General features: G+C 37.1%; 2 protein-coding genes across 2 annotated transcripts; one reads left to right on the top strand and one right to left on the bottom strand.

Moving 5' to 3' along the window:
* Positions 1–45,816: 45,816 nt before the first annotated feature.
* Positions 45,817–86,334, bottom strand: slc9a8 (solute carrier family 9 member 8). The gene is made up of 16 exons (XM_059332915.1): positions 86,000–86,334; positions 84,027–84,208; positions 81,275–81,355; positions 79,112–79,170; positions 67,347–67,430; positions 66,728–66,829; positions 66,566–66,600; positions 63,528–63,671; positions 55,425–55,566; positions 53,908–54,013; positions 52,992–53,108; positions 52,361–52,443; positions 52,148–52,259; positions 50,955–51,175; positions 48,919–49,065; positions 45,817–47,384 (listed from the first exon to the last, which is right to left on the bottom strand). The coding sequence occupies exons 1-16, from the start codon at positions 86,299–86,301 to the stop codon at positions 47,271–47,273; spliced, it is 2,031 nt and encodes a 676-aa protein (XP_059188898.1). The 5' UTR covers positions 86,302–86,334; the 3' UTR covers positions 45,817–47,270.
* Positions 86,335–89,855: 3,521 nt separating this feature from the next.
* Positions 89,856–139,116, top strand: b4galt5 (UDP-Gal:betaGlcNAc beta 1,4- galactosyltransferase, polypeptide 5). The gene is made up of 9 exons (XM_059332660.1): positions 89,856–90,391; positions 124,929–125,048; positions 125,850–125,963; positions 126,776–126,903; positions 129,721–129,837; positions 131,036–131,223; positions 131,311–131,433; positions 132,582–132,683; positions 134,651–139,116. Exons 1-9 carry the CDS (start codon positions 90,286–90,288, stop codon positions 134,796–134,798), a joined length of 1,146 nt encoding a protein of 381 aa, XP_059188643.1. The 5' UTR covers positions 89,856–90,285; the 3' UTR covers positions 134,799–139,116.
* The last annotated feature ends 5,063 nt before the right edge of the window (positions 139,117–144,179 follow it).

Here is a 144,179-nt window from a genome sequence, read left to right as displayed (position 1 = left end):
TCAACTTGCTGAGCGCTTATCTAAACCCAATTACATTACTCACAGTCCAGTTGGTAAAAGGAGTTATCTAACGTTTTTTTTATCTTGGTAAGAAACAAATAATTGTCAGGTCACTCTGCTTGGGCCAGTTCAACGCTGCTTGCAGCTTTAATTTATCTTGTTTTAAGCATTCATTTCTTATTTTAGGCGTTCAACATGCTTATTTCTATATTTAATCTTAATTTAAGAAACCTTGTCAAGTGAAATTATCTGTCCATGCAGCAAGATAATTTCCCTCAAATTTAGTGTTTTTATCTTGTTTTTAGACTCCCATTTTTTGCAGTGTGGACACTAGCCTCACCTTTCTGTTGCAACAATAATGAATGCTCTAGATGTGATGGTTGTTATTTTATATTTGATTGGAACAAACAGGAAAACAGATCTCTCGCAGCCTGTGGGAGGTCTAATTTCATGGGGTTATTAAAGAAGGGTATTAAAACCGTGTGCACTCTTCATCTGTATGTATCAAACATGGACTGTTGCAATTCAAGATCTTACACAGGCTTCATTTAATAAAATAAAAATATAATTCACCCTGAGAGGTAAGATAAATACCTTTTACACAATATGGCAGCCATTTATGGACTATTATACTAAATATAATCCCATGAAAAATTAACAACTGTAAATTTTAGAACACTTGACATCCTCCAAGTTGTATTATTACTATTTAAATATCTTTCTTTTATTTGTAAAACTTCTTATTGTTTTGATATTTGATTTAATTCCACCTAGGTTTTTTTGTTTTCATTTTTTTTAAACTGCTATTATTGTGTTGATTTCAAGCATAAATTAACATGTACCTTCTTTATTTTTGTATGTGAATGAAAGAAAAAAAAAACAATAAAGAGAAGTTTAAAAAAAAAAAAAAGAAGGGTATTAAATATTTTTTTCAGGTATTGCTCTGTCCTAAATATAAATGGGATATAAAAAAAAATGCTCCAATGGAACTCGTCAATGGAATTGATGTATATTTCCTGCACTGGGGCACTGGAATAAAGCAGACGGGTGGGGAAGGGAAGCCACAGAGTGGAGAGAGGAATCAGAGAGCAGAGCAGTCCTTGTTCTGCCTGATATCCTCCTCTGTGACACCTTCTCCCTCAGGGTATTGTGACATCCAGAGGACATGTCTAAGCAACTCTTATCAGCCTTTGCAGCACACACACACACACACACACACACACACACACACACACACACACACACACACACAGGATGGTTTCCACTCAGGTCCCAGCTTGAGGAGAGGGTGCACTGTGTAGGTGTGCGGTGCAAAACTGTTCTGGGTGATTTATTTGACGTCTCACCCTTTCAGTACTGATCCATTACTGTTATGGGTCTTCGGCACAAACTCATGGTCCCTTTTCAATTCCAACAGACAATTAAGTAGGAAAGATAATGACTTTGATGTGAGCCAATTACGATCCGTGCAGACATGCATATGTGCGCTGCATCATTAGGAGGCCTCTCTATCTTCAGACCTCCAGTAATCCTGTTCATGGTTCATTTAAAGAGAGACTATTTCTGTCCTGCACATGATGCGGAAAGCCCTTCAGTAACATATACGAGGGGACACTTCTCACGTGTGGCCATCATGTGCACTGTGCATATGACACTTATAGTACATGGCACTATGGGGACTATAAGTGGCTGAAGCGCAGATAAACGTCAGTTCAGTTCCCGGGCAGCCGGCCATGTTGGCATCTAAGAGACGGCGACAAGGTGTGGGGTGTTTGTCGTTGTTGTAATGCTCAGGTGTTTGCCAGATTGTAGACTATAAATAGTAGGAGGTGGAGCAAATTGTCGCATAAAATTAAAATACTAGAAAAAAAAAATACTATAAGTGGTACTTGAGCAAATGTTCCAGTTACTTTTCATCACTGGATGGAGGGTTGTTTAGGTAAGCTATGGTGAGGTAATTCAGCTGTTGGGAATCAGCTGTTGAAAGTCATGGAGAAGTGATGGATGTGGGCCAGTATTTCTGCTGCACTGTAAAAAACAAAATGTCAAAAATGGTAAAAAAAAAAAAAAAAAATCTAAATCATGACAGTTAAGACTGTAAAATGATAAATGGGTTAATTCAGTTTCAGTAACAATGAAACACTGTAAAGGTATATATCAACCAAAACAGTATTTTTTTATACATTTTTGGGGGGAAAATACATTACTCCACTATAAAATACACTGACACCATGTTTGTAACAAAAATATACTGTAATATAAAAGCCATCACTGTAATTTTTTCATTTATTTTTGTAAAAATACTTTTTCCTCACTGGTAAATGTACCAAACACCATATCTCTAACAAAAAAATACTGTAATATTTAATGGTAAATTCCTTAATTTATGCACAATTTATAAAGTATTTTCTTGTCAACCATATGGCAGGACAGCGTTTCTTTTGATGGAAAAACGTTACATTTTTTACGGTAAAAAAAAGGAATAAATGGCAATCTTACACGTGAAGTCAAGAGTGCTAATATCATTTTACCGTAATATTAGAAAAAGTTGCACCGTATTTATTACGGTAAAGTTCTGGCAACCACAGCTGCTGTTTTTTTACCGTGAAAACAACAGGTTTTTTTTACAGTGTGGTAGCATTCTGTTGTGTGGGCCAGCAGGCAAAGAATGTTGGTGCCACAGTACAGAAAAAGAAATAATAATAAAACATAGTAATTCATGGATGTAATTTCAGTTCTTTTAATAGGGGAAAGGCGAGGTGAGGAGGAGGGAGAGAGATAACCCTGACTCTAACCCTGGATGTGGGCTAGAGATGTAATCCATAGTTTATAGAAGTTCAGCTCAGTGAGGATACACAGATACACAACTATGTGGTCCTGCTGATCTGCATTTAACCCACATTGGACTCTTTCATATGAGTTTGTCACTTTTAGTGAAGAAAACTATATTTGCTCATAGTGCAGGCGTACAGCAGCATTAATAGTAGTTAGCTATGGAGTGAACTCTCTCTGGGGTCTCTGTCTGACTGGATAATAAACTGATAAAAACAAAACTTTTACTACAACAATTACTTGAGTACCACATATATATGAAATACCACTTTTTCAGGTCTGATACTGATACAGCAACCATAATCTGCCAATACCAATCCGATACCTTATTATTCCCTTAACCCATTTATGCTGGGAAAGCATTACCGCATTTCTACCATTAAAACCGGGGGTGCCCTTGCGTTATTCTACTATTAAAGCCGGGAAAGTGGATACGTCGTTTTGTAGTATTTGTAGTTTTTTCCACCTATTTTTGGTCTCTTGGCCAATGAAATGCATCAGAACACATGTGGGAGTGTCGCAATGCATCATGGGACTTTTCCAGAACTGAAATCATGGCGGAAGACGACTATAGCGGAGGGAGCTCAGATATAACAGCTATAAGCTCTCAAATACTTTTTAAATTCAATTTCTATCTGCTACAGAGGCTGAAAAATCTATTATTTAGTAGGAAGCGTTGACATTTCTGTTGAATTTCCAGAAAAACTTCAGGTTTAGGGGGTTAATTCTAACAATCGCAAATAGGTTTTACAGGCATTTTTTCAGGTTTTTTAGGCCTAAATGACTTAATCAACTAAGCTGTTAAAGAAATCTGAATCCACTTTGCTAAAACCTGGCTAAAAACCATCTTAAACCATCTAAAAACATAATGCTCAAACTGTGAAACAACTGATTCCCCTAATGGAAGAAATACATTGCCCACAACAAAACCTCAATATAACACTAACTGTTCAGGTGACACATGCTGCTCACCTCTCTATACGGCAGGTCGCCCAAGTTTAGTGAAGCATACACCTAATAGTTTAGACTAATCGGGTCGATACTAGCCAAAATCACTGGATCGGATATTGGAAGAAAAAAAAAGGTATATTACAATCCAGTGATTTTGGCTAATATCGACCCGATACTGAATATAGAATTGCCGCATCCCTACTACATATATAACCTTTATCCCAGTAAGGAATGAAAAACACTAAGTTACACTAAGTAAATTTACAATCTCAAGCTTAGCTTTCTTATGCCGCTTCACACATATAGAGTCTGTTGCATTAACTCCCCTCTCTGGCAGACTAACCACCGCAGGGTGATGGAAAACAGCCACTATTTTTGTAATTTTTTGCTCCACAGACATCCAGTTTGTATAACTGCAAATGCAAGAGCTCTCTTTAATGAGCTATAGACTCAATCAGCCTTGTGTTACCTCAGCCAATAGGTCCTTTCATAGTGTGTTCCTGCAAAAGTCCCGCTATATTGCCGTAGAGATCTGTGCTGCATTTTCGCCTTAGGGCATTCAAGTGATTCCCAGAAGAAGTGATATACATGCCCATTCATAATGCAGTCTGGTGTCGCGGAACAAGGAGTTAAAGGAGGTCTTTAGCTTTGGCCTTTTCAGACTTTCAGTCGCTGATAGCTTGATTGACAGCCTGGTGGTAGCAACTGGCTATTTGAATATTCAAAAGTAACCAATGAAATTACTTATTCTGACACAGCTTTCTTGATACACATTTTTAGCCAATTATTATTATTAGCCAAGTATTAACAAGGTAACGTGTCAAAAGGCAGACCTTTTTTTTATTTTCTCAAAAGGGGAGGACAAATGAGTGTCCGACTTAGGGCTGCGACTGCAGCCGGACAGAGCATTTAAAAGCCATCCGTCCGGCTTTAACGAGATGAGGGGAGACGATAGAGCTCTGTGCAGCACTGTGCAGCTCTGCTGCACAGTAGCACAGGGCTAATAGGCTCCACAGTTAGCACTGTAGCAGTACAGTATGTACAGGTGCATCTCAATAAGTGCAGTGCCCGTAGGAAGTATGTATTCGTACATTACATGCCACACTACATCGTCTGCAACTCCATAAAACACTTACTTTTCATAAGGTACGCACACCATCCAGCACATACACATTGAACATTGATATTCGCTGGAAACTATTCAAATATTATTGGAAAATCGAACCTTGTAGCGCACTTTAAAACTCCGAAAGATAGGTAGGCTAAATAGACTTACAGATGAGATGAGTCAGGGTGGAAATCCAGAGTGAATTGTGTTACTGACCAGGTGTAGGCCTATCACACAATGGGACGGAGCTCCCCTAAAAGGGGGCAGAGCTCCCCTAAAAGGCGTCCAATCGGAAACGGTGCAATGCCGCAACACGTCCTATGTAAATAATGGTATTTTGAACAATGAATTCAAAAATTTGAATTCATTGTTCGAGGATGCACACCTTCGTGCCATGTGCAAGCCACATACGAAATCTTAGGTCAGTCTGACTAACGGTCAGCAAGATATGCCCTAGACACACATCCACACACACACACATTTCTTGCTTTTATAGATAGATTAGAATATCATAGAAAAGTTTATTTATGTCAGTAATTCAATCCAGAGAGTGGAAATAACACATTATCTAGATCCATTACACATTTCATGTTTAATTTATTTAATTTCTTTGAATTATAATGACTATGGCTTACATTTAATGAAGACCTAAAATTCTGTGTCTCAAAAAAAATTAATATTACAAAATCCAATTTTAAAAAGTACGTTTAATATGGAAATATTAAATGTTGGCCTCTGAAAAATATGCCCATCTATTTGCACTCAATATTTGGTTACGGCTATTTGACTTGAACTACTGGAAATGGACTTTTTCAAGATATTCTAGTTTATTGAGATGCACCTGTATGTGCAGCACACAACAAGCAGCCGACACTTTCCGTACAGTTAGCGATGTCTGTTTGTTTACAATGATCAGCGGACACTTTCCGTACAGTTAGCGATGTCTGTTTGTTTACAATGATCAGCGGACACTTTCTGTACAGTTAGCGATGTCTGTTTGTTTACAATGATCAGCGGACACTTTCCGTACAGTTAGCGATGTCTGTTTGTTTACAATGATCAGCGGACACTTTCCGTACAGTTAGCGATGTCTGTTTGTTTACAATGATCAGCGGACACTTTCTGTACAGTTAGCGATGTCTGTTTGTTTACAATGATCAGCGGACACTTTCCGTACAGTTAGCGATGTCTGTTTGTTTACAATGATCAGCGGACACTTTCCGTACAGTTAGCGATGTCTGTTTGTTTACAATGATCAGCGGACACTTTCCGTACAGTTAGCGAAGTCTGTTTGTTTACAATGATCAGCTGACACTTTCTGTATAATTAGCGACAGCAGCAGTGCATTGAAACAATAATGGAGGAGAAGCTGCTTCTGTGCTGTTTCTGGCTGTAGAGATTCTACAGACTGAAGCGAAACTAGTTTGATTACTGTTGGAGGCGTGTTTCAGATGAAACGTCACATATTTTATAGCTCGCCGCCTTGGCCAATTCATAGTGATCCCGCTTCCAACAGTCCCACCAATTTTACGCCTCTGTTACAATCTCTGAAGGCGTTACAGAGCCGGGATTACTTGATCCCCCCCATCCCGCCTCTGGCCCTTTCACAGTGCAGGCGAGACATTACAGAGGCATGAAAAACGCAGCTTCAAACGGGATTATGAAAGGGCCTTATTATGCATATAGTGACTTAACAGACATTTATTAAATGAGAATCTCTGAGAATATTCTTACCACCATTAATGCCCACCAGGCATTACCCACACAGAAAACCTCTCGCTACACAAGAAACACTATGTGTTGTGAACCCTTTTTATTCTCACATGCCCCAGGTTGTATTCTGACCTTGTGACCCAACTTGGATGGGGGTGGATCTGTTTGTCTTGAGATAGAAAAGTTACTGTCCGTTGTGTTTTTCTGTAAAGTAAAAAAAAAAAATGTGCCTGTGTTCAGCCATATACGGCCCACACATGCATGCACACAGCTGCATTTTTCTGAATCCAACGAATCCAGATTTTCTACGGTGTGTGTTAGTGTGCATCCAACAGCTGGAGTTTTGTCTGTTTCGGGGTTGCTTTGTGTCTTTTTTTGGTCATTATGTGTCTTTTTTAAGTAATTTTGTGTTTTTTTCAGTCATTTTGTGTCTTTTTTTGGTTATTTTGTGTCTTTTTTTTTAGTAATTTTGTGTCTTTTTTAGTAATTTTGTGTCTTTTTGGGTCATTTTGTGTCTTTTTCCAATAATTTTGAGTCTTTTTTGTAATTTTGTCTATTTTTGGGTTGTTTTGTGTCTTTTTTTGGTCATTTTGTGTCTTTTTTAAGTCATTTAGTGTTTTTTTCAGTCTTTTGTGGTTATTTTGTGTATTTTTTTAAAATAATGTTGTGTCTTTTTGGTCATTTTGTGCCTTTTTTAAGTAATTTAGTTTTTTTCTGTCATTTTGTGTCTTTTTTTAAATAATTTTGTGTCTTTTTTTGGTCATTTTGATACTGCCTCCAGCGGCCCCCAGGTAATTTGAGTTTGAGACCCCTCCTGTAAATGCTTCTTGTCGTCTTTTGCTCATTTGCATAACTCGAAGAAGGAGAGCATTCTGCATGTTTTGCAAAAAATAACAACTCCCACATGAGGACAGCCCTGACAGGCAGAGACACCATGATGCTGTTGAAATTATGTTAGATAGAAAAGTTACTGTCCGTTGTGTTTTTCTGTAAAGTAAAAAAAAAAATGTGCCTGTGTTCAGCCATATACGGCCCACACATGCATGCACACAGCTGCATTTTTCTGAATCCAACACTTCCAGATTTTCTGCGGTGTGTGTGTGTTAGTGTGCATCCAACAGCTGGAGGCAGCAGATGCTACATGGTGTCCCAGGGGTAGCACAAGGCCACGCACCATCTCACCCTGCTGCAGTGCCAACAGACAGCCCGGCTTAGGGTGAGGACTAGACAGACTGGTTAATGCAGGAGGCCGAGGCAGAGGGACCGGCTCATCACTGACGCTAATTAACACTGAGAGAAGTCCCACCGCATACTGCAACTTCAGCTTACTTCATTAAAAATGGTCAGTTCCCATGTTCTGTCTTGCTTTCTGCTGCTTGGCCTTTTTGATTTTCCCTCTCCTCTGTAATTATCCTCCTTTTTTTCCTTTTATACATAGTGGTCGAAATTATCACCCCCTTCACAGATGTCATGATTCATTTCTATATCTTAATCAATTTATCTTACCTATCTCATTCTTTCTTTCTTAGAGCTGTACGTCCCTCCTGTTCCAGGCATCTCTATCTAAGAGTTCCTTGTGAACATAAAAGGCATTAAATGAGCTGTACAATGAGTCTTTTTCTTTAATTGTGGCTGTAAATGTGACAGAATTTTCTTGGAAAGGACTTCTCAGAACACCTGGGGCCTCATGTATCAACGCTGTGTACGCTCCAAAACATTTTTTACGCTGTTTTTCCCCGCACACCACATGCATGAAAAGTGAACTACACGCAACTGGCATTGTGTTTACAGTTTATAGTGGAGAAAAAATGTGTGTTGGAAATCCTTTCAGAATAAGTCAGGTTTGGTGCATATTTGATCCCATATGTGATGTTTAATTGGGACAAGTTAAGTGTGGCTTATAAACTGATGCCTAAAAATGATTTTGGCACGCATTATGCACTGGCTGCTCTAACGGCTCTGAGTTTTTTTAACAACGGTGGAGTTTAGAAGGGGCGTGTGTTGAGGGACACTTCTGCCATGGTGCGGGTCTCTGATCCGGCTGCATTAACAGCCACAGTGACACCTTGTTGCATAAACCGATATTCTTGATCAGATATAAGACATTATAAGATTATGAGAAATACAATAAGTTAGTTAGCACAGTTAGCATTTTGCAGAATGTTCTGTTTTCTTCGGCGTATGTATACCATTAATCAGGTTTCTTTCATTCTTTTACATCTGTGCATGTGTAATTTTACTTGAGGGAGGCGCTGTCATCTCGTCAGGGCCGGGGCTCATTATTCTCATCAGATGAAACAGTTTAACAAATGATCTCTGTGACCTAACACGCCTCAAGCAAGTGCAACTCTGAGGTAGCCGAGGAGGAAGACCGATGCTGCCGAGACCAATAGAAGATGCTTACTGTAAATCATGGGTCTCAAACTCGCGGCCCGCGGGCCAATTGCGGCCCTTGTGATGATATTTTGTGGCCCCCACCTTGATATGAAAGTTTAATGTGAGTTTTATATGAATGGCTCTTTACCGTGTGTGGAAGGTCCCTTTATTGCTCCAGCTGGAGCTTTGTTTCTCTTGTTTCTATGACGACGTTAACAAAAAGAAAGGCAGCTGCTACCGGAGCGTTTATGATCTGCTGTGTTGTCACCGCAAGAAGTGGAAATGTTATGTAATGTAATTTTGTGTCTTTTTTTTTGTCATTTTGTGTCTTTTTTTTTTTTATTTTGTGTCTTTTTTGGTAATTTTGTGTCTTTTTCCAATAATTTTGTGTATTTTTTTTTGGTCGTTTTGTGTCTTTTTTTAAGTAATTTTGTGTTTTTTCAGTCATTTTGTGTCTTTTTTTAATAATTTTGTGTCTTTTTTTTGGTCATTTTGATATTGCCTCCAGCGGCCCCCAGGTAATTTGAGTTTGAGACCCCTGCTGTAAATGCTTCTTGTCGTCTTTTGCTCATTTGCATAACACAAAGAAGGAGAGCATTCTGCATATTTTGCAAAAAAGCCCTGACCGGCAGAGACACCATGATGCTGTTGAAATTAAGTTTGGCCATGAACTTTAGAAAAAAACTTTTTTTACGTACTTCATGTAAACCCAGGTTTTTCTGTGAAATCAGATAACGACCATTACCTGATTATTGTGTGCATGTAAACATAGTTACTGTCTCTCTAGTCATTTATGAGTCTTTCTCCTACTTTTCTCCTTTCTTCCTATGTAATGCTTTCAGTCAGAGCCCAGCACATTAGTCAAAACTCTTTGTTTCAAACTGCTCATGAATCCATCTTTCTGTCCGTTCAGCCCTCCTGGCCCCCTCTGTCCTGTCCTGCCCCTTCCAGCTGTCTGGGCTGCTGGGGAGCCCAGGTGGAGGGGCTGGCCACAGGGATTTTCAACAGACAATTGATTTCTCTCATCTACACACCTTATAATATGCATCTCATGCAGAGGGCAACCATTCACACCCACTGTGAACACACCATATGTTTAACACATCACATCCTCACAAAAATATAATCCCCTGAAATCCATCAGGTACAGCCCAAACCACATTAAACAGACTTTTTAAAGCAATCAGCAAGTCAAAACACGTTGCAGCCATGAACCTCAGCAACCTGTTCAAATATGCATAAGGTGACATGTGGATGCACACCATGCCTACTCCATACATTTTCATTAGACTGGGAGACCATTAGGATTAGGCTGATGGAAGATACCATCGTATTAGGCTGCTGTTGGTTTCACAAGTGTACGATGACCAATCACAAGAGTTTGGGGCTAGATGTTTTCCATACGAAGCCCTCTTTGAATTAAATCAAGAGAATCACCTCTCAAGGCTGTTATAGCTTAGGTCTGAGGTCAGATTAGACCAGGGGTGGGCAATTAATTTTCCCTAGGGGCCACATGAGATTCTGCGAAGGTTGCAGAGGGCCAGACCAAAACTATGAAACAGATTCTGCTCAATAATAATATCATTCCTTTATAAAATGTAGTAAATTATTCTGGATTTGAGCTGCTACTGGTAAGAATACATGTTATGTTATTTAATGTGTTAAAGTTCTTATTTATTATTGTAGTTTTATTTATTTAGGTTGGTTTTGTGATTTTGTTGTTGTTGTTCTTTTTCTTTTTTTTTTACTGTGTTTGTCCATTGGTGATTTATGTTGTGATTTGTTTAAATTAATAAATACATTTAAAAAAAAGAAAACATGTTATGATAAGACAATGTCAAATATAGCCGTGAAAACTCCAATCATCTCACTTTTCCATTTATTTTAAACACAACTAAAATTAAACCACAAACATAATACGTAGCATGTATGTTATGAAGTAAACCAGCAATTTATTAACTTTATGCAAAAAGCAATACGTGTTTTTGACGAGATAACAAGGTCACTCAGACTTTTCTGTGGAAAGCATTTGTGTGCAGGTGGGTATGCATGCATGCATATACGTAAATCGCCTTCAAAATAAGAGCACTGTGGTTGTCCTAATCTCTAAGGTCCTGGTAACCTAATGTGGGCCGGACAGGGTCAGCCAATGGGCCGGATGTGGCCCCCGGGCCGCCTAATGCCCAGGTCTGGATTAGACAGTCAATAAGCAAATACACCATCATGTCCTAAGGCCCAGACACACTAGGCTAATCAGCTACTGTCGGGCTGTCGGTGAGCCGCTTTGTGTCACACTGCGGTGAGGTTGTGTTTTATTTTGTGTTCTGGTCTCGTTATTTCCTGTTTTATTTTGAAATAGTAACTCTCCTCTCGTCAATTGCCCTCCCCCGTGTGTCATCTGTCTGATTGTCTCCCCTAATCACCAATTGTGTTCACCTGGTGCTCCCTTCCCTCCATGTGTTCCAATAGTCTGCGTTTCCTTGTCTTGGACCAGTGTGTTTGACCCATCACCATACCAGCCAGTTTTCGCCTTCATGCCACAGCCACAGCTTGCCTTGCTTCGTCTTTTTAAGTTTCCTCGAGAGATTTTCTTTTGACAGTTGCATCCTGCACATGTGGAATTCCCTCCCAGACCACCTGAGGGCTCCAAACACCTTGGCCTTTTAACCTGTTTTTAATCTTGTTGTACTCTGTAGCACCTTGGGATTGCTTTTAACAATGAAAAGTGCTTTACAAATAAAATGTAATATTATTATTATTATTTTCTTTGTAGTTTAATAGCGTAGCGCTATAATTTGTTTCATAGTCTTTCTTGTCAGCAGTTTTGTTTTTCCTCTAGTAGGAGTGATTTTTAATTTTTCCCCATTTAGTCCATTTCCAGGTTTATCGTAGTGTTTTGTAGATTCCTTTATTTTCAGGTTTGGTCCCTCCCTTTTGGAGCGCCTTTTTGTTTATTGAGATCGTATTCCCCGTTTCTCAGATTAGGATTTATTAGTTTTATTTATTAGAGTAGATAGGGTTACAGTGTTTTTCCTCCTTTGGAGCGACTTTTCTTTTTTATTATTTTAGCTCAGCTTCAGGAGTTTTGTAGCCACTTTGTTTTCACTCTGTGAGGATTACTCTTGCTGCCTTTTTGAATAAAGACACTTTTTAGTACACCTGTTCTGCATCTGAGTCCTGTCTTGAGCCCGGCCTGACACTTTGGGCCTAGTTTTTCAGCTGAGTACAGCAACATTGGCACCAGTTGCCGCCTTTTCGGCCAATAAAGATTGTTATAACAGCGTTGCTGAGAAAGACCACGGAGCAGAGCTGTTCTGAGGAGAAATGGAAAGGAGGAGAGCGAGAAATGATCAAAGCCAAGAGGACACACTGAAGCTCTTCACATTTCTCTTCTTCATCTCATCTCGTCATTCCAATATGCAAATATTTTCATGAAGCAACTGTAGACCAAGTGATTAGTGTGAAAGTGGTGGATAGTGGTACGGCCTTAGGCTTAAAAAGAATGTACATGTATTCTAGAAACTTCCATCAACAGGACGTGAACAGCTGCTTCCTGCATAAGAGTCCCATCACAGCCCGCCCAAAGCATGCAGGTCTTTCATGACAAACATTTGTCTCTGCACAAACCTGAAAAGAAAGCGGTAGACAAACATTTTGTGTGTTTACATCACAACGGTATACACCTCTGTCTTCCCGTTTCACTTTTTGAGCGACAAATGCAGACAACCAATACCTGTTGGTACACTGCAAAAAGGTGTGTCTAAAAACAAGATAAAAACACTAAATCTGAGGGAAATTATCTTGCTGCATGGACAGATAATTTCACTTGACAAGATTTCTTAAATTAAGATTGTTAAATCTAGAAATAAGCATGTTGAACACTTGAAATAAGAAATTAACTCAACACAATTCTAAATCTAAAGTTTTTTTTTATCCTGGTAAGAAACAAATAATTTGCAGTGCACTCTGCTCGGACCAGTTCATCACTGCTTGCAGCTTTAATTTATCTTGTTTTAAGAGTTAATTTCTTATTTTAAGTGTTCAACATGCTGATTTCTACATTTAACAATCTTAATTTAAGAAATCTTGTCAAGTGAAATTATCTGCCCATGCAGCAAGATAATTTCCCTCAGATTTAGTGTTTTTATCTTGTTTTTAGACCCCTTTTTTTGCAGTGAAGAGTTATTTCCTACCACGCGGGCACAAAACGTATTTGCTAACAAGCGAACAAGGATAGCTGGGTGATTCTCATGAACATGGTGCAGCGCATAGCAAAAATCCAAGAGCATTGAATACATATTTTCTTTGACCCCTTATAACATATACAATCTAAAGTCACTGTTTAATATGAATTTATAATCTATTTAAAAAATGTAAGGTATTTTCTGACGTTTTTAGAGACACTGTGAGCAAAATTCTTTACCGTAACACATTTTAAATAAGAAAAACAACAAAAGTTTTTTTTTTCTTTTTTTTCTTTTTTGGCAAGCACTTAAATATGCTCAAGGGTAGCTGGTATCACCAACATGTATTTTATTAAAATGTACACATTTTAATTCAAGCAATTTCATCAAACCGTTTTTTCTCATCAATTTTCATTCAGATTTTGTTCTTTATACATTGTTAAAAACCATTATATTTGATTATATTCTGTTAAATTATACATGTTTAAACAAATATATATTTATTTTTATAAAGTTTATTAAATATTTATTGTGTATAAGTGTGAGGAAACCATGACATTTTTATCTGGATGCATTACGGTAATTCATTTGTGAATCAAAAATATCTTTAAAAATATAGAAAATATTATTTTAGCACAAAACAATGAATTGTGCCTCATTATGGCTATATTGTTCATTCATATAAAAGTGAAATATATTTAGTTTAGTAAAGAATGTCCTTACAATCTTCACAGACAGAACTAAGCCTGGCTTCATGAGAATCACCCATCTAAAGGTTAACCATAGAGCTGGACTGTAGAGGTCAGCACTGTGTACATTGCTGGGAATATTGGGAAACAATGATCCCTGAATATGAATGAAATTAAAATCAATATTAAATTGGAGTAGACGACGACCTGAGCTGTTGCAGCAATGGCTTATTTCACACCATTTTCCCTAGGTGGTGCATTTCAACGGGCAACCACCTGACTTTCCGTGCACCTGACATGTAGCTCATTGTAATTCACATCATGCCTCGTGGTACTTAAGCCAGCCAGCACCCTGCACTCATGATCAATTATGATTCCCCTGCTGCTTTATGGGATGCTATTTGGTAAGAATGCAAGCAGTGTTTATGTTCAAGGGCAAGTCCCTGCAGAGCAAATGACACCACACCACCCATCCTCCACTTTTCTCTTTTCATTGATCCAGAGTGGAGGCAGTAAACAGCCGTACTGATTCCTCTGTGTGGAGTGACACCTTTCAAATATAATAAATCCTGTGGAGGATGATCTGACCTCAGTGCACTATGGGCCTAAACCTATTACAGTCTTTAGAGGTGATCCTTTAAATTTGATTCAAAGAGGCCTTATTGTGAGGAAATTTCTAAATGGAGAGCCGGACAGACACTAGCTACTTTTCAGAGGGGATGAAAAAAGCTCAGAGCACTTTGCGACGATGTGATAAATGATGTTGCCCACAAATTCGCTGCAAAACGAATCTTCGCCTAAGGATCTAAATCTACAGCACGGTGTTATAGGCATGCATGTATTCAAGCTGACTTCATGCTTCATTTGCATTTGCTTGTTTTTATGCAGGGTGGTCTCCAAACACTGCTGTTGTGCTGCAGTTCGAGCTTTGTTTTCTCCTTCGAGGCGTCCTGCCGACACACCGCTCTGCCCAAATATTGTAAGAGCATCAGTTAAACCTCTGAAGTCCAGGAGATTTTGGTTCAAATTTGTCAACTTCCTATGTATTCGTTTCTGTCTCTGTTTAGCATCTTTCAGTCTGTCCTTACATCACATGCATGGCTCCTTTTTCTCCACACAAACTTGGCTATCAGTCAGATTTTTCATTTTATTTTAATTAACAAAGTATAAAGCTGCCAGGAACCCAAAATACAAACAAAAGACAAAGGTGTCTATGGAAATGTACCATTATTAGTATTATAATAATTATTATTACCATTTATACACACGAAAACAGCAGAAAAAATTATAAATAATAAAACTACAAAACAGTCTATTTGCATGTAAATTAAAAATAGTAATAGTTTTCATTGTAGAAAGAAAATTCACATTTTAAAAATGGTCTAGAAACATATTATTACTGTGAATAAAACATGTATATTTTCAAAAAATAGATGGACTCCAGAGGGTTATAGTCCTGAATGCGACATCATAAAACACACTTTCTCTCTTTTAAATCGAGTAGATTAGCCAATATGGCAACTTTAAGCAAGTCATAAATCTTGCTCTCCATCCCTGACAGGACAGTGTTACACTTTATAACAATTCATTTTATACATTTTCGGGAATGCTAGATAAAGAAAAGCAATCCATGCTTATTGCAGCACATTCTCAGTTTAATTTAATAAAACTGGTAAGTGTCCTCTGCTTTAGAATTTGATATTCAGTTGCGAAGTGAAAGAGAAGAACATGATGTCATCCAGATGCAGATACATATCTGAGCTGTCCAGGAAAGAGTGGGCTGGTTTGAATGAGCATTAATAAGCTTTGATAGAATCGACCGTCCTGTTCATTCTAGTCAGACAAAAAATGACTTGAACCAACCAGTTCAATTCCAGCTTTAAATGGCCTGCTTTAATCTGACCATCTGTCCAACTGAACCACTTCTTTGCTCCTGTGGAAAAGTGGTGAAATATTACTTCCCAGATCAACAGATACAAAGTAATTGCAATAAGATTAAGCTTGCCAAGATATCTCTGTACCGTAGAGTGAAGAACACCCGGACTCTGATAATTGATGCTACAATATTTTTAACTCTATGGAGTCTTATAGGGCTATTTTGTCCAGTTTTTTATCCTTTACATGTCTTTTTGTGTGTTTGTTGGTCATTTTGTGTCTTTTTGTCTTTTTTTTTTGTCATTTTGTATCTTCTGTGGGGGGTTTTATTGTGGTCATTCTGTCTTCTCATTTTGTGTCTTTTTTGGTCATTTTGTCTTTTTTTTAGTCATTTTGTGTCTTTTTTGGTCATTTTGTGTCTTTTTTAGTGATTTGGTGTCTTTTTTTAGTCATTTTGTGTCTTTTTTGGTCATTTTGTGTCTTTTTTTTAGTAATTTTGTGTCTTTTTTGGTCATTCTGTGCCTTTTTTTGTTGTCATTTTGTGTCTTTTTTGGGTCATTTTGTGTCTTTTTCAGTCTTTTAGTCTAACATAAAATGTGGTTTTGAATTTTTCTTTTTACTTTCAAAACACTATCTTGCTCAATAAAGAATTTTAAATGTTGCAAATGTGAACAAAGGTTGCAAATCTAACATATAAGAGGGTTACATCCAGTTCTATCATTTTATACAAAATATATTTGAGCTTGTCTCCAGTTTTACTTGGTATATCAAACTGATATCATCAAACTGAAACTGGCCTCATGGAGTTTACAGCCAGAACTTTAGAGGTAAATTTACAGTAGGGCTCCACGCTGCTTTGTTTTCTAGTCTGGATGTGATGAAGAAGTCTGGATTTGGTGCTTTTGGAGACTCCAGAGGGTTAAACTTGCCAAGATATCTCAGTACTGTAGAGTGAATAACACCCAGACTTAGATAATCGATGTTACAATATTTTTAAAGCACTGTACAGCTCATCAAGTTACAGATAACAATGTTTTTTCTCTAAAGGTTCCCCTGAAGGAAGGCATAGTGACATCACCAGGTCAAGGCTCTATAAACACTGAACAAAGAGAGAGTGGGGGAGGATCTTTATAATTAAAGTTGCTGGGTTGAAAAGCCCTTTGTATGACCCAACGCCTTTTCCCAAGGGTTTTCATGTCACATATGCATGTTTGCTATAATCTGCACATTATGTGGGATGAACATGAAACCATGTTCATAATTCATTGTGTATGTGACCACTGATGTTGTGGTTTATTGTAATGATCTAGTGACAATGACAGCGAAGAAAAGCTTCCAGTGAGGCGACATAATAGAAGACATACATCTTTACACAAGTGTGTCTCAATACATTTTATTCTCTGCTGTTAACCCTTTGATGCACAATATGGGTAAAAAATTACTCATTCATCCAAATTTGATTTAAAATTAAATGACCTAATTCTATAATAATAGTAATTTGTTTCAAATAGTTCCTTTCCACACTCACATATTTAATATATATGTATAATTTTGTCACACATACAGTGTATCTGGAAGGTATTGACAGCACTTCACTTTTTCCACATTTTTTTAATGTTTCAGCCTTATTCCAAAATTGATTAAATTCATTTTTCCTTAAAATGATACACACAATACCCCATAATGACATAATAATTAAAAATAAATAACTATTCGATAAAATCCATATCTATGCTTTTTCTTTTTTGTTTGTTTTATAAAGTTAGGAAAGCAATTTTTATGTGGAGCCTGATGTTGCCTCACACAAAAAAATGATCCCAGTCATCACCACACATTGAAGCTGACACTTCATTAAAAATACTGTTATCGGATTGTTATTTGAAATCAGCCGATACCAAAAACCTGGGTGTCAGTATCCAACTGGGTTGCAACCCAGTCACCAGAGCAAAATGTACACATTTAACGTTTCTGCAAAATGGCAAAATGTTGATTATGTACGTTTCTAAACAAAAAATACGTATCATTAGGACATTCCTAGAAACGTGCATGACCACAGCTCTGAGTGCTTATGGCGCTTTGGGGCATTAGGTAAGAAAATAGTGTGGTTTTAAGCTTTAAAAACAACATTCTGCTTGTGAAATTATGTAAAATACTAGTTTTGCATAACCAGGTCTATAACCAAAGTCTGCCTTGGCTCCAGCTTATTTGTATTTCCTTTAAAACAATTATCTTGAGCAGCGCTGTGCCAAGATGCAGTGATGATGCCCCTGCAAAATATATAGCAGAGATAGTGCAAGGGGAAGAGAATTCCAGGTTTATTCCAGACTGGGTCAGACTTTATCTACACTGCAAAAAAGGTGTGTCTAAAAACAAGATAAAAACACTAATTCTGAGGGAAATTATCTTGCTGCATGGACAGATAATTTCACTTGACAAGGTTTCTTAAATTACGATTGTAAAATCTAGAAATAAGCATGTTGAAGAAATTGACTCTTAAAACAAGATAAATTATTCAACACTTCTAAATCTAAAGTTATTTTTTTTATCTTGGTAAGAAACAAATCATTTGCAATGCACTCTGCTCGGGCCAGATCTGAGTTCCCTCCGATTTACATTTACATTTTACATTTAGTCATTTAGGAGACGCTTTTATCCAAAGCGACCTACAGGAAGAGTAAAAGCAAACAATCAAGGTATAGTGCAATATTATAATAATAATAACATATAGATTTAGTATTTTTACCTTGTTTTTAGACACCCCTTTTTTGCAGTGTCCTGAAAAAGTCATAGAGGTACATCCCTGATCATACAGGTATACATTGATATATAATATTTATCGTTGTCGTTTAATTTGGTAGGGTTAGACCTATGACAGCTGTCTGAGAATGCAGAACAGGGAAAGTAGGTGTGAGCATTAAATCTCCCGGACAGGTGAACTGGTTAAATGCTCGTCTGTTAGCGGTTAATAGTTAATGATTGGTTAACAAGGGACGGCTATTAATCTGAAAAAAGATCCCTTAGACACAAGTCTGACAAAGTAAACCTACAAACTCTGTAGGAGTGCAAAGAAGGACAGATTAACTAAGGATGTCAGCAAACCACATATTCATCACACACAGTATGTAAAATGAAAACAGGTGCGGTCTGTAATTCACTAATAAGCAGGTAAATAATCACATATGCTCATTACACAGCTGCAGGCCAACCAGTGAAGGTGCTGTGAATGTGGCTTTCAACTCAAAGTCATATCAGCACCATGGACAGCAGCCAGTGCCCCTTGGCAAGGTCTTAGTAACATGGAGGCTGTAGCCAGCTAAAGTTTCCTGCCACATCTGTTACAAGGAGAGGTGTAGTAGAGTCATTGGCAGGCCAGTGCATGGGTCATAAATTAGATTTTATAGCATAACCGCCGGATGCTACCTAAACACACCTGTCCAAAAATCACACAAAATCCTTTTAATGTTTTGCTTAACTGCTGCACTATAAATCTACTTTGAATGCTTCTACAGTTATAGAGATGATGGCACAGGGCGAACACAAGGTTCCATCAATGGCGCTACCCCATTTAAACCAATTGGGCCAGACTGAGGACTATGTTTAACTTTGATATTTTAGAAGCCAAATCAGACAGGTCATCTCAGAATCAGAATCAGAAGCCTTTATTGTCATTGTACAGGGTAGTACAACGACATTTGCCATCAGCCCGTCCAAAACGTATAAAAACACACAAACAATAAATCAGAGGTGAACAGGACAGGAAGACTGAAAAAACCTCAGCAACATAAGCATAATACACTTCACAAACATCAACAGACTTATGGGGGATGTATGCGTATCTGTATATGTGGAAGTTCAAGTGTGTAAGCCTGAGACCCGCCTATGTCTGGTGTCTAATCAGTCCTGTCTCAGCTTGCTGGTATGACAAAAGCGAAAACACAGCAGTTGCTATGGAGACAACCTCCAGACAGCAGCAGGCAGTCAACAGGTTGTCGATAATGTCCATACTGGTCTCCGGATCGATCCAGTCGCTTTTCCAGGGCCGTCAGTCGCTCCTTGATTTCATCCAAAGTGTGGTTTGTGACCACAGCATGCCCATCGTGTCAATCATCTCGGGCAGCCTTATGGGGCTTTGGACAGCTGTCACCGTTTTCTGTGTATCTCGATAAACCAGAGCAAAGCCTTATCCAATCAGCAAAATCCCTGTCATCAAGGTTCCAACAGATAGAGATCTTCGATGTCCTCTACGGAAAAAGCCGCCAGGCACACGACACGCCACCTCTCCCACTCGTCCATCGTGTAGCCAGCAGCAAACGTCCCAGCAGGGCAGGAGGGTTCCCCCGAGGCCCGGCTTCTCCTCGAGAAGATTGTGTCAATTGCGTTGAGAGACCAGTTCATCAAATCCATGATTGTTTAGTTTTGAGAGCAGTGTAGAGAGAGTCTTCCTTACAGAGCCAGAGAAGAAATGAAGTTATAAATTAGGACAATGTGGGATTTTATAGACAAAATTAACAACCTCAAGTTTGTTGTACTGCTCCATTGGGGTGTAAACAAGCAACATTTGATTAGTAAACAAATCTGTGTTGACACCAGAAACATACAGTGCACATACATGCATAATGTACATGTGTTTCTTATGTATCCTGTTAAAATATGTAACAAAAAAACATATAACAGCAAAGAGCAACAGCAAAGCTTATACTGTGATAAAAGCTTGGTGTTTAACTCACCAATGAATGTGTGAAAAATATGACTCACACCTATACAAAAATATAAACAATTGTTAATACTCATTAGCACTTATGGCTCATTACACAGAGCAGTGAATACAAGAAAAAAACAAAACAAGAAAATACCAAGTTATTCAAAGCCTGGGAGGATCAGTCCCTGCAACTATATCTATGCAGACTGCACACTAGAATAGAACTGCTGCAAAATAAATTGCATTAAATAAGAACATATACACTAGAGGAACAACATTATGAACCAGTATGCCCAAAACAACAACAAATTTAATACAGACAGATGAAGTGTTCCTGTGAAGCAGTATCTCATGGCCTACGCTGAAAACAATTTCAAAACTTGTCGGACAAATATTTTGATCCACATCTTTATCTTTGTATGTCCAGTGTGCAATTCTCAAGCACTAAAACTTTACTTTTGTTGCTTTTTCAGTATAGTATAGACATAACATTGGAGTGTGCGCGTACAGTTGATGATCAATTACATATACAAACCCCTTCCACCAAAAGACAAATCTCTAGCATTTAAACAAAAATGGCAATAAACTACACCACATCAGGTGTGCGAAAAGCATCATTAAGCCACATAAATTCAATATCCTGACCCTTTAAGAAAACATCAATTAAGCAGCCAACACCGAGATGCATTAGCCTCACAAGAGATGCACCAATATATCATCCTAAAGTTGGTATCTGCCAATATTCACCTTGTTGACTGCCACAACCGATAGGCAAACACAGGGCCGGTTATTCCTACAGGCCACCAAGGCGGCTGCCTAGGGCGCCAAATTGGCAGGGGGCGCCACAAGGGGGCTTAAGCATACATCTTTGTTTTAACAACATTGATTAACGAAACATTTTTTAAAAAGCATGGGCAATAAAACCGTCAACCCAACCCATGCCCCAACCCATATTTCGAATGAAAATGTAATATTATATTATATAAAATATGATACGTGCATCATAGTGTACCTATATCAGAATGAATACATGGAATGGATGTGGTTCGGGGGGGGGCAAAATCTCAATATCGCCTAGGGCAGCCAATGGGCTAGAACCGGCCCTGGGCAAACAAGATGGCATTCACCGATGGCAGAGGCTTATCTCATGTGTCACATCAACTTTGAGTTGGCTAAATATAGTTTTGGTTATTGGCTGTAAGCACAGTCCTTTTAAATAGCTTATTATTTGTTTATAATTAAGATTTCTCACTGGCACAAAGTGGGTAATAAATAACTAGGGCTGGGCGATATGGACCAAAAGTCATATCATATTTATGTGTGTGTGTGTGTATGTGTGTGTGTGTGTGTTCCAGATATTACCCTACTTGACTTGTGTAGATATGATCTATTTTAATTATCTGTACAATTTCAAACTGTATTTATTTTTTAAAATGTAACATATTATTAAAAATTAAGACAGGTTTTTCAACAAAAAAAGTATTGTTTGTTTGTTTGTTTGTTTTGTGTTTCATGTATAATTCATGACAACATACAGTGGTGTATAACTCTGAGGTGAACTGTAAAACACAAAGAGCCATGACCTCAATTCAGTAGTCAGTCAGCTGCAGGTTGATGAGGTTGTGATTTATTACTCATGTGAACTTCAGTGTATGCCACACGCCAGTAGAAGAATAGCCGAGCTGCAGAGGTGGATCCTTGATGAAGTGCTCTGAAAAAGAAAAAGCTTTATCTCAATAATGTCAGATGTGAATATGACCATGAGGGCATGTGACACCTGGCCTTCAGAGCGAGGGCAAATCTCTCTCACACTGCGTTCCTCGCTTTCATTCTCATTTTGTTTTTCTATATTCCTCATTCTGTCACTCTTCATATTCCTCTCTTCACCACCTCTGCTACTACTGGCTCAAATAGCTCTGCTGTGATGCACACTTTGTCATCGTGTTAGGTAAGTGCAATTTGTTGATGATGATGCAGCTTCCAAGGTTACTTTAACTCTCCGCATGCTTGTCGGAGGACATTTTTAAATATTCAGCTAGGGCACTATTCTGAGGGAAAGCAAGGAATGCACATCTGTCTTAATTTATTTGTGTTCAGACGAGTCTGGAGCCTGCAGCAGTGAATGTTTCCGTTCTTGTTTGATCTCTGGCCAAACTAGCAACCCTTAAGGCAGGGGTCTCACACTCAAATTACCTGGGGGTCGCTAGAGGCAGTATCAAAATGACCAAAAAAAGACACAAAATTACTAAAAAAAAGACATAAAATGACACAAAAACAGAAAAAAACTAAATTACTTTAAAAAGACACAAAATGACCCAAAAATACACAAAATTACCAAAAAAAAGACACAACATTATTACAAGACACAAAATTGCCAAAAAAGACACAAAATGACAGAAAAAAACTAAATTACTTAAAAAAGACACAAAATGACCAAAAAAAGACACAGAATTAACGGGAAAAAAAACACAATTATTTAAAAAAGACACAAAATGACCCAAAAATACACAAAATTACTAAAAAAGACACAACATTATTACAAGACACAAAATTGCCAAAAAAGACACAAAATGACCAAAAATGACAGAAAATGACAGAAAAAAAACGAAATTACTTTAAAAAGAGACAAAATTACCCAAAAAAGACACAGAATTAACGAAAAAAAACCACACAATTATTCAAAAAAGACACAAAATGACCCAAAAATACACAAAATTACTAAAAAAGACACAACATTATTACAAGACACAAAATTGCCAAAGAAGACACAAAATGACCAAAAATGACACAAAATGAGAAAAAAATTAAATGACTTAAAAAAGACACAAAATGACCAAAAAAGACAAAGAATTATCAAAAAAAAAAAAAGACACAAACTTATATATTAAAAAAATATTACAGAAATAGCTCTGCTGTGATGCACACCATAGCACTTTGTCATCGTGTTAGATAAGGGCAATTTGTTGATGATGATGCAGCTTCTGGAGGACATTTTTAAATATTCAGCTGGGGCACTATTCAGAGGGAAAGCAAGGAATGCACATCTCTCTTCATTTATTTACATTCACAGTAATGCTACATATTTACACACACACATCCTGCTGGAAGTAAAGGTTGACATGCAAACCCCAGCATTGTGCAACACTACGTCAGGGGTAATGAATGTTTAACATGTATTGTAAATGTCTTTGCATGCGTGAAGTCTGTGCTCAGCCTCACACCGGGAGATGCTCAAATTGTGCTGCGTTATTTATGTGCAAGCATTGCAGCTTATAGAAATAGATAGGGGGCTTTGACCTCAGGAGCGACTATGCATGCCAACCGTGGATATAAAATTGCTGGCTAATCAATAGCTTACATGTCATGCTCTGTACTCACAGAAGGACACAATAAGGAATTACCGCTGTAGGCTGGAGATTAGCTGGTAGATGGATTTCAAAACAGATGAATGACTGCTGCTGAATGGATTATGTTTGCCTATACTCTTGATACACACACACACACACACACACACCCCTGACACTTGTCACCTCTCACTGCCGACAAGTTAGATTTGTTTCTGTTGTGTTTGTTTACCGGAACATTAATATATTCATGATAATAAATGTACTGTGGATGGAGATGCACTTCTTTTTACTCTGATTATAAAACTTCATCAGATAATCATTTGTTGTATATCTTCCAGTCACAGGCTGATCATGAGACAATGGGCTTTGCTGGGCACTATTTTATTTATGCAAAGTGTTGTCACATATACAGACACATACAATACAAGAAAGATGGAGAGAAAAAAACAACAGAAAAAATAAAATTAAAATTGTCTCTTCTGTGGGTTTTTTTGTTGTCATTTTGTCTTGTCATATTGTGTCTTTTTTGGTCATTTTGTGTCTTTTCTTGGTCATTTTGTGTATTTTTGTGTATTTTTTTGGTCATGTTGTGTCTTGTGTCTTTTTGAGTCTTTTTTGGGTCATTTTGTGTCTTCTGTGTTGTTGTTTTTTGGTCATTTTGTGTCTTTTTTTTAATCATTTTGTGTCTTCTGTGTTGTTGTTTTTTGGTCATTTTGTGTCTTTTGTGGGGTTTTTTTTTTGTCATTTTGTCTCCTCATTTTGTGTCTTTTTTGGTCATTTTGTGTCTTTTTTGGTCATTTTGTGTCTTTTTTTTGTCATTTTGTGCCATAAACAGACACATACAATACAAGAAAGAGAGAGAAAAAAACAACAGAAAAAAATAAAATTAAAATAAACAAACAGATGAAACAGAACTAGAAGTCGACTGATATATCGGCCGGCCGATATATCGGGCAGATATTTGCGTTTTTTACTTGTATCGGTATCGGCCGATACAAGTTAGCCGATCAATTAGCCCGTTTCACTGAGCCAACAGCAGGCAAGGCTCGGTGCAACATCTCCATTCTCTGGTGAGCTGTTGCTGATACCGGAAAAAAGAAAAACACATCAAATATGTGGATCATCTGAGGCGCCACCACCTCGAGGCCTAGAACAACATACACATTGTTTGCTATCAAACTTGACCACAATCCGTGTTGCCCGTTTTTCCATTTCGTATTTTTGATCTGAGCCTAAAATTGAAATATGAAAAAGCAAGCATTTTTGTCATTTTTTGTTTTATAATAGACAACACATGACAAAATAACCAGTAAATTTTTCATTATTTGATTTTGATTGCCAATTGAAAATGGAAAGAACGACTGATACATGGATTGACCACTAAACAGAACAGAAACAACAGACAGACAGCCACCACTTAATCATTAACGTAAAAAGAAAATGTACACAAAAACATGTCGGTCCAACAAAATGCCACCGAATGTCCGCTCATATGAAAAGGGCCAGAGGTTGAGTCCAGGAGAACCGAGCCAGAGGGGAACAGCAAAGTCTCATAGCATGGATACATATTAAGAAAAACAGCAAAAAACGAATAAATAAATAAAAAAATTAAAAAAGAGCAGTGCATTCAGGTCCCAGTTTGAGGTCTATCTTTTCTAATGTATACAATAAAAGGACCCCAGATCTTTTTAAACCTATCTTGGGAATTAGACATAGAAAATCGAACCTCTTGGAGGTATAAACAGGAAACCATATCATTCAGCCACCTTTTGAAGCAGGCTTCCACTCCCTTAGGATGACCCGTTTTGCAATGGCAAATGGCCATACCGAACATGAGGGGCTTGTTGTAAAGCAGAGGGAGAGCCAATGAACTGTTGGAGCAGCCCAGTATCACCAAGAGACCTGTCTGTCTCTCTTTGTCCCACAAGTTGTCCTATATCTGCATGGAAATCATGTACAGAGGAAGCAAATAGCAAATAGTTACAAGAGTTGGCATAGCTTCTCCTGAAGCACATACCGGTAGGCTAATTAACAGCATGGAATGTATCCATGTGTGTAACGTGTAATTAGACTGCCTCAACGAAAATATTCATGGGTGCATAACAGCTGTTACATGGCAGGGTACATGTATATTGTCAAATTAGAATCAATCAATCCCAACCATTAATGGGAGGTGTGTTCAGAGTCTGGAGCCTGCAGCACGTTAATGTTTCTGTTCTTGTTTGATCTATGGCCAAACTAGTAACCCTCTCAAACTCTAATTACCTGGGGGCCGGTGGAGGCAGTATGAAAATGACCAAAAAAAGACACAAAATTACAAAAAAAAAGACATAAAATGACACAAAATGACCAAAAAAAGACACAAAATTACAAAAGAAAAGACACAAAATTATTACAAGACACAAAATGACAAAAAATATACACTTTTTTTTTAAAAAAGACACAAAATTACCAAACAAAGACACAAAATTACAAAAAAAAAGACACAATTATTTTAAAAAAGACACAAAATTATTTAAAAAGACACAAACTTACCAAAAAAAGTAATTAAAGGGACCTTCCACACACAAAACAGTAAAGTGCCATTCATATAAAACTCAAATTAAACTTTCATATCAAGGTGAAGGCCACAAAATATCATCACGAGGGCCACAATTGGCCCGAGAGCCGCGAGTTTGACACCTCCAGTCTGTTACATCAATTCCATTATGTTTCTTGTGTTTCTAAATGGAAACAAGAAACACATATAAATATATATTGTTGTTTATTGGCTAAAGGCAGGACTCAGACGCAGAGCAGGTGTACTTTAAATCTCTTTATTCAGGAAGCAATCAGAGAAATACTCAACAGAGTGAAAAGAAACAAGTTGCTATAGAAACTACTAAAGCTTAGCTAAGATATCTAACAAAATAAAAATCACTCCAAAAGGAGGAAAACACAGGAAGCTAACTACGCTAATCAATAAACAAACAAATCCTAATCTATGATAACAGGGAACACTATCTCACCTGACAAAGGGGAAACTAACAAAAGAAACTCTAACAGAAGAGAAAACAACTCCAACTGGAGGAAATCAAAACAAGAAAAACTATGAAACTAAATCCTAGCGCTACGCTATTAAATTACAAAGAAAAATCACTCTTGCGAGGAAACTCAAAAGTGTGGCTTTAGCATTAACCCTCTGGAGTCTGGGGCTATTTAGTCCGCTTTTGAATTCTTTTCATCCTGCCTGTATACATCACTTAAAAGATGTTTAAATGCCATGTTGGTATATTTTTTCAGCACAACCTCACCTATATGGCCTAATAATAATTGTTTTTTTTATTCTGACTTACTGGATCAACATTTTGAACCAAAAAGAAACAAAGAAAAAACTGTCTGACTGTATTTTATTTGTGTTTTGTGTGTTAAGTGTGATAATTTTGGTCATTCAGTGTCATTTTGAGTCTTTTTTCAGTCATTTTGTCTTTTTTTGGTCATGTTGTGTCTTTTTTAGTCATTTTATGTCTTCTGTGTTGTTGTTTTTAGGTCATTTTGTGTCTTCTGTGGGTTTTTTTTGGTCATTTTGTGTCTTTTTTTTGGTCATTTTGTGTTTTCTGTGTGGTTGTTTTTTGGTCATTTTGTGTCTTTTGTGTCTTTTTTGGTCATTTTGTGCCTTTTTTGGTCATTTTGTGTCTTTTTGTGTCTTTTTTTGGTCATTATGTATCTTTTTTTGGTCATTTTGTGTCTTTTTTCATCCTTTAGTCCAACATAAAATTTGATTTTGAATCTTTTTTTAACTTCCAAATCACTATCATGCTCGATAAAGAATTTTAAATGTTGCAAATGTGAACAAAGGTTGCACATATAACATATAAGAGGGTTCCATCCAGTTCTATCATTTTATACTAAATATATTTGAGCTTGTCTCCAGTTTTACTTGGTATATCATCATCAAACTGAAACTGGCCTCATGGAGTTTACAGCCAGAACTTTAGAGGTAAATTTACAGTAGGGCTCCACGCTGCTTTGTTTTCTAGTCTGGATGTCATGAAGAAGTCTGGATTTGGAGCTTTGGGTGACTATAGAGTTAAGGAGAGCACGGGCTGTGACATATATACCCCTAACTTAAAATTGGTTTATTATAATGCTCAACAGCTCTAAATCTTAAATAATGGGACATCACAAAGAAAAGGGTTTGTTTAAAAGGTTTCACAAACTTTTCCTTAATATTACTGGGTCATGCTTCAATGTTTGTGGAGAAACAGCCTCTGTAGTTTTTACAGTGTGTTACAGCCATCAGCCATTCTGCCTCTTGAGCATATTGAATTGGTGATGAATGAGAGAGCTGTTTTTTTAAGAGATGAGTTTCAGAAAGTTAACCCAGTTTAGTGCAGATTTCCTTTTTGCCACTCTGTGTTCTTTCTTCTTCCACAAGCAGTGCAAAGCAAAGCAAAGTAAAACTGCTTTCAGTGCTTTGTGGTTTAACCAACCACAACAGGCGAAGATGTCTTTCCTGCATTTCTGATGCTTGATTAATTATGCAGACCTCACTCCAGGGCATCTGAGATGAGCATTAATGCCTGTTCGTATATCATTCTGCCATTCAAAGTGAATTACATTACACGTTAATGCTGCTGCCTGCTGTTCTGTCGTTGCCAGAGAATGAATGAGCACCTGCCAAACAAAAGGTAAGCTTCATTTAGAGAGTCGAGGGTGTTTAAAACATTTCTAGTGACACGATTCAAAATGTAACATGATATGACGTTAATTCACCAGGTGGATGGAAAATCTCCAGCTACAGTGTCCTTGTATCAGTATTACTACAGTACTATCTCACACCCACTTATGTTAGAAAACCTGAACATAAACATTGATAAATCTCAACAACTACTTGGTTTTGCTTGCCATGACAAGTGGTGCATATATCCATGATGCTCAGAGCTAATGTTGCATTCAATTGCACTCGGAACTCGGAATCCGAGATCCGACTTCCGAGTCGGAAAAATGCAATAGAACGGCCCTTGAACTCGGGATTCCGACTCGGGAATTCAGGTAGGATCCAAGCAGCCCAAGTAGGTCGGAAATACGTGGTAAACGTCAAAGCAAAATGCCGCCACACCCCATGAGAGGTAAACAGTCACTTTATCTTCAACATTTAGTCAAAAGACATCCAAACAAACATCAATTTGCTGTGGCCGGCCATGTTTTCCGAGGTTGAGCAATGAAACGCATTTACCTCGGAAGTCAGAATTTCCAACTCGGATCTTTCCAAGTTCTGATTGCAATCGAATGCAGCATAAGTCCTAATGGTTTGTTTTTTTTTTGTCTAGTTTAACCTAACATTTAAAGTTTCAAGTCAACAGCTATTGGATGGATTGACATTAAATTTGGTACAATCATGTATGTTCCTCTCAGGATGAATTGTAATAATTTTGGTGATTCATTTAGTGCCATCATTTGGTTTAAATGAATTTAATTAGATGACCAAATACATTCAAAACTAATGACTTTCCCACCAACTTCAATTGTACTTTGTGCTTACTTTGTGTTAGAATGCTAATATAAGCTGATGGACAAAGTGAGCACTATACCTGCTTCGTATTAGCATGTTAGCATGGTCATTCTGAGAATGTTAGCATGCTAATATTAGCATTTACCTCAAAGAACTGCTGTGCCTTACTAATGCTGGGCTTTCCCCAGTCCCAAACTAAAAACTGAAATTCTTTAGTAAATCTAGGAGTTTTACTGGAGTCACGGCACGCTCCCATCATCTCCATCGTTAAAAAAAAAAAAAAAAAATTGAGTGCACTTATATATCGCTTTTATCCAAAGCGCTTTACACTACACACTACGCTCATTCACCCGTTCATACACACACACATTCATACTGGTGGCTGAGGTTACCAGGGCACACTGGTGCCACCTGCTACCTGCCACCATTGGAAAGTATCCAGTAAAACTCCTAGATTTATTAAAGACTTTCAGTTTTTAGTCTGGGACTGTGAAAATCGTTTGGTGTAAGCCCAGCATAAGTTGTAGCACCATCGAGAAATACAGCCCATAATATCTCCAATGATTGGCTCTAAAAAGTGATGTCTTGTCCTAAGTCAAACAGAGGTTAAGGATAATGTTCTTGATTCAGGATGAGCGGGCAAAGATATTTGTGTTTCAATCCAGTGTCCAATACACTAGATGCAGCTACCGACGTCCCATATCGATGTCCGATGAAATGTCAAATCGGTTAGCCACCATAAGCCTCTTAATCCTATCATCTAATTACCACCAAAACGTTAATCATCAGTCTCTACTGTGTATTATTGATTGCTCTCATTGCTGCCATTGACTTCCTGCCTCTTTCTGCTGAGTGGTCAGATCCACCCACTCACATCCACTCCATGTTCTTTCTCTCCGGTGTGCACCAGTCCATCAAGTGGCACACTGTTTGAGCATGTGCAAACATGCTCACGGTCACACAAGCCCATAAGATGTATTGGGAGAGTGAGTGACAGAGCAAACACACATTCAGATGTCACAAATGTGTCACCTTCAGGCCGATGAAGACCTTGTGTAAGACCTCTATCTTACAATGATGCAGTCCAAACCGGTCCAAAGAAATGGATGGCCATGATTCATACAGATGTCTTGAAGGTTTATTTCCTCTCTCTCTCTGTACTTCAGCATGAAAACTACAATAAATAAAGACATACAAGTTTGAAAACACATGCAACTCCCACTCACTGTTAAGTATCATTGTAATGTCCAAAGCACATAGACCAAGGGTCTCAAGCTCAAATTACCTGGGGGCCACTGGAGGCAGTATCAAAATGACCAAAAAAAGACACAAAATTACAAAAAAAAAAAAAGGCACAAAATGACCAAAAAAATTACACAAAATGACCAAAGAAATACACAGAATTACCAAAAATTAAACAAAATTATTTTTAAAAAGATACAAAATGAGCAAATAAAAGACACAAAATGACCAAAAAATGACACAAATTTACCAAAAAATATATTCAACTATACTTTTCATTGTTCTTGGTTATCTTTTTATTTTCTGTTCTATTGTGCTTATAGGACACGTTTTTTTCTCTCAGTAATTACTCCTCCTGCTCATTCCGGCCATGAAGGCCAACTGTTCTACTTGTTGTTACCGTTGTTTTATTGATTTTATTGTGTTATGGTATTGACATCAACCTGCCAAAGGGACTAAAGATGGAAATTAGCCATTGGCTATAATCTTGCATATTTACATGTATATGTTCAATTATATGTATTGTCCCTGTTTTAAATAAATAAACTCAACTCAAACTCAAACTCAACTAATAAATTACAAAGAGAAATCACTCTTGCGAGGAATCCAAAAGGGCGAAAACAAGACAAGCTGTGGCAAGAAGGAGATAACTGGCTATTATGGTGACGGGGTCAAACACACTGGACCAAGACAAGGGAAAACACAGACTATTGGAACACATGGGGGGAAGGAAGCACCAGGTGAACACAGACTATTGGAACACATGGAGGGAAGGGAGCACCAGGTGAACACAGACTATTGGAACACATGGAGGGAAGGGGGCACCAGGTGAATACAGACTATTGGAACACATGGAGGGAAGGGAGCACCAGGTGAACACAGACTATTGGAACACATGGAGGGAAGGGAGCACCAGGAGAACACATACTATTGGAACACATGGAGGGAAGGGAGCACCAGGTGAACACAGACTATTGGAACACATGGCGGGAAGGGAGCACCAGGTGAATACAATCGTAATTAGGGGAGACAAGCAGACAGATGACACACGGGGAAGGGCAAGTGACCTGAAATGAGAGGAGAGTTACTATTTCAAAATAAAACAGGAAATAACAAGTCCAGAACACAAATTAAAACACATTTATAAACCTTTTAAACATATTTATTCTTTGTTGCATTTTAATCACCTTTTAATGACTTTATGAACTTGAATGATTATGAATTTGTATGAAACAAAACAAGCACAGATAAACTGTCTCAGAGACAGTTACACAATTATTTGTCTTCTGTTAGCTAGCTGATGTTAATCAGGTTGGCAGCGCATGTTTAGCCACGTAGCATCATCAATATGGAGACACAAATGTGAAGTGAGAGCTGGAGAATCCTCCCACTGACTCGTGCACAGTATTCCAGTCCAGTAGCTAAAACCAGGCTTCATTGTGCAAGTTCTTTTTATCACGATGTCAACAAAATACAAAAAGGGTTATATGCTCCAGGAGGGTAAAATTCTAATAATATTCAAATGTATTCATGCAGCATCTTTCAACACAAAGGTACAAGGTCTTTACTACTGTAGAAACACCTTGCAACAACAACCACGAGGGAAAAAACAGATATCTGTTTTTTCATGCTACCTTCAAAATCAAATCAAATAGCCTTTGTTGTCACTATAAAGGCAACTAAAAAAAACTAAACTAAAACTAGCAAACTCACTCTAAAAACTAATTAAAACTGACTGAATTTGAAAACAAAAATTCACAACAAAATTTAAACTAAGACTAATCAAAAATCCAAAGCTGTTATAAGCTTGGTTCAAATTTGAATTCATTTTGAAAGAAGTTGTACGTTATCTGGTGTTTTCAACAACATTCTTTGAGCAATGACACTCCCCCAAACAGTAAATGTGGCTAAAGTGCAGACCTTGTAGCGCTGCATTACATATCTTTTCAAGTTAGTGTACTAAAATGGGGCCCTTTCATGATAAAGAAACTGTACCCTTAGGCTGCTGTTAGACTGTGTCTGTGTTGAAATCCATATCTCTTGCTCAAAATCTCCTGTGGCTCCATTAAAGATCCAGCAACACAGGGGTTCTGCTTTGGTCATCCCAGCTTCTGACTGAGCAGCAAGCCCCCCCGTAGGTCCTGTCGGGCTGTTCACTCAACATTCCTCTGCAACAAATCGCCTTTATAGCTGTGATTACTCAAGACTGGAACTGCACTTGTAACCAACGCATGAATTTGGGAATATACAGTCAAAATAATGTACCTTTGCCCCACAAAGGACGCATTTATGGAAGTAAATCTGTGTCATCGGAGTTGCTCGATTGCTCATCCTTGGGTCCCCGGATGTTGCAGTTCAATTTTTTTAGGTTGAATTTTTTGCGGTTGAATTTTTTTAGGTTGATTTTTTTGCAGTTTAATTTTTTTTGCAGTTTCATTTTTTTGCAGTTTCATTTTTTTGCGGTTTCATTTTTTGAGGTTGATTTTTTTGCGGTTGAATTTTTAACGTTGAAAAACATTCAGATACGTAATTTCAATGCATAAATATTCAGTTCTAGAAATTCAATGTCTTTTTTTTTTCAAACTCCGACGACACAGATTTACTTCCATACGCATTACTCCAAATCCCTGCCAGGTTTAGGTTTAGGTTTATTTTATTTGCACAGTTAGAATTAAATACAATGACAAAGATACCATATAGTGTAAAGTGCAGGGAGAGGCAGAAAACCCAGATGGGCTTATTTAAAGCCTCCAACCTAAAATTTCAGAGTTATTAGAAAGTTATAAACTGAAAATAGAAAAAACGAACCTGGTCTCACAGGAATCCGTGAAAGAGCCACGGATTCGCTTAACTCAAAATCCGTGGAATAGCCACAGAATCACTCAAATTTCCGTGAAACTGACACAGATTTTGCTACAATGCAAGTTAATGACAGTCATATCCCGTGGCTATTCCATGGATATTTTTTTCCTATTGGTTTGTTCCAAGTCACGTGACTTTCAAGGTCTCGCCGGTCAGAACAAAAAACATGGCGGACAGTTCTCTCATTTTTAGTGAAAAAAAATCAATATTTTGACTTTCTGCATAAAATTGGATTTTGATCACATTTCTAGCAAGAAATATATGTTTTATTTTCTAAATATTCACTCAGTGAATGTACATAATCACTTTGTATGTTGGAATAGCCACGGGATATGACTGTCATTAACTTGCATTGTAGCAAAATCCGTGTCAGTTTCACGGAAATTTGAGTGATTCCGTGGCAATTCCACGGATTCCTGTGAGACCATGTTGGAAAAAACATATGTATGACATCAACCAGTTATAAAGACAATAACTAAAACAATAAAAAACAAAAATGAACATGTTATAAAAGTGTACTGCCAGCACCCCATCCTTCTCTACCAAGTGTAGAAATAGACATATTATTGTCCTTTCCTGTGAGTCAAAGTCACATTGGTCTGCTCTTGCAGGCTGTAGTTCTACTCTCCCCCATACTGAGAGAACACACTTCAGCTTTGAGTATCACAGGAGGTAGCTGGGAGCAGTGGGACACTTGGCTTCACCTGAATATTTAGACTCTCTTGTGCCTCGGTGGTGAGAATGTCTGAAGTTGAATGAAGTTGTTGTTTAAAATGCCCTGCATTAGATTGCTTTATTACTTTGAGAAGCACAGCAGTAGCATGAAATGAAAATTTTGCTCCGAAGGTGAGAAGTTTTACTGGAAAACAATTGATGTTTCTGAAAACCTGCTAATCCTTTATATGAGTATGATTAGTTCGCTACTCAACTATGCGTCTTCAAGTTTGAGTGTCTCGTTCATTTGTCACGGCACAACTTTTAACAGGGGCTAAAAAGCGGGAACACATTACCCCAATCCTTGCGTCTTTGCACTGGCTCCCTGTTCATTTTCGTATTGATTTTAAGATTTTCAGTGGATTGGATTGGATTGTCACGTGACAGGCAGCCCAGCCACAGTGCTGTGGGCGCCACACTAGCTAAAAGTGAGTCAGTGATCCGAGTCAGTAAAAAGACTCTTCCCAACACCATTTGGGATCTCTTTGGCCAAATATGAGTCTGTGATGACTGAGCCACCGGGAGGTCAGTTGTGGTTACAGAGGTTAATGAAAAATCAACTGAAAAAGTCTCAAAAAGTTTACTAAGTAGTATAAAGAGTCTTGTCATTTAACTCTTTGGAGTTTTGGGCTATTTTTTCCATTTTTGAATCCTTTTTGTGTCTTTGTAAGTCATTTTGTTTCTTTTTTTTTTGTCATTTTGTGTCTTTTTTGGTCATTTTGTGTCTTTTTTAGTCCTTTAGTCCAACATAAAATGTGATTTTGAGCCTTTTTTTACTTTCAAAACACTATCATGCTCAATAAAAAAAATTAAATGTTGCAAATGTGAACAAAGGTGTCAAATATACATCCAGGGTTACATCCAGCTTTATCATTTTATACTAAATATATTTGAGCTCCAGTTTTACTGGGTATATCATCATCACACTGAAACTGGCCTCATGGAGTTTACAGCCAGAACTTTAGAGGGTTAAAACAATAATGTAGGCAGCTAAAAGTTTCAGGCTAAATGGATTCCCAGCATCAGACGCAAGCTGTGACAGCTTCAGGTCAGTAAAACAGTTGAAACAACTCCCCAAACAAGACATTGTGCTGAAACCCTCCTGAGCCTCAAGAAGAAGTGGCTGACCTCAGTATAACACAGAAAACTTATCTCTGACCTAAAGTCAGTTCCCATGGCAACCTATTGGACTTAAATGAGAAGAAGTGAAGTTTTTCATATCTCCAGTGAACGCTGCCTGCAAGATATAAAACTGCCTGCATCTGTCTGCGAACATGTTGAGTCCAGCTTAGACACAGACTGACCAGATATGTAAACACTTCACTGCTGCCTCTATGCTACTCACTGTCATATGACTACTATAGGCCTAATGAATGACTAAAGTAAAACAAAATGACAGTTTAGTCTAAAACATCAACAATAATCACATCCCACAATCTTTTAGGTTGCCAATCAATGTATTCCTGCCATAGACTGTATATAAATAATGGACGTAGTCACTGTGACGTCACCCGTTGGTTTGTGGCCCGTTGGAAGCCTCAAGTTTAGCTTTACACTCGTCGCCATCTTGTTTCCGATACAGGAAGCAGACCATATTTGGACTGTGGAGGAGGAGAGGGATCTGATCACTGACTACAGCCTCTCTACACCGTTAGCGTTAGCATTAACTGAGATGTTCATTTTAGCTAGCAAAAAACAAAAGCAAAATGTTTGTTACTTACCTCAGAAAACTGAGCAGCGACTCCTTGGAGTGTCTGTTAGTCCAACCAAACGCTGAACAAGACATTTAATGAACAAAACGTTCAAATAAACTGTCATTAAGTGAAAATACAGTGAAAGGGTCAAAGTTATGAGACCAAATCAATAGACGTCCTTTTTATATCTATATAACGTTTTATATAACTTTATTGACATGTTGCCGTGGATACAAATTGTTCTACTTCTCTCCTGATGACGGCTCGCCTTGTTAGTGACCTGTCAATCAAAGGTAGCCACGCCCCAAATAATATGATTCTTTATCTTCTATTTTCTTCTAAATGGGGCCATTATTTATACTATTAACATGAAATTGTCTTGAAGAAGATTTTTCACTAGTGATTGAGACTATAGTGCTGTCCTAAAAATAAATAAATCAATAAAAGTAAAGTAATAAATCAAGTGAGAAGATTTCTCATTTTGCATTGAAATGAATGGACAGAATGTTTTTGCAGCCAAACTTAGCGCCCCCTGCTGGAATTTTTGGTAGAATGCAGTTTAAGGCACTTCCTGGTTTGCCTCCATGCTCAGACCAGGAGGTTGCCCATTCCTGCATATGTCCCTATATTACAACACTTACGGTAAAAATATGTTTTAAATGTTCCTTTCAACTCTGAAGCCTGATTTCCACCGGGCGCGTTACTGCAGCGTAACGTCAGCGTCGCGTATGACGTTGCAAATAGGTAACACTCTAATCAATGAGAGCATTTCCACCGGGCGCGTAGCGTAACGTTACTGCAGCGTCGCGTCAGCGTCTCTACGCGAGCATTAGGTAGGACTTCTATTTCTCCGCGAGACGCTGCCAAATCGCGTGAATCTCAACAGAGCAGATGGCACCAGACAGGAAGTCCGACTCAGAATCAGCGTAAAACACTTCCGCCCCTTTCAAAATAAAACACAATACGCAGTTCATGCAGCCTAAAACTACTTCACATCAACATTATGTTATGACCGGGGCACCAGATCAGCAATCAATCAATCAAAGGGTCTCAGAGGATCGGCGACACAGACGACAAGAGACTGATTGTTGAAGTGGAACACCATACAATCATTTATGACATAACATATTGTTTTTATAAGGATAGATGGTCAGATCAACATATCTTTCACCTCAGAGAAGCAAAGTAAGTTGGTTTTTGTTGTTGTTGTTTACTTTATACACACAGTTTATCCATAGACTGTATAAATAGAGTTTAAAGTTTATCACGGGATCTTGCGGTCTCCCGTATGGTCAGGATTATCGCGTGATCTCGTTATCTCGCGTGTATACGGCCGGCTCGCTAAGCTGACGTGCTGCTGCAGTAACGCGCCCGGTGGAAATCCCCAGTAAGACTGCATGACTCTGAGTCATGGAAAAAAATTATTAGACCACCAATTGTTTTCTTCAATTTCACACACACACACTCACACCGTCTGAAATGAGTCCAGCGCCTCTGGTCTTTGAGCTGAGCTAAGCTAACAAGCTGCTCCTGGTAACTTCATATTTACTTTACAGAAATGAAATATTTTGATCTCAGAATGATAAAGTGTTTAACTATTCCTTTCAAAAAAAAATACTGAGTTCCCCTTCGGCTGGCTTAGAGCTCGGGGGTGATCATTATTAACACATGCGAAATGTCGAGGTGACTCAAAGTTTCTAACTCCAGCTGACTGAATTTCAAATGTCAGCTTTGGTTTAGCTGACATTCATACTTTATCCGTTTTCTCAACAGTTAAACTCTTGACATTCTCTCTTATTGAGACAGATAATTCATGAGAACATTGAAGGAGTGATTCAAGGAATCAGTAGCTGAAAACAGAGCCTTTAGGAGATGTTAGTAAAACTAACAGAGAACTGGAAATAACTTTTTTGTCTGTTTTTCTGTTTACTTTTCTGGTGACCATACACTGTAAAAAAAAAATTGTTTAATTTACGGTAAAATACCAGCAGCTGCGGTTGCCAGAACTTCACCGTAAAAAATACAGAGAGTGGGTTTCCTACTGTAAATTTAAATGTAAATATCAGCAAAAACTATGATTTAGCCTGAGTGTTCACTTTATATTTAGAGGAATTGTGTCCTTGTGAAATGATGGTGTTTCTCCTTTAATTTTACATTAAAAAAACAGTTTCCTACAGTTTTTAGTTTTGTTCTATTCCTTGATTTACGGTAATTAAAAGCATCTACTAAGGTGATATTCAATTTTTATTTTTATGCCCTACAGTCATGGAAAAAAAATATTAGACGATTGTTTTCTTCACTTTATTGTTGTTATCATTATATTTGTCCAAACAAATGGACAAATTGTACTAGGCATTAAAATGAACAAGAAAATGAAGAAAACAAGGGTAGTCTAATCATTTTTTATCCATGACTGTATTTCTGATGCAATTTAACAGTGTTTTACTGTAATTTCTACCAATATTTTTGACAGTGCACCGGGTGCCAACAGTCAAACCAAAAAACTGTGAAAAACACTTTTTGATTGAAAGTTTCCCAATTCTCACACCATACTGTGAGTCTGTGTGCTTGCTTTTGTAGCCGGAGTCCATCTATTGATCAGGGAGCTTTGTTTTATCTACATTAACTTTTTATATATTAACAAGCTGAGGGAACCAATTTAAAGTGCTGTTTCGTGTGAATTATTCACATTTTTAGAGTTTTATAGTCTTTCAAATGCACAAAAACTGTACATCTAAATATGTATTGTATAATGTATTGTTTTATTTTTTACATTATACATTATCCAATATGTTTTACAACTTAGAACTGTTCTTGCATGGTATTTGGGAAGATAATGACTAATGATTTTATAGGCCCTGTGGATCCCTGGCAGCTGCACACTTTGACAAAATGAATAATCAGACTTAAAGCTGAGTTTGTGCTGAAGAAATAACATCATGCATGTGACATGAGGACAGTTTAAAGCAGGAGTCTCAAACTCAAATTACCTGGGGGCCGCTGGAGGCAGTATCAAAATGACCAAAAATAGACACAAAATGACTGAAAAAACACTAAATTCTTTTTTTAAAGACACAAAATGACAGAAAAAACTAAAGTACTTAAAAAAGAAACAAAATGAACAAAAAAGACACAAAATTATTATTTTTTAAAAGACACAAAATGACCCAAAAAACACAGAATAACCAAAAATGACACAAAATTATTTTAAAAACATACATAATGACCCAAAAAAAGACACAAATTACTAAAAGACACAAAATTATTTAAAAAAGACACAAAATTATTTAAAAAAGACACAAAATTACCAAAAAAAAGACACAAAATTACCAAAAAAGACACAAAATTATTTTAAAAAAGACACAAAATTACCAAAAAAAGTTATTAAAGGGACCTTCCACACACAACACGGTAAAGTGCCATTCATATAAAACTCACATTAAACTTTCATATCAAGGTAGGGGCCACAAAATATCGTCACAAGGCGAGTTTGAGACCCATGGTTTAAAAGATTAAAAGCTCAGAAAGTCTGCAGAACCCACCTAAGGCTTGAGAGGGTAAAAGTATATTAATGTGTTGTAGTTCTCTGCAGAGAGCTGGTACATGTATGGGGTTTTTCTTTCCTCAGGCTACATGTTGCCTTCAAGACAAATATTTTGTTTTCAAATTCATGTTTGACAGCAAAGAATAAGCCAAATGATCGATCACCTCTGGGGATGAACACCAAAGTCCCACAGAGGGCAGAAAGTCTAAACGTGTTTTCAACTGATCAATAGCTTCTGACCCCACAGAGGAACCACTCATTTACCTCTGATCCGAGCCTTGTTAATCAGAGAAATCCCCTGCTGTGGTGCATATGTCTGATGTTAACTATAAGAGCTATCACACATACACATTTGCATGCATATACTGCAACATGTATAATCAGAAGCTCTCCGCGTGCCACAGTGACATATTAATTCATCACCTGTGCAAACCAGGATAGTAATTACATTCTCTCATTTATTCAACCAACACACTTTCATTTGTTATTTGGCAGGGGATCAGGCTGGATTCACCCACTGTGTGCTTCTTAATCTTCCATCTTATCTCTAAAAGAACATTGTAAGTTGCAAAACAAGCAGTGGTATCTTGGGTTATGGTACTTGTTCCATACATATTTATGAGATTTGTCTCTGGTGGAGGAGAGTGGAAAGGATTTGGGGACTGGAAAATAAAAAATAAAAAATATATCTATACTGCTGAGGGCTCTTAGTACTAAGACACAAATAATAAAAATAAAATGTGCGTCATTAAATTTGAGTATTAACATGCCATTGATAGGAAATGAGGAAAAATGTAAACACTTGTCTTTATTTGGTGATTTTGTGTCTTTTGATGGTGATTTTGTCTTTTGTTGGTAGTTTTGTGTCTGTTTGTGTAATGTTGTGTCTTTTTTTAGTAATTTTGTGTCTTTTGTTGGTGATTTTGTGGTTTTTTTTGTAATTTTGTGTCTTTTTGTGGTAATTTTATGTCTTTTTGTGGTAATTTTGTGACTGTTTTGTAATTTTGTCTTTTTTTAGTAATTTTGTGTCTTTTTTGTAATGTTGTGTCTTTTTTTTTAGTAATTTTGTGTCTTTTTTGGTAATTTTGTGTATTTTTCTAATAATTGTGTGTCTATTTTAGTAATTGTGTGTCTTTTATTGGTGATTTTGTGTCTTTTTTTGGTAATTTTGTGTCTTTTTGTGGTAATTTTGTGTATTTTTCTAATAATTTTGTGTCTTTTTTAGTATTTTTTTTGTCTTTTGTTGGTGATTTTGTGTCTTTTTTAGTAATTGTGTGTCTTTTTGGGTAATTTAATGTGTTTTTTAGTAACTTTGTGTCTTTTTTAAGGATTTTTTTGTCTTTTTTGGGTCATTTTGTGTGTGTTTTTGGTCATTTTGTCTCTTTTTAAAGTAATTTAGTGTTTTTTCAGTAATTTTCAATTTTTTTGGTACTTTTGTGTCTTATTTTTTTGTATTGTTGTGTCTTTTTTGGGTAATTTTGTGTCTTTTTTAAGTAATTTAGTTTTTTTCTGTCATTTTGTGTCCTTTTTTTAAATTAATTTTGTGTCTTTTTTTGGTCATTTTGATACTGCCTCCAGAGGCCCTCAGGTAATTTGAGTTTGAGACCCCTGGACTAAACCTACAAAGAATAAAGACTTATTATAATATATACAGTTAAGAGTGAATAAAGGCTGAGTTATAATGCTCCATGGCTGCATCAGTTCAGGCTAAACCCTGTTAGCACTGTGTATACATTTTAATTGCACATGCAAAAAACAACTGGAAATATAATCTACTCCTTTCACCTGCTGTATTAATACATGCATGGTGGAATATTTACTGGGTATATAACTTGGTAATAAAATGAAAATAATGTAACCTTTATTCAATGTTGTGTGGGATTATTCATTTTTCATGGACCGATGCTGTGGAATTAGACCCCCCCTACTGGTTGTACATTATTATTACAAAAATAAACTTACAAATGCATATAATCTCATCAAATTGTTGCACATATTTAGCAAATACGATAAAGAAATAATACCTGTGCTGGTTAGTGGTGGCAATGCAAACCTTTCTCTAATTACCTGTAGAGAACAGTGTGTTTCTAAGTATTCTAATTGCTTTTTTAAAAAATATCTGATGTTTAGATTAGAAAAAGCAAAAGCTTACATTACAGTTCTCTCACCTTGCACATTCCCCTAACTGGAGATACAGTGTAGTCTTAGACTGCACTTTATTGATCCCTACAAATCAAATCACAAATGCATTTAAAATAAACAATCAACAGTAAACAAAACAATACACTTTTAAAGTAAATAAGTGAAAAAAAGATCAGATAAATAAATGTAGGGAACTGTATGGAGGATGGATATAGATAAATAAATAAAGAGGAATGTATGGTGTTGTGTTTTGTACGGTGGATAAATGACCAAATAAGAAGAACACTTAAATTAGCAGTTAAATAAAAAATATTGCACGGTTATTGCACTGTTTTAAGTGTTTTGGTCCTTAATTATTTAAATGAGATATTACATCTTGTTACTGAGGTTTTATGACCTTTACTGAGTAGAAACATGCTTGAAACTAGAATCAACAGTTACAAAGCTGTTTCATCAACACTAACAAGTATAAAACTGCTATTTCAAAGCAATATTTTTCTTATTTCAAGCATAACTAAGAAATCATAACTTTGACATAATTTGACCTCTTCACATACTTAAAACAAGCAGCCAGATGGAATCAATTGTTTTATTATCAATGAAACAATAGAAGTGTGTATTGTTGTGTAGTGTGAATGTATTTAACTAGTACATTGACAATTCATATTTAAACATTTAACATGAAACATTTAACAACAACAATAAAAAAAAAACACTTTTTATTAGTTAGAATACACTAATTCTAAGGTATTTTTGGGTTTGTTAAGATAAGATGTTTTTACTTGTTTTCTCTTGTTCCATTGGCAGATAATTTTGCAATTTTTAAGCAAAATACACCTAATTTTTGTACTTTTTTCCTTCTTTTTGAGAGGTGGCTTTTTGCAGTGTGGTGTGTATTATCCATCCCTTATTATACAGTCCAAGGTATTTGTAGGATTTGTGTGGAGCCACTGTCAACATTAATTAGACGTCTGATTTTTACAATGTGATTTCTTCCTCAAGTTCAACCCTGTCACCTCCTCATCAACATGCCTAATGAGATCCCACGAGACGACTGAAGGATGTTTCTCAGGGTTGGACACAAGAGCTTTACCAGTAGGTTACAGTATCCGCTCCCCAGCATGACCACACATTAACCTTTTTATCTATTCTGATTACTCTAAGGACTAGCTCGCCTTCCTGTCTTAGATGTCATATCCACTCACTTTCCAATCTACGGAGTAATTAGCACACGCTGCTTATTAAATGAGGAGGCGTAATGACATTGTCACAGAAAACTCACAGTGAAATATGGAAAGACATATCCTCTAATAAGTCATCAATATTATACGTACACAAGGTGTTCTTATATTCACCTTTTTCTCTCTCTACACTTGAGTGCTTTTATGGACGACATCCAATTTAAGTTTGGCAGACGTTGATGTATTTATCTAAACACTTATGAAGAGTAGACTTGTCCAGATGATTTTCAGTCACTATTTAATATTCCAGCACTTTTCCAAATGAGCTAAGGTTAATTCATTAAAAAAAATTTATTAGTCCAGCAGTTCCCAAACTTTTTTAGCTGCACACCCCCTTCTATGTCCAAACTGGGTTGATGCACCCCCACACCTTCAAAAAAACCCAAAATGCAATAAGCTTTTTTATCGCCATATTAAAGGCGGCATGTTTAATCATGTTCAAATGACCAGAACACACATGTAATAAAATAATCACCATCACAACACTGCGATCTCACATTTGAATTAATCTGAAACACTGTTTCAAAATAATGTAACAAAGGCAGAAAGCAGATGCGTTCGGGTAAATGTTATATTTTGAGCCACATTGAACAAAAATTGCAGCAAATTAAATGAGCATGGACCTAACACAACCCGTCATCATAACACGAGTTGGAAAAATGGAATAATTTACACGTCTTTACTGTGGGGGGAAAAAAATGTAATTGTGTAATTATCAGAACGCCATTACATTTTTCATCTCGCGCACCCCCTAGCAGCAGCCCGTGCACCCCTGGGGGTCCACGCACCACACTTTGGGATTCCCTGTATTAGTCAATACTGCAGTACCTACGCAAAAGGTAAAACTGAGAAAAACTGCATCAACCCTTTGGAGTTTGGGGCTTTTTTGTCGGTTTTTGATTCCTTTTCATTCTGCCTGTATTTAAACCACTTAAAAATGTTTACCGTGACGTGTTGGTATCATTGTTTTCAGCACAACCTCACCTATATGACCTGATTATTATTTTCATTTTGACTGACTGGATCAACAATTTGAACTCAAAAAACACACACAAAAATACAAAAAACTTTCAAATAAACTTATCATTTCTATTATTTCTATGTTTAAATTAGTATATATATCCAAAGCAGACAATGGTAAGTGCAATAACTGCTTTGGTTTTGAGTTGGATATTTTGGTTTTTATATAATTATTTATCTGAAATAAAGCAAAATTGAAATCTAAAACTGTGCCACAAGATAAAACAGACATCAAGGAGTTCATTTTTAGTTATAACTCAATTTTGACCAAAAATGTAGCTACTGCAGTTAGGCTTTGTAGGGCTCTTTGGAGTCTCGGGCTATTTTGTCCATTTTTGAATCTTTTTCATCCTGCCTGTATACAGCACTTAAAAAATGTTTAAATGCCATGTTGGGGTTTTTTTGAGCACAACCTCATCTATATGACCAAATAATAATTTATGTTTTTTATTCTGACTTACTGGATCAACATTTTGAACCAAAAAGAAACAAAGAAAAACCAACATAAATGTGATCTTGTGATTGTGTGTCATCCTGTCATCCAACTCTGGTTTTTATTCTAGTGGGACTCTATTTTATTTGTGTCTTGTGTGTAGCCTAACAATTTTTATTTGTTATTATTATTATTTTTTAGTCATTTTGTGCCTTTGCAAGTTATCTTGTGTACTTTTTGGTCATTATGTGTCTTTTTTAGTCATCTTGTGTCTTTTTTAAATAATTTTGTGTCTTTTTTTTGTCATTTTGTGTCTTTTTTAAATCATATTGTGTCTTTTTTTGGTCATTTTGTGTCTTTTTTTGTCATTTTGTGTCTTTTTTTAAATCATATTGTGTCTTTTTTTGGTCATTTTGTGTCTTTTTTTAGTCATTTTTGTTTCTTTTTTTTGTCATTTTGTGTCTTTCTGTAGTCATTTTCTGTCTTTCTTTGGTCATTTTGTGTCTTTTTTCGTCCTTTAGTCCAACACAAATGTGATTTTGAATCTTTTTTTTAACTTACAAAACACTATCATGCTCAATAAAGAATTTGAAATGTTGCAAATGTGAACAAAGGTGTCAAATCTAACATATAAGAGGGTTACATCCAGTTCTATCATTTTATACTAAATATATAGTTGAACTTGTCTCCAGTTTTACTTGGTATATCATCATCAAACTGAAACTGGCCTCATGGAGTTTACAGCCAGAACTTTAGAGGTAAATGTACAGTAGGGCTCCACGCTGCTTTGTTTTCTAGTCTGGATGTGATGAAGAAGTCTGGATTTGGAGCTTTTGGAGACTCCAGAGGGTTAAATCTCACCCTGAGTCACACTTATGATTGCTCTTATTATGAAATTATCAATATATCTGTCTAAGTAGAAATAATGTTTCTTTTTTACAAGTTATTTGTGAAATTTACCAGAGACAAATTCATTAAGAGGTGCAACTCTTCTCCAAATAAATCAGCATTTGTGCACATATAGGATGTCAATATGTTTTATTATAGATTTTTTCCATAATTCTGCAGTGCTCAAAGAGCTTGTATAAAAGCATTTATCCCACAAACAACACATAAACATTTCATAAATAAATAGAAAAAAATAGATCAACATTCACAAGACATTATACCCAGTTACCCAGACATTCATTGGTGCCTATCTTCATTAGGATCCATAGTGAAAAATCACAAAAGCAAGATTTCAAGTTCTACTTTATACACAATGTAGTGGCATGAGCCTCGCCAAGAGGCTGGAAATAAAAGTTCATTTAGGGAACCCAACCTGGATTCATGATTGTGTATGACAGCAATTCCCACTTTTCATTTTCTTCATAAATATTCCCCTGTAAGCTAAGCGTTTAACCCTTTATTGGGCGAAGAACCTTATTTGGTAACTTCAGCGAATATCCAAAATAAAAACTAAAAATATTTTGAGAAAATAGCTGCAAATTTACTGGATTAAAGTGGCAAATCTACAAGAAAAAAGTCGCAGATTTAAGAGATTTAAAGTGACAAATCTGTGTGAAAAAAGTCACAGATTTACGAGAAAAAAGTGGGAAAAAAAGCAACTTTTTTCTCGCAGATTCACCACTTTAAAGCTCATAAATCTGCACATATTTTCCCGTAGATTTGTCACTTTAATCTCGTAAATGTATTTCTCAAAATATTACCCTCCCCCGGGTCCGTATGTTTTTTTTTACACATTCTAGCAGTATGTAATATCCTCCAATATTCTCTAGGGTTGAAATGTGGAATTTGCAAGTATTTCAATGAGTGCCCTGTTAAGGGTTAATGTTTTAAGAATGATCAGCTTTACTCATGATGTTTCATTTACTTTAACTCTCTTCAAAATGTCCCTTTGTTTGCTTCTTTGCTGGAGGGTGTGGTGGTAGCTGGCGTGTCACGTCTGATATTGAATCTTCATTACGTATGTATGAATATATGTGTTGACTCAGAATTATTAATGCATACAAATGTGTCGACCTGGAGAGAATTCAATCTAGTTCAACGGGAAGCTATTTAAAAACAGCGACCTGTGGCTTATTGCAAATCCCACTTTAATTCTTTTTTTTTTTAACCTGTAACGATATCATGTTGCATGCTTCCCCTGACACAAAGTAAAACTTCCAGCAGACCTTAAATAAACTAGTGCCACGAACAGAAGAACAATACAAAAGTGAAGAGAAAAAGTGAGAAGGTGCTGTAGTATTGCTTCACATAGAAAATTTCCCTCTCGGCATCCTCGCCGCCTTCCCTTCAGACCATAAACTTTATAAAAGAAACACCTGGGAAGATTCCCCGGCCCGACAAACGACCCGCTTTTCGATAGCGAGTAACAATATGGCATTTAAGTTAGAAATATCATTTTCACAGATTTGTTTTTCCCTCTTTCTGTGTTAAAGTTTTCAAATCCAGTTTTACTCAAACTTCACACATTCCTGCTCACTGTGTGCACTAAACGCCCCGTGGGCCCCGACTAGGGTTGTCAGAAGTATCGATACTCAAAAAAGTATCGATACTAAAACGTTGTATCCGGATACGATACTCATTTTCAAAAGTATCGATGAAAAGTGTTATTTTCTCTCTTGAAGTCCCAGAATGAAGCAGAGAAAAGTCGACTTATCAAGCTTGCCTAATATTGTGCACAGCATACAACCTCAAAATATTGTTCTAATTGTTATTGTTTATTGTATTTATTTACTTATTACCAATATAGTTGCAGTTTCTTTTTGCACACCTGTTGTTTTTTTATTATAAATATTCAACCAGTTCTGTTAGTTTTTACATGTTGCATTTTTCTTGTTAATAAAAATATTTCTGCTACATTTTGGGGTCTTTGTTTTTTATCCTGGTGGTATCGAGTTTTGATTATTTTCCTGAGTATCGGTATCAAGTTGAAAATCTTAGTATGGTGACAACCCTAGCCTGACTGAGACTTGGTGGCAGGTGAACAAACAAGAAGTGCATGTGACGGACAGTGAAAAGAGGGCTTGTTCAAACAGACGCTCCCTCTGTCCAGGACACACGACGTCCTTTCATTTCCATCTTATGAACTGACGTGTTTGTTCGGTTCACAGAAGTTCTGCTTCGTCTTCTTCATCCTCAGAGCCTGACGGTCCCTGGCGAACTTCTTCGTACCACTTGTTGGTCAAGGTCTTCATCTGGATACGGCCATGTAACAAATCCTGTGAAAAACACATTGCATGCACATAAGAATAAATAAACATTCTGAAATGTTGACGACGATCGATCAAAGAACTTTGATCGGGTTGAGGCTTGATGATAGTAAGAAAATCAAATGCAATATCGCGATTAACACAAATTTGTAGGGTTGACTGTTGGTGCTTTTACAAAAAATGTTTCCACAATACTAATGTTGCAAGAGCAGTGTAGTATATTAATCCATTTAAGGCGGGAAAGCATTACTGCATTTCTACCATTAAAAAACCGGGGGCGCTGTTGCGTTATTCTACCATCAAAGCCGGGAAAGCGGATACGTCGTTTTGTAGTATTTGTAGTTTTTTACACCTATTTTCGGTCTCTTGACCAATGAAATGCATCAGAATACATGCGGGAGTGTCGCAATGCATCATGGGATTTTTCCAGAACTTTGAAATCATCCCAAAAAAAGACACAAAATGACCAAAATAAGACACAAAATGACCAAAAAAGACACAAAAAGACACAAAATGACAAAAAAAGACACAAAATGACACAAAAAGACACAAAATGACAAAAAAAGACAAAATGACCAAAAAAGACACAAAAAGACACAAAATGACCAAAAAAAGACACAAAATGACTAAAAAAAGACAAAAAGACACAAAATGACGAAAAAAGACACAAAATGAGAATACATGTGGGAGTGTCGCAATGCAACATGGAACTTTTCCAGAACTTTGAAATCATCACAAAAAAAAACTGGTGATGATGTGGCCCCCACCTTGATATGAAAGTTTAATGTTAGTTTTATATGAATGGCACTTTTGGTCATTTTGCGTCATTTTGTTAGCCTGGCTATCACCAGAGCAAATCTCATTTGAGATTTGCTCTGGACACCAGCCATTCATTTCTCCGTAGAGGAGGTGTGGTTTACGATCCTCCAGAGCCGTTTATTGGGCGCTTGTCTATCAAAAGCGTCTGTAGGTAGCTCTTAGCTAACAAGCTGCTGCGGGTCTCTCGGCGGCTCCGCTGTCCCCCCCCAGTGATCTCGTTCCGAGCCGGGGGACAGCGGAGCCGCCGAGAGACCTTTCATCTTTCAACTTTCGCTCTAAACTATTTAAAACACCATCTACAGCTAAAGAGAGTTTCCCGTCTGCAGCAGCCATGTTGGATCCGGAAAACTCCAAGCTTCCAAGTGCCGAGTAGTACGCGTCATCGTCTTGCCGTCCCTCCCCGCTCTGTGATTGGATCCCTAAAACAGGGCTAAGAAACTGCCGTGGTTTCCAGACTGGATGGAGGTTCGAAATTAAATTTGAGCGCGCCTTGCCCCAAAATCATTTTGTGTCTTTTTTAAGTAATTTAGTGTTTTTTCAGTCATTTTGTCTTTTTTGGTCATTTTGTGTCTTTTTTAGTCATTTTGTGTCTTTTTTGGTCATTTTGATACTGCCTCCAGCAGCCCCTAGGTAATTTGAGTGTGAGACCCCTGGTCTCAGGGATGGTGAGCATTATTATGCAGCCTCCCGTGTTACTTACAGGATTCCTGTCTCAATCACTTACCTCTTGGGTGAGCCTGCGAGTGAAGAAGGGGTTAAGATATTTAGCATCAAGCCACATAAAGCCCTTCAGATCTTGTCTCTGGTAGATATGAGCCTCGTACTCCTCCTCCGTCAGTTCTGATAGGTGCTCCGACTCGATGGTGTTCCCCTGGAGAGAAAGGAGGAGTGGAGATCACACAGAGAAGGACCAAAGATGAGGGAGAAAGAGCAGAGGTAGCATCGGGAGGGAATTACATCAAAGAGGGCTGGTGGTCCTGGGTGTTGTACTAAGCTTCAGTAGAAATCAAATCGTGAACATGAAAGTAATGCAAACAATGCCAATGACCTCAATGGTAAGATGTACTTCAAAAGAATGACCCATTATGTAGAGTTAGAGCAGATAGAGTCAACTGAAATATTAAACACAATAACTTGTATTCTGTGTGTTTGAGAAATTGCATTAATGCCAGTTGGTGGTAGAGTTTGTTTGTGCTTGTCCGAGTTCTGCTGTTATGCTGCGTTCGATTGCCCTCGGAACTCGGAAAGATCCGACCTCCGAGTCGGAAAAGTGCAACAGAACGGCCCTTGAAGTGGGGATTCCGACTCGGGAATTCGGGTAGGATCCAAGTCATAGATACCTATGAGAAAGTGTTTATATTTATATATATCTATGATCCAAGCAGCCCGAGTAGGTCAGAAATACGTGGAAAACGTCAAAGCAAAATGGCGCCACACACCGTGAGAGGTAAACAGTCACTTTATCTTCAACATTTAGTCTGTTATGTGTCGTTTAATTCAGCATTTTTGTTACTAAAAGTGTTGAATTACTTTGTAGTGGTATTTGCACTCCCACTCTGCAACCTTTCCGAACAAAAGAGCCATTATTGGCCAAATAAAGAGAAAAAAATCTCAGAATGGAGCCACAATTTTTTTTTTGCCTTACAACGAAGATAAAACAGCCTTAATTTAAGATTTATTAGCCTATCCAACATTACTAATAGGTCACAATGAGCAGTTATTAAGATGGTTTTGTCAGAATGCAGTGAGGACAGAAGTGCAAATAAGAGGCGAGACTCCTGAGGAAAATCTCTGGAAAGCTAGCCTGGTGAGGGAAACACAAAACTAGACTTGAAATTGGCTAAATTTAGAGGTTAAGGCGTTGGGCCGTAGACTTTCAAAAGTTATGATGCACATTTAAGTTGACTACAATGTTTTTAAAAAATGTTTTACTGCTGTTTATAAACCACATTTTTACAATTGAAGAATACAAATTGATTTGGACACACCCTTATTATTTCGTATAATTCTTTGGTCATCCTCTAATAATCTAAATTTTGCCAATTAGGGCCAAGTATGAAAGTCACAAATTTATGAAATTCAAAGTGGCAAATCTAGGAGAAAAAAAATCACAGATTTATGAGATTAGAAGTGGCAAATCTAGGAGAAAAAAGGGAGCCGCTGTAGACCGCCTGAAGAGCCACAAGTGGCTCCGGAGCCGCAGGTTGCCTACCCCTGGTCTATAAGGTGGAATACTGCACTTCTTTTTATTATATCCAGGAAATTGATAGGATTTAATTATCCTTTGTCTCTTAAGTATTTGCAGACCACAGTTCCACCCTATATTTGGACCCAGAGAGGACACAAACCATCTAACTGTATGCTGTACCAGGTAGCTGATCTACTTCCCCAAAATAATTTTTAAATGCTCCAAAGACATCCAAACAAACATCAATTTGTTGTGGTCGGCCATGTTTTCCGAGGTTGGGCAATGAAACGCATTTACCTCGGTAGTCGGAATTTCCGACTCGGATCTTTCCGAGTTCCGAGTGCAATCGAACGCAGCATTACTGAGCGTGCATCACTGTGATGAGAGTGGTTTGCTCCCCGCTGATTCACCGTCCTTCACACAAACCACAATCAAGCCTTTGATGGTTTCCTCTCTGAAGAAAACAGAAAGGCTCTGATTGGGGATGAGAGGACGCCACGGCCAGGATCAGAGCAGACAACAAGCCGTCTGTGTGGACAGATTGAAGTGAATTCAAGTGCTTTATTTATTACCATTTTCTGTGTCTTGCTGAGATTGATGTCTTTCTTGCTTTTGCGCCGCGACTGGCTCTCCTCGATGTCCATGATGCGAATGAGAGGCATGGTCCCGCCCCCCATGAGGAGGATGGTGAAGAGGACGATGATGATGGTGGTGGTGCCGATCAGCTGCCGTTTTTCAATGGGCTCCAGGCCCAGATGGAGGCTCAGAGCGTAGGGGATCGCACCTCTCAAACCTAGCAGACACAGAGAAAGACCAATGAACAGTGAAATGGCTACGTGAGAGCACAAACTTAGAAATGTTTATCCTTTATCCTCTGAATATTTAATAAATAAATATAACTTACACTGAAATCTGGGCACTAATATGCTTGATATGTTTTTTTAGATATATGTAGGGCCAATTATTATCCAATTAACCCTCAGGAGTTCATGAAACCACCTACACATGACTTCTTCATGACGTGAAGACATAAAAATGAAGTAACATTGAGCCTTGCCATCAGCTTCCCTCTAAAGTTTTTGCTTTGGCTTTATTGTGCAAGTTGGAGCTTTGTTTCACTTGTTTCTATAACGACGTTAAAAAAAAGAAAGGCCTCATTGTTGTTACCGGAAGAAGTGGAAATGTTATATAATGTAATTTTTGGGTAATTTTGTGTCTTTTTTTTGTAATGTTGTGTCTTTTTTTGGTAATTTTGTGTCTTTTTTCTAATAATTGTGTCTTTTTTAGTAATTTTGTGTATTTTTTGGGTAATTTTGTGTCTTTTTTAAGTAATTTAGTTTTTTTCTGTCATTTTGTGTCTTTTTTTTTAGCAATTTTGTATCTTTTTTTGGTAATTTTGTATCTTTTTCTAATAATTGTGTGTCTTTTTTAGTAATTTAGTTTTTTTCCTGTCATTTTGTGTCTTTTTTTGTAAATTTGTGTCTTTTTTGGTCATTTTGATACTGCCTCCAGCGGCCCCCAGGTAATTTGAGTTTGAGACCCCTGCTGTAAAACAATTAGCAATGATCAAAATATTTGCAGATTAATTTCCTGCCAGGCGACTTATCAATTAATGGATTTTTCAACTATTTTCCTCTCCACTTGCCACTTCTTGCATTTGCACCCAGAGACAAGTACGCTATGTTGTTGCAATGTTCAAGTCTTTGATACGAAAAAATAGCAAACTGTCAGTTTTGTAACACATTAGACAGAACATTCAGCTCACCACTAAACCACATGATGAACATCATTTTGGGTGTGATCTTGTGGTCTCGGAAAAAATTCAGCAGGAACGACAGGGGGAAGATGTTTATCGCTCTGCCGAGAAGAACCAGAACCTGCGGAGAGAACAACCGCCGTCAGTGACAATCGTGGGAAAAATAATCCAGAGAACATAAATCGACATCAGAAAACATTTAAATAATGCAAAAGCACTCACTATGCACCAGATGACGAAAGATATTTCAAAGTTATGAGGGAAGCTGAAGATGGAGAGACCAAGGAAGGCAAACACACATGTCTCTGCAGAGAAAAATATGAAAAAAAACGTTGAGAACTTCTTGCACTGAAAAAAAATATTTTTTGGCCCTGTAATTATTATTTCAAACGTCTATATAAATTCTACAAAGAAATACGAATTCAGTGCTTTTACTTTAACCCTTTGATGCACAACATGGGTTTAACTTTAAAAGAGTTGTTAGAATCACCAGGTTACATTGGAAAATCACATATTTTAACATTACATTACATGTCATTTAGCATCTGAGACTTATTAGAGCCACCAAATAATAATTTCCATTGGAAAAACACCAATTTAACAAAATAGGATTGTTAATATTTGTGTCTTCTTTTTAATTTTTTAAGAAATGAGAACCAAAATATAGGATGTATGATGATCAAAAACAAGTTGATTTAGGAAAACCTGCAATACTGAATGAAGAAATTAATTTATTGCAAAGATATAGAATATAAAAACTCAGTCGGGTCACTTTAGACCCATGTTGTGCATCAAAGGGTTTAGTAAATGTCACTCCAATTTTTTTCAGTGTGTAAAATGAAAACAAACTGACCACACATGAAGGCCATTGTGCGCAGCGTCTGCTGCATGAGGATCTGAGTGACAGGAGACAAGTTGTGATGGGTGTAGTGAGACATCACGATCCCCGCAAACAGGATGGACATTATTCCTGCAGGTGGAGAGAAAGAATAGTGTTAAGTCAAACATAAAAAAACTTGCACATCTTGCTAAGCGTTGGCTACTGTCAAGACAAGAGTGTACACATTTATGAATTCCTGTCCTGTCCTGTTCAAACTTGCTTCAAAGTTTCTAGTTTCTCTATTTTATATATTGTCTCTTTGCCTTGTTCTGTATTTTTACTGAATCATTTTCTTTTTCTAAACTAATTTTCTATGTACTGTTCCATCAACCTGCCCAGGGACTACAGGTGGAAAATAGCAACCTGCTAGAACCTGGCACAATGCATGTTCTGTTGTTGTATGAGATTAATGTCTTATTGTGCGCTGTCCCTGTTTTTGGAGATTTCAGACTTTGTTTTAAGGGTTCACGTTACAATTAGGTTTATGTTTAAAAAAACATAATTAATTAACTAACTGAAACTGTATTGTGTGGTTACAAAACTAACTAAAATTATAGTGAAAATGTGCTTCGTTTTCGTCTTTGTCAACTTTTTTCATACATAATGAAGATGGATAAGGCAAAGGAAATAAAGGCAAAATTTACTGTGACCTCTTTTAATCTCCCACCCAACAAATACCCCATTACAAAAAACTAAAACTAGTAAAAAATAAAACTAAAGCTAATGAAAAATCCAAAACTATTATAACCTTGCAAGGGAATTCACCATTCCAATGAGGGCCCTCACAAAGTACAAGAGTGTGTGTGTGTGTGTGAGTGTGTGTGTGTGTGTGTGTGTGTGTGTGTGTGTGTGTGTGTGTGTGTGTGTGTGTGTGTGTGTGTATACCCACCAGACAGTTTGATGCCTTCTGCCAGGCCGTAGGGAAGATAGGCGAAGATGATCATCATACCAAACTCCAGTGAAGGAGTCTTCCTCAGGTCAAAGTGTTTTAGAAACTAATCAGTGAGTTAAGGAATTTAAAGAAGATGAAAACACACACAGGAGTTTAAACTTCTCTACTACAATGTGACATAATTATTATGTTGTAAAGAGGAATTGCAAAGAGCTTTATTAGCAGTGCTCTGCTTAAATAAACATATTCCATGAACATAGACTGTGCTTTTTGGTCTACAAATCAGTTTTTACCTTTAAAGGGAAGAACAGTACAAACAAACAAAAATCACAGGAGCTGAAAAATGGCTGCAGGCAACAGGCTCCTACCAGCACACCACTACCATGTCGTCAAGGTAAACAACTTTAATTAGCCTTCCAGTGCAGCCAGACTGAGATCTGATGCAGACTGTACACCTGCCTTTACCGGACATGTTCACAGATGCAGTGTCCTCTGTAGGTCTTATTTCAGAAATTGCCATTCTCTCTTCTCACGTTTTGGGCTACTAAAATGGAATGCCTCAAAATACATATTGCGTAACCGTAAGCTGCTTTTCTTCTGATTTACCTGTGCAAAAACCTCAATGTCAGTCATTTAGACCCTGAGTCAAAAAGGGGCCACAAATACTTATAGTAAGCAAATACATCAGCACATTCGTTGGTTTTAAATCTAAAATAAAATCATGGCTTAAATCCACTCAATCATGCACCCACCAACTATAAACTCAAACATTAGCTCACTATTTTGCAATCTCTTTAGTGTTGTATTTTAACATTGTTTTGTGTTGTGTCTTAATACTGTGACTTTACTCTCGCTGTTGTCCTGTGTTGTGTTGTGTTTTAAGAGTGTGAAACTTTGTTGTTGCTGTTTGAAAGGCTTGTTTGTTTGTTTGTGTTAGATTTATGTTATTTGTCCCTGCCCAGGGACTACAGATGAAATTTAGCTAGAAGCTAATTCTGGTACGACTGAGAACCATGCACTGTCCCTGTTAAAAAAACAAACAAGCAAGCAAGTAAGCTAGTAAGGTAGTAATTAAGTAAGTAAGTAAGTAAGTAAGTAAGTAAGTAAGTAAGTAAGTAAGTAAGTAAGTAAGTGAGTAAGTTAGGAAGTAAGTAAGTAAGTAAGTAAGTAAGTAAGTAAGTTAGGAAGTAAGTAAGTAAGTAAGTAAGTTAGTAAGTAAGTTAGTAAATAAGTAAGTAAGTAAGAAAGCTAGTAAGTAAGGAAGTTAGTAAGTAAGGAACTTAGTAAGTTAGTAAGTAAGTAAGTAAGTTAGTAAGTAAGTAAGGAAGTTAGTAAGTAAGTAAGTAAGTAAGTTAGTAATTAAGTAAGTAAGTAAGTAAATAAATACTTCAATATCTCTGTAAGGTTTCTAAAATTAGGACCAATTGGAACCAACCCCTTTATCAACAAAAACAATTAAAACTTTAAACTTCTCTCACACACAGAAACAAACACATTTAAATGAGTGTGGATACAAGAGCCGAGATGAGTCCAGTGAGGGTTCCCAGTGCAGCAGAACCAAAGAACATTTTGAGGAAATAACCCAAGGCTTGCAGAAAAGTCTCCCAGCCCGTTACCATGGAGTTGTCTGATCGAGAGAAGAACCCCTCTGCTGTGCTGAAAGACAAAAGAAGGAAAAGATGTCAAAGGAAGCCACATTATTTCAGTTACACATCCTGTGTTGTAATACCTCTACTGGCCCCTAGAGGGCAGAACAACTCCACCACTGAATCCTGCAAACTCAAGTATAAAAGAGATTGTGTATGTGAGATTAGTGTGTGTGCAGAGTTTGTAATCCAGCCATCAGAATTCTGTTTTCTAAACAGAGGTCAGCTATATTGTTTCACCCACATGGCTTAACAGGAACAGAGACATGAAGGAATTTATTGTGACTTTTGGCCACACACACACATATCAGAACACTCTCTGAGCCCCAATAATTTGTTTTTGGATGTCAAATTTACCCGTTAAAGCGCAGCATGACTTTTAGGAACAGCTAGACGCATTACTGCTCAAGCATTTCCTCTACAACATCTTTTGCATGTTTCTTAGTAAATATAGCTGTCAGCAGTGAGCTGCCAAATTCCAAAACTTGATATATACTTTTCACTCTAAATTAGCTTTGAGAAAAAGATGTATTATCTTGTTTGCATCCCAAAAAGTAGCATCTGAATGTTTTATAGTAATTGGAAAATCTAATTGTAAAAAATGAAATGTTTTTATTAACCATAATCTAAATCATGGGTCTCAAACTTGCGGCCTGCGAGCCAATTGCGGCCCTTGAGACGAAATCTTGTGTCCTTTTTTGGTCATTTTGTGTCTTTTTCTAATAATGTTGTGTCTTTTTAAGTAATTTTGTGTATTTTTGTGTCTTTTTTTGGTCATTTTGTGTCTTGTTTTAGTTATTTTGTGTTTTTTTTTGGTCATTTTGTGTCTTTTTTTGATCATTTTGTGTCTTTACATTACATTACATTACATTACATTACATGTCATTTAGCAGACGCTTTTGTCCAAAGCGACTTACAATAAGTGCATTCAACCTGATGGAACTAGACATAGACCATAGGAATCAAGTAAGTCTTGTTTTAGTTATTTTGTCTTTTTTTGGTCATTTTGTGTCTTGTTTTAGTTTGGTCATTTTGTGTCTTTTATGGTCATTTTGTGTCTTTTTAAGGTAATTTAGTTTTTTTCTGTCATTTTGTGTCTTTTTTTTGTAATTTTGTGTCTTTTTTTCGTCATTTTGTGTCTTTTTTTAGTAATTTAGTTTTTCTCTGTAATTTTGTGTCTTTTTTTTAAATAATTTTGTGTCTTTTTTTGGTCATTTTGATACTGCCTCCAGCGCCCCCCCAGTAATTTGAGTTTGAGACCCCTGATCTAAACAAACAGTCAGGCAACACCGCATAACTAATAATCAGATTCTTAGTGCTTATAACGAGCTCCAAAGCAAAGGCATGACCTACGTGGCTGTTGTAAACAACTGGGCCAAACTGTAAAGTAGCTTTCTAAGAACGCCAGTCAGTGAGGTGCTAACAACAAGCAAGCTGCCAGGGCTGTTCAGCCTATCCATTATTCATGCATTCATTTACTCTACGGGGGCATGCAGACACTTGAGATCACTTTGCACATTTAGCTGGTTGTGAGTAGGAGAGATAAGGCAGCAATAACGTGAGTACAGAGACAGCAGATAGGATGACAAACAAAGGTGTCCTGCCAAGTGTCTGTTTCTGTCTAACTTGTCTGTCAAGATTTAGTTTGTGTACACAAACTATCCTATGTGTGTGTGTGTGTGTGTGTTTGTACTTCCTACATAGTGAGGACCGAAACACGTTTTTAAGCAAGTGAGTGAGGACATTTTTGCAAAGTGAGGACATTTTTGGCTGTTTTTTTGAGATTTCACACTTTGTTTTAAGGGTTCAGGTTACATTAGGTTTATGTAAAGGTAACCATGTGTTATTGTATTTAGTTGTGATGGTGAAGGTTAGTTTAAGGGTTAGGGTAAGGGGTTCGGGAACAAGGTTATTATAGTTAACAAAAACTAAACGAAATAAAGAAAGCTAGAATTGAAAAAACATTTTTGTTAACCGAAATAAAAATGAGTTTTTAAAAAAAAGATAATTAACTGAAACTGTATTGTGTGGTTACAAAACAATTGTTTCAATTATAGTGAAAATGTCCTTCTTTTTCCTCTTTGTCAAGTTGTTTTATACATAATGAAGATGGAGAAGACAAAGGAAATAAAGGAAAAATTTACTGTGACCTCTTTTAACCTCCCACCAAACAAATACCCCACTACAAAAACTCACTCTAAAAACAAATTAAAACTAACTGAATTTAAAAACAAAAATCCACAACCCAATTAAAACTAAAACTAATGAAAAATCCAAAACTATAATGACCTTGCAAGGGAATTCACGGTTCCAATGAGGGTCCTCACAAAGATAGAAGTACAAGAATGTGTGTGTGTGTGTGTGTGTGTGTGTGTGTGTGTGTGAGTCTGATTCTGAGGAATACTATGAATAGACTTTGCGCTATGACAACAACAGTTTCCTGACATTTACTGATACATACCAGCAACAAAGTGACTTTATTTGTCATTACTGGAAGTTTTTGTTATGATACAGAAACTATGAAAAAAACATTCCAACAGCAACTGCAACATGTGAATGTTTCCAAAGTCCTGAACTTCTCATTTAGCAAGTTTTGATGAAAATGTAACATCAGCTGCAACTGAAAGTAGGAATTAATGGATTAATCGTCAGAACATCAGAATCGGTTTTCACTTTGTTAACTGCCGTTAGTCTATCTGCAAGTAAAATGACATTAACCAATGCTGTGTTTGTTATTTTTGAAGAAGCTGAGGCTAAAATTGTTTTTTTTATTTTCGAAATAAGTTGTGTTTTTCTTTTAATGTAAAAAAGCGTCTTGTCAATGCAAATTCAAGCACTTTTCAAGAACTTTCAAGGTCCATTTTCAAGCTTTTCCAGTACCTCTAAACGGTTGTAAATGGCATATTTTAGATGAGTACTTTGATACTAAAAGGGATATTTTCACTTAACCATACCACCAGCAAAGGTTTTACACTTTTAACAACTAAAAGTAGTTTGCTAATCTCATAAAACACACTGGTATGGGAATCCAGGGGCTAGGAGCAAAAGTAAGCTCACAAAAATCATCAACCGGCAGCTGGTGGAACTAAACACGACCCAAACTAGGAGGAAAGACCCACAAATAGGCTACTTCAGGAGCCCTCACATCCACTAGGAATTAGAAAAACTCCCTTCAGTAAGAAGATACAGGGTAGAGCAACAAGAAACATCTCAGAAACAAGTAGAGGCAGGCGAAGCGTTCTTCATTTCAGATAGGCTATAGGCTATTCAGTTTATATAGTTTTTTCCATTGAAAATGCGGTTATCTATAGTCAGATTGCAAGAGAAATACAGTAAGAATTACAAACATTTAATCCAAAATCCAAGCACTTTTCAAACCTTGAAATTCAACATTAAAATTCAAGCATTTTCAAGGATTTCAAGCACCCGTATGAACCCTGCTTCATACATTTGCACCTTAATTACTGCAAGAAAAGCTGGATCTTATTCTCTTTGTTCACAAGATCAATTGTTGCTTTCTGTGCCTTCTGCTCGTACGGAGTTGGGTAAAAGGGCATTTGTTTACTCTGCACCTTATGCTGGAATATGCTACAAAAAAGACTGGAAACCAACTGACTTAATTACTTTGAGCACTTTTAACCCTTTGATGCACAACATATAAACACCTTCTAATGCACAACATGGGTCAAAAATGACCCGCATTCATTTCCTGTTATTTCATGCTGCTGTGTGTTTGAATATCTTTTTTTATTTATTACAACAGATCATTATATCCATTTTTCCTTTCATACTTTATGAAGAAAAATAGTTTTTGTATTATTACATCAAGTTTACACACATGGGTCAAAAATGACCTTGTGCATTAGAAGCGTAGTGATACAAAAAGTGATGCACTAAATTAACAATTTGAGTATATGTGTAACTATGTTTGTCTTATTTTTAAGGTTTAACTGTAAAAGAGTTGTTAGAACCACCAGATTACATTGGAAAATCACATATTTTAACATTTGAGACTTATTAGAGCCACCAAATAATAATTTCCATTAGAAAAACACCAATTTAACAAAACAGGATAGTTAATATTTGTGTCTTCTTTGTCAGGTTTTAAATTGGTGATTGGTGAATTGATGATAACATAAAAAAACCTTTAATGCACAACATGGGTCAAAAATGACCTTGTGCATTAGAAGCATAGTGATAAAAAAGGGTTTTTATTCAAAAAGTAAGAAATGAAAATAAAATATTAGGATGTATGATGATCAAAAACAAGTTATTTGAGGAAAATCTGCAATACTGCATGATGAAACTAATTTATTGCATAGATATAGAATATAAAAACTTAGTCGGGTCCCTTTAGACCAGGGGTGTCAAACTCAAATACACAATGGGCCAAAATTTTAAACTTGAATAAAATCGCGGGCCAACATTGAACAAATAAACCTTTTAATATATACCAAACATGTTTTGCTTTAACATTAAATATGGAACCAGCAACGCTTATAAACATACAATATATAACTAAATAGTGCAGACATGCAAAATCAAATTTCAAATAAACACATCAATGTCATTAATTTATTAAATAAAAATCGTATGCCTCTTTTCTATTTGCATCCTTCTGATTTAAATATCAAAAAAAACTTTTTCAACAGGTTAATAAATTCTGCCTTTCTTTTCGCCATTTTTGGGAAGGGGCAGCTCGGAGACAGCTCTAGCTTGAGGTTGCTATGACGACTGTCACAGAGGAGCGTTTCTGGGTCCTGTCCTGATTGACGCGCCAAAACAACAGCAGGGCATTGTGGGATTTGTAGTATTAGCTGTAAATGCGTCATATAATACCGGCGGGTCAGCTTTTATAGTACAATAATAATATAATTTGGTATTGCCTCGCGGGCCAAATAAAATTACACTGCGGGCCAAATTTGGTCCGCGGGCCAGAGTTTGACACTCCTGCTTTAGACCATGTTGTGCATCAAAGGGTTAAATCCAAACTGAGAGTTATTGAGGCCAATTCCACAATATGCACTTGTTTCTCATAATGTGTTTAAGGTCTGTGTCTTTTCTAAATATGTAACTGTATTTTGTGGGAAATGGGATATTTCCTGGTTAAATGAAGGTTAAAAAAATATAATAAAAATGTGGTCAAACTCGAGCAAAAGTAGTGAGCATATGCTGCTGAGAGCAACCAACATTTGCTGAGCATGTGTAGATTATTTACAAATAAAACAGAAGATAAATGTCTGCCAAGTGGGATTATTACCCTGTCTTGGAGAAAGATCAGTGAGAAGAACGTTGTGTTCTGTAATAATAGTATGAGTGGTGACAGAGAGCCGTGTTTGTTTCCAAATGCTTTTATAATAAATTACATTTTTCAACAAAAACATTTTTTGTTGGGCTATGCAAGTTCTGAAAAATAAGGACAGTTGTCTTATAAGCAGTTCATTATCGAAGAAAGAATCATTTTGCAAAAGTTATATAAAAAGGTTGTTTCATAAATGTATAAAATTAAATTTTTGATCATTATAAGATAGAGTGTAATGTATGATAAAATGAGTGTGTGATTGTAATGAAATGCTCAATAGTTTTACAGTTCAATTATCTTTTTTATAATAAGGGTGTCTTTGCTTCTGGCACAAAAGGGGAATAAATGACAAGAAAATAAAAGCCTCCAACAATATTTCCATCCATTCTCCCACCGTCCCCATTTTTAACTCTATGGGCTATTTTGTCCATTTCTGAATCCTTTTCATCCTGCCTGTATTAACCACTTAAAACATGTTTAAATGCCATGTTGGTATATTTTTTTCAGTACAACCTCACCTATATGGCCTAATAATTTACTTTTTATTCTGACTTACTGGATCAACATTTTGAACCAAAAAGAAACAAAGAAAAACCAACATATAAATGTGATCTTGTGATTGTGTGTGATCCTGTCATCCAACTCTGGTTTTTATTCTAGTGGGACTCTATTTTATTTGTGTCTTGTTTAGCTTAACAATTTTGGTCATTTTGTGTCTTTTTTTTTTTTTTAAAAAGAAGCAATTTTCTGTATTTTTTTAGTCCTTTTGTGTCTTTTTTAATCCTTTATTCCAACATAAAATGTGATTTTGAATCTTTTTTTTTTACTTTCAAAACACTATCATGCTCAATAAAGAATTTTAAATGTTGCAAATGTGAACCAAGGTGTCAAATCTAACATATAAGAGGGTTACATCCAGTTCTATCATTTTATACTAAATCTATTTGAGCTTGTCTCCAGTTTTACTTGGTATATCATCATCAAACTGAAACTGGCCTCATGGAGTTTACAGCCAGAACTTTAGAGGTAAATTTACAGTAGGGCTCCACGCTGCTTTGTTTTCTAGTCTGGATGTGATGAAGAAGTCTGGATTTGGAGCTTTTGGAGACTCCAGAGGGTTAAATCAAGACTAAAAACCAAACTTTTCCATGATGCCTTCCACTAACCCACTCCTGCACCTGTGGTCTGTTAGTCTTTATGTTTTTATCTGTGCTGTGTTTTGCTGTTTTGCTTTTTATAATTTGTTTTGTAATTGCTTCTTTTGCTTTTGTCATTTCTGTGTAATATGTCCCCTGTGAATTCCCATGTCTTCATTTTTTTAATTTACTTTAACTATTTTAATCGATTTGACCTCATATGACATGACATTTTAGATATTTTAATATGTGATTGTTATGATTATGTGAAGCACATTGGGCTACCGTTCTGTGTATGAAATGGGCTATATCAATAAAAATGACTTGAATTGACTATCAGTCAAATTGTTATGTTAATAATAGGCATCAAGCTCAGGAATTCAGTGTATTCAAATGTATCAAAGCCAGTAATAATTGTGGTTTTCCCCTCCTCCTCACTTCCTGTTATGGAGTAATCAGCAAAAAGCAGGTGGGGTTCAAAGGTTGCAAAACGCCTAACTACATCCAAGCTGACATTTACAATTCTGAGGAGCTGGTGTGTCACTGTGTTTGTGTGTGCATGGGTGTGTGTGTGGTTTATTGCACTAGAGCAGATAATTGAACCCTGAGGGGAATATAAGTCATCACTGCAGCAGGTGATGAAATAAAGATAAAGAAACTATATAAAGAATACTGAAAAACCATGGCAATATGTCTGCATCGTGCAAGTATTTTTTCAGTTCCAAGTAATTCTGAAAGACTGCGGTAACACAATCTAATCTTAAAATACCGCACTGCAAAAAAAGGGCGTCTAAAAACAAGATAAAAACACTAAATCTGAGGGAAATTATCTTGCTGCATGGACAAATGATTTCCCTTGACAAGATATCTTAAATTAAGATTGTTGAATCGAGAAATAAGCATGTTGAACACTTAAAATAAGAAATTAACTCTTAAAACAAGATAAAATAAAGCTGCAAGCAGCGATGAACTGGCCCGAGCAGAGTGCACTGCAAATGATTTGTATCTTACAAGATAAAAAAAAACCTTTAGATTTAGAAGTGTTAGATAATTTATCTTGTTTTAACAGTTAATTTCTTATTTTAAGCGTACAACATGCTTATTTCTAGATTTAATAATCTTATTTTTATAAATCTTGTCAAGTGAAATTACCTGTACATGCAGCAAGATAATTTCCCTCAGATTTAGTGTTTTTAGACACCCCTTTTTTGCAGTGTGTGTTTGGCTAATTCTTACAAAAGAGCTAACACATGCAAGAAAGGAATTTTCCATAAAACAACATTGTGCATTTACATATGATTAGATATGATTGGTGCATTTCTGTGTGCAAGATTCGACAGCGGTGATACTGTTTGCCTGAGCCTTTCATGACATCTGCAGACTATGTGCACATTATTCTTTATCGTTCATCTGGGTTGCTGGTGGAGGTAAAAAGCTATGCAAACATCATGCATGGGCAAATGTAAATGTGCCAGTGTTTTTTTCCTGGAAAATAAACAAGCCCAGAGGGAGTGGACCGAGAGGGACTCTTACTTGGTGAGGACGATGGAGACTGCGTCGTTGAGGATGCTCTCACCGTACACCAGCATGTGGAGGACCGGGTCCACGTTGAGGGCGTTAAAGATGGCGATGGTAGCTACGGGGTCCACCGCTGAGATCAGGGAGCCGAAGGCAAAGCTGCAGGAAGGAGTGAACATTAGCTATATATACAGTACAGGCCAAAAGTTTGGACACACACCTTCTCATTCAATGCGTTTTTCTTTATTTTCATGACTATTTACATTGTAGATTCTCACTGAAGGCATCAAAACTATGAATAAACACATATGGAATTATGTACTTAACAAAAAAAGTGCGAAACAACTGAAAACATGTCTTGTATTTTAGATTCCTCAAAGTAGCCACGCTTTGCTTACTAGAATATAAGACATGTTTTCAGTTATTTCACACTTTTTTTGTTAAGTACATAATTCCACATGTGTTCATTAATAGTTTTGATTAATTTACAATGTCAATAGTCATGAAAATAAAGGAAAAACATTGAATGAGAAGGTGTGTCCAAACTTTTGGCCTGTACTGTAGGGTTGTCAAAAGTATCCATATTCAAAAAAGTATTGATACTAAAATGTTATATCCAAATCAAGGATATTATAGTTAACGAAACCTAACGAAATAACAAAAACTAGAATTGAAAAAACATTTTTCGTTAACTGAAATAAAAATAAAAACAAGAGTTTTTAAAAAAACGATAACTAACTGAAACTGTATTTTGTGGTTACAAAACTAACTAAAACTAACTGAAATTATAGTGAAAATGTCCTTAGTTTTCATCTTTGTCAACTTTTTTCATACGTAATTCTTTTGGTTGATATTAAATCTAAATTATTTAGTCCATCTGGTTTTATGACTTAATAAACTTATTGCGGCTGAGATGGATCAGACAAAGGAAACAAAGGAAACATTTATTGTGACCTTATTGAATCTGGCACCCAACAAATACCCCATTACAAAAAAAAATAACACTAAAACTAATAAAAACTAAACTAAAACTAAGCATTTTCCAAAAAATAAAAACTAATTAAAACTAATTAACTCACTCTGAAAACAAAAATTGACAACGAAATTAAAACTAAAACTAATGAAAAATCCAAAACTATTATAACCTTGATCCAAATACAATACTCATTTTCAAAAGTATCGATCCAACAACTTATTAAGCAGCTAAACCATACAACCTCAAATATTGTTCTTATTGTTATTGTTTATTGTATTTATTTATTTTGTGCACTACCTCAGACCTGAAGCTTGTTATCATAGTTGCAGTTTCTTTTTGCACAATTGTTTTTTATTATAAATATTTAACCTGTGGTTCTGCTCATTTTTACATGTTGCATTTTTCTTGTTAATGAAAATATTTCTGTTAAATTTTGGGGTCTTTGTTTTTATCCTTGTGGTATCGAAAATGGTATCGAGTATCGAATATTTTCCTGAGTATCGTATCGAGTTGAAAATTTTAATACCGTGACAACTCTAGTTATACACTAGTCATAAGACGCTTTTACAGACATTAACATAGGAGAAGAATTAAAGAAAGACATATGACACACAGAGGGACATAATACAGCTTGTTTGTTAAGCATAAGGAAGGATGTGTGTTTGCTAAGGTTGCATATTTAAAACTGGTATTTTAATCATTACAATTTTTGGAAATGCACATTTCATCTACATTTTTGAAACTTCATTTATTTTACATGTATTGTGGGGTTTTTATTTAACTTAAGAAATGTGTCAATCCTCTTTACTCGTTTAATGTATTATATTTTTGTGTCTTCTAGCTTGTGCCAATAAATAAACAAACTAAAACTGAGTTAATTAACTTTCTTAGAGTAATCCGCACACTGAACAGCAAAAAGGTGTGTCTAAAAACAAGATAAAAACACTAAATCTGAGGGAAATGATCTTGCTGCATGGACAGATAATTTCACTTGACAAGATTTCTTAAATTAAGATGATTAAATATAGAAATAAGCATGTTGAATGCTTAAAAAAAGAATTATATATCAGATTTAGTGTTTTTATCTTGTTTATAGACACCCCTTTGTTGCAGTGTGTATGTCAAGACCAAAATTTGGAAAGTACTGTTTAAAATACAGTTTGGAAGGAGTGATTAAAAAATAATAGAAAATATGTATGGGCAGAAAGACATAGATGTAGTATGTGTTGGAACAAAAAGTCCAAGAATGAAAAAAAGATCACGTTAGCTATGTTTTGGTACATTAACTACCAAGATCTAATCAGACATGAGTTCCCCCAAAAGTGTCATGACAATCTGTTGATCAGTTACTGATATTTCCTGTCAACAAACACAAACAAACAAATGGGAATGTAAACATATCCTCCTTTAGAGAAGGAAGTGAACAGGCAATAACCCTGCTTGAACACAAGACACACACACACACACACACACACACACACCCATGCTGACTTTGCATAAATAAGGACACATACATGTGCACAATAACAACTCCAAGCTGCTCTAAAATACACAGACACACAGACACAGACAGGGCCCTCATTGGAATGGTGAATTCCCTTGCAAGGTTATAATAGTTTTGGAATTTTCATTAGTTTTAGTTTTATTTTTTACTAGTTTTAGTTTTTTGTAATGGGGTATTTGTTGGGTGGGAGTTTCAAAGAGGTTACAGTAAATTTTGCCTTTATTTCCTTTGTCTTATCCATCTTCATTATGTATGAAAAAAGTTGACAAAGACGAAAACGAAGGACATTTTCACTATAATTTTAGTTAGTTTTGTAACCACACAATACAGTTTCAGTGAGTTAATTAATTATGTTTTTTTTAAAACATAAACCTAATTGTAACGTGAACCCTTAAAACAAAGTCTGAAATGTCAAAAAAGCCTTAAAAGAAGTGAGGACCGGCCGAAATGTCCTCACTCTGTTGGCTAAAAACGTGTCCCGGTCCTCACTATGTAGGAAGTACAAGAACAAACAAACACACACACACACACACACACACACAGAAGATAAGGTTTTACTGCAGTAACACTCACCTATCAGTCATTGACATCTTATAGATCACATCCGCCTGAAAAAAAAAAAAAACAACAACCAGGAAACAGACATTTATTCAAAACATGTAAACAAGTTCACACTTATTTGATCAGGCCGTGGCCTTGCTGACAGCTGGTGAAAGATACTACTACACTTCTCACCTGCCCAAGGAAATAGATCCCCCCTCCGACGATGAAGGCAGAGATAGCTGTGCCAATTACAGCGAAGAGAGTAATGGAGCCAATGTTCTGGAAGAAATTACCCTGAACATACATGGACACACAGCTTAAGAATTCATGATGGTTTAGTAGCATGACATTTTTAAGTCACATGGTGTTATATAACACGTAGCAAGCAATAAAATGAAAAGTAGGGCACGGTACAGGTACAGAGAAAATAGTCATAACACTTGGAGTAATGGAACAGAAATGTCTCCATAAATAATGTAACCTAATAAATAATAAAATCTTATATTCCACCTTCTTCCATCTTAAAACTAAGTTATGATAATATATGGCAATTGTGACAATACAGGAAGAACATAACTGACAGAGAGCAGAGCTGTTTATGCTTTTTTTATGCCTTCATACCATAACCTTTAGTCCCTGTTTGTTTATGCCTTAATTTAAGGGGAATTGTATTGTGCTGCATTTTGAAAGAACAATACAAGCACTAAAACAGAACAAAAAATGTAAATGCATAAGCTGGTTTGCACACATAACAATCAAGCCTTATTTTACATCTTGAGAAATTCAGTTTTATGCACACATTCTGTCGTACCTTATGTAAAGAGTATCCAGATTCGAATATAATGGGCGGCAGGAGCAAAAGGAAGAACATGTTGGGTCGGAACATTTCCTCCTCCTGTAAGAGAAACAGAGACAAAGTTACATACAAACCACATTAAACCTCTGAAGTCCAGGAGATTTTGGTTGAAATTTGTCAACTTCCTATGCATTCATTTCTGTCTCTGTTCAGCATCTTTCAGTCTGTCCTTACATCACATGCATGGCTTCTTTTTCTCCACACAAACTCGGCTATCAGTCAGATTTTTCATTTTATTTTAATTAACAAAGTATAAAGCTGCCAGGAACCGAAAATACAAACAAAAGACACAGGTGTCTATGGAAATGTACCATTTTTTAAATTACTATTTATACACACAAAACAGCAGAAGAAATAATAAATAATAAAACTACAAAGCAGTCTTTTTGCATGTAAATCCAAAATAGTAATAGTTTTCATTGTAGAAAGAAAATTCACATTTTAAAAATGGTCTAGAAACATAAATGGCACACTGTGAAAGCTCCTATGATTGAACTTTAACTGGCTTTCTCAGCTTGTCTACATATCATATATAAATAAAGTTATTACTGTACATAAAACATGTTTATTGTCAATACATAGATGGACTCCAGAAGGTTAAAAAAAAAAAAAAAGTAGCATTGGTTGGATTGGAGTTTCACACTGACTAAGAGTAACACATTGTAACGGTGAAGGGAAAGTCCAACTAGCTGGAAGCTGTAAGTAGTGCAAACATTTTAAAATCCTTTCATATTAGGGCTGGTTGATATGGCCACAATTTAGGTCATTTCATATTGCGATAACTATATATATCCTGATATAGCTAGTGGTCTAGTCACTGAATAAACATATGCATTACCACGTGGTAACTTTATATATACTATTTTTGTATAATCATTTCTTAGCAAAACAGCACCTCTGTTTTCACCACTTTGCCCCACATGCAAGGATCAGAACATGCAAATGAGTAAATATTGCCCTAAGAATATAGCAAAATATATATAATAATTTTACAGCAATTATATATATCAGGGATGGGCAACTTAAATGCTGCAGGGGGCCACAATTTTTCATGTTCACTACTACAGGGCCACATATAGGACCGTGCACTTAACCAGATATGATGAAACTGCAATTTTAAATGTTTACAGTGCAGTAACTTAATATATTTCATGCTCAAATGCATGTATAACAGTATAAATAGGAATACAAAAGGCTTACTGTGATTTCTTTTTTTTTTTCAGTGCAAGAACAGCAGACCAACAATAATTGCAAGAAGTAATTTTGTGCATTTTTACACTGCACTAAGATTTCATGCTCAAATGCATGTAGTTGTACTGAGGGCCACTTCAAGTGAGGGTGCGGGCCGTATGTGGCCCCCGGGCCTCCAGTTGCCCACCCCTGATATATATATATATGTATATATATATATATATATATATATCAACATATCACCAAGCCTTATTTCAGAAAATTTACAGCCAACAGTAAACATTTAAATCGAACAAATGACTTATTTCCAAACATGACAGAATGTTTTGCCATCTTGAATTAGCGATGTTAATGCTAATCAGAACTGTTATACATATATGAGCAAATTACGTGTGTGACTGATAATAAAACACGTGCTTGTGGTCATTATGCAACCCCCAACAAATATTCCCTACTATTCATCTGACCGATGACGGCTGGTTCAGTGATCATCCGCTGACTTAATACTTAGTCATGGAAGAGGGGAAGGGGTGAAGAGGGAAGCCATGCCTGAGCTGTTAGCAACTAGCCTTAATCTGACTAAACAAATCTGGATGTTGACTTCACGATGACAAACACACACACAGGCTTGTCAGGTGCTCATCGGGGGGAATGCCCGCCTGCCAGCCAGTTCATGCATTCAAACACTTCTTCTTCACGCTCTTTCTTGTACAGATGCTAAAAAAAGGCATGTAAATCTCTATACATGCTTTTTCAATCTATCTCTCTTTCTCACACACACACACACACACACACACACACACACACACACACACACACACACACACACACACACACACACACACACACACACACACACACACACACACACACACACACACACACACACACACACACACACACACACACACACACACACACACACACACACACACAATTCCAGTAACCATAGCTTTCTCAATCTATCTCTCTTTCTCTCACACACACACACAAACACACAAAAACACACACACACACACACACACACGCACACGCACGCACACAATCCCAGTAACCATAGCTCTCTGATTATTTCAGCGATATAATGAAATCATTGTTGCTTCTCAGCTGAATGGGCCAGCCTCCAAGATCAGGCGTAGGCATCATGTGCCCATGCATTACGCTCTGGCTGCCAATGTGTCTGTGCACGATGCGCCATGTGTTCTTGTATAAGCATCTGTGTGAGTGCGTTCTGTGCATAATCTAGGTTAGTAATGTAAAAGTCAATATACGATATGCATTAGTGAATGTTCATTGGAGAAGTCTATTTCTGGGCCACGGTTGACCCTGCAGTTGTGTCTGTCAGAAAGATGGAAGCAGACAGGCTCATATTTACTCCATTCAGGCAACAATCTCTCTCATTGTGTTATGGCAGCCAGTTTTGACAGCTGGTAGAGGCTGACTCTCGACCCCAATAACCCCACAAGCAGATGGACATGAAGACAATTACTTCCTGATAATGATCTATTTATTTCTGTTCATTCTGCAGAGATATTGTTTGCTAAAAGTGAGCAATGAATGAATGGTGGGAGGTGTTTCAGATATGAGCATGATTTACTTCTACAAATATCTATAATTTGACATACAGTGGCAAAATTTGAGTGTGATTGGTTGATATTAACTGTTCAAAGAGGGCAGTACTGGAAATTTATCACAAACATGATGACATGACTTGTTTAATATCTTGTTTAATCTTCAGAATTTTTAATCTATTATCCCCATTTAGCAAATTATTCAGGGCTACGACCCAATGGGTGATTCTCATGAAGCCAGTCTAAGAAATCACCTTAAGACCAGATATCTTTTTAGACAGGCATTTGAATGACCACCATGCATTGTACATATTATTTTATATATTTTTTTTTATGTTTCATTGTCTTTAAATTGTGTTTTAACTGTGTTTTAATTGTCTTATGTTCCCTATCTTATTTCTTTCTTTTTATCTTCTGTAAAGCACTTTGTGATTTTATCTGTGAAAAGTGCTATTTAAATAAACTTTACTTACTTACTTATTTATGTCTGTGAAGATTATATATAAATATATTTCACTTTTATATGAATTAACAATATAGTCATAATGAGACACAATTCATTGTTTTGTGTTAAAATAATATTTTATATATTTTTGAACATATTTTTGATTCGCAAATGCATTACCGTAATGCGTCCAGATAAAAATGTCATGGTTCCCCCACACTTATACACAATAAATATTTAATAAACTTTATAAAAATAAATATACATTTGTTTAAAAATTTATAATTTAACAGGATATAATCAAACATAATGGTTTTTAACAATGTATAAAGCACAAAATCTGGATGAAAATTGATGAGAAAAAATGGTTAAATGTTACGGTAATTATATAATTGTTTGCATTAAAATATATGTATATTTTAATAAAATACATTTTGGTGCTACCAGCTACCCTTGAGCATATTTAAGTGCTTGCCAAAGAAAAAAAAAAAGAAAAAAAATCTTGTTTTTTTTCTATTTAAAAATGTGTTACGGTAATGAATTTTGTGTGTCTCTAAAAATGTCAGAAAAGACCTTAAAATTCTTTAAATAGATGACAAATTCATATCAAACAGTGACTTTAGATTGTAAATGTTATAAAGGGTCAAAGAAAATATGTATTCAATGCTCTTGGATTTTTGCTATGAGCTGCACCATCCAAAAGAGCACGATGTGATTGGTGAATGAGATGAAACAATAAAATAGCACACTGTTTAATTAAAAAAAACGGTTGGCTGTCAAGATGGAAACTTTGGCTCTCATGATTTTGACATTTAACAACACCAGCCTACACTATTCTAGGTACAACTGAACAAGCTCTAAAAAAAAAAAAAAAAAATAGGTCAGGCATAGAGGATATCCTATACAGGATGTATGCTGAAGTAAAAGGCATTGCTCCTGCTTACTTTGTCTAATTATGCATTCAAATTTCAGGAAAAGGAGGCCGACAAGGACTGCTCCCAGATTACCACTTCTTCTTGACATTTAACTCAGGCCAAGTTCTACCCTTCAGGGCAGGTGAAAGGTCAGGAATGAATATTAACACCTGCATTCAGTACAATCCCACATCTACAGCTGTACTCATGCATGCATGCACATGTTTCACTGCCACATATAGGAATGTCTGTTAGAGTGACGGAACAAGAGCACACACACAGGCATTGCACAGACTTTGCTTATGCACGTTTACACAGACATCAGCAGATATCAGCAAGCTAGTGCTGTGCATTATTTGGTCATAAGAGCCTAAATTCACTTGAGATGCAATTATTAAAGGGAAAAAAATCGATACAGCATAGTATCGCGATATTTTGCGAATTATATTGATTCCTGGCCACCAAGTATCTATATTTAGCGATATACTGATATAATTTGAAACTAGAAGATCTAATAGGCACCATGTGCATCAGGATACTAATTCTAATGATGATGGCAGCGTGCATGGTTGCAGCGGCTTACGGCTCTCCACTTCAGTGCTCTTTTCTTTTTCTTTTTCTATCGTTTTTCTTCCTTTTGTGCATCGGTGATGCGAACATCAAGCGACGACTGTGCACCTTACCTCCCTTTCTTGTCTATGTTCTACATTAAATCTTTTTTTTTCCTTTACATTTACTTGCCTAAGTATGTGTATGTTGATATTATATATTTTTATGTATTTTATTTATTGTCACACTGCTTTTTGGAGTCAGCTCTCAAATCTCATTGTACACGTGTATAATGACAATAAAGGCATTCTATTCTATTCTATTCTGTTTCATGGTGATTTTTAAAGTAGTCATGTGACCTCTGACCTCATGCTATCTCAATGAAAACAGGCTCTCTTTGGTTCCACAAAGTCTCCTCTTTACATACATGGCTGCCTCCCAATTCAGAACTGAGAATTTTCTCTTATTTGACAAAACAATTCATGATTGAATTGAATTTTGTGGACACAAAATGCAATTAAACAGTTAAATCGCAATACTCACCGTATCGCAAAATGCTTAAAATTGCAATAATATCGTCTCGTGACTCAAGTATCAGGATAAAATCGTATCGAGGGGCCTCTGGGGATTCACACCTCTAGCAATTATGGGCTAAAATTGTTGTCAATTAATCTGTTAATTACTTTTTTGATTAACTGATTAATCATTCAGTTAATAAAATGGCCAATGCAATTTCCCAGAGCTCAATGTGACATGAGTTGTTGAGCCAGGCAAACAGCCCCAACCCTAAAGATATTCAATTTAAAATAATACAATTCTAAAATGCAAACAAATATCACAAATTATCATTTTAACCCATAAGAACCCAGACCCATTTATCCTTAAAGGAAAATTATGGGGGATATACCACAGACCAAGTGGACCACATAGAACACTTTTCAATTTCTGAAGATTCTACCCCTAAATGTCAAAGATCTGAGAGGTGTTTATGGTATTTATGTTTATGATATTTCTTATTAAAAAAAAAAAAAACTAGACACATTTTCTGCTTACAGAGACACAAATTTGACTTTTTCTTTGCATCTTCAAAACATTTATCAAAATTATTTTTCTGATTTGTCTTTAAGCAACAAAATAAAAAATCAGTAATAAATTGAAACAAATAACCATTTGCCTTTTTATTTGCATCTCCATAGCATATATCAAAATTGTGACTTTAATTTGTTCCGGAAATATGGTCAGAACAAGTTAAATGCAATACAGGAGGACACCATATTAACGGATTAGAATTGTTAAATGGGTTTAAACTTAGCCTCGAAACAAAAAATACGCTTTTTGAAATTAGCTTTCTGTTTCCAGTCACAGCCACATTTTGGAGAAGTCACGTCTTGTCAAAGTCACATGACCACCACACCAGGGTGTTGAGTATAGGGGTGGGCGATATGGCCCTAAAAGTTTATCATGATATTTCAGAGTGTTTTTTCAATAACGATATTCTTGACAATATTAAAAAATACTGAAAAATATATGGAAAATTATTTTTTTAGTCTGTATAAATAAATAAAAATCGTACAACAAAATAAAAATAAATCCTAAATCTAAATGTAGTGTAAATTGCAAATATCAACAAATATCACCAAAAATTACTCCCGACTCTTGAGTATTAGCAATTTTAAAAAATAACTATCTAAGGGGTCAGTTATATTAGATACACTTTCAGTAGCTTGAAATGTGACGTTAGCGCAGCACATGAGACTATAGCGGGCCACCACGGTCACCGTAATTAATGGGAAACCCTTACGCCACTACGTCAAGAAGTAGGAATGTTGCCAATAACATGATATGCATTTTTTTAATGCATATCATAAAAAAAAATATATACCGGTATAATCGTGAACGATACGATATGGCACACCCCTAGTTGAGTATACGTCGCTTAGGGATTTAATGAGTTATGGTGAAGCATAAAGCTGAATACAGGAGATTCTAGAAGATTTAAAGTGTTTGTTAAAAGGGTGTCACCATTGGTTCTTATGGGTTAAAAGTTAACCAGCAAATGTACGGAATTTCCACTTGATAAATGACTCAAACGATAAATCAATTATCATCCTTTTTGGTGATTTAATTCCTGTTGATTGACTGATCAACTTAATATTAAGTCAATTGAGCTCATCCTCAGACCACAAGGAGAGATGTGACCTGAGAAGGCGTAATGAGATTTCATCCACACTGATATTGACAGACAGTGGAGACATATATGTTGTAAGAGCAGGAAAAGATGAAATGGATACAACCGGAGAGCGGAGCATGGGCATACTCTAGGGAAGTGCTGAGACAGAGCTTGAACTAAATGAGATAAGATGAATGCCAAAGATGAAGGCAGCGCAGTTAAAAGAAGGGCTGAGAGATAACAGAAAAATACGAGCGGGAACGACGGAGAGACCTTCGCTCAGAGTACCGGCTCCCTGGAGGCTCGGCTTTGACACAGAGTGACATCACCACATGGGAAAAAGGCCCCTGGAACCACAATTAAAACTGTTCTCCCTGTGTCGCTCTCTCCGCGGCGTGGGAGAGATCTATTAAAAGTATGTGCTGCCCTTTGGGGCTTAAAACACACCACTGCAGCCACTGAGGAGAAATGAGGCAACATAATACAGTAGAGGGAGAAAACTGAATTATCTAGAGTACACGGCAGATGCAAATTATATTCACCTATGTATCTCTCTCTGCGTTTTGCCGAGGAGACAAATTGCTGCTAGCGTGTTACTTCTTACCAGAATGCTATTTCTTCTTCAATCTGTGTCAGAGCACAGGGGAGAGATGGGCAGATGAGAGAAAAGGAAGAGCAGTGAACAGTACCAGAAAAGCACATAAGGGTGATTCTAATGAATGGTAGAGCTCATAGCAACAATCCAAGAGCATTGAATACATATTTTCTTTGACCCTTTATAACATATACAGTCTAAAGTCACTGTTTAAGATGAATTTATAATCCATTTGAAAATTTTTAAGGTATTTTCATACAAAAGACATTTGTAGAGCAACAAAATCATTACCGTCACACATTTTTAAATAGAAATAAAAGTTTTTTTCTTTTTTCTTCTTCTTTGGCAAGCACTTAAATATGCTCATGGGCAGCTGGTATCACCAAAATGTATTTTATTAAAATACACATATTTTAATTCAAACAATTCTATCATTACCGTAACATCTAACCATTTTTTTTCATCAATTTTCATTCAGATTTTATTCTTTATACATTGTTAAAAACCATTATGTTTATTTATTATTTTCTCTTAGGTTATTAAGTTTACTGATATACTGTATGTTTTATGTGGTAATTATGTTGGATGTTTGTTTGTGTCTAGTTTAGTTTTAATGTTATTTAATGTGTTAAAGTTCTTATTTATTGTTGTTTTATTTATTTATTTAGGTTGGTTTTGTGACTTTTTTGTTGTTTTTCTTTTTCTTGATTTATGATGTGTTTTGTTAAAATTAATTTAAAAAAAAATAATAAAAAAAATAAAACCATTGTTTGATTATATTCTGTTAAATTATACATTTTTCAACAAATTATATTTATTTTTTATAAAGTTTATGAAATATTTATTGTATATAAGTGTGGGGGAAACCATGACATTTTTATCTGAATGCATTACGGTAAAGAATTTGTGAATCAATAATATGTTCAAAAATATAGAAAATATTATTTTAGCACAAAACAATGAATTGTGCCTCATTATGGCTATATTGTTCATTCATATAAAAGTGAAATATATTTAGTTTAATAAAGTATGTCCTTATAATCTTCACAGACACAACTTAGACTGGCTTCATGAGAATCACCCTTTGGTTCGTAACCCTGAATAATTTGCTAGATGGGGAAAATAGATTAAAATTCTGAAGATTAAACAAGATATTAAACAAGTCATGTCATCATGTTTGTGATAAATTGCCAGTACTACTAAGTGCCCTAATTGAACAGTTAATATCAGCTTTTGTGAATCAAAAATATAGAAAATATTATTTTAGCACAAACCAATGAATTGTGCCTCATTATGACTATATTGTTCATTCATATAAAAGTGAAATATATTTAGTTTAATAAGTATGTCATTATAATCTTCACAGACATAACTTAGACTGGCTTCATGAGAATCACCCATAAGGGAAAATCTTTTCTTCCTATGCTGATTGTAGGGAGAGGGCTGTAGATAGAGGGGTGGGTAGCTAAAAGCAAAGACAGCAGATTTGTGGTGGAGAGTCAGAGTAAAGCCGGTGATGACAGGATGCAGCTGCCTGAGGGGTTTGTACACCCTCGGTGGTTTGTGGGGCAGTCCCAGAGGCTTGCTAGATTAGCCAAGTGGGCCAGCTTTAGAAACATGCTAGTTGGAAGAGAATGCGCCAGCATTGAAGGTAGCTCCAAAAGCATGTGCACTGAAATAAATTATTCTGTAGTCATTTCATTTTACTTAAAACTTTTTGTCCCTAGATGTTTTTTTTATTGTCTCTGCACCTTAATCTCTTAATAATGTACTTTATTACCTGTGTCTTTTTTTATCTACTGCTGATTTTAATGTGTCTGAGTTTTCTCTTAGTCTTTTTGTTTTTTGTTTCTGGTTTCTGTAGCACTGAGATTTCTGTATGAAAAGTGCTTTCAAATAAAATGTATTATTATTACTTAATATATTTGATAAAATGTATTAAATATAAATGCGTGCTTGATTTTCAGGCAGTTGTTTAAGTAACTTTAATAGAAAAATGTTTGAGGTGGAATCTACTTATTTTGATCACATTAAATATAATCTTTATGTGTATGTAATTCTAAATCAAGAGAATTTTGAATGAATCCAACACAATAGAATTAGTCCGTTTTTAATTGACAGGCACTTCCTGTTAAGTTGTTATTAACTCAACTTGTAACTTAGTTAGATTTAATTAATAATATTGCGTGCAATCTGTTGCCTCAATTTTATTGAGTAGCTATTGCTTATCTTTTTTTTACAGTGTGGATGCATGATCCTGTTGAAAGCTGCAAAATGAGCTGGTGATTGAGAAAAACAAAGAGGTGAAACGAGGACCTGTGAGTAAGTGCACTGTATGCACAATTTCAAAAGAGTTGCAGTTGAAAAAATGATCCTGACAGAAACACAGTTTAGCCACTGGCTGTGTTACTCACTGAACAGGTTACATGGTGCATCCTGCTCTTGGGGGCTCTCGCAAAAAACAAATAGGTCAGACATAATGGATTTGCATCAAGGCCCGGGTCTTTTCAAGTCTCCAAAGGTCTAGAAAACCACTTAGCATACCCATGCTCTTGCAAAGAAGCTGCAACATATCACAATGTAACTTCATTACAGTCTACTCAGACAGTTCTTATAAAGCTGCACAGTGATAAGTGGCCATGAAGCCAGTGCCTACTATATATGGACAGGTGAGGAGGTCTGCTCACTGCGAGTTCAACACAAACACAGAGATAGTGCTCCAGAGATTCACAGGACAGGGGCAAAGGGGCTCCAGGGGCTCCAGGGGCTCTGGTTACTAGTAGTGCCGATGACTCAGCAACACCCTGGGGCCCCCACGGATAAAAAACAATGGGCCCCAGTGTGCAAGAAACATTGACACAACCTGTCCTCTTTTCCGCCCTCCCCCTCACTCTGCATCTCTCGTTCTCTCACTCACTGGCAGAGAACAAGGAATTTTAATTAAAGGCTGTGAGAACCAGGAGGAAAAAGAGGAGGGCTCATAGGGACACAGGGGGGGAAGATAGCAGGCAGAGAATGGTGCGTGTCACTGTGTGGAGGTGACAGAGTGGAGATAAAAAAAGATGAGATTTGTGACATAAACAGGGGCCAGGAAATGAAAGACGGAGCAGAAAAGAATGGCAGAGAAAAAAAAGAGATGGAAATCTATAGCATAGGGACGACAGATGTTTATCGGTTTGGGGAATGGGTGGGGGGTTTCCGGAGAATTCGCTGTTGGATGGATTGCATCCCATAAGAAATAGCAAAGGCGGTTTTATACTGTAAGCTTGGTGTATATGGTTTCAATCAGCAAACCATTAAACAATGCCGCCATTTGTCCCTGACCCCCTTAATTGCAGTTCATATCAAGAATGCAGTGGGCGTAGCTCTTTAGCTTATGGATCTGAAGCAACTCTGTCATGCATTGCACATGTGTTTGTCTATTCTGATTGCATGTCTGTGGTGTGTGGAGGACGTGTTTGTTTTGCCTCATGCTACACAAATTAATCCACACTAAGCACCATTTATCATGTGTTAGCTGTGAACAACCTTGGATTGGTATGCAAGATTTTTTTTTTTCCCTTTTCTCTCTTTTATTTCTTTCTCTTCTCCTTATAGTTGTATAGATTTATGAGGATCTTAAACTCTAAGCTATATTTATACAGGGTTTATTTATTTTTTTGTTTGTACTTTTATTCTATTTTGTAGATGGGGTAATTGTATATTGGATTTTTGTAGTATTGTGATTTTGTATGTAGTTGTAAAAGCCCAACTAGGGACAGGAGTTGAAAATTAGCGGAAGCTATATCTCTATATGCAGCACATTGGATGCATGTCCTGTATCTGTTATATGTTAACTGCATTGTCCCTATCAAATAAAATAAAAAAAAAAATAAAAAAAGCTTTTTATTTTGAGTTAAACTGCACATGTTTCAGATAATATTGTGTCAATTTTTTATTTTTTTATTTATTTATTTTTTTGTAACACTGCAATTTCAATTTACAATAATATTATGTCACTTCTTTCAGTTTTACTAGGCTTATGTTATGGCTAACTTGTGGCCATTGAGAGGTTGTGTTCATTCTTGTGTTCATTTTTTCTATGTTTGTGTTGATGCCTGTTGTCTTTGTTGTTGTATGTCTGTAAATTGTTGAGTGTTTTGTTTTGTAATGTACTTTAGAACCCCCTCGAAAAAAAAGAGGATTCCTCTCAAGGGGTTTATCCTGCTCAATAAAATTTCTGAAACCCCCCCCCCCCAAAAAAAACAGCTTTGAATCAGGGTGTGAACAGGAAAACAGACTGTACCTTCCAGTTGGCCAGTTCCTGGAATTCAATGATCTTAATGAATCCTCCCATTAGAATCCCTGGAGAAAGAAAGGAGACACGAAAAACAAAACCACTGTTTAAATATTTTACCACTTTGTATAAAAATGTGGATGCTTGGCAAAATTTCCACTATAGTTCAGGGATAAATTAGACATCAGAGTGTAAAAGGGGTTTTGTCTTAGCTTTGTCTTTGAGAAAGTCCCCTTGGGCCTTTAGTTCTCTTGTCACACAGCCCAGCAGAACATTAATTAAAAGGGCGAGGAAAACATAGAGATGTGTAAAAGGGAAGAGAAAGACAGCGATAGGAAGGAATAAAGAAATTACGTGTAAGCATCAAAGCATTGTCTAAGACCCAGAATATAAGAAGGGGAGGGATAGTGCAGAGGAAAAGACACAATGAGCAGATGAGAGAGCGGAAGTGATGAGGAAGGAAGAGCAGTCCTTCCTGATTTGTAAGCAGAGTGTTATCTGTCTTCAGCAGAGATTCCTGCTCCAAACACTGAGACAAGCTCTGTCTCATGTGCGGCGTGCGGGCCAGGCAGGAGGAAAAGGCCTCCAGGTTCAAGACAGATGTGTGTCAGTGAGTTTGAGCAAGAGTAACTGCACAAACACGTAAAGAGAACACAATGGACGGCAGTAGAGGAAGTAGAATTAACCTGAAGTGAACTCACACTAGACGCAACATAAATCGTTTTTTCAGCAGAGCACTTCCTGATGTTGGGTTTGGTTCATCTTGAAAGACATGTGACTGACTTAACCCATAAGAACCCAGAACCAGTTATCCTTAAAGGAAAATTATGGGGGATATACCACAGACCAAGTGGACAACATAGAACACATTTAGGATGTTTTTTTTTTTAAATCTACGCCTAAATGTCAAAGATCTGTGATGTGATGCAATAGTGTGGTGGTTGTCTCCTGTTACTACAGTTTAACATATTGAACATTGATTAATTGTACCTGTCTTGGACTTCTTATGTACTTATTTTTATTTTATTGTTTTTACTTTTATGTTTTATTATCATAAGATTGTGTATCTTAGTTTTGCCCCTTTTTTCTTTCCTTTTTCTTAATTGATTGTTAGTGTGGTCTTGTAAAAAATGTAAAAACTCAATAAAAGTTGAATCATAAAAAAAAGATCTGTGATGTGACATGTACGTTACACTGGGCATTTATTGTATTTATGTTTATGATATTTCTTATTTTAAAATAAAAAATCTACAAATTTTCTGCTTACAGAAACACAAATTTGCCCTTTTCTTTGCATCTCCACAACATTTATCAAAATTGCGACATTAATAGTGCTGTTTAATAATAAATTATTTTCCAGATTTGTTTTTAAGTAACAAAAAAAGAATAAATCAATAATAAATAAAAACAGAGCTGCCTTTTTGTTTGCATATACATACATATACAACATATATATCATAATTGTGACTTTAATTTGTTCAGGAAATATGGTCGGAACAAGTTAAATGCAATACAGGACAAACTATTAATGGATTAGAATTGTTAAATGGGTTTAAACTTCTATTAGCCTCGTTACAAAAATAAGCATTTTGAAATTAGCTACTTTTTCACATTTCTGTTTCCAGTCACACCCATATTTTGGAGAAGTCACTTCTTGTCAAAGTCACATGACCACCACACCAGGGTGTTGAGTATACGTCGCTTAGGGATTTAATGAGTTAATGTGAAGCATAAAGTTGAATATGGGAGATTATAGAAGATTTAAAGTGTTTGTTACACAGGCGTCACCATAGGTTCTTATGGGTTAATAATTTTAGTACTGTATCCTTACATGTTTAATTTACTACTGGACACACACAAATGGCAATGATGGAAGGACATTTCTATAGCACCATGAGTGTAAGAGAGAAAACCGAAGGAAGGGTGGTCAGACTAAAAGATGTACATCATGAGAACGGCCATTACTTTTATTATTTATATGCACTCTAAAAACAGCAAAAGTGGAGTATTCTGGAAAACTCCCAAATGAGTCTCAACATCAGTTTGCTGTACTCAAAGCCTGCCTGCTTTTTTAAAAAGAACAAGATTTCCTCGAGAGTCTTATATGCAGAAACACTGTAGATTTCTTGACCCGGCCTGTGCAGAGCAACACGTTACATAAGCAGTACTCACCGAGAGAGACGACAGCCACACTCTCTGGAAGAAAATGCAGCTTGAACTTGATAAGCAGGTGCACCAATATGATGCAGATACCTGGGGTGAGTGGGGGGAAAGCAAAGAACACTGAATGAATATTTAGGACGAATACATCCATGTCCCAAACATCATGTCACAGCAACTCAGATCAGCCCAAAAATAGCCCCCACATCATATAGTGTTAACATCTTTTCTCTGCTACTTTACTTCACACAAACTGCTATAGACTGGACAGGGTTGTCTGTGAAAAATCATATAGCTCTTACTTCATTTCCTCTCATTAAAGTCGAAATGGATACTTGAATACACATAATATGAGTCTGTGAAAATACATTATGCAAATTAGTTAAAATACACTTCCTTGACATAAATATCACTACAAAAGCAGTTGCTTGACATTTAAAATTACAGTTCTGAGACTGTGCAATAAAGATAATTGCCCCCTGATTAAAACACAAAATTAGGTTGTGACAGTACGGCAACCATGTATATCAATGTACTAAATCAGTGCATATGCATATTAGTATAATTATGATGACAAACCCCAAGGCTACAATGAAGTAAAGTAAACGGCAATTCATACATACGGCAGAAATGCAGTACAGCAAATGAGATAGTCATATAGTCTATGCAGGACTGAAAACAACAGAGGTCGGCTCATCAAAGCTGGGCTGTTTTGTCATGAGGGAGAAATTAAACTCAGGCCTAATTAAAGCACATAAGGTACATTATGCAAATATGGTTTCCTAGAAGTGCTGTTTAAGACTAGAGTGTGGTTTCTATAATCACACTCTGAGGTGGCCTCTCATTTATTGATCACTATCAAACCACACATGAGACCCATCCATCCATCCATCCATCCATCCATCCATCCATCCATCCATCCATCCATCCATCTATTTTCCTCCACTTATCCGGGGCCGGGTCGCGGGGGCAGCAGGCTAAGCAGGTCATTGTTTTTCTGAATGTTGTGCTTCCCTCATCCAATCAAATATTTGCTTCGCTGGAACATTTGGTTCAAGATGTTTATGTGTTTACAAAGTGAATGAGGCTAATTTGTAACCTTATGCATGATTTATGCCACTTCCTCGGTACAAACCCTTTCTGTGGTAAGTATGTGACTTAACCTGCAGTGAACTAAAGTGCATAATGGAGACTTTGTGTCTGAAGAAGCTCTTGGTGATCTTACACATACTGGATTTATGCGTAACCACATCCTTCACTTTATCCAGTTGCTTCATCCGGAATCACCACCCACATATCTGTTTTAATGAAACAGCAAAGTGGCTGCACATTTACCCTCCATTATTGGCTCTATTGGGTCATTGTGTGAACCACAATGATCATATTTCCCGTTGTTTATTTCCTTTCTCCCAATCCTGTATGCTCAGAAGGACACTAGAGTAGATGTCTCTTGTAAGACTGCATCCAAACTATTAAGCTTTTATTTTCCAACGGAAAACATCTCCTCCCACACCAGAATTTTAGCACAGTGTCAGAAATAATGTCAATCATGACCATTCACATACACTGGGCAGGCGTGTCCGTGTAAATAGAAACAGAGAAAATACTACGGAAGAAGAAAGACAATGGCGAAACGTCTGCATGCCGCAGTCTGCATGCCGCAAGTCTGAGTTCATCTCTGGCTTTGCTGCTCAGCAATCACTGCACTTCCTTGCCCTCACCGAGACATGGTAAACACCAACCAACTCCTCCACTCCCGCAGCTCTTTCTGCTGCCTTCTCCTTCTCTCACACCCCTAGACCTACTGGTAGGGGTGGAGGAACAGGTCTTCTTATCAACCGTGACAGGAAGTTCTCCCTCCATCCACTGCCACAGTTCTCTCCACGGTTCTTTGAATTCCACGCTGTCTCCATAACCTCTCCCTCACCAATAACCATTGTTGTTCTCTACCGCCCACCTGGTCCCCTTGGAGATTTTCTGGAGGAGCTTGACGTCCTACTGTCAAACTTCCCTGAAGATGGTCCACCACTTGTCCTTCTCGGGGACTTCAACATCCAGCCCGAGAAGTCAGCAGACCTACTACTTCTACTCTCCTCCTTCGCTCTTTTGCACACTCCATCACCCCCTACTCACAAAGCTGGCAACCTCCTCGATCTCATTTTCACCAGGAGTTGCTCGACTACCAATCTCTCTGTAACCCCACTTCATGTCTCCGACCACTACTTTATCAAGTTCTCCCTCCCACTCTCCCGATCGGACTGTCTGCCCTCACCAACAGATACCACACTGGTCCGCCGCAACATTCGCTCTCTCTCTCCTCCTGCTCTGGCTTCAACTGTTCTCTCATCCCTCCCTTCATCAGACTCATTCTCACTTCTGCAGCCCAACTCTGCAACCGACACTCTCCTTGCCACCCTCTCCTCCTCTCTTGACTCACTCTGTCCTCTCACTCCTCGGAAAGTGCGCAAGTCCTCCCCTGCCCCTTGGCTGTCGGACTCTGTGCGTGCCACCAGAGCTCCCCTACGGGCAGCAGAACGGAAGTGGCAGAAAACTAAACACCCTGAGGACCTACACAACTACCAATCTCTTCTTGCTGCCTTCTCATTTTGATATCAGCTGAAAAAAGCTCTTTCTATCAGACCAAAATCCAATCCTCATTCTCCAACCCCAAGAAACTCTACTCCATCTTTACAAACCTCCTGGTTTCAGAATAAGGCTCTGTTAGACAAATACTCAGCAACAAAGCAAGAGAGAGGCTACTAACCAATAACCAGCAGGCTGAAAAATATGGTTAATCCGCTGGACTGCTCTTCCTCCTGGGCCTTGACCCCTGTCTGTACAGGCAGAATGGGCTTTGGAGTCGGGGGCGCCGGGGTCGTCGGCTTGACAACAGATTTTGTAGAGTGGAGGGTCTCATTGCTGTAGCTGTCAGTGTCATTGGACTTGCTGTAAGGACAGATTCAAGAAAAAAAGCATGTTGGTGTGATGCATGCATAAATCAGTCGACCAATAAATACATCAATGCTGTAATCACAGAATTCACATCAATCAACTCACATTATTTTTTAAAGCTCCATAAAACTATAGTGTTAAATGGGAGAAAAGAGACATACAGAAAGAATCCAATCATTTTTCACCTACCCCTTCCTAAAATATTTATATTGATATTAAAGGGTATACACGCCGGACAAAAGCACCACATTTTTTCCACGTGCTCTCTATCACCATAAGTTTCAATTTTTGGTAGGAGCCACTTCATCAAGATTGCAGATCGGAGATGGCAGCCATATAAAATCTATGAGAACCAATATATCTTCCAAGCCACTTAGAAGGTCAATCTTGGTGTCAAAATATACAGTTTCTGGTTCAAAGAATCATTTAAAGATATTGAGAATATCACTAGATGATTATTATAATAGGTCACATACAGTGCATGTATTCTGAAAAATGCACTAAAGGTGCAAGGTGCTCATGCATGAAGGCACACTGGAATTGCAAAGATCTTTGTGGTTGTGTATGTAATAAATGATAAAAGTGAAGCTAATAAAGTTTAATTAAATGAAATCATGTTATCAATTTTTCAGAATACATGCACTGTATATGACCTATATTAATATATGTCAGACCGCTCAGGAAGCGAGTTGGAAATTACGTTAATACATGGCAAAAGTGAACATATCTATTTGATCAAATAATCATCTAGGGACATTTTCAATAGCTTTAAATGATTCCCTGACCCCCTAAAATGTATATTTTGACACTAAAATTGACCTTCTAAGTGGTTTGGAAGATATATTCGTTCTCATAGATTTTATATGGCTGCCATATCTTGATGAAGTGGCTCCTACCAAAAATTGAAACCTATGGTGACGGAGAGCATGTGGAAAAAAATTGGTGCTTTTGTCCGGTATGTCCCTATTCTTCTAAAATCTAAGATGCCTGACTATGAATCATAAGCGTTATAATACCTTGCTAAACTAGAGAGACTCCAATGAAGGAACCTTACAAAAGTGTTATAAGATAAATATGTGATTAACCCTATAAAGCCAAGTGTATCATATTTGATACACAAGTTTTTGAGACCTCTAAATCATCAGTGTGACTTTTTTTTTTTCTTGAAAAACCTGATATATACATGTGTTGAAGAAAAAAATATATAAACACCAGATGTAGCCCAAATAATTTGCAGGTTCCACTGGTGGATCCATCATTGCAGCATGAAAACTTCATATCAGCAGATGTATGATGTTGTCTTATTTGGAAAAAAAAATATTTTGCATGTTTGAGAAAAATTTTAAAAGGAAAGTCAAAGTTGAATTGGTTAAAAATATTTTAAGGTTGCACGAAAAGACCCGGTGTATCAAATATGATGCAAATTAGAATTCATACATGCAAATTGATATTGATTTTTTTTTTGTTTGTTTTTTTGGTTAGCAGGTTCAATAAACATAAATAGAATTTTCTGGCAATTGTTTCATGGTTCAGGCTTCATAGGGTTAAGTCTATTTCTTTTATAGCCAAGTGATACCATATGTTTTATGTTTTATTTTTAAACCAGGATTTTTTTTTTTTTTTTTTTTTTACCATTTAAAGAACTGTTGTATGTTAACTTAGCAACGTGTCTTTCAAATTGCTACTGGAAACCTGTTTAGTAACATTACAAACACTGTGGAGATATTGATAGCTGGCTAACGTTACACAGGGCTAAGTAGCTTAAATGAATATGTTGCTTCAGACCTGACAGGCTGTCCAGCCTTCTGTGGGTTGATTGAATCGCGTCCATCTGTTTTTTCATGTTTTATTAATATTTGCTGGTTGTCAACTGGAGTATCCTTGTGGTCGTCGTCATCTCTTACACGGAGCTCCAACGACTTTTCCCCCTCAGCTCGCTGTGACACACACGGGTTAACGAATAGTAGCAACAAGCATAGCAACACCACTTTATGGCTAATCCCTCTCATTCTCAAACAAGTGCTTTTAAACCTAAAATCAACGTTTTGTATTAAAAAAGGCTGGATGCTCCATGTCGACTGCTCCATGTATGTGTTGACATCACAACTCCACTTCCTGCTAAAGGTTTATTCGCTGGGAATTGTAGTCCTTATGATGCATGGATGACGCAGCAGACTAGCAAAGAAACAAACGTACGTAGTTTAATGCAACCGTTGTCAAACAAATATATATGTTTTTGTCAAACTGGATACCATTACATTTTCAGTAATACATGGTAAATCACACACGATGGGTCAACCAGTTATCTTGTGTACTCAATTTCCCAGAAGCCACTGCAGTGTCGCGTCAGCCATCCACATGCTGTTTTATGGATATTGTAGTTTTACAGTAAGAGAAATTTGATTTAAAATAATTCATGCATTTTATCCATCCAATCAACATATTGTTAGAAGATTCAAAAAAAGATATTGATGTGAAATACGCTTTCTTTTCTGAACATATTGAAACTGTTACTCATTTATTTTGGTACTGCCCCTTTGTCCAAGGTCTCTGGATTAATATTTGTAACTTTATTGCAAACAATGTTGATAAAGATTTTAAGTTGTTTTGGAGGGATGTAGTATTTGGCTCTTTGAATTTAAAAAACTAAATGAAATATTTAGTATAAACCTCATCATACTGATGGTGAAATTTCATATTCATAAATGTACATTTGCTCAAATAAAACCATCTTTTGTTGCCTTTCACAGTGAGCTCAGGCAGTACATCGCTTCTATTAAATTCTCCAACAACCAAAAAGCAATTAAAACAGTTGATATTTGTGAACTATTAAATATATAACTGTAAGCTCTTCCCCCCTGGCCTAGAATATACATATGAAATGCTTTTGTAATGAATTGTATGTTTCTTATGTTTGTGAAGCAAAGTTGTAATAAAAAATGGTAGGATATTTTTCTTTTTATAACCCCTTGGCAAGAATAATGTGTATATTGTAAATTGTTATTGTGAATAATACATTAATTAATTAAAATTAAAAAAAAGATATTGTAGTTTTATATGTTGTCTGCACTAGCTGCAAATTACCTGCAGATGTAGAACACAGTTAAAACACCTGCTACCTTGTAACATTAGATGAGTACAAACTGATATGTTTTGTAGTTAGTAATTTAAGTTAATAAGACATATCAGAGGTAGAGGATACAATTATGAACACCCTACATATTTATTGTTATGAAGACATGCATGAATGAGTAGGCCAATATTGGAAAATGAAAATCATACACCTATTCAGTATACAGCTTTCATAGTAGTTGAGCATTGCTTGGAGCCCATTGCTGCATAAATAGTAGCCTAGACCTAACACAGGCAATCACAAAAAACTGTAATAAATGCTATATATGCTATGAATCCAATACAAAATAAAATAGGCCTACAGTAAGACTTCATAAAATACATAATCTAAAAAAAGTTATAATAATATTTAACAATAATAATAACATTTGTTAATTAAGCTTTATGATAATTTTGATGATCACACACAAAGACACGCATACAGGTACAAAACCTCTTCAACAATACTGGACATTATAACCTCAATAATTGGTTTTATAACACTCTCTCTTAAACTTCTCAGCAGTGTTAGGGAGTAGGCCTTGTAATAGCTTGCTGGTGGTTTGACTACTTTCATTTGTATATAGTGATTCAATTGTATGAATAAAACTACTTAATAATTTGAGTCCATAAACTGTTGCAAAAGCATGCCCAGGCAAAGCATGCCTTAGGCAGTCACCTCCTCGCAACTGACCTTTTACCTTTGTGTGATACATGTGTAATAGGGTGAGAGTTGTTCAGTGCTAACACAGAGGGAACATCATCATCCTCAAATGTTGTTGCATGTTAATTAATAAGTTACCTGGATAACTGAGTAAGCCTGATTGGTGCAATACCTCAACCTGGACCTGGACCTGGACAGTGTCTATGAAAACAAAGCTGACATTCCTTGCACTTTATTTTTTTCTACTGTTATTATTATCTTTTAAAAGAAAAAAAAAAGAAAACATTAAAAACAATGTCTTGTAAAACTATTGTATGTTATATGTAGGTTTTTCCAATGTACATAAACAAGTTTTAACATGCATTTTTTTATGAAAACGAGTTAATTATCGTCATTGAACCATGATCAGTGAGAGGTAAAGAACACCATTGCACTAAATATTGATTGAAATGGTTAGTAGCCTAATGGAGCAATTAATGAAATCTAAGTAATGTTTGTTGGGACTTGTTGGTTTCTGACACTTTTGGATAATTAAACATGCACCGGGTCAAATTGACCCATGAACATTATTGCTCTTCCTGAGAAACGAACATAACAGGAGGGTTAATTTAGGAGATTTGGAGGTGAATAAGTGGGCTCAATCTAGAGGCATTACTGTACTGCTGTGATTTTTTTGTTTTTTATTTTGAATCACATTTACATTGTCAATCTGATTTGTCTAAGTTGTTTTAGTCACCCTATTACACATAAATCACACAAAGCTAAAAGGTCAGTTCTTCTAGTTGGCTTTTAACACCACGTAGAGTGTGGATTTTATGATTTTTTTTATGATTTTATGTGTATACATGCATATTTTATTTTGTGCGTGCAGTGCATTTTAGTCATTTTTATTTTCTTCTATTTTTTCTTGTTGTATTTTAGTGTTTTATTATCTACTTATCTTTTTTATTGTGCTTATGTTCAGCACTTTGAAAACCCTGTGTTTGCTATAAACGTGCTATACAAATAAAGTGGATTGGATTGAACCAAACTGAATTTCTCCCTGGAATAGCATTGATGTAGTCCAGTGTGAAATAACTAGCAGCTTGCAAAGCTATCAAAGTAGCTTTCCTAACACTGTTAGTATGATACATTTTATAGGCTACCCTATAAAAAACAATCAACAACAAAACATGGGCCCATATACATTATTTTTCAGAGCAAGACACCAGATGAATGAGCTGGTAACAGTTAAATGAATGCTTTGATTGCACTGCAAAGGTGTGTCTAATCTTGTTTTATTAAATTAAGAGTATTAATCTAGAAATAATCATGTTGTACGCTTAAAATAAGAAATCAACTCTTAAAACAAGATAAATTAAAGCTGCAAGCAGCGATGAACTGGCCCGAGCAGAGTGACCTGCAAGTTATTTATTTCTTATGAGGATAAAAAAAACAACTTTAGATTGAAAAGTGTCAGATAATTTGTCTTCTTTTAGTGTTAATTTCTTATTTTAAGCATACAACATGCTTATTTCCAGATTCAACAATCTTAATTCAAGAAATCTTGTCAAGTAAAATGATCTGTGCATGCAGCAAGATCATTTCCCTCATATTTGGTGTTTTTAACTTGTTTTTAGACACACCTTTTTTTTGCAGTGTAGTCATAAATCAGATCCTAATGTGAATCCTGTTAAGCTAAATAGCTAGTTTAGAAGATTACATGTGTCATAATCTCGTGACGTTGTGACAATGTACGTTACTTTGGGTTTTCGGTCGCCAGGTTACGTTGTTAGCGTTGTGGGCTCGTGCTTGTTTTGTCGGGGACCGTTAACGCCCACTTTAGGTATTGCTCATTTTGCGGAGAGGCAGCCCCATTCATAGGGCCAGTAGGGGAGGCAGGCACAGCGCAGGAGCGGCCAAACACCATCACCGACCGAGTGTGTGAGCCAAATGATGGTCTCTCCCTGAAAATACCAGGCCAGGTTCAACCGATCCACCATTGTCAGCCGTTTCGACGTCGGACATTGCGGACTCCAACCGTCACCATTCTCTCAGGAATGGGATTTGAATGTCTTGATTGAATCCTGGAGATCCTCTCCTGCGCTCGACCTGCCGCGGAAACACTCTGACTTCCTAGTCGCCTGGCTCCTCATTGCTGCCGCAGACCGGCCACTCTACTCGGCTCATTTCACCCAGGCTGTCCGCGGACCACTGGCTCTGGCATCTGGACACATCTGGACAGATCTATCGTCGTTGAAGATACGGAAACGTGCCTGTGTGTGTGTGTGTGTGTGTGAGATCTGCTGCCTGTATAATGCCGACAAATTTGCGGTTCCGGAGAAGGTCATTCCTTGGGCTTTTATTCCTTTTTTCACTGTCCACCACCGCATTATATTTCATCTACTCCGCCCCCGGAATCGGTGAGTGAGAACAAAATGATCTTATTTTAACTAGTCAGACGTTAAGATGCAGTGAGGTTGTTTGTATGGGCTGTTAGGTCATGTGTGACAGCTCGACAAGCGGAGGGGCCATGCGCCTCTGCTGAGCCTTCATCTCTCCCAATCGATGATGAGACTCAACTGGATGCTGAAACTCAATCCTTTAATATCCATGTACCTGACCATGATAATAATAGTGCTACTGATGAGCATTATGGCTGCTATAATCATGCTGATGTTAGCAGGCCTGGTAGCAATGATTATAATGCTTATAGTAAGGAGTGGGGCCAATGGAAAAATATGGAATTTTGTTTTTGATTTTGGGTTCATTGTTGGCATCCATGTGTATTTCACAACTGTCTGACTTTGTTGCTGGGGCAAAGGTTATGAGTCATAGCTAGTCATAGGCCTAAATGACATTAAAGTCAACCTGAGCATAGAGATTACTGGCATTCCTTACATCATTTGCTAGTAAGTCACATGCAGTTTTGTAGTATCACATGTCCTTCATCCCTGCAATCATTAATTAATGAATGTGTCCCATCATCCCCTCCCTTCTCCTTTATCTATCACTCTTTTGTGTCTTTGTTGAATGTGTGTGTGGATATGTGTCCCCCCCCCCCAGTCTTACTGGAGCTGGCGGTCTCACACATGTTTTCTTGGAGACCTTATAGTCGAGGCTATGGTTCACTCATCCTATTGGCCAAGATACGTAGGGCGAGCCCTGCTTGCTATTTTTGTTCGTTATCACCACAATGTCACTTTATTGTAGCTTAACAGGCACAGCTTATCTTGATGCATGGCACTTATTGTAAACTTGGGACTTTAACCCAACTCTGTGCTAACCAGATGTGTTATAACTTTCCACTCAGTGGGTATAAAACACTGATGAATGTGCAAATGAGTAACACTAACATGGTTGCCTATATTATTGAATTGTTATCAGTTTGCAAGGTAATATATGAAGAAAACACAAAGGTGGGGTTAAAACAGGCTACAGGGACCTTTTACGATACACAGCAGATTAAGCCACCGTTGGTTGGATATCCTGTTGTGCTTGCTGAACAGCTTGGCAAGGCTGGGCTTCCTTCAGACATTGTTATGTATCTGCTCTATTTAAAACAAGCCACAGCATGGCATGAATCATCTCTGTGAGCTCTTATACAAAACACACAACAATGTTGTAGTTTACACAAGAAAGTAAAAGCAGTGTAGTTCCCATGACATTTACCAGGGATGGGCAACTGGAGGCCCGGGGCTCGCGCCCTCACTTGAAGTGGCCCTCAGTACAACTACATGCATTTGAGCATGAAATCTTAAAAGTGCAATGTAAAAATGCAAAAGATTACTTCTTGCAATTAATGTTGGTCTGCTGTTCTTGCACTGAAAAAAAAAGAAATCACAGTAAGTGGTTATTTTTTATTAGCTTCAAACCTTTTTTATTCCTATTTGTACTGTTAAACATGCATTTGAGCATGAAATATGTTAAGTTACTGCACTGTAAACACATTTAAAATTGCAGTTTCATCATATCTGGTTAAGTACACGGTCCTATATGTGGCCGTGTGGTAGTGTCGATGAAAAATTGTGGCCCCCTGCAGCATTTAAGTTGCCCATCCCTGGCATATACAGTCAATAGGTAAACATGGGAGCCAGTCATTATTGGAGCAGGGAGTGACTGTATGGGTGAACTAGTGTTCATGTCATACAAGTGCCTCCTTTCTCAAACATCAAAGACAGAGCTGGTTCTTCTTACTCATCAAAATGGGCATTGATCCATTCACGCTTTTTACCTGCTGTGGACAACTTGATCAATAGTCGAATCAATTCTTATGTGGAGGACACATTACTGACAGGAATAGGCTGTGTAAGTCCCAATAACAGAAAGCAATTATTCCTCCAAATGTGAAACAAATAAACACATAAATCGTTGAGCTACCAGAACAAGAATAATCCATCATTCACTTCACTATTTTTCCTGCTGGAGTATTGATGGTGTCTGGTGACCGGCTGAGAGCTGTTCACATCCGTCCTCCTGGGTGTTGACTATTGTAGGGCTGTAATGGCCACGTGGTTTACTGGGGGTTAGTTCAGAAACAGAACAAGAACCAGCAGCACCAGTCTATTAATTATAGATGGTGACCAGGAGCAAGGCAGCTTCTGCTGCTGTTACTAAAAGCTACAGTTTAGTCTTTTACACTTGGGGTGCCTGGAGCTGCAGCAGCAGGCCCAAACAGAAACACCAGGTGGGGGCTGGAGGATTCTGGTACTCCAGACGAATAGTTCCTATCATTTTGACATAAGACAGTGTGATTTACTCAATGGTAATGTATTAATGCATGGCATTAGCTGAGGTTTCAGATGCTGTGGCCAGAGATGCACGAGTGAGCCGCAGCTTGTCAGACAGAAACAAACAGCAGCAAATGTGGGCTGTAAACAAAGATATTTTGAAACAACACACATTAACATTTGAATTAACTATCCCCCAACAGAATGCATAATCTCACATGCAGATTCTCTTCCCAGACCTCTCGGTATCTTTTTAACAAAGATAGTTGTACTGTGGTAAGTTGTAGTAATAGTAATAGATCTATAATCCAGGGGCTGCAGGGATAAATCAAGCATCAGACTAGATGCTGTATTCTGTTGCGGGTGTTTAAAATGATTGGGTTCTGTGCTGGTGTATGTCCATTTGTCAGCTAAATTTCTATCTGACAAGCTGCTGCCTCACTGAGACATCTTCCACATGATTGTAGCTTGAGCTAATGTCCATGCATCAACATTACTTCCACTAATTAACTTCAACCACCATGCTGCATGTCTTAAAATCTGCCCTATCTCTGAGCAGGTGAGGAATGGATAGACGTATTTTTTGTGTGCATACAATGAGTGTAGTAAATTAACAATAAAATCCTCATAGTTGGGGTCTTTGTGTCATTCTGTGTATTTTTAAGTAATTTTGTGCCTTTTTGTGTCTTTTTTTGGTCATTTTGTGTCCCTTTTTAGTCATTTTGTGTCTTTTTTTAGTCATTTTGTGTCCTTTATTTGTCATTTTGTCTTTTTCTGGTCATTTTGTGTATTTTTTGTCATTTTTGTGTCTGTTGTTGTGTCTTTTTTAGTTATTTTGTAGTAAATTCAACAACAACAAAATCCTCACAGTTGGGGTCTTCTATAACATTAGTATATACAGTGCCTCTCATCAAATTGGGAGCTCTGGCCACAAATATATTAATTATATTATTGTATGATGGCAGCCACACTTTGAAGGTGGGCAGATTTGCTGAAAGGATCATATAAGAGAGGAAGCTGCAAAGAATTAGCAGAATAATTCAGAGTAAAAAGAAGAAACACAATGATGGTAAAGGGCAAGAGGAGGGGGAAACAGATAGGGAAGGATGAAAGAGATGAGCCTCGCTCCTTTCCTTCTGCTGGTTTGCACATCGGGGAACCCATCCAGAACACCTGAGCAGGGCTTCCTATGATACCCAGGTGGCTTCAGTGCAGAATGCCCCAATTTCACAGCTTAGTCCATTTCTCTCTCTCTCTCTCTCTCTCTCTCTCCTCCCGTCTGCCTCTGTCTCTCTCTCGGTTTCTCTGTCTCCATGTACTCATATGCACTGACACCCCAGCCTCGATGTTGCCCCGGAGCATGGATGCTGACTGATGCAGGCTGGGGATGCAGGGCACAGCTGGGCCTGATTGCAGCAGTTTATTTAATTAAAACATGAGAGAATCCCACTGGAGCGAGAGATAGGGAAGACACAGGCTCTATTTATAGGTTGAACACAGATGCACACACACACACACACACCTCCACATCCGGTGAGAGCAAGGAAGACAAGGAGCCAGGTGCCTCCATTTTTCTCCGGAGACCAGGCTCATCCTCCCATCTTAATGGCTGTGTGTGTGTGTGCTGGGATGTAAAGGCTTGTCTGTCTATCTGTACCACTGTATAAGCTTTAGCATATATCAGATTTATTTCTAGGTGTGGCCTGCTGGCAGCCAGTTCTCAGTCCTGACAGCGTCTGTCAGGTTGCTTCACAGTGTGAAGCAATGCAGACACATAGTTTGAAAGGACCGAAGAGATCCCCCAGGGTTTAAAGTAGCTTCAGATTTTCGTGCATATTTGTTAAGCAAAACAAAGGTGAGGTGAGGATACACTTACAGCAATAGAGCCTTTTTTTATATGCTTTTGGATTAGACATTTGGCTCTTTGGCTCTCTTTTATTTGGTAACCTTATGTTACCTTTTGGCACCTGAGTATGCCTCATATACCTCTCAGCCTTCCCTCAGAACCTTAGTGATGATGCAGACTTCCAGTAAGTACATGTCTCAGAAGCAAATGATAGCCAAAGCCTTTTGATGTAAACACACCTCCTGCTCTTACAGCCGGGAATAATTGCATATCTGCAGGTGTCATGTCTTCAAGTTGGTCTGCTCTATCAGCAAATATTACTGAGAAAGACTAATGATAAACATGCTCTCTGCTGCCCAGTGCAATTGTGTGTGGCCCTTATTTATTATTATTTTCCGGCCTTTAAGAATATGCCAGCTGTAGTAAATACAGAATGATAAGCCCAGTGGGAATGCTGTAAGTAAATGAATAGGTCTGAAGAGTATGATCTCATAAAACAAATATCAGAAATGATAAAACCACATACAAATGCACTATTTGCATCAAATATATCATTTTATGTATTGTGTTAACTACCACATGAACCCATGTGAACCCTAGCCACACTCTAAAACCAGTAAATCATGCCACTAAAGTGTCCCGACTCTGCTTTTACAGCTTGTTACAACCATGTTGTTTATAAGTACATGCAGTATACGTCTATGGCTTAAAACTGTGAAATATGCTCTGTGAAAACTTTAGCGTACCCCTGCAGACATGTTTTAATGCATGTAAAATGTTTTTTTTTTAGAGCTTTGGATTGGCTTTCAGAGTTGTGATAGTTGACTTAGCTTGCCCAGCACACATTTGAATAGATTGTTAAGAGGGAAAGTGCTCAGACATTTCTACCCGTAGTGGAGGAATGTGAAAACACTTTACTATTGACAAACTTTGCACAGATACAAGTCAGTAAAGTCAAAGGGACATTACATTGTGAGCAGAGGGGGACTTTAATAAATGTAAGTGTGGATCAGGGATGGGACAAACTATTTATATTGCAGTAAACCTTGATGCAGCCTCTTGCAATACAACAACACTGGCACCAGTTTAGCAGAATATTTTCTAGGGGAAATGAGACAGAGGTGTACCCTTCCTTTGCACAAACAATTTTTGCAGAACCGGTTTTGCTTTTTGGCCGTTCAGCTTATCAGACAGCTTACATGTTCATATTGTTGTTGTTGGAAACACGTTTTATCTCATTTTTGTGTCTATGAAACTCTGTTAAAGTAACTCAAATGGCATTGCAATTGTTAAGATTCAGATTTTTTGTTGTTGCAGAATCTGCTGGACAGTGATACATTTATTACCACAGGCAAAATGTCAGTTTACCATCATGTCATGAGTTACCCTGTGAATCATGGCCCATTCAGATTTATTGTTATATAGTTTGATAACTGAATGTGGAATGCTCTCTCACTCTTTCTACCTCGCCTTAAGGGATTTCTTTGTAGAGACCAGCACAAGGGCCGTGCTTTTGATTTAAGCTTGCCTTGTTATTACTGTCATGGCAGAGATATCACAGGCCAGTCCTGTGCTATCACTCGCTCAGTCCTAATGACACTGCTGTTTTTATCCCCTCATTGCTACTGGGCATGCTGGTCTCTCTTCAGTGTTTTCCCAGAGCACTTTTTACATTTCCTCTGGTCCCACCCTCCAAGCTTTGTACTATTATGATTGTCCATCCACTTTTATGTCTATTTGTTTGTGCAGCCACTTCCTGCAAGGCTGACTTTCCAATATAACTAACGAGTGGCTGCCTTTCCCCAGGAACATTTGAATCCTAATTTGGGTAAAAACTGGCGCTTGGCGTGGAGTAGTATTGAAGAAGGAAGGAGCTTGTAAAGATCGGCCAGATTATGTTTGGTGCTTTGCATTAGATGGAGCTGAAAACGCTCCATGTAGCTATAGCTTTAGCCTGACGTGTCGTGTGTTTAGATGCTGACCTGTTATTCTGGCCGATTTAATGCGGGTAAATTATTAACTTTGTTGAGGTGAAAGAGATTGTGGTAAAGTTAGTGCTCATAGGACCTTGTTAATCATCCTGGATAGATGAGCTGAATCTGCACTGTCTGCTTATTTTACACCACTCCGAATCACTACTAGCTGTAGTTTAACTGCCTCTCCTAAGCCTTCTAAAATTTACAGGCATCAGCATTTATAGCTTTGTTGTTGGTTACCACAGAATTGGCGGAGTCAGACACAAATCCACTTGCTGAAGTAATAGCGGTGTCTGTCTTTGTGCATTGCAGTAACGAGTGAGTCAATTGTATTTACAGAAGGTGTAGGGGAGAACAGGTTGGTGTCTGCAGCAATACTTGTGCTCATGTGTGCACATTGCTCACGATGCTTCTGTGCCGATGACTCGCTTTAATGCACTTCTCTGGCACTTTTAAAGCCATCCATCTCAAGTCCCTACTGTAACGCTACCCCCACCCCATCACCCGCCCTCCTTCTGCTGCCTAATTGATCCATCCATTTAGCTCTTAAGGCTAATTTCCAGAGGCTAGGGATAGCCAGGGTGAAATATTAACTTGGTGCCAAGCTGCCCCAAATAGATTCCATTGTGAATAAACAAGCAAGGTACGTGGCGATAAATTATGCAGCTTCTCTTTTTAACTTCTGTAAAGTTCTTCTGCCATTTAAAAATTGAACGTCTCTAGTTTATTAACAGTGAATGTAAAACTATATATACTCAGCGGGAAAGCAAAACATAGAAAGCTGGATACACGGCCGTTCAATCAGGGAAATTCCTCCGGCTGGAGCACTTATGGTCTGCAGTTTGACATTTTCACTACAGTTGCCATGGTTCCCTGAGGGCCTGTTCCCATCCAGGACTGACTCCTTTTTCATCGTCACAGCAACCAGAGAAACATGCCATCCTTGTTCCCATGATGACAGGGGTGACAACAAATCCCCAAGGATACAGTTGTTACAGTCATTTGGGACAGAGCCATGAACCGTCTCTTTGTCTGGGACATCTGTACACTGTAAAGGAGCCCCTTCAGTAAAAGTCATTACAACTAGACTAAATAACGTCAAACAAGGACCGATTGCTCTTTACTGACAGGTCAGAACAGCACTTACCCCATTATTTGAAATAAACACATCAAAATTATTATATCTGCTTGCAGCTAGACTTTCTATGCTTGGCTCTGCCTGCTGTGGCTGTGTGCTACATTCCTGCGTTGTAAACGTGTGTGCACAGTCCAAGGACATGTGACTCTAAATACTCTATTAACAAAGGAATTTAGTTAAACATCAATAGAGTGGAAGTTCATTGCACCTTGTGAGTCAGTCAGAGGCATGAGCAATCCTCTTAAAGCCTTTCATTGACCGTGTGATACCCTACCTGCTTTCCCCCATTACACACACACACACAGAAACGCACACACATATCAACTGTACACTCCAAATATGGTTTACTAGAATACGCAGGAGCACTCAGCGTCGCCCCGAAAATGACACGGATTACATAACCGCTTTGATTGTGACACTGTCGACTATAAAACGTTCTTTTCCCTGTGATGGCAGAAGACAAGAGACACTAAGTCCTTGTTTTTGTCTGAACACCTAGCTTACAGAGGAAATCATTTTATCCAGTGTTTTCAGCGCACTTCAGTTTATATTTGTAGATTTTCTCATAATTCTTCCATGGCCAAAAGCAGGGAGCAGGAGATTAGTATGACCTAAAATATGACAACATGCTATGCACGGATCTATTGAGGATCTATTTTGAACAGATGGTTCAAACTTGTGGCTGCTGGTACATTTGAGTATTCATTTGGTTAAAAACAAACATTTTATGCTTTTCTTATCGGACGAAGGGTTGCAAAATTCTGTGAATTTTCAAAGTTGGAAACTTTCCATGGGAATTAAGGGGAATTTATGCACCACACGATAATTCTACTCCTTAAAGAATTGTCACTTGATTGATTGATGCATTAATGGCTCTTACTGCACTAGACCTTGATTCTAGTCGCTTTGGATAAAAGCGTCTGCTAAATGATGGGAGTTAAGGGGAATTTATGGGAATAAACGTGAATAAACTGGGAATAAACCGCCAATTTACAAAATTGAAGGTTGGCCCTTAACAGGGAACTTAAATATAGTTAGGGAAAATGTATTTTAGCATAATCTTGACAAAAAAACAAAACAGATTTCATGCAAGTACACTTGAATATCTGCTATTCTTCAATCACATGCACATAGCACAATTACTGCAGGGCTACTGAGGCCACGCCCCTATCGAGGCCACGCCCCCTGCATGCACTGCACATTCCTCCATCACATGTTTAATTCAACATTTACATGTTGAATAGGGCAGAGGGGCTCTTTTCATTTTCTTCATTCAACATTTTGAATGGGACTTTTTGGGCATCTTTTTACTTAATTTTTGAATGGGTGGGGTCGGGGAGATGAGTAATATTTAACTCAACATTAATGTTTTTGTTGTTCAATGAAATAATTCATTGCTCAATAAAATAATTAAAACTTGATAAAGTTCTATTTACAAATAAGTCTGTTGAAATGTCATGTTTTTTTGATTTTGCATATTTTCAAAATCCCCAGCTTAACTTCCCAGGGAGAGTTTCTGGAAATTTTCCACCCATTTGCAAGTCAGAAGTGAATGGATTTGCATTTGTTCATGTTCACAAAGAGTTATTGAACTAGGCCAAAGACAAACTCATGTATGAGGTGAGTTGATGGGTTACACCCAGCTTTTACACACATGTAAATACTATTGATTTAATTGATGTAGCCCTTTACTGACATAGCCACTCCTGTGGAAAATTCCGGACATGTGTACACTGTGATCTATTTGCATCCAGTTATTTACATTCTTTACGTCACTGTGTTTGATTAAGGTTTATCTAATGTTTTTTTCCGCCAATCAACCACAAAAAAATCTATTTATATCTGTTTATTGTGCTAATATATTAAAAAAGGTACAACCTCTCAGTTGAATTTGTAAATTATAGACACAGAACGAAGGCCATAATTACTGTAGTTCAAATGGAAGAACAAAAAGAAATCAATAAATAAAATAAATATAAATATCTTTTTACTTTAAAACCTCTTGCATACTTTTTATGTTGTTTATTGTGCAAATAGTTTTTTTACCAGTCTGGTGAAAAGTATAAAATCTCCTGTTTGGTCTGTGTGTTTAACCTTTAGACACCTTGCTTCCTCAAATTTCTAATTTAATACTGTAATTGTACTTGTACTTGTAGTTCCCCTCAACCTATAGTTCCTGTTCCTATTAGATCGTGTGACGGCAATCGGACTCTGTTTGACCCACCTGTAGAAAGACACAGTAAAGTAGAAACAGGTGATACAGAGTTGATCCCTGCACACACACAGTTACCCTACTCTTACATCTTATTCTATTATCTGTAAGGTGACCCATATGCAACAGTCTGGATATTTGACCACGGACAGATGGCGGAGCTGAGTGCAGGGCGGGTGGAGGTGTACAAATGTTTAGATGGAGGCAGAGACTGAAGGTCTTGTGTTGAGCCACTAATCATTTATGTAACCTAATCATCCTGAGGAGAATCCCAGTCTTTGTTGACCAGTTCTGGGCCTCCCTTTGTTATTGAGACTGTTACCGTGGTTACTTTGGTCATGTGCTTTGAGGGCAGCCAAACTGCAACTTGTGATGAGCCGGTTTACAGCAGTGATGCTGCCAGTGAGGCATAACCCAAACACAAATGTGGATGACAATGTTGATGACGGGTGGAGTCCTGCTGATCAGATAATAGTTGTGATGACTGCACCTGTTTTTAAAATTTGCCCACAATAAGCGTTTAATGAAAGCAAGTCTCTCTAAACTTTACTCCTGCATAGGCACCATAAACATCCAGGGTTCCTCATACTGTTTTGCATGTCTATAATCATTTGCATTATATATATATATATATATATATATATATATATATATATATATATTTCCCCCTACATATTATATATTCCCCTACATATTCATTTTCCCCTACATATTAATTTTGCATCACTTTTCAAATGTTTTTAATTATGTGATTCTCATGAAGCCAGTCTAAGTTATGTCTGTGAAGATTATAAGGACATACTTGATTAAACTAAATATATTTCACTTTTATATGAATGAACAATATAGCCATAATGAGGCACAATTCATTGTTTTGTGCTAAAATAATATTTTTTATATTTTTGATTCACAAATTCATTACCCTAATGCGTCTACACAATAAATGTTTAATAAACTTTTTAAAAATAAATATACATTTGTGTAAACATTTTTTAATTTAACAGAATATAATCAAATATAATGTTTTTTAACAATGTGTAAAGAACAAAATCTGAATGAAAATTGATGAGAAAAAATGGTTAGATGTTACGGTAATGATAGAATTGTTTGAAATAAAATGTGTAAATTAAAAAAAAAAAAATTTTGGTGATACCAGCTACCCTTGAGCATATTTAAGTGCTTGCCAAAGAAAAAAAAACATTAATTGTTTTTTTTTGTGTCACGGTAATGAATTTTGTTGCTCACAGTGTCTAAAAATGTCAGAAAATACCTTAAAATTTTTCAAATAGATTATAAATTCATATTAAACAGTTACTTTAGATTGTATATGTTATAAAGGGTCAAAGAAAATATGTATTCAATGTTCTTGGATTTTTGCTATGAGCTGCACCATGTTCATGAGAATCACCCATGTGTGTCTTTCGTGTGTCAACCATGTGCAAACCAGAAAAAGTAGTTGTGATTAATGAATCGCATTCATGCTGACAGCCATGTATTGTATTTACTAGGAGTGGGAAATATAATACATTATCCCGCTAATCCTTGCTAAATTAATCACCTGGCAACAGTGACTTAAATGTCAATGTTTTCCAAAGACTCAGCGATGCTGGAAAAGATTAATACACACTTCTAAAAACAGTTTCTTTCTGTTTCTTTGTGAATAGCCCTGTGGCTTCCCCTGTGAATCCTAGAACGACCTCTCTTCTTACACTAAATCAAAGCTTTCAGTTCCAAAACACTATGTTTTTGTCTTTTCCCCCATGGGAGGGGTTTTGGGGTTTTTTTTTCATACAATTTGAGATTCAAAGGAGAGGGATTGCCAAACTACAGATTGTAAAGCCTCTTCAGGAAAATTTGTGGTTTGTTATATTTGGCTTTAAAAATAAAATTAACTCAGGCAGCTCTTCCTGTCCTTACTGACGGTAAAAAGATCCCTTACCTAATGGCAGTTTTATGTAGGTGAAGACATTCAGTTGAAAGCATGCTTACAAAATAGTGGCTTCACTGGTGTACGTGTGTTGCTACACATACTGATTTGACAACGACATATAAGAAGACAACGACATATAGAAGGCTAACCACATCCAAAGACACTGCACAGCTTATCCACACTGCAAAAAAGGTGTGTCTAAAAAAACACTAAATCTAAAATTTTGATAAATTAAGATTGTTAAATCTAGAAATAAGCATTTTGAATGCTTAAAAGAAGAAATTAACTCTTAAAATAAACTAAAGTATCTAACACTTCTAAATCTAAATTTTTTTTATTTATCTTTGTAAGAAACAAATAATGTGCTGTGCACTCTGCTCGGGCCAGTTAATCTCTGTTTGCAGCTTTAATTTGTCTTGTTTTAAGAGTTAACTTCCTATTTTAAGCGTACAACATGCTTATTTCTACATTTAATAATCTTAATTTAAAAAATCTTGTCCATGAAGCAAATTAATTTCCTCATATTAAGTGTTTTAATCTTGTTTTTTGACACACCTTTTTTGCAGTGCACTACTTTTGTATACAAGTGTTTCCATTAAAATGGCTTGGAGGCTATTTGTAATTTGATATGTGATTTGATACCACTGTCAGTCTGAACACAAGCCACCTGACAATGTCGATATCATGATGCTTCCTTTTGACACGCACCTGCATTATTCTCAGGTGTCCAGCCCCTTAGGTTGGCCATGGCTGCTAACACAAACAATCAGCACAGAAGCTACGTAACAGCTCCATGACGAGGCTCGCCTAATAAAACCTCAGGGGGGCAGCTTAGTTGATTAACTAAGCATAGCTGTGGCCAAAGCTAATTTACATCTGTATGATTATGGTGCAAATTACCAGCTGCGTTTATATTATACTTTGGTGTGGCCACTGAGATAAGAAGCTGGTTGGTAAAGTGTCCAGATGGGGCACCATTTATTAGGCCTTCAAGTGGAGTTGACACTGTTTAAAATGTAGACTTTTCTCACAGGAACATATTTTCTTCCTCTTTAGACTAAACTCTACCTCTTTTCTTGTATGCACACAAAGTCTAACTACAGCAAACACCAGCCTCTCCTGTAAAACATGTTGTTCTACTGAGTATCAGCAGAAACGGTGTCATGACCTGGATTCATGTTGCAGAAATTAATTGGTTTTGTAGCTTAAAACTAAAATTCATTAATCAATTTACAACCACTTTGAGTTGTTTACATAACCCTCGGTGTATTAAAGCCAAGCCGGCGCACTGTCTTTGTTTTCCAGTGTGTACATAGTCAATTTGACAGGCTAAATAATATATATCCTCTTACTGCTTTTTATTATACTAGTGCAGTGCCCGTAGGAAGTATGTTTCCATCCGTATTATACTTAGCTGTCAGTTAATAAAGTTTTGTTTTTACTGTTTTCAATGGATCAAACTGATGCAGAAGAAAGGGCTTAAATCCCCGCTTAGCATGCTAATGGTGAGATAGCACATTACGCAGTATGCTGCACTAAAAGTACATTAACATGAACCCAATTAGCTGATATACTGTATTGCATGAAAGTATCTTATATCAAATGATTATGGGCATTACGCTAAGCAACATGAACGTCATCCCAGAATTCCATAGTAATGCAACATGAGAAGTGAATGAAGCTAAATCTCTGCTTAGCATGCTAATGGTGAGATAGCACATTACGCAATATGCTGCACTAAAAGTACATTAACATGAACCCAATTAGCTGATATACTATATTGCATGTAAGTATCTCATATCAAATGATTATGGGCATTACGCTAAGCAACATGAACGTCATTCCTGACTTAATCGCGAATAACAGAATTTGCAAAGGAAAGGGTTTGCCAAACTACAGATTGTAAAGCCTCTTCAGGAAAATTTGTGGTTTGTAATATTTGGCCTTAAAAATAAAATGAACTCAGCTCTTCCTGTCCTTACTGAGGGTAAAAAGTCCCTTACCTAATGCCAGTTTATGTAGGTGAAGACATTCAGTTGAAAGCGTGCTTACAAAATAGTGGCTTCACTGGTGTACGTGTGTTACACATACTGATTTGACAACAACATATATGCACAATATACAGTTCAGGCCAAGGTAGAAGGCTTTCCAGATCCCAAGACACTGCACAGCTTTTCCAAAATGCAAAAAAGGTGTGTCTAAAAACAAGATAAAAACACTAAATCTGAGGGAAATTATCTTGCTGCATGGACAGATAATTTCACTTGACAAGATTTCTTAAATTAAGATTGTTAAATCTGGAAATAAGCAATAAGAAATTAACTCTTAAACAAGGTAAATTATCTAACACTTCTAAATCAAATTTTTTTAAAATGTATTTTAGTAAGAAACAAATAATTTGCAGTGCACTCTGCTCTGGCCAGTTAATAGCTGTTTGCAGCTTTAATTTATCTTGTTTTAAGAGTTAATTTCCTATTTTAAGCGTACAACACGCTTATTTCTTCCTCTTTAGACTAAACTCTACCTCTTTTCTTGTATGCACACCAAGTCTAACTTCAGCAAACACCAGCCTCTCCTGTAAAACATGTTGTTCTACTGAGTATCAGCAGAAACGGTGTCATGACCTGGATTCATGTTGCAGAAATTAATTGGTTTTGTAGCTTAAAACTAAAATTCATTAATCAATTTACCACATTACATGCAGACCACTACAACGTCTGCAACTCCATAAAACACTTACTTTTCATAAGGTATGCACACCATCCAGCACATACGCATTGAACATTGATATTCGCTGGAAACTTTTGAAATATTATTGGAAAATCAAACCTTGTAGCGCACTTTAAAACTCTGAAAGAGGCTAAATAGACTTACAGATGAGATGAGTCAGGGTGGAAATCAAGAGTTAATTGTGTTACTGACCAGGTGTAGGCCTATCACACAATGGGGCGGAGCTCCCTTAAAAGGGGGCGGAGCTCCCCTAAAAGGCGTCCGATCGGAAACAGTGCAATGCCGCAACACGTCCTACTTAAATTATGATATTTTGAAAAATGTATTTGAAAATCTTCAAAATCGAGGATGCACACCTTCGTGCCATGCACAAGCCACATACGAACGGTCAGCGTCACACACACACACACACACACACACACACACACACACACAGATAGATAGATAGATTACATGTATCAAACAATTGTCTATGTCCTTATCTTTTCCCAAGGACATTCACTTGACAGTTTATGTTTAAATGAACGATTTTTAATTTAGCATTAGTGTGATTAGACAGATTCCTTCTGTCTTGCAGTAATTTTAGGTGTGTACTCAACTCAAACCACTGTGTTTAGTGGAATAATCACAGGTCAAGCTAAAGCAGCCATATCGTCCTTGCACAGAATTAGATTTGGAAATCCATAGGGAAAGACGTGTGTGTTTTCTTCTGCATTTTGCACAGCTGTATGTAACTACAGTGGCAGCGTGGTATACTAGCTGCCTGCTTTGCTTTGGCCCATTTGTTCAATCAACAGGAGTAACCTCCAGCTGTGAAGAGACCTCATCTTTCTGCTGGGGGGCGGGCAGGAGAAAAATAGGCAGAGGTGGTGTGCTGTGTGTGTGTGTGAGAGAGAGAGAGAGAGAGAGAGAGTGAGAGAAAAATGGAAAGTAGAGGTTGTTATTAGGTACTCTCGTGTGTTTGTGTGCATGTGTGTACCTGTGTGTGTGTGTCTGTCCTCTGTAGACTCTACACGACGCGACTGCAATAACACAAGAATGTTCTGGGCAGCTGCCAAATATAAAAGCAGGCGGAAATGGGCTGGCAGAAGGGAGCGGCGGGGGTACTGCAGGAATGAATTACTGAACTGTCTCACCTACTGTAAATCCAGAGATTGGGACAGGACTTTGTGTGCAAAAGTGTGCACTTGCTACAGAGTATTTTGTATGTGTGTGTGTGTGTGTGTGTGTGTCAATATTTGGGTGGGTCAATGCACGAGAGGTCTGTTGTAAGAGAAATACTAAAGAACTGTGGCGAGACAGGAAGCGGAGAGGGCACATGGAGGGATGACACAAATTCATTTTTAGATGATTTAATGATCTGCAGTGTAGTTGCATTTGGCAGGAGCTGATGAAACCTGCAGTTTCAGACCTCCGCACACACAAAAAAGCAATCAAATGGGCACGGAGAGCAGCAGTAGACAGGGAGGGGAAGCCGGGGAGAAGCGAGGTTGGGAAGGTTTATCACCACCTGGAGGCAGACTGCACACTGCAGCCGCCAAGAGCTGCTGGAAAACCACCCGACGGGTCAGCCAGAATCCAAAACTTATTTGGGACTCAGCTTACCTGTATGCATCCGTCTGCTCTGAAAAGTTTTAATCCTGAAGATTTGGATTTTTTTCCTGCCAATGGCTGCCGATTCTGCAAAACAGAAACCCAAAAGCTTTAACCTGCAGAAATTATTTTTTTCACCTGCAACTTTGTTTTCAAAGTAACCCAGTTGGGTGAAACCCACAGAACTGGCAACCTGAGTGTTACAACAGGATGTGGAAATATATGATTCCACAGAACTGTAGATGTGTTTTTATCTTTCAAGTAAAGTCGTTCCCTTTAAGTAAAACCATCAAAAACATTTAATGACTGTTTTTTTTTTTTGTCTTTCTTTAAACCTGCAAAAATAGATTTCTTTTGGTTGCTGGTGTGCAGTAGAAAGACGCTGTCAGCACAACATTGACGAACCTTTTATGTTTATATGGTGAACTTGTTAGCAAACGGTTGCAAACATGTCTATGCCTCTGTGACAGCCCAGGCAGGAGGCATGATATTTTTAGTTGGTATGTCTTATTCTTATGAATGCAATAATAATAATATCTGGGGGGGATTTTCTCCAGATTTGACACAAACGTCCACTTGGACTCAAAGATGACTGGATTTGGGTGGACAAAGGTCACTGTGATTTCACAAAATACTTTTTTTTCACCATAACTCCAAAATTAACTCAATGGAGCCTTATAGGGCTATTTTGTCCATTTTTTAATCCTTTTCATGTCTTTTTGTGTCTTTGTAAGTCATTTTGTGTCTTTTTTGGTCATTTGTGTCTTTTTGTGTCTTCTTTGGTCATTTTGTGTCTGTTGTTGCGTCTTTTTTAGTTATTTTGTGTCTTTTTTGTCATTGTGTGTCCTCTGTGGTTTTTTTTGGTCATTCTGTCTTCTCATTTTGTGTCTTTTTTGGTCTTTTTGTGTCTTGTTTTTGTCATTTTGTGTCTTTTTTTGGTAATTTTGTGTCTTTTTTAGTTCTTTAGTCCAACATTAAATGTGATTTTGAATCTTTTTTTTAACTTTCAAAACACTATCATGCTCAATAAAGAATTTTAAATGTTTCACATGTGAACAAAGGTTGCAAATATAACATATAAGAGGGTTCCATCCAGTTCTATCATTTTATACAAAATATATTTAACCTTGTCTCCAGTTTTACTTGGTATATCATCATCAAACTGAAACTGGCCTCATGGACTTTAGAGCCAGAACTTTAGAGGTAAATTTACAGTAGGGCTCCACGCTGCTTTGTTTTCTAGTCTGGATGTGATGAAGAAGTCATGATTTGGCGCTTTTGGAGACCCCAGAGGGTTAATACAGGAACAAGTTCACACAAATTGATAATATGATGAAGTGATTTTATTTTATTTCCAAAAGATCATCTTCTCTTTGAAAAAACATCCATAGTTGAACATCCATTATCCTCTGTCCTGGCTAAGAATAAGTCTGAACATTGATGGCTCTAAACTGCAACTTGGGTGTTTAGTGGAGGCATTCAACTGTGAGGCGCTAATTCTAATTTTAATTTAGCACCTGCAACAGTTAAACAGATTTTATAAATAGAGGCAGTTGGCGGTGTTATCGTGTGCTGCAGCAGATGACACCCTGATATCACCCAGACAACATCACACCCAAAAACAAAAAACACACAAAAAACACTTCATATCCGCTTTTTAAACTTGGTGCACTATAAAGCTCTTTGCCTTTGCACAACTTCTTCCTCTTGTCAATCTCTCTTTTTGTATTCACATCTATGCACTGGTAGCTCTTTCAGACTAAAGCTAGGACCCAGTAATTCTCATGAAGCCAGTCTAAGTTATGTCTGTGAAGATTATAAGGACATACTTTATTAAACTAAATATATTTCACTTGTATATGAATGACCAATATAACCAAAATTATGCACAATTCATTTTCAACATATTTTTGATTCACAATTTCATTCCTGTAATGCGTCCAGATGAAAATGTCATGGTTTCCTCACACAAATATACAATAAATATTTAATAAGCTTTATAAAAATAAATATACATTTGTTTAAAAATGTAGAATTTAACAGAATATAATCAAACAGTGGTTTTTGACAATGTATAAAGAACAAAATCTGAATGAAAATTCATGAGAAAAAATGGTTAAATGTTACGGTAATGATAGAATTGTTTGCATTAAAATATGTGAATTTTAATAAAATACATTTTGGTGAAACCAGCTACCCTTGAGCATATTTAAGTGCATGCCAGGGAAATTTTAGCCACACATAGTCTCTAAAAATGTCAGAAAATACCTTAAAATTCTTTAAAAAGATTATAAATTCATATTAATCAGTGACTTTAGATTGTATATGTTATAAATGGTCAAAGAAAATATCCAATCCACTTTATTTATATAGCATAATTTTAGCAAACACAAGGTTTCCAAAGTGCTGCACAAACAATAAATAGATAACACAATACAAAGAGATGTAGTAAACAATAGAACAGTAAAATGCAATAAGATGAAATGAATTAAAAATGGGCTAAAAATAAATAAAATAAAATGTAAAATGTACTGCCTGCAAAAAAATAAAATATGCATGTATACAAATAAAAAATCAAAATAAATCATAAAATCAAAATAAAATAATGAAATAAAAAATATGTATTCAATGCTGTTGGATTATTGCTACGAGCTGCACCATGTTCATGAGAATCACCCAAACTGGCATTTGGTGTGAATGAGTCGACACAGAGAGAAATCACCCTTGGATTCCCACCTGCACATAACCTCTTATCCACCCAGAATAGACCCAGGCAGCAGTAAAAAGAGAAAAGGAAGAGTGTTGAGTGTGTATTAGTAAAAGAAAGTGTCTCTCTTGAGCTAACACACGTATTCATATACACAATCTGTCTGTCTCCCACTCTTCATCTCTCTCTCCGTTTCCCTCACTCAGATCTGTTTTCCAGCATTTGCTAGCAGCAGACTGAAAACAAGGGGTCCTGGCACCACTGTGTCGTTTATGTAATTCTCCTCGCCGCGTCTGGTCCCTGTGTTTCTCTGCCATGTAGTGGCTCGGCAGACACAGTGACTCAGGGGAGGGTCACACACGCACACACACAGGATATGTGCGCACACATACACACACACACACTTGGGACAGCAGAGCAGATGGAGGGGCAGAGTGACTAGTGCAAGACCAAAATGATCTCAAACTAGACCTCACGCTGTCCCTGCTGGCATGTGTTAGTGTATGCTGTGTCTGAGTGTGATATTATGTTATTTTGGATATGTTATCTGTTACAATGCATTTTCCATGACACATAGTTTCCCATTACACAGCACATCATGGAACATTACAACAATGTTTTCTAAATGGGTGATTCTCATGAACATGGTACAGCTCAGAGCATTGAATACATGTTTGACCCAGAATGTTTGACCCTTTATAACATATACAATCTAAAGTCACTGTTTAATATGAATTTATAATCTATTTGAAAAGTTTTCATGTATTTTCTGATATTTTTAGAAAGACTGTGAGCAACAAAATTCATTACCGTAACACATATTTAAATAATAGGAAATAGGAAAAAAAAAAAGATTTTTTTTCTTTTTCTTTTTCTTTGGCAAGCACTTAAATATGCTCAAGGGTAGCTGCTATCACCAAAATGTATTTTATTAAACTGTACACATTTTAATTCAAACAATTCTATCATTACCGTAACATTTAACCATTTTTTCTCATTAATTTTCATTTAGATTTTATTCTTTATAAATTGTCTTTATGCTTGATTACATTCTGTTAAATTATACATTTTTAAACAAATGTATATGTATATTTATAAAGTTTATTAAATATTTATTGTATATAAGTGTGGGGAAACCATGACATTTTCATCTGGACGCATTATGGTAATGAAATTGTGAATTAAAAATATGTTTAAAAATATAGAAAATATAATATAATAACACAAAACAATGAATTGTGCCTCATTATAGTTAATTGCTCATTCATACAAAAGTGAAATATGTTTAATTTAATAAAATATGTCCTTATAATCTTCACAGACATAGCTTGGACTGGCTTCATGAGTATCTCCACGCCTCTTATTTTATCTGTGGTATTTACATGCATCAGTGGAAAAGTTCTCCTGTTTCCAACAGTGACGTGCACTGCCTTTATCAGCTAAGACAGCAGTGCTGTTTGCTCTCTGTCGGGAGGTTAATCAATCGATTAGCGTCATTGATTAACCAGGGCAGTTCATCCTTAAAGCTGAGAGGTTAAGAAAGAAGGAAATCCATGCAAGGAGTTTGACACTAATGGCATACTGTTACAGTAAAGGCTTGTGAAAATGGCACATGTAAATAGGCCTTCTTCTCTTTTTTTTAACAGAAGCTGCTGCATGCATAGCTAAAAATAAAAAGGCAAAGTAGAGTTAAGTATGATGCTGCTGGGAAGTAGCCAACACTTAATGCATTGCAGACCTCAGAGGGGAGATCATTTCTTAAATTCCCCCATGTTCTCTTCCCTTTCTGTGCTCACAAATGATGGTGAGAAAGAATGTAACTTCCACTATGAGTCTATGAGTCTATGAGTGTGCATTGTTATACAGTAGAGCAGATATAAAAGAGTACATGTTTATAAAGTGGGTTAAATCTAATTTGGGGCAATTGACTCATAGGCTCTTTTCACATGGAACACACTGCCAGGTGCAGTTACTCATTTAGAGCAAGGTTATAATAGTTTTGGATTTTTCATTAGTTTTAGTTTTAATTTCGTTTTGAATTTTGTTTTTTCAAATTCAGCTGGTTTTAATTCGTTTTTAGAGTGAGTTTGCCAGTTTTAGTTTAGTTTTTAATTTTTGAAAATGCTTAGTTTCAGTTTAGTTTTTATTATTTGTAGTGTTAGTTTTAGTTTTTTTGTAATGGGCGCAAGATTCAAAGAGGTCATAATAGATTTTGCCTTTATTTCCTTTGTCTTATCCATCTCAGCCCCAATAAGGTTATTAACTCTTACAGTTCTGGGTGGTTTTGATTTTGGTTCGAGTGTAGACATCCCAGTCTCAGTAAACATATTCACCATGTGTTCCTGCATGTTCAAATAGAAACACTGAATTATGTGTGAAAAAAAGTTGACAAAGACGAAAACGAAGGACATTTTCACTATCATTTTAGTTAGTTTTAGTTAGTTTTGTAACGTCACAATACAGTTTCAGTTAGTTATTGTTTTTATTTTTATTTCAGTTAACGAAACTGTTTTTTTCAATTCTAGTTTTCGTTATTTTCGTTAACTATAATAACCTTGATGTAGAGTATTGGTTTTGGTCATTCAAACACAGGCCTTCATCTGAGAAAAAGTCTGTTGCCACAACACAACCCCTGGCACCAGCTTTACTGCCTCTATCACCCAGTCTATGTTTTGTCTGGGTATCATTTAAGAATTTAAGATACCTGTATCCTTAAAGGGATACTGACCACAATAGAATACCCATTCAGTTGTGTACAATGTCACCACCACTCCTCTCCAGTCCAAATTCTTTGATTCACATGAATACATTACACGGTGGAGTGCCAACTCCGCTCGATTCTACCACAAACACGTAGGCTGTCCGGGTCGGGTTGTAGCTGCTGTGGTAGAGGGCCGACCACATGTCATATTCAATCGAAGAATGCTTGTGGTCATTGGCGACAACAGAAAACATACAAATAGTCATTTTTTCCTAGTTCTGGCTACAAAATATATTGAATGGAGTTATTGTTTGACTGGAGATGTTTTATTTCTGCTTGGTATTGGGTTATTTCAGTCAAGAGGGTGATTCTCATGAACATGGTACAGCTCATAGCAAAAATCAAAGAGCATTGAATACATATTTTCTTTGACCCTTTAAAACATATACAATTTAAAGGCACTGTTTAATATGAATTTATAATCTATTCTAAGAGACACTGAGCAACATTCATTACCGTAACACATTTTAAATGAAAAAAGAAACAACAAAAGTTTTTTTTTTTCTTTGGCAAGCACTTAAATATGCTCAAGGGTAGCTGGTAGCACCAAAATGTATTTTATTAAAATATACACATATTTTAATTCAAACGATTCTATCATTACCGTAACATTTAACCATTTTTTCTCATCAATTTTCATTCAGATTTTGTTCTTTATACATTGTTAAAAACCATTATGTTTGATTATATTTGGTTAAATTATACATTTTTTAACAAATGTATATTTATTTTTATAAAGTTTATTAAATATTTTTTGTATACAAGTGTGGGGAAACCATGGCATTTTTATCTGGATGCATTACGGTAATTCATTTGTGAATCAAAAATCGAAAATATTATTTTAACACAAAACAATGAATTGGGCCTCATTTTGGTTATATTGTTCATTCATATAAAAGTGAAATATATTTAGTTTAATAACGTATGTCCTTATAATCTTCACAGACATAACTTAGACTGGCTTCATGAGAATCACCCAAGAGCTTAAATGTATTGGGTGCCCAGCCCTGGTCTTTAGAGTAAGTACTTTATTGTGTAAGAAATTATTTATGCAACCAAGGAATCTTTATTGGGTTTTTTTTGCAATACATCATCCTATCTTACTTAAATCTGTAGGCTACTTGTGTAACAGTTTGGTTACCATCAACGTATAGTGACACAATCAAACCCAACTATCAACTTCAACTTGTTTTCTGCAGGCTTGTGCTAAGTCTGAGCAGTGGAAAGGTTGAAAAACATGACGCACTTTAGTATCTGAAATCTCATGCTTGCATGATTATAGAATGCAATAGTGTACGTGTGTTTGTGGGTGTATGTGTGTAAATGTATGCACAGCACATATGTGTTCATGTATGTTGAGATCTGTTTATTATTTAGGGTGGAGGCCACATTGAGCAATGTGATGAGAAACAGCTTGCAGTTCATATCCCAGAAGTAATGAAGACTTTTGGGAAGTACCTACATTTCTCAAGGCTGATTCTCAACACAGTATTTTTCTGTGTTAAGACATACTGACTATAATGAGTGTACTCTTACTTTCAGATCTATTGCAAGTCACACACAGGAAATGTGTAGAAGTTGTTGTGAAAGTGAAAGTTTTGCTGATGTCACAATGAGGATTTTCATGCTATTTGAAATAGCATACTAAATTATATAATAGTAATTTTAATGTAGATCATGCACATGACTTAAACCAGGGGTCTCAAACTCAAATTACCTGGGGGCCGCTGGATGCAGTATCAAAATTACCAAAAAAAGACATACAATTACTAAAAAAAGACACAAAATGACAGAAGAAAAACTAAATTACTTGAAAAAGAGACAAAATTACCAAAAAAGACACAAAATGACCCCAAAAAGACACAGAATTACCAAAAAAAGACACAAAATGACCAAAAAAAGACACAAAATGACCAAAACCAGACACAAAATGACTGAAAAAAATGAATTCCTTAAAAAAGACACAAAATGACAAAAAAAAAGACACAAAATGACCCCAAAAAACACAAAATGACCAAAAAAAGACACAAAATGACCCCAAAAAACACAAATTGACCCAAAGATAATTGGCCCACGGGCTGCAAGTTTGAGACACATGACTTAAACATCACCTTTTGCTCATATATCCTTCACAGGTTGCCATTTAACCCTGGCCCAGGGAGGGGAGAAAGCTTAGAGGAGCAATATTTAGGAGATAGATGACAATTGAATGATTGAATGAAATTGACTGGTCAAGAGGAAGTGGGAATAGGAGCATGCTCTCAGAACATGGGCACGGTGCCATGCACTGACGATAAGTGCTGACGTCATTTCTGTTGCAATAACTGAAGAGACATCTGCTCTGAGAATCTTGTCTTTCATGCTTCAGAGTCTTGGTTTCATCTGCTATCTGTCAGCCACTCTGTTCATGTCCAGCAATCCGAAGAAGAAAGGAAACTCTTGGGAACGTTTTTGGAATTCCTGTGCACACTATTCATGAAGTTCCTGGTTAACCCATTGAAGCATAAAACGCCTGTAAAAACTGCCTATAAAACCTCTGGGCGATTTTAAAATAAGCCCCTAAAACCTGAAGTTTTTCTGGAAATTCAACAGAAGTGTCAATGCTTCTACTAAATAATAGATTTTTTTTTTAGAAATGAAATTCAAAAAGTATTTGAGAGCTTATACAAATACTACAAAACGACATATCTGCTTTCCAGGCTTCAATGGGTTAATGGTGGTTTTCCTGTCATTGTAGTTCCATACACAGTTTTTCAGGCACTTTGGGTGTGGTGAAAGGGGCTGTGTGTGTGTGCGTGTGTGTGTGTGTGTGTGTGTGTGTGTGTGTGTGTGTGTCTGTGTGTGTGTGTGTGTGTGTGTGTGTGTGTGTGTGTGTGTGTAGTAATGCAGCTGTGGGTTTGGAGGAAGCCTCATGATCCACTTATGACTGAGTGCCATGTGACCATAACTAGCACTGAACTAATATTGTCCTCATTATCAGCTGTGACTGCTTGTGCTCATGTGAGTATGCTTCTGTAAATTTACATAGAAATTTGCAGGGCATAATAATGTTGTTTTTTGCTCGGATGGTCTTTTTCATGGCTGTTGTGCCTCAGACTCTCCTCGGCCTGTAGTTAGTTATTCACAGATACGTGCGTCCTCTGTCTTTGGCTCCCCTCTAACCACTTTTATTTCCTTCCTGTGGGGAACTGAGGACAATGTTCAGGTCTTGACAGCTAAGCTGAGAACAGCTAGAAAGACTTTCCAAATAGGGTTTGAACGCAGGCTGTACTGTGGACTGACCAAATTAAGTGTAGCATGGGTTAATGGCTGTTTGAGTGAACAAACAAATGCATGCAAATTAAATGTAGATGTATCAGCTGGCAGGTAAATAGTATTAAGCCCTCTCCTTAAGAGTAGGGCAAACTGCCAAGCCTTGGGGTTTGTGTTACAGTAACGAAACACATTTAAAAAGAGCAAAAAGGCTAACATTTTAATTACACAATGGGCTAGATCTTCTGTTCCGAAACAGGTAATTTCTCGATAACAATATCGGACCGGATGGCTTCCTCGTCTCACGTTGTGCTTTATTTCTTTTCTTTCATCTCTGTCTCTCTGTCCTGTCCACCTCTGTCATATTGTATGTGTGTTTTAAGTATACGTTTGGACGGGTTGATGGCTAATTTCGTTGTCCTAGTACTTGTTACTCTGTGCAAGTACGACAATAAAGGAAAGTCTGAATCTGAATCTGAATATCACTACATAGCATCTGGTAGTTCAATAAAGTCCGTTTTTGGTAGCAAGCAGCACCTCTTGATTTCTCTTTAGCTTTACTCCCATGTACAAGAATCAGAATCTAATGCGCTGCCCAAATATTGCCATTGGTTTTTGACATCATAAAATATATATTTGATATCGTTTTGATAATTTTGTCATATTGGCCAGCCCTAGTTGTCATTCTATTTAGTGGGAGTGTCACAATAAAGGATTTAAAGAGGAGGATATATTTGCCAATGCTACCAAAACAATAGTGTCATCACACATCATCACAATGGAATCTAATCAGAAACTCAAATATTTATAAATACCAGTGCTGTAAATGTTTCCTGATGTTGCGAAGCCGTTCTGTATTTTTCCATGGCACCACTTCATATAATTTATGGCAGTTATATAACACTTGATTTCCAAGTAGCCTATCTATTTTAATAATTAAACCATGTCGATTTTCCATTGTATCTCTTGTATCTTTAACTTTTGCCCTTCTCTACCAAGGACTGTGGGCCTAAAGTCAAAATTCATGAATCACATTCATTCTTTATTAGCATTTAAATATTTGTTACTGAACCAAAGTGAGCCCTGTGACTGTGTATGAGCATTGGGACTATTAGTTATACCTACAATAGTTGCAGCACTTTCTTACCTCATGCTGCTAATGTATGCTTTTTATCTACAATGATACATGCATGATGTAGGCATGAGCTTTTAATAAACTTCTTCTTCCACAAATTGAAACTAAAACTAGAATTTATAAAAGTTAAAATAAAATAAATTAAATTAAATATTTTTTTTTTTTCAAGTGCAAACAATATGAGCCCTGTTTCCTTTAGAGGGAAGAGTGGCCACCTGTAAAGTCTCAGGCCACGCCCTCTCAAATGTCTCCATTACAAAAAGGCCCCCAGAGGGATTTACGAGACTCTGGAGGTGACGTATGGTTTCCATCGTCGCGTAATCGCGTAGCAACAGTTTCGACCGTGATCACATAAGCGATGGATTAAACTCGGGAGAAGCAACTGTGGCCGCCGTCGCTAACTGTGAACAACATCAGCAGCTGATCAAAACAAGAACGCATGGATAATTATGCACAGCATCTCTGCTGATTTTAAACATAGCGATCGTGAATTAAACAGCATCGCTAACTGTGCACAGAGTGTCTGGTGCTTGTTGTAAACAAACAGAGATCGCTAAGTGAACACCTCCTGCAGCAGCAGCAGCACATACACACTGTACTGCTACAGAGCTAACTGTTAGCCTATTAGCAATTTGCAGACTGGACGCTAAGGGGTTAACATCCCCTCCGGCTCTGCAGCTGGGAGAGACTGCTGCAGGAGGATTGTGCCGCTTCGATTCGTTCTTACTCATCTTCTATTTTTAACGTGACGAGAAACATCGTCGAGTTTAATGTTGCGACATCTCGTGGCACGAGATCTCGTCACACCCCTACTGCTTACATGGCCTTAAATTACCCACATCAGAAATGGATGGCAGGAATGGGGAAGGGTTGTAGGTCGCCATGGCAAAATATGAGGAAGAGATACAAGGGAAAAAAAAGTAAAGGAAGTGAAATTCCCCTTTCAAGAATAGTGAGGATTCTTTCCGTGTGAAAGTGCAAAATGAGATTAATTTAGTACTTGGTTTGATAGTTCCTTTTCTTCCTTTCAACCTGAATGATTTAAAGAGGATGTATTTGCTACCAAAACAAATGTGTCATCGCACATTATCACAATGGAATCTAATCAGTAACTCAAACATTTCTGAAGACCAGAGCTGTGAATGTTTCCTGATGTGCGTTTTTCCATGACACAACATCAGAGAAATCTACAAAAAATAGTGTAGGTACATGCAGAGGTCACTTTACACTGTACTTTTTTATCAAAATACTCATGAAGTAAGACTAGTAGGACAGTAGTGCCCAGGTTTTGCTAAGTATTTCCTGGAGTGAGTTAAATTATACTCAGATGAACTCTGGTGGATCATTGTCAGACTCTGAAGTGCTTTATAATAACAAAGTTTTGTATTTCACAAGAATGAGTCACACCTTTGGCGCGACAGGAAATGCACAAGTGGTTTTTCACGATGGTGGTTTGCACACACGCGTGTTTGTGTGTGTGTGTGGGTGCAAACACAGTGGTTTGACTGGGACAGTCGGGTAATAGAAACAAGATGTGAGATTAGTTATCTGAGTGTGTTAGAGTGACATATTGTCTAAATGATCATTTATGAGTTTTTTGGGCTCGCCCTATCTCCATGTTTGTGCATAAAATCCAGATCACAGGCTTATAACCATTAACTTTTTTTTCACATATGAGGTCAAAATCTCTAATCTCTAACCGCATATATTGATTTATTAAGAAATTATAAATCGGTAAAGGAGAAAAGAATATATATCCTTTACTTTATGGTAACACATGGTGCTGCACTGTGTGTGTGCACTGCAAAAAAGGGGTGTTTAAAAACAAGATAAAAACACTAAATCTGAGGGAAATGATCGTTTTGCATGGACAGATAATTTCATTTCTTTAATTAAGATTATTTAATCAAGAAATAAGCATGTTGTACGCTTAACACTTAAAACAAGATAAATGAAGCTGCAATCAGCGATGAACTGGCCCTAGCAGAGTGCACTGCAAATTATTTGTTTCTTACCAAGATAAAAAAAAAAATGTCTTGTTTTAAGTGTTAATTTCTTACTTTTGTTCAACATGTTTATTTCTAAATTTAACAATCGTAATTTAAGGAATCTTCAAGTGAAATTATCTGTCCATGCAGCAAGATGATTTCCCTCAGATTTAGTGTTTTTAGACACATCTTTTTTGCAGTGTGTGTATGTGTGTGTGTGTGTGTGTGTGTGTGTATTGACTGAGAAGCTGCTGTGTGTGTTTGTATTGATCCACCCCAGCCTCAGGGTTTCTCAGCATCACTTACAGAAGGTCAAATGAGGTAATAACGTGCTTTCCCCTTCAAATGATGGTTTGGAAAAAAACACACATGTTTTTTGCATTTTAAAAAATCCACCTACATCCAGTCGGAAACATACAGTCTCGATCAGAATTATGCCAATCCTCATGATCAATACACACAAATTACACCGGTTGTTCTCGTTAATTGTGAGGGATTTAGTGCTAATGCTTTGACTAATCTGCTGTTTGCCTTCCAATGAGCTATGGAAATGGGCTAGTAAATCATGTAAGGCCAATTCAGAGTGTTACATTACTGATAGTGTCATTAATTCAGCTTTTACACTGATATCACACACAGAAATGATGTATTTGCACCCATAGTGCCCCACTTCCTGGGTTTCTTTCTGCATGTGTGGGCCTGTGGGTGTCACTGATACGCGTTGGCAGTAAAAACGACCCTTTCTGAGAGTGACAGCTTTAAACCCTGAGAGCTATGAATGCATGTATGGTATGTCACTGTGTGTGTAAGCATGCACGAACCATTTCTGCTGGAAGGAGGGGGAAAAAAAAACAGCCTTTCAGCTCTTATCGGGGAGCTACCAGAACGGGACCGATCACCTCCCACTGCTGAGCTATCAATGTGGAGTTAATTGCCTTTCAGAGGCAAAGCAGGGTAGGTTGTGGGGAGGTTGCATGCGCATTTCTTTTTTTTTTTTTTGCTTGCTTGTTGGCTTTTTCTTTTTCGATTAACCTGTTACAGTGCATTTTGGTGCAGGGTCTGTGCCCGGAATTGTTACCGTCCGTCTACAATCCATCATTCAGATTATTTACTTAAATGATAGGAACAAACAGACTTGACAGGAACTGATACAAACCACATTACACAGAGACAGCAGCACAGAGATGAAGAGGGAAGATAGAGGGAAGAACAGATAAGTGGAAGGAGGGATGGCTGTTGAGAGAGAGAGAGAGAGGTGGGCGGGGCTTGGCATGCGGACAGTGTGTTCTGTGAGTGCTATAGAGGACAAGGTTGTTCAAGGTCCCTTGTCATGCTTGACGGGCTACAGTGGGGGTTTCTGATGGGAGGAGGAGCAGTGGGGGTGGGTTGGTGGGGGTCCTTCTGGTCTGCATGTGTGTCATTTAGTTGTGTATGCATGCATGCCCCCCCGCCAGTGACACATCAGAATGCTGCGTGTGTGCACGTGCACCGCCTTGCTTACATGTCCAGCGCTAATGGCCTTGTGTTGTAGGCTACTACGTTAGCTTCCTCTAAACTCCAGGTCTCTCATGTCTAATTGCATTTGTCACAGTTTGTAGCCTTGAACACTCTGGCACTAACCATTACTCTAGTCTCTAGAGAGAGAGGGATTGTATACCCACTGCTTTGTGTACAGTAGAGAAAGTGTTCACATCCTCCGTCGTTACGCTTCAAGACTTTTGCTGACAAACAGATTAGGGCTGGGCGATATATAACATATATGGATATATTTTTAAAAAAACATGCATTTGAGCATGAAATCTTAAAAGTGCAGTGTAAAAATGCACAAAATTACTTCTTGCAATTCATGTTGGTCTGCTGTTCTTTCACTGAAAAAAATGGTTATTTTTTATTTGGTTCAAACCTTTTGTATTCCTATTTATACTGTTAAACATGCATTTGAGCATAAAATATGTTAAGTAACTGCACTGTAAACATATTTAAATTGCAGTTTCATCATATCTGGTTAAGTGCACGGTCCTATATGTGGCCCTGTGGTAGTGTCCATGAAAAATTGTGGCCCCCTCCAGCATTTAAGTTGCCCATCCCTGAATTAGACCGTATCACATATATCGATATAGTTAAAAATATATATATATATTTCTTGATATATAAATGCTGCCCTTACTAGGTTTCGTCATATTTAGTTGTTTTGTAATGTTCATGATTCTTTTCTCAAAAAATATAGTTATTTCAGAAAAAGATTGGCCTATTTAATTTCATAGGCTATTTATATTTAAGGTATGATCTTATTTAAATGTGCACTTTATGGAGCTTTGATTTAAAAAAAAAAAAAAGAAGGTACTCCTGTTGTTATACAGTATTTATGTTCATTTAAATAAAGGGTTTCAATAAAACTACTTATGACATTTGGCTTTGACTTTAACTGAACATTACTCTCACTTTGCGATAAAAATATTGGGATATATCGTATATTGATATTCAGTCTAAATATATCGGGATATGGCTTTGGTCCATATTGCCCAGCCCTATATGCACCTGCATGAGGACATTTGGTAAATGGTATATATAGTTCATTTTTTTTCTTTCTTTATATATAAATGCTGCCCTTACTAGGGTTTGTCATATTTAGTTATTTTGTAATGTTTGTTGTTCTTTTCTCATATACAGTTGCAAGAAAAAAGTATGTGAACCCGTTGAAATGACCTAGTTTTCTGCATTAATTTGTCATAAACCTGACCTTATTTGCATCTAAGTCACAAATATAGACAAACACAACATGCCTAACCTAATACCACACAAACAATTATAATATTTCATGTCTTTATTGAACACATCCATTAAACATTCAAAGTGATGCAGATCAGATCACATTTTATGACAAATTAATGCAGAAGACCATGTAATTCCAGAGGGTTCACATGCTTTTTCTTTCAACTGTAAATATATTTATTTCAGAAAAAGATTGTCCTATTTTATTTCATAGGCTATTTTTATTTAAGATATTTTTATGTAAATGTGCACTTTATGGAGCTTTGATTTTTTTTTAAAAGCTACTCCTGCTGTTATACAGTATTTATGTTCACTTAAATACACAGTTTCAATAAACCTACTTGTGACATGTCATATTTGACTTTGACTGAACATTTGCTCTCACTTTGTGATAAAAAAATATGATATTCAGCCTAAATATATTGGGATATGACTTTTGGTCCCTATCGCCCAGCCCTAAAACAGATTTTTTTTTTAATATATATTCTGCGACTGAAGTTCTGCAGGTGGTACAAAATATTGATACAGGGACAACTTCCTGTTGCGATATATTATTGATACCAATGGCACAAAATATATATATATATTTTTTATTAAAATATGCACTCTAAACTGATTATCCTGCCAATTTGACTCCTCGTGGTGGCGCCGAAAAATGAGTTGTATTATTTCATGAAACATTTTAATCCCAGAAGGCAGTTTAGCCTTTAGTTTTTTTGCCAAATTATGGCTATTTTTTATTGGAATTATAATAGACATTGACATGGATAAATTGCAGTCAGTGTGTTTGTGGGTGTGTGAGACACTAACCTTAGACTTTATGCACTTTGTAGTACATTGTTTCATCTTGGATGTCAAATTCTTGCAGTGAATAAATACATAATTCCTCTATGTAAAAAAATGAATTTTGCCTGTCTTAGTGGTATTTTTCGTCTTCGGTTACAAATATATTGTAATAGAAAATTCAGCAAGATCTCCAACCTGAAGGACTGAAAGATAATTTATCAGTATCACCGTTGATGATGCATATTAGTGTCTAGTGGTTTGAGTTACAGACAGGAGTGTTCTAAAAATAGCGAACACGTCATTATAGTTTGCGGTTGTAAAAAAAAAAGAAGAAGGTTGCAGTCTCTTCGAATTTAGGCTACAAAACCACTGATTTAGGTTTTGGGCAAAAAAATTTTCCTGGTAACACGTTAAAAAAGACAGTTTGGGTTGTATTTTGCTGCCTGTACAGACACGCTATGGGTTTGTTTTTTGAGTGGATTATTGCAATACATTTTTCCCCTTGAAGCAATTCAGTGTGTATGCATGTGCTCATCATGCATGTTATGATTTGGCCTGCATAGATAATATTTCTCCATAAGGTACGCTTGGCAGACTTAAGGATGAGATGCCAACATGTCAAAATATGTTGGTGCTTGCAGGACTGGCTCAAACTCCAGAAGCCTCTTAGCTTTTTTCCATCATATGGTGCCTCAGAGGGGCATCAGGGAGTGTGTGGATTTGTGTATGCATGTGTGTGCGTGTGTCTGTTGATCTACTTCTGCATGTATTAGCGTGAGGGATCTAGTCTGTGTTCCTGTTTTTATTTTATTTTTATGATCTTTTGCAGATTTGCTTCAGCCGCACTGCAATATTTGCGTGTTGCAGAGGTAAAATGAGACCATTGATTTCAGTTACCGCTTAGCCACTAGTCTCTAGTCCTGCAAGCCAGGCAGTTTGTATAAAACAAGATGAATGTGATTGAAACTGTAATACAATTACTAATGACAAATCACATCCCCTGGATTTCGAGCTCAGCAGTATTACGCACACACACCGGCACGTACACAGACACATTCACGGAAGGATGTGAATCATATTGGGATTGCTTTAAGATAAATGCTGATTGGATTAATGGCGTGAGATTGTGCAGTTGGATACAGATTCACTGAGGCACAGTTCCGTCAATTTGGCAGTATTATGCTGGCATGCTACTCCAAATAAAGAAACAGGAGTATGAGTCAATTATCCTGGAAGTCACTTCAGTTTTGGACAAAAGATTTTTTCTCTATTGACATCATAAACTTTACTTCTAGTAAGTCAGGAACACAGCCATTTACCAAATGTCCTCATGCAGGTGCACATAGGGCTGGGCGATATTGACCAAAAGACATATCCCGATATATTTAGACTGAATATCAATATACGATATATATATCCCGATATTTGTATCGCAAAGTGAGAGCAAAGTCAAAGCCAAACATGACATGTCACAAGTAGTTTTATTGAAACAGTTTATTTAAGTGAACACAAATACTGTATAACAACAGGAGTACCTTCTTTTTTTTAATCAAAGTTCCATAAAGTGCACATTTAAATAAGCTAATACCTTAAACATAAATAGCCTATGAAATAAAATAGGCCAATCTTTTTTCTGAAATGAATACATAACATCTTACAACATTCACTCAGACTCAACACAATTGTAACTATGGGCCAGTTTAAATCTATGATAAACAATAACTCTGCCTTTCACTGTAACTGTTTTTAATGTTTTTGCATGTGTTTTGTCTGTGCTGTTTCATGTTTTCTCTGTCCTCTGTTTTGTGTTTTCTCTGTACTCTCGACATCATTGCAAATGAGGGGTTGTCCTCAATGATTCCTCGAGAAAATAAAATAAAGGATAAATGAAAAAAAAAGAAATATATGAGAAAAGAATAACAAACATTACAAAACAAAGTAAATATGAAAAACCCTTCTTATATCGATATATCGCCCAGCCCTAGGTGCACATGTGTGGCCGGAATGCACACTGAAATTAAATTAAAGATTGTTAAATCTAGAAATAAGCATGTTGTACACTTAAAATAAGAAATTAACTCTTAAAACAAGATAAATTAAAGCTGCAAGCAGAGATGAACTGGCCCGAGCAGAGTGACCTGATGATTATTAGTTTCTTACCAAGATAAAAAAAAACTTTAGATTTAGAAGTGTTAGATAATTTATCTTGTTTTAAGAGTTAATTTCTTATTTTAAGCATTCAACATGGTTATTCCTAGATTTAACAATCTTAAATTAAGAAATCCTTTCAAGTGAAATTATCTGTCCATGCAGCGAGATAATTTCCCTCCGATTTTGTGTTTTTTTATCTTGTTTTTAGACACCTTTTTGTAGTGCAAGTGCAGTGCATGAAGTGAGCTAGTGGTTTCAGCTAACTGTTGGACCACTTCCTTTCCTTTTGTTCCATTTCATTGCCGTAGTTTGGCAGGTTTCCTTCTGTTGTGGTGTTATTTAGGTCAAACCACACTGAGAAAAAACTAGTTATGAGTTTCTCTGGAGTTCCCAACCAGCAACCATCGTACAAACCCACTCACCAGTTTTAAGAAAAGATTTTCAACATGATCTCAAATGTCATGAAATGCTGCCAGTTATAATTTGAGACGTACAGCACGGTGCACTCAGACAGCCTCAAACACATGTGCTTCCTCTTTATGTGAAGTCTGTGCACTCTCACCCTGTTTGTGCCCTTTTGTTTAGGAAACAAATGCCTTAAAAAATTACAGTCCATGACTAACAGCACAGTAGATAATTACTGAAAATGCTACAGCATAATTAGGCATAATAACAATGCAAATAGTGTGCACAAAAGGCAATTATCTCTAAATAATTATCTCAGTTTCTTTCTCTTTCTTAAATAAGTTGTATTTCTGCCTTCTCCTCCCCCACCGTCATAGATTAACATTCTAATAGTTGGCTTCTTTGGAGTGAAAGCCCCTTGATCTGTTGTTAGGGAAAGCCCCCTCATTAGTTACCAAGGAAGATTATCAGTTGCGGTCAGATCAGGTGGAAGAGTGTTTACACAAGAACAGGCATTAACCTTGCTGCGCTCCAAGTTTATCTTTGTTGAACATGGGTATTGTTCTATATTGTTTCCCAACAATGAGAAGGAATGGACGGGGGAAACTGTTGGTCATGAGTTAAACATTTTGTGAAGATAAGGACCTCTTTTAAATTGTTGGATTACGGCACAATCTTGGGCTATTATTCCCAGGGAGAAACTGTTCTACACTGTGTTGACCCTTCCTACTGTAGCTCATTTTCTACTAAAGTTTCTTCCTCTTTGCTGCATAGAAAACTCTTGTGACTTTTATAGTGCGCCCCAGAATAAGATGGCTCAACTCTGTCCTTTTCCTGTGTGTCCACAGTGAACGAGTATGTGTTCATGGTCCAAGCCAGAGGGATCCAGATCAGAGAGAACGTGAAGAACATCGGGGCTCAGGTTCTGGAGCAGGTGGTGAGAGGGGCTTACAGCGCCAATGGCACAGGTAAAAACATAGATTGACACTAAGGCTTACAAGAAATGTTTAGCTCTATTTTTATGCAGTAATGTGGACACAAATAAAGTCCCTTCCTTTGTTAAATAAAGAGAGTGAAGAAAAGAGCTTTTGTAGTCTTACTATAAGTGTAAACAGCAACTGTTAGAATTTGACTGTAAATTTACAGCAAAGTCTTACAGTGTACACTGTAAAAAAAAAACTGCAGTTTTTACGGTACAAAAAACCGCAACTGTGGTTGCCAGAACTTTACCGTAATAAATACGGTAAAAAGATATTGGCACTGTTGATTTCACGTTTAAGATTGCCACTTTATTCAATTTTCTACAGCATAAATAAAAGGTTTGACAAGATTGACATTGACAAGAAAATACATAATAAATGAAAACAAATGAATTAAAGATTTTACCATTAACTATTACAGTATATTTGTTAGAGATGTGGTGTTTAGTACATTTAACAGTTAGGAAAAAGTGTTTTTTACAAAAGATAAATGCAAAAATGACAGTGGTAAGAAATGTTTAGCTCTATTTTTATGCAGTTATGTGGACACAAATAAAGTCCCTTCCTTTGTTAAACAAAGAGAGTTAAGAAAAGGGCTTTTGTAGTCTTACTTAAAGTGATGCATAGATGGAGCACTTACTGTAGCTGAGGCAACAGTGAAAGAAGTGAAAAGATGAAAAGAACTGATTGGAAACAAAGGGCTACACAGCTAGACTTGTGTAAATAAAGAGTGGAGTAAGTTCCTTTTGATTGTGATGTTGACAGCTGTGTTGACATGTGTGACTCCAGATTATGCCTATGACTTCAATGTGAGCGAGAGCGATGCTCCTCCCACCACATACCTCCCTGAGGGCTTCACCTACCTCCCTTCTCAGCTCTGCCCTGAGAGAATGCTCTCTATGAGTGAGTACAGTGTTTCATTTTTTTGATTTATTGCCTTAATTTGGTCCTGGCTGATGATTCACTCATGTATTAAAGGAACCAAATGAGAAACAAATGTTACTTTAGTCTCTCTAGTTGACCTTTAACTAAAATAACTGCTCTTAAGATTCACCTGGCCTTGTAAAATGTTCTCTAAAGTGAACGTTAATTGCACTTCTGTACATGTTGGTCCAAGCAGGTTATTTATTCCACTAGAACAGGGATGGGCAACTGGAGGCCCGGGGGCCACATACGGCCCGCACCCTCACTTGAAGTGGCCCAACTACATGCAATTGAGCATGAAATCTTAAAAGTGCAGTGTAAAAATGCACAAAATTATTATTATTGGTTATTTTTTATTTGCTTCAAACCTTTTGTATTCCTATGTATACTGTTCTACATGCATTTGAGCATGAGATATGTTAAGTTACTGCACTGTAAACATATTTAAAATTGCAGTTTCATCATATCTGGTTAAGTACATGGTCCTCTATGTGGCCCTGTGGTAGTGTCCATGAAAAATTGTGGCCCCCTGCAGCATTTAAGTTGCCCATCCCTGCACTAGATTGTTCAACTGTTACAAGCTTTGACATGAGTTATTTTCTTCTTCTATTCTCCGTACCCTCATGCATTGTCATTCCCCTTTTCCCCGTCTCATTCTCTTCCTTTCCCTCATTCCTTCCTTTACTATTTCGTCCATGCAATCATCTGTGGTCCTCTGTTTCTTTCTTCCTCGCTGTAATTGCTTTTTCTGACTCATACATTCTTTCTGTCCCTCTCCTCCATACACACAGAGGGCAAGTTGGAGGTGAATATGAGTGAGGTGTCTTTGGAGGATGTGGAGAGATCGTTGCTGGAGGGAGAGCCTAGCATGGCCTCAGGAGGCCACTGGAAGCCCAAAGACTGTTTACCTCGCTGGAAGGTAAGTGTGAATGTGAGAAAAGGACTGTTCACTGAGGAGCACTGTGGAATACTCACACACACACACACACACACACACACACAGGTGAACGGAGAAACACAATGCAGTTGCTTCTATACAGGGCGTAAGGAGGTCACAGAAAGGTTTTAGTTCTAGATCTAAACTGAGCTGAACACCTATGGAAGGCCCCCACACACCGCCCCGACGGGACCCGATGCCGACGAGCTCTTGTCCGACGATTCTGTCGCCTCTCGTCGGACACAGTCGGGTGAAAAAAAGCAGTGAAACACATCGCCACGACGACTGCCGACTACACAGCAGCCTGTACGTTCTGTGCTTGCGCGACATGCAATAAGTCTCTCTAACAATGGGTGGCGCTAGTCTCTGTCTGACTGTAATCCAAAACATGAAAACAGGAAATGACGTAATGGAGAAACCATAGAAGTAACCATGGAGATTGAAAACAAAGCTTCGCTGTAAAATGTTCGCTCCGGCTGAGCTGATGGTCGCGTTGTCTGCTCTCGGACTCGAAACGATGCAAAAAACGAAGCACCGCGCCAATTCGCTAGAGCACCGCCAATCAGATCCGCTCATAGCTAGCACACAGCCAATCAGAGGACCCGACGAGTCTACTGTCCTGACGGCCGACGATCCCCGACTTAACATGTCGAATCGGGCCTGACGAGGCCCGACAGCTTCTCCAACGCAGATGAACACATCAAACAGACACGTACCAGACAGTAGGGCTGGTATTCCTGGCTTTAGACAGCACTTTCATCAAAACTCTAAATGGCGCTTCACTTTCTCCCACTACACAAAAATGAAGCCAAAATAAACTGAATATGGGCGCTGCCATCTTGCGCATTCGGAGCGCAAGAGTCTGCAGTAGTGATTGGGATTTGCTCACCCCCTTTTTAAAAAAAAAAAAAAAAAGAAGGGCTTGAAAACACATCAGCATGATAAAAACGGCCAGAAACCATCTGTGGGAAAAATGTATTTGACGTGTTTCTTAACTTTTTCTTATGACCTATACTGCAGCTAGCATCTACACTGTAAAAAAAACCTATTACGGTAAAAAAAAACGGCAGCTGTGGTTGCCAGAACTTTACCGTAATAAATACGGTAGAACTTTTTAAAAATATTACGGTACAAAGATAGTGACACACCTGCACACTCACTAGTCCGTTCCATTTGTATGTTACACCAATGTTTGGAGTCTTGCTTTGCCTCTGTAGGACCTTACTCACAAGGACCTGTCCTATCAAGGAAGCATCCTTGACTTTGGAAAAAGCAGCATATGAGTTTGCAGCTTTCACAGTCCAGTCAAAGAATGCACAAACAGTAACAGGCATGTCTCACACATGTCCCAGTTTGTGTCGTAGACATGATTTTTTTTTACCACTTGTCTGCTTCTTCTGTTGCTCACAGTGAAAAACGAGATTATTCGCTTGTTCTGTTTGACATTCAAACGCAAAAAAAAAACATGTTCAGTCATATATCAGTAAGTGCAAAGTACAAGAAGCAGGCAAAACATGAATTCAAGCCTTTGTGCTATGTGCTTTGCAGCACTGTTTCATTGTTGAACCAGCCTCCTCTACTATGCTCTTTTTTTATCACTCTTTTTTTGTCCAACAGAGCAATCTTGCCTGCCATCTGCGTGTCTGTCTCACATTCATTTGCCCTGAGGGACTGTGAATGTTCTGACAACCAAATCTCTCTCTCTGTCTCTCTCTCCGTCTCTCTCTCTCTCATTAGCCAGCAATCTTTCTCTCATCTACCTCTATAGTTTCTCTCCTAGCCAATCGTTTTCCATTTCCCTCCTTTTTTTTTTTGCATCCTGTGACAGTTTTCTTTTTATGGAGCTTCAAAAGAAACTTAAAAACAGAGACTGTCACAGCTACCACTCTATGGGGGAAAATAAACACCTCTTACAGACGTTTAGCGCCTCGGTGCTGCTATGATTGATGCATGCCAGATCTCATTGTGGAAATAAGATTTCAAGAACCTGCCACTCTTTTGTTATGAGACTTCATGGTAATTGGTGCCTTTTGCTGCTCTCTTAACGCACATTTTCTCATTTACCTCCTGCTGGGAGATCACAGCTCTCAGAAACATTCACTTTGAGCAAATAATACAGTTTACTTTGTCGCACAGATCTGTGGCTCTGTGCCCCTATGCATTTAGATCAGCGGTCTCAAACTCAAATTACCTGGGGGCCGCTGGAGGCAGTATCAAAATGACCAAAAAAAGACACAAAATGACTGAAAAAACACTAAATTACTTTAAAAAGACACAAAACGACCAGAAAAAGACACAAAACGATACAAAAATACACAAAATTACTGAAAAAGACACAAAATTATTAGAAAAAGACACAAAATTACCAAAAAAAGACACAAAATTAAAAAAAAAAAAAAAAGACATAAAATTATTTTAAAAAGACACAAAATTACCAAAAAAGACACAAAATTACATTACATAACATTTCTACTTCTTCCGGTAACAACAACACGGCAGATAATAAACGCTCCGGTAGCAGCTGCCTTTCTTTTTGTTAACGTCGTCATAGAAACAAGAGAAACAAAGCTCCAGCTGGAGCAATAAAGGGACCTTCCACACACAACACGGTAAAGTGCCATTCATATAAAACTCACATTAAACTTTCATATCAAGGTGGGGGCCACAAAATATCATCACGACGGCCGCAATTGGCCCGCGGGCCGCGAGTTTGAGACCCATGATCTAGATGCATCACTGTGTATTTGCACACACGTCATTGCATATCTATTGTATTCTAATGTCTTTTGTGTCCCTTAGGTGGCGATCCTAGTCCCGTTCAGGAACCGACATGAACACTTACCCATTCTCCTGAGACACCTGGTGCCAGTGTTGAAAAAACAGAGACTTCAGTTTGCCTTTTACGTCATAGAGCAGGTATGCACACACCTTTTCACACACACCATTTGCAGGGATTAACAGTTTCTGTTTGCAGTAAATGAGTCACATTATCAGGCGATGATAATGACTGTGAAATGGGTGAACATGACAAGGTTTTATCAAAACAACTTTCAGGGTTCGTACGTGTGCTTGGAATCCTTGAAAATGCTTGAATTTTAATGTTGAATTTCAAGGTTTGAAAAGTGCTTGGATTTTGGATTAAGTACTTGTAAATGCTTGAAATTCTTACTGTATTTGTCTTGCAATCTGACTATAGATAACCGCATTTTCAATGGAAAAAGCTATATAAACTGAATAGCCTATAGCCTATAATCTGAAATGAAGACCGCTCCACCTGCGTCTTCTTTTTTCTGAGATGTTTCTTGTTGCTCTACGCTGTATCTTCTTACTGAAGAGAGTTTTTCTAATTCCTAGTGTAGGGGTGGCCAACCTGTGGCTCCAGAGCCTCATGTGGCTCTTCAGGCTGCCTGCAGGGGCTCCCTGTGGCCGAGACAAAAAAATCATACGTATTTTTTTACATTAACATTTTCATTTATCAATGGAGTAGACCAAAAACTATTTGTATTCTTCAATTGTAAAATTGTATAGCCTTTTTACAGCATATTAAAAAAGTTTGGACATTTAAGTCAACTAAAATGTGCTTCATAGCTTACGAAAGTCTGCGGCCCGGCGCTTTAACCTTTAAGTTTTGCCAACTTTGAGTTTAGTTTTGAGTTCCCTGAGATCGACTAGTTTTCAAAATCATATTAATAAATGCCCAATATGACTATTAATAATGTTGGTAGGCTAATTTAGACTTATTAGGCTGTTTAATTTTCATTCAATATAAGGTTTGCGGCTCCATTCTGCGATTTTCCTCTTCTTTTTTTTGCCAACAGTGGCTCTTTAGTTAGTAAAGGTTGCCCACCCCTGTCCTAGTGGATGTGAGGGCTCCTGAAGTAGGCCTATTTGTGGGGCTTTCCTCCTAGTTTGGGTCGTGTATAGTTACCAGCTTTTGTGAGCTTACTTTTGCTCCTAGCCCCTAGATTCCCATACCAGTATGTTTTATGAGATTAGTTGAAAGGTCCTGGAAAAGCCTGAAAATGGACCTTGAAAGTCCTTTAAAAGTGCTTGAATTTGACCACTGAAAAAGTGGACGAACCCTGAACATTCAAAACCCTTTTCGTCTCTTTAGGATGGCACGGAGCCGTTTAACCGAGCCATGCTGTTCAACGTGGGCTACAAAGAGGCTATGAAGGACCTGGACTGGGACTGTCTGGTCTTCCATGATGTGGACCACCTCATGGAGAACGACAGGAACTACTACGGCTGCTCAGACATGCCCCGACACTTTGCAGTCAAACTGGACAAGTACTCCTACATGTGAGTCCTGAAGCCGTCTCCATGGGCATAAACAGTAAAGTACTCCTTACTTAATATGAGTTTAATATGTGTAATTGTCCCTCCAAGGCTTCCGTATAATGAATTCTTCGGCGGTGTCAGTGGCCTGACGGTGACGCAGTTCAAAAAGATTAATGGATTTCCTAATGCATTCTGGGGCTGGGGAGGAGAGGACGATGACCTCTGGAACAGGTGAGAGTTACGCACACAAACACAGAGCTGCAGCACCAGGCTGCCAGTATCGTTGACACTAGGCAGCTTAACCCTTTATCAGGCAAAGAACTATATTTGGTAACTTCAGTGGATATCAATGAGGTCCCCATGTCTCTCTGTTTGGTCGTAGAACCACATGGATTTCTTCCAGCTAATCAGCAAAGATCAGGCTACGTCACAGACAGTGACACCATGACAACTGACCAATCAGTATGATAATAATATAATAATATTAACTTTATTGACGTTGACCTCCAATGTAAAAATGAAAAATTCAGAAAAAAAATCAGCAAGAAACAGTCCTACAAACAGAGTTATTCTTCAATGACTTGCATATTAGGGCATATTAAGTATGAATATATATAAAAATACAAACCTGCGGGGGGGAAGGTAATATTTCGAGAAAAAAAATCCTAATTTACAAGATTAAAGTGGAAAAACTACAAGAAAAAAAGTTGCAGATTTAAAGTGGCAAATCTGTGCGAAACAAGTCGCAGATTTAAGAGAAAAAAGCAACTTTTTTCTTGCAGATTCACCACTTTAAATCTCATTAATCTGCATATTTTTTATCGTAGATTTGCTGATTTAATCTCGTAAATTTATTTCTCAAAATATTACCCCCCTCCCCCGGGTCCGTATGTTTTTTTTTACACATTCTGGCTGTATGTAATATCCTCCAATATTCTCTAGGGTTGAAATTTGGAATTTGCAAGTATTTCAATGAGTGCCCTATTAAGGGATAAGAGTTAGGTCAGCTGGCACCTAGCAGGCTTTGTACTACTTTTTGTGTTTTTTCCCTCTGTTTGCCTTTGCCACACAGCATTGTTGTCCCTCCTCCCACCTTCTCAGCTCAGGCAGCTGTACACTCTCAGCTCTCTCAGTATACATCGCTAATTCTGACTCATTGTTTGCATTTGTAATGATCCCCTTTGTGTGCAGTAATTGTAGAAACTTCTTTTTATCTTTTTCTTATGCATGGATAGCGTTGCTTGCAGTATTAATATCATAGTAAATCTATCAATGTCACAGTACAAAAGCTTTTTGCATATGACAACGCAAGTCACCACGCAGTGTTTGTTCTGTCTGTGTACAATATGGATTAATGGGCATTAAATATGTTTGTATAGGGTGCGGTTTGCCAACTACACAGTGAGTAGGCCTCACGGAGAGCGGGGACGCTATATGTCGATTCCACATCACCATCGTGGGGAAGTCCAGTTCTTAGGAAGGTTGGTGTCTACACATGCACAGCTCACACACACACACACACACACACACACAAAGACACTTTGGTTAAAAGTGGAAGCTGATAATTTGACGGAGGCTTAGGCTCATGTGGTGCCAGTCACATGAAAAGCCAGAGTTGTGACTTTGAGAGAATTTCAACTCTTTTAAAGACTTTGCATGTGATTTGCCTGTATGCTTCAGGGCTGGATTCCAATCATGCTCTGCCTGTTCACATTCTTAGTAACTTAAAACAGCCAAAGGAAGTGTAGCAATGGGTTTCCGTGGCACTGTGTACATTTAAAGGGTGCTGTAACGTTTCCTAAGAAAAACCTGAAAGACGGGTCACAGGTTGGGAAACTGCATAAATTACAATACAGGCCAAAGCAAAATGGGCCCTTTAGGTTGTAAAAGGTGACATGAGAATAACACTTCCCACAGCCACCCACTGATTCTATCGAAATGATAGGCAACAACAGAATTTCACCAGGGGCCTCATGTATCAACACTGCATACGCAAAAACACATTGCTTACGCTGTTGCACACGCACATTGCACACGCCACATGTATGAAAAGTAAACTTGCGGTGAGAATGTGCGGTGGCACCGTCTTTATGCTCTATTTAAAACGTGTTTCATGTCTAAACTCAAACGACACACAACTGGCATTGTGTTTACAGTTTATAGATCTCGGACAATGGAGGAAAATGCCATTTTCCTCCCTCAATAACCCATTCTAAATATGAGGGGATAGATTTTTTTTTTTCATCTATTCTTATATTATTTTAGATTTCACCTATGTACTGCTGCTAATTTGTGCAATAATAGTATATTGAAGTCTGTATGTTTTTTTTATATATTCTGCTATTTCCACTATTTTTATATATACCAGATTTCCCTCCGGGGATCAATAAAGTATTTCTGATTCGGATTATGGAGCGCATATACTTTTCACAGTTAACCTGCCTTAATGACTGTGTCAAAGTCCCGATCGCCAATTGTTTCCCCTTAGTTCATGAAAGGCAACTGTAACATTTTGGTTGTCTAAAAATGTCTTGTTGCGTGTCTGTTGCCCCTAAAAAAGCACTCCTAGTAGTCAGTTCTTCAACTACATTATGTTTTATGCATATTTTTCTCCAGCCAAAATTAGCATGTCACTTGATATCACAGGTGAATTATTGATACACCCTGCTAACCAAGCTATCTAGCAAGCGCTAGGTGAGTTGGGAAAAGCATTTCTCTTTCTTGTGCTTCTCCTTTTTGTCCAAATATGATCACTATTGGCTCCAAAAATAAAACAAGATAGCGGTGGCCAAAATGCCAAACGCAAAGCGTTCCATCTATTTATTGAAAATACAAATGTTTTATTTACAGTAATAACTTTATTTATATATGATATTTAGACAAACTGAGAAAGTCAGTTGAAAGTGCAATCATAGGAGCTTTCACAGTGTGCCATTTATGTTTCTAGACCATTTTTAAAATGTGAATTTTCTATCTACAATGAAAACTATTACTATTTTTAATTTATATGCAAATAGACTGTTTTGCAGTTTTATTATTTTTATTTTTCTGCTGTTTTTTTGCATATAGATGGTTTTAAAAAAATGGTACATTTCCATAGACACTTGTGTCTTTTGTTTGTATTTTCGGTTCCTGGCAGCTTTATACTTTGTTAATTAAAATAAAATGAAAAATCTGACTGATAGCCAAGTTTGTGTGGAGAAAAAGGAGCCATGCATGTGATGTAAGGACAGACTGAAAGATGCTAAACAGAAAGAAACAAATGCATAGGAAGTTGACAAATTTGAACCAAAATCTCCTGGACTTCAGAGGTTTAAAATGGTTCACACACACTTCTTTTATAATCTAACCTGAACATTAAACTTGCTTTGTATTGCACTGGGTGCAGTACAGTTGCATACTGTTTTTGTCTCTTGTCTCCTCATTGATTTATTGATTGTTCTTGCAGGTATAGTCTGCTACGCCACTCAAAAGAGAGACAGAAAGTGGATGGTCTTAACAACCTAAACTACTCCCCTCAAGTGTCCAGGAGGCCTCTCTTCACCAACATCACAGTCAGCTTGAGCAGAAAGCTCGCACCTGTAGCTGACTACTGACATAGGAACATCTGGACTGCAAAACACCTGGGAATCAAAGTCCTCTGGGACATCAGCCATATCTCACCAGTTGCAGCACTGCTTAGGACTTTTTAGTTGATTGATTCTTGGCTTTATTTCTTTTATTTGTATGCAAAAAAAAAAGGAGACTAAAATAAGTATGTTGGATAAATCATCTAAGAAGTTAAGGATAAATGCTGCACTTGCTTGTGCCACAGTCCATCACTCCTCTCATCTGGGCTTATCTAGTCTTCGGTCTCCACATGCCTTTTGCACCATTTTGGCCTTCAGCATCCATTCATTCATTTTCTTACTCAGTCAACAATTAGCTCAGCCCTACACTGTTGTGCTTGTTTATGAAAAGAGGCCATGACACACACACACACACACACACACACACACACACACACACACACACACACAAACACACATTCAAGTTCAAACACACGCCGCACATGCATGCACACAACAGTTTGACTTACATGTGCTGACCTGGTCCCCGAGGCTATGATTTTTACTTTGCTCTTGCACTTCCTTTTTTTCATAAATGCAGTAAGCCTGTGAAAACATTTGCATGCACACACACACACACACACACACACACATACGACCACACAGCAACTTTTAACCGAGTGGACTCTTGCAGCTGGTTCTGCAGAAGGTTTGCCAAATCTACAAGTGAAGAGAAAAAGAGAAAATGATGTAGAGTGTGAGTGTTTTCAGTCATGTATACTGTATGTGAAATAGTTTATCCTGACTTTAGACAATATTAATACCTTAATCATCTCTCACCGACTCTATTTTGTCCTGTGAACATACCATTTATAGACTGTGATGTTTGTGTTTGCATAGTTGCATCGGGTGTTCTGGCTGCCTGCGAGTGGCTGTATGTTGGAGAGCAACGCTCATCCTGTTAGCAATAAGCTGTAATAACAGACAGCAGAACTTAGACATGACTTCCTCACTCTACAGATGCAATAGCACGGGTGCTAGCATACCCTCATTGGACGACAGAAAAGGAGTGACTGCGTATGCAAACTTCACATTCAACACACCTTTGCCTAAGCAAACATGCCACCCTTTTCACAACCCTTGTGTGTCTGTGTGCGTGTCTGTGTGAGGGAGAGCTATGCAAATGGCCTGTATGTATCCTGTCGTCAGCGCGAGGTCTTCAGGGTGACTTCCAGGAGACTTCACCCCTGAAACTGTGACCGACTGACTTCAGACCTCACTCTGTGTGCGGTATGCAAGTCCAGGCCAGGGACAGATAAACAGTTTTTATTTTTAGATCCCACATCCTTAATGTTTACTCACCTTCATTTTTTTTTTTTTTATTATGGGAGAGAATTTGAAGTAGAGAATACTTGATTGCTGTCACTGTCACTTGTGTTTACAGAAGCTTTTGCTTTGTTATTTTTCAGATTGTCTAGTGTTTGTAATACTGTTAGCCAGCCCTCCTCCTCTGTGGGTGCTGTGAGAACTGTATCTCTTCAACAACCAATCTATGGCTGCCTTTATTTTTTTAACTGACACTTATTTATCTTGACGTGGATAGGGGAAAGCAGATTTGAATGCTTATCTTAGACTTCAGGTGATAAACGACTGATTAGCTTTCTGGCCTGTTTGGCCTGTGAGTTTGTTTGCAGTTTCCATAAATTGAATTTTAAGATATTATTCAAAGTAGAATTACCAGTTTGGTGGCATGCAGCCTAACACTGTGCATTGACACAGACTGACAGCACTCTGCAGTAAAGTACACAGCAGTTGCTATGTCCCCTTCTCTGATTTGTGTGTTTGACAGTGTTGATTTTGAGTAAAATATCCCAATACTGTAAACATAGTTCCATTCTTTAAAAAAAACAAAAACATGCAGACACTCTCTCCTCACTGTCTGTCCTCTAGTCATGCAGCTACTTCATTTCACACAAATCGCCTTGTATGCATTTCTTAAGATGTATCTTTTTTGGGGGGAAATGTGGGTGGTTGACAAACTGTTGTGTTCCCACAAATGAAATAAGAAGTAAAGAGGCTGGACCTCGTTTTATTTATTTGATCTTTTATGGATTATTTTCTGTAATTGTTCCTTTTTTTTTTTTTGCGGTTGATGTGATGATTTAGTAGGTGACACATGACAGACTGTGTTAGATGCACTGAAACGTAGTTATGTGTATTTATGTGGGATTGTGAGGTTCAGGACTGTGTAAACGGGGAGATGTTCCATTTCATTTAAACGCCTCTTCAGAAGTGAATAGCTGCTGTAATGAAATGGAACAGGACCTGTCGCCTGGTGTGTATTACTCTGCTGAACAGACACGTTGGAGGAAGCCATTTTGTGTGACAACCACAGGAAGAGCAAGACACCTAATCAGAAAATGCGACTGATCGCTGTCTTCCACTGGGAACCTCCTTTATACTAATTGATAATCAATGGTGCTGACCTTCCAGAGCTCCCATTGTGGGAGTCTTTGTCTACGTGCTTACTGGAACCAATATTAACATCAGAAAGGCTAGTATTGACAGGCAAAACAACCTGCATAGAAAGTGTTTTTACATCCATGCATTTGTGAAAAACCTGGTGCCTTTTCATTCTGCCAGGAGAAGCTAATTTGTGCATTCGTTGCTATGGTTCATTGCCACAAACAGAAGCATGTGTTTACCTCCCAACCAATCACTCAGGAGGTCCCCAGTGGAAATCAGTACAGATCAGTAGCAGCATTTGTGTTAAGTTTTCTTTTCCATGTGTGTTTGAGTGAAATGGCTAAACTTGTCCTCCATCTAGATTTTGAGTTTGTTTTTTTGTTTTTTTATTTTGTTTTCCAGCACTGATATGAAAAATGATTTATAGCGACCTGGTTATGAACAACTCGCAGGTTCTCTTTTCTAGTTCTTGACACAAGAATCACTGTATATTATCTTCTTTTTTTTGTCATTGCTTTAAATTAAAAGCTAGATGGACATATAGTAAAAGCCAAACGTTTTTTTGTTTGAGTGTTCAGGTGAAGATTCAGACCCGGAGCGACCTCTTGATAAAAAGAATATTCCAGTTTAGAGTCAGTATTAGGCTCTGGACTATAAAATGCAGAACGAGCAGCTTCATCATAATCAACAAGATGGGGTTTCTGACGACTAGACAGCTTTGTCCACTCTGACTCAGTAACAGGGGCAAATCAGTCAGCGCTCTCTTGCTTTTAATTTAAAACAGGAAATGATTATTTTCAGTTTGTGATAAGAGCATGCTGGCTTGTCTTGTCCCTGTTCTATATATATACTGTATATGGTCTCAATCTAGACCAAGACCAAGCCTGCTGCTCACTAAAGAGGCTTCATCGTACCATAATCTCACCTGCTCTGATCCATTCTGTACCAGTTTAAATGAAGGGACCATTTTTTGGGCATCTGACAAGACTGGCAGCCTTAAAGCTTCTTAATTTATTGCAGTGTTTTTTTTCACTCAAGGTTTTATTTTCTTTTTTTTTTATAAATAAAAAAATATTTAAATTTAAAAAAGTGCATATCAAGAAAATGATCATTGTAAATATTGTTGTGTGTAGTGTTTTAGAAATTCTATAAGGTCTTAAATCACTACAGATGCTAGCATAAAGAACAAGGCTTTGGAGGGATTTGGCTGCGGGTTTATCTGGTGCCATTTAAGTGCTAGTGAAGCTTACAGCGACATCAATGTTTTTACATCAATGCTTCCCAGCACAGCCTTTTTTTTCTCTTTAAATTAAAAATATCCTTATCCCATGAATTTTAGATTCCTCTCACGTTCTGTACTCCAGAGGCCTCCCTGCTCTTACTATGCTGGAGCCGTAGAAGAGACATCACGGCAGACATGGGCATCAATCTTCACATGAAGTTCAGTGTCCTTGTTTCTGTCTGTGATGTCACTTTGATGGTGACAGCAGTTGGTTTAAGGTGGAGGTCAGAGGAAAGCACTGCGGGATATCAATGTGTCAGCCAAAAACACCATATGCTTACAATGCAATGAAACAAAGGCACCCAGACCAGCGACACAATCCACTCTAAAATCTACACAGATTATTTTTTTTGTATGAGAGCTAACTATTTAAAAAAAATAAATACAGATTGCTAAATTAAAAATATATCTTCTCTGATTGTAAGGAGAGCAGTTCTCCTTGAATTGAAGCCATTTGAAGCCACTTGTCAAAACTTGATGTCAGCCTTATGTGGATCTGTTTGTGTATCGGCATATTATCTTTTGATTATTGAAATTTGTATGATGGAGATTTTCTTTTATACCATCATTGTTATTGTCAAAGTACACCAATAAAATGAAACTTGTAAAGATACAGTACCCCATCCATGCTTGTGTTTTTTGTTTGTTCTGTGTGCGTGTTGAGGTCAAGTCAGTTTTCAAGTCTATTTTATTTATATAGCCCAAAATCACAAATCACAGATTTGCCTCAAAGGGCTCTACAGACTGTACATCAGAGTCTCAAACTCAAATTACCTGGGGGCCGCTGGAGGCAGTATCAAAATGACCAAAAAAGACACAAAATTACTAAAAAAAAGACACAAAATAACAGAAAAAAACTAAATTACTTAAAAAAGACACAATATTACCAAAAAAAGACAGAACTATTAAAAAAGGCACAAAATTACCAAAACGACACAAAATTACAAAAAAGACAAAATTAAAAAAAAAAGACACAAAATCATTAAAAAAAAATAAATTATTTTAAAAAAAGACACAAAATTACTTTAAAAAATACACAAAATGACCAAAAAAAGACACAGAATTCCAAAAAGACACAAAATTACTAAAAAAAGACACAAAATTATTAAAAAAGCTAAATTATTTAAAAAAGGGACCTTCCACACACAACACGGTAAAGTGCCATTCATATAAAACTCACATTAAACTTTCAAATCAAGGTGAGGGCCACAAAATATCGTCACGAGGGCAGCAATTGGCCCGCGGGCCACGAGTTTGAGACCCATGCAGTACATGGTACGACACCCTCTGACCTTAGACCCTCACATCGACCAGGGAAAAATTCCTCAAAAAACCCTTTTAACAGGGGAAAAAGAAGAAGAAAACGCCAGGGAGAGCGACAGAGGAGGGATCCATCTCCTGGGACGGACAGACGTCAAAAGATGTCGTTGTACAGAACAGATCAACAGAGAAGAATAGATTAGAGCAGGGATGGGCAACTGGAGGCCCGGGGGCCACATACGGCCTGCACCCTCACTTGAAGTGGCCCTCAGTACAACTACATTCATTTGAGCATGAAATCTTAAAAGTGCAGTGTAAAAATGCACAAAATTACTTCTTGTAATTAATGTTGGTCTGCTGTTCTTGCACTGAAAAAAAAAATTATTAGTTAATTATAGTTATTTTTTATTTGCTTCAAACCTTTTCTAATCCTATTTATACTGTTATACATGCATTTGAGCATGAAATATGTTAAGTTACTGCACTGTAAACATATTTAAAATTGCAGTTTCATCATATCTGGTTAAGTGCACGGTCCTATATGTGAAAAATTGTGGCCCCCTCCAGCATTTAAGTTGCCCATCCCTGGAGTAGATAGAAGTTGAAGGGGGAGAGGGAGGGAGGAAAGAAAAGTGTGAGTCGTCTGGGAAAATCCAAGCTTGTGTCATGTCTTATTGGGACATCAGAGAGAGAGAAGAATGTTTCCGAGCAGTGTGGACAGTGACTCTATTTTAAAATATTCATAATGGAGCGAAGCCCGTAAGCTATTAGTTCATGCAGGCAACTCAAGCTGTGCTGCCATACACACACATGACATGCCCCACTCCTCATCAAGGTTATTATAGTTCATGAAAACTAACAAAAACTAGAGTTGAAAAAGCATTTTCATTAACTGAAATAAAAATAAAAACAAGAGTTTTTTTTAAAAAAAACGATAACTAACTGAAACTGTATTGTGTGGTTACAAAACTAATTAAAACTAACTAAAATTATAGTGAAAATGTCCTTTGTTTTCGTCTTTGTCAACTTTTTTCATACATAAACCTTGTTGGTTGATATACTGTAAAACCCAATGTTGCTTGTTTGTTACTATAAGTAATTTTTCCTTTCCAATACAACAAAGATTTGTGCAAAGAGTCATTTTAACTTAAATATTGAGTCAAACACAAAGATTCATTTGAGTTAACTCCATTGTCTTTATGGTCTTTATTGTCTTTTCTATTGACATAGAATTATTTTGAAGCATGGACACTCAAATATTTAAGTTGAAACAACAAGTTGGGTTTTACAGTGGATTAAAGCTATTTCATCTATCTGGTTTTATGACTTAATAAACTTATTGGGGCTGAGATGGATAATAAAAGGAAAAAAAGGCAACATTTATTCTGACTTTTTTGGATCTGGCACCCAACAAATACCCCATTACAAAAAACTAACACTAAAACTAATAAAAACTAAACTAAAACTAAGCATTTTCCAAAAAATGAAAACAAATTAAAACTATCAAACTCACTCTAAAAATGAATAAAACTAACTGAATTTGAAAACAAAAAATCACAACGAAATTAAAACTAAAACTAATGAAAAATCCAAAACTATTATAACCTTGTTCCTCATACATCCTCCACCAAAACACGATCTCTCTCCAATCTGACGGTCTATTTAAAATGAGAATAATCCTCAAGCTTTCCCTCTGAGGTTGGAGCCTCGACGCCAAATCTAACATGTTATAATAAACATACATATAGTGTGAGTTGTCTGACTGAAATAAGAATAACGTGGTCGTTATACTGCATGCTAAGAATGTCACACAGGGTGCAAACGTCCGCAGGCACACTTCCTCCAGAAACTTTTGGTTTTATGTTTCATTATTAGGTGACAGTTCACCACAGATTAAAAAAAATTCACACCTTGTTGTTATCAGTTTCATGTAGGAACTATACTAGAAAAAACTGTTCCTTTTGTGCTTTGAGCACCACAAGCAAAGTATTTATAGTTCCATGGAATTTGAGAAAAGGCAGAAGTTGCTCTAGTCTCTTTAACCCATAAGAACCCAGAACCAGTTATCCTTAAAGGGAAATTATGGGGGATATACCACAGACCAAGTGGACCACATAGAACACATTCATGATGTTTAGATATATATATATTTATTCATTTAAAATAAAGAACTAGACACATTTTCTGCTTACAGAAACACAAAGTTTTCTTTTGTATCTCCACAAAATGTATCACAGTTGTGACAATAATAGTGCTGTTTAACAACAAATTATTTTTCAGATTTGTTTTTAAGAAACAAAATAAGAATAAATCAATAATAAATAAAAACAAAATAACCATTTGCCTTTTTGTTTGCATCTCCATGACTTATATCAAAATTGTGATTTAATTTGGTCAGAACAGGTTAAATGCAATAAAGGATACCCTTTTAACAGATTAGAATTGTTAAATGGATTTAAACTTAGCCTCGTAACAAAAAATAAGCTTTTTGAAATTAGCTACGTTTTCACATTTCGGTTTCGAGTCACAGCCACATTTTGGAGAAGTCACTTAGGGTTAGGGTTAGGTTTAGGGTTAAAGGGGAGAAAGGGTGGCAAAACAGGGTTAGGGTTAGAAGCATAAAGCTGAATGAGATTCTAGAAGACATAAAGTGTTTGTTACACGGGCGTCACCATTGGTTCTTATGGGTTAAGTGGTGGTAGTGTGTTGTTTTATGCTGCAGTCTGCTGGGGAGGCAGCATCACACACAGAGATAATCAGACTGGTCTAAAGAGCTGGTTCTGTGGTTGGAGCCAGGTTGGACACACACATAACACTGATTATTATCAAAAATGTTTGAAGAAGAATAAGAATAGATGTAAAAATGACCAAAAATAGATGTAAAGATGACCAAAAGACACAAAATGACCAAAAATAGATGTAAAGATGACCAAAAGACACAAAATGACCAGAAATAGATGTAAAGATGACCAAAAAAGACACAAAAAACACCAAAAATAGTTGTAAAGATGACCAAAAAAGAGACGAAATGACCAAAAAGGACACAAAATTATCGAAATAGACACAAATTAGACTGGTCTAAAGAGCTGGTTCTGTGGTTGGAGCCAGGTTGGACACACTGGAGGACTGTCAACATGTTGGAGGCCATCTTGAAATACCCGGATCATCTGCTACTCAAAACCTTTATGGACCAAAAAAACAGCAGTGGACGGCTCCTCTCTCTCCGTTGCAGGACGGAGAGATACAAAAGATCCTTCTCTCCTACAGACATCAGGCTGTCTCATTCTATGTATTTTTTTTTTTTTTTTTTGGGGCTTTTTCATGCCTTTAATGGACAGGATAGTTGAAGAGAGACAGGAAACAGGGGGCAGAGAGAGGGGTATGACATGCAGTAAAGGGCCGTTCGATGCGGGACTCGAACCGGGGCCAGCTGCAGCGAGGACTGTAGCCTCTACACATGGGGCGCCTGCGTAACCCACTACGCTACCGACCACCCCCAGGATGTCTCATTCTAACAGAGATTCTACCACAATAACTGAATTTACCCTCGGGGATAAATAAAGTCATTTTGATTTGATTTGATTTGATAACTACCACCAAAACAATCTAGATTGATAAAAAGAACTACAGTTGAGAGAGAAAATATGGATTCGCGATTTTGCATGTACTGTCTCTTTAAACCATAGGTCTCAAACTCGCGACCCATGATGATATATTGTGGCTTTCACCTTGATATGAAAGTTTAATGTGAGTTTTATATGAATGGCACTTTACTGTGTTGTGTGTGGAAGGTTGCTTTAATTACTTTTTTTTGGTAATTTTGTGTCTTTTTTAATAATTTTGTGTCTTTTTTTTTTGGTAATTTTGTGTCTTTTTTGGTAATTTTGTGTCTTTTTTTTTGTAATTTTGTGTCTTTTTTTTGGTAATTTTGTGTTGTTTTTCACAAAATCATTTTGTGTTTTTTTTTATAATGTTGTGTCTTTTTGGGGGATTTTGTGTCTTTTTTTAAATAATTTTGTGTCTTTTTTGGTAATTATGTGTATTTTTTGGTAATTTTGTGTCTTTTTTAAGTAATTTTGTGTTTTTTTTAGTAATTTTGTGTCTTTTTTGGTTATTTTGTGTCTTTTTTAAGTCCAAAAAAAGTAATTAAAGGGACCTTCCACACACAACACGGTAAAGTGCAATTCATATAAAACTCACATTAAACTTTCATATCAAGGTGGGGGCCACAAAATATCGTCACGAGGGCCGTGGGCGGCGAGTTTGAGACCCATGCTCTAAAATGTCTGTCCTTAACCAAGTTTCCTTGTAGCTTCAATGCTAATTTCCTTCATGAGCCCCAGATGTCCCATCCCTAAGCAGGAATATAGACAGCATCACGTCCCCTCTCAGACACTCACATAAGACCCAAACATAAGATT

The sequence above is a fragment of the Centropristis striata genome, chromosome 5, assembly GCF_030273125.1.
Source record: "Centropristis striata isolate RG_2023a ecotype Rhode Island chromosome 5, C.striata_1.0, whole genome shotgun sequence".
NCBI lineage: Eukaryota > Metazoa > Chordata > Actinopteri > Perciformes > Serranidae > Centropristis > Centropristis striata.
Note: the sequence above shows the minus strand (reverse complement) of the source record. Positions and strands in the feature narration are given on the sequence as shown.

Bases quoted from the DNA above. Each gene is read 5' to 3' on its own strand.
- slc9a8 (XM_059332915.1), bottom strand. From the start codon at position 86,301: ATGGAGCAGTCGACATGGAGCATCCAGCCTTTTTTAATACAAAACGTT. The intron at 84,209-85,999 runs GTCTGAAGCAAC...CTGTCCTTACAG, and splicing joins AAGGCTGGACAGCCTGTCAG to CAAGTCCAATGACACTGACA. The intron at 52,260-52,360 runs GTGAGTGCTTTT...TTCTCTCCGCAG, and splicing joins CTTTCGTCATCTGGTGCATA to GTTCTGGTTCTTCTCGGCAG.
- b4galt5 (XM_059332660.1), top strand. From the start codon at position 90,286: ATGCCGACAAATTTGCGGTTCCGGAGAAGGTCATTCCTTGGGCTTTTA. The intron at 126,904-129,720 runs GTAAGTGTGAAT...TGTGTCCCTTAG, and splicing joins ACTGTTTACCTCGCTGGAAG to GTGGCGATCCTAGTCCCGTT. The intron at 131,434-132,581 runs GTGAGAGTTACG...ATGTTTGTATAG, and splicing joins GACGATGACCTCTGGAACAG to GGTGCGGTTTGCCAACTACA.